The 143,121-nt window shown below is 43.3% G+C and overlaps 6 protein-coding genes across 13 annotated transcripts; 2 read left to right on the forward strand and 4 right to left on the reverse strand.

Annotated features, from left to right (window-relative positions):
* Positions 1 to 5,915: 5,915 nt before the first annotated feature.
* Positions 5,916 to 17,569, reverse strand: LOC139680375 (cell surface glycoprotein CD200 receptor 2-like). 3 transcript variants are annotated; one of them, XR_011699343.1, is made up of 8 exons: positions 16,875 to 17,569; positions 13,998 to 14,079; positions 12,928 to 13,236; positions 11,815 to 12,063; positions 9,580 to 9,675; positions 7,895 to 7,941; positions 6,392 to 6,656; positions 5,916 to 6,296 (listed from the first exon to the last, which is right to left on the reverse strand). XR_011699343.1 is itself a non-coding variant. In XM_071572933.1 (7 exons), the coding sequence occupies exons 2-7, from the start codon at positions 14,056 to 14,058 to the stop codon at positions 6,558 to 6,560; spliced, it is 861 nt and encodes a 286-aa protein (XP_071429034.1). In that variant the 5' UTR covers positions 14,059 to 14,079; positions 16,883 to 17,569; the 3' UTR covers positions 5,916 to 6,557. The 3 variants fall into 3 exon arrangements, 2 of the variants coding, with proteins under 2 accessions (XP_071429034.1, XP_071429022.1); XM_071572933.1 differs by having other exon boundaries at positions 5,916 to 6,656; positions 16,883 to 17,569; XM_071572921.1 differs by having other exon boundaries at positions 5,916 to 6,656.
* Positions 17,570 to 23,411: 5,842 nt separating this feature from the next.
* Positions 23,412 to 31,745, reverse strand: LOC139678156 (uncharacterized). The gene is made up of 6 exons (XM_071568773.1): positions 31,437 to 31,745; positions 27,591 to 27,660; positions 27,390 to 27,494; positions 26,366 to 26,710; positions 25,145 to 25,252; positions 23,412 to 24,504 (listed from the first exon to the last, which is right to left on the reverse strand). The coding sequence occupies exons 1-6, from the start codon at positions 31,743 to 31,745 to the stop codon at positions 24,491 to 24,493; spliced, it is 951 nt and encodes a 316-aa protein (XP_071424874.1). The 3' UTR covers positions 23,412 to 24,490.
* Positions 31,746 to 39,392: 7,647 nt separating this feature from the next.
* On the forward strand, positions 39,393 to 50,865 carry PDZK1 (PDZ domain containing 1). 3 transcript variants are annotated; one of them, XM_071563627.1, is made up of 10 exons: positions 39,401 to 39,487; positions 41,030 to 41,248; positions 41,840 to 42,051; positions 42,361 to 42,610; positions 43,662 to 43,798; positions 45,013 to 45,208; positions 45,459 to 45,655; positions 46,104 to 46,298; positions 47,048 to 47,214; positions 48,291 to 50,865. In XM_071563627.1, the coding sequence occupies exons 3-10, from the start codon at positions 41,842 to 41,844 to the stop codon at positions 48,508 to 48,510; spliced, it is 1,572 nt and encodes a 523-aa protein (XP_071419728.1). In that variant the 5' UTR covers positions 39,401 to 39,487; positions 41,030 to 41,248; positions 41,840 to 41,841; the 3' UTR covers positions 48,511 to 50,865. The 3 variants fall into 3 exon arrangements, with proteins under 3 accessions (XP_071419719.1, XP_071419736.1, XP_071419728.1); XM_071563618.1 differs by lacking the exon at positions 41,030 to 41,248 and having other exon boundaries at positions 39,393 to 39,487; XM_071563635.1 differs by lacking the exon at positions 41,030 to 41,248 and having other exon boundaries at positions 39,393 to 39,487; positions 47,048 to 47,347; positions 48,291 to 48,456.
* GPR89B (G protein-coupled receptor 89B) lies at positions 47,413 to 70,882 on the reverse strand. 2 transcript variants are annotated; one of them, XM_071563649.1, is made up of 14 exons: positions 70,812 to 70,882; positions 67,161 to 67,220; positions 65,435 to 65,538; positions 63,104 to 63,210; positions 62,143 to 62,244; positions 58,621 to 58,741; positions 58,294 to 58,374; positions 55,084 to 55,195; positions 53,275 to 53,370; positions 52,798 to 52,890; positions 52,341 to 52,436; positions 51,701 to 51,790; positions 51,020 to 51,085; positions 47,413 to 50,222 (listed from the first exon to the last, which is right to left on the reverse strand). In XM_071563649.1, exons 1-14 carry the CDS (start codon positions 70,851 to 70,853, stop codon positions 50,016 to 50,018), a joined length of 1,377 nt encoding a protein of 458 aa, XP_071419750.1. In that variant the 5' UTR covers positions 70,854 to 70,882; the 3' UTR covers positions 47,413 to 50,015. The 2 variants fall into 2 exon arrangements, with proteins under 2 accessions (XP_071419750.1, XP_071419759.1); XM_071563658.1 differs by having other exon boundaries at positions 47,416 to 50,222; positions 53,275 to 53,363; positions 55,086 to 55,195.
* Positions 70,883 to 80,771: 9,889 nt separating this feature from the next.
* GJA8 (gap junction protein alpha 8) lies at positions 80,772 to 81,990 on the reverse strand. Of its 2 annotated transcripts, XM_071572953.1 has the most exons (2): positions 81,016 to 81,990; positions 80,772 to 80,970 (listed from the first exon to the last, which is right to left on the reverse strand). In XM_071572953.1, exons 1-2 carry the CDS (start codon positions 81,988 to 81,990, stop codon positions 80,797 to 80,799), a joined length of 1,149 nt encoding a protein of 382 aa, XP_071429054.1. In that variant the 3' UTR covers positions 80,772 to 80,796. The 2 variants fall into 2 exon arrangements, with proteins under 2 accessions (XP_071429054.1, XP_071429046.1); XM_071572945.1 differs by having other exon boundaries at positions 80,772 to 81,990.
* Positions 81,991 to 119,654: 37,664 nt separating this feature from the next.
* GJA5 (gap junction protein alpha 5) lies at positions 119,655 to 138,566 on the forward strand. Of its 2 annotated transcripts, none has more exons than XM_071572968.1 (2): positions 119,655 to 119,931; positions 135,722 to 138,566. In XM_071572968.1, exon 2 carries the CDS (start codon positions 135,770 to 135,772, stop codon positions 136,877 to 136,879), a length of 1,110 nt encoding a protein of 369 aa, XP_071429069.1. In that variant the 5' UTR covers positions 119,655 to 119,931; positions 135,722 to 135,769; the 3' UTR covers positions 136,880 to 138,566. The 2 variants fall into 2 exon arrangements, with proteins under 2 accessions (XP_071429069.1, XP_071429078.1); XM_071572977.1 differs by lacking the exon at positions 119,655 to 119,931 and adding an exon at positions 124,910 to 125,083.
* Positions 138,567 to 143,121: the final 4,555 nt, after the last annotated feature.

The raw sequence follows: 143,121 nt of genomic DNA on the forward strand, positions 1-143,121 counted from the left end.
AGGCAGAAAGGGATCTGGGGGTACTAAATGACAGGAAGCTCAACATGAGCCAACAGTGCACCCAGGTGGCCAAGAAGGCCAATGGGATCCCATCCTGTATCAAAAATAGCGTGGCCAGCAGGCCCAGGGCAGTGACCCTACCCCTGTGCTCTGCATTGGTGAGGCCACACCTTGAGTGTTGTGTTCAGTTCTGGGCCCCTCAGTTCAGGAAAGAGCTTGAGGGGCTGGAGCAGGGCCAGAGAAGAGCAACGAGGCTGGAGAAGGGACTGGAGCACAAGTGCTGTGGGGAGAGGCTGAGGGAGCTGGGGGTGTTTAGCCTGGAAAAAAAGGAGGCTCAGAAGTGACCTCAGCACTGTTTAGAACTACCTGAAGGGAAGTTCTAGCCAGGTGAGGGTTGGTCTCTTCTCCCAGGCACTCAGCAATAGGACAAGGGGGCACGATGGGCTCAAGCTCTGCCAGGGGAAAATGAAGTTGGAGATCAGCAAAAACTTCTTTCCAGAGAGAGTAATCAGGCATTGGAATGGGCTGCCCAGAGAGGGGGTGGATTCCCCATCCCTGGAGGTTTTTAAACTGAGATTGGCCGTGGCACTGAGTGTCATGATCTGGTAAAGGGACTGGAGTTGGACCAAGGGTTGGACTTGATGATCTCGGAGGTCTTTTCCAACCCAATCAATTCCATGATTCTACCCTGACCACTTCTCAAAATGAATTGTGGAAGCCCTGCTCATCTGAGGCGTTACTGAGACACACTCAGATAAAGCAAGGATGAGGAGCGTCTGTCTGGTGGCTAAAGACACTTGGAAAGAAGGGCTCAGTTAGAAGGAAAAAACCTGGCTGTGACTGGGGGATACTGTACAACTCTAAGGCTGCAGATACAGATTGCTAATCCCATCCTGCAGCACATCCCAAGGCACATGGGAGCACACTGGAGGAGCAAGAGGAGGGTGCACCTCTGTGCAGCACTGACAAAACACTTCACAAGCAGCATTGCCCTTACTTCAGAAGTCAGTGTTGGAGCCAAGGGCCACTGACTTCCCAGAGGAGTTACTATTTCAGAGAACTCCTGAGTTCTTAAATTTTCCTTGCAAGGCATTACAGTCTCTTACAATGTTCTTCTCCCATATCCAAAGCACCAACACTAAGAGGCAATGGCCTCGAGCTGCAGCAGGGGAGTTTCACATTAAATATTCAGAAATATTTCTTCCCTGAGACGGCAGTTAGGCATTGGAACAGGCTGCTCAGGGAAGTGGTGGAACCACCATCCCTGGATGTGTTCATAAAATACAACACGGTTCAGTAGTGAACAGGATAGCGCTGGGTTGGGGGTCGGACTTGATCTCAGAAGTCTTTTTCAGTCTTAACAATTCCATGGTTCTGTAAGACAGATGTCACCCAACAACAAATAAAATGCTTCATATTTTGCACTTGGATTTGGTAGGTGAGCTCGGATTTGCAAAGCTGAAGCACAGAAAAGGCTTATATAAAGAGTGATTAATTTTCTATTATGTATTGGCAAAAACAAAAAAAAAAAGAAAAAGAGTAAAGCAGACCTGAAGTAAATATATTTCTAAGGAGAAACTCAGTGAAAAACACAACAAAATTTCAAAATATGTCATAATTTGAAACCTATTGTTACACACACAACACAATCCCTCCCAAAACCAATAAAAATGAAAGGTAAATGAATGAAGAATAAAACTGCATTTGATGCCAAAAAGAGAAGGAAAGAACTGCATAATAAAATATTTTACTGATAAAAATCAATAAACTGAGAAAACTAGTGCAAAAATGTTTGGGAAGACAAGTTATTAGAGAAAAGAAAAATGGATATTGCTTAAAGAAGCACCATTAAGAGTACAAACACAAACTATTCCAGGACAGAGAAGTGATAGAAAATGTAGTATAAGTCCCACTTGGTTAAATCATGACCTCTTCTCTTCCTCCAGCACATGACAGGGGCATACAGATTGTAGATTCCAAGTCAAGCAGCTGAGGAAAGTTATCATTAACATCAAAGACTTCACAAAGTCAGAAAGACCAAGTCACAGAAATATCACAGGTGTTACAGCTATTAGAGAAGAACCAAGAAAAGCATTATTTTCTCATCAAAGAAGAAAAGCTATGACAAATTGATGTCAAGAAGGCTAGACCCAAAATAACAGCTGCAATTTCCAACTTAGGAAATCGAGCTTTTCACTGAGCTGGCAAATACCCTCTTTGCTCCATTTCTAAAGTCTGTAGTAAAATTGTTTACCTTCTTCATTTCAATCCTGTTGCTGAAATTTGGAATTTTAAACAAATATTATTCATATTCTGAAGTTAAATTCCAATTTATGAGGCTCTAAACATAACTGGTTTTTTCCATATTCAGTGAAGAGAAAGAGAATAAAGAACTGTTCAGTGGCATCACAACTGCTATTTCCAGAAGAAAAACTGTTCATAGATTAATCAGAAAGCAGACATCATCATTATTACAAAGAGTGCCCTATGAACATTGTGAGTGAAAACCCACACAATAAACAGCAGCATTTTCATCTATAATCACATCTGGTGCTAAAAAGCTCAAGTGACATTCCATCAACCTTGCATTTCACTAAATAGCCAATCTGAAACAGCAGTGTCATGCTGCTAGCTTTTTTTTAATTTTTTTTTCTGTGGCAATGTGCAAATAGCTCACTCCAATTCCCATTGCCTTTTAGTAATTCTCACAATGATTGTTCAACAAATAGTCAGCATTTTCCTAGACATTTTTGACAAGGCCACAGAAAATTATGGGTAAGTTTGCAGTCTAATACACTTGCCTTGCTTAACTTTGCTTTCAGTGCAAATAAAAACAGTATGGGGTCACCAACAGTGTTCTTGCAATTAAGGGGGGGGAAAGCATAGTAAATATACTCATAAAAACACCCTCATGGTACATATGGTCATAAAAACACCCTCAAGTTACTTATTTTCCAGACCAAATTCCTATACAAGACCAAACGCACAATTTGAATTGTTCTTTGGGTTACACCAAGAGTCTGTCCTGTACAAAAGCATCATGACAGAAAATACTTAAGAGATTTTCTTTTCAATCTCAAAATACTCAAGAGGTGAGCTGCAAAATTATATTCAGGTGGGAAACAGGCACTTTCCCAGCAGCAGTGTGGGACAACCCATCTGGAGCAGGACCTGGCAGTCACCAGTGCCTGTGCCTCTCAGGTGGCACAGAGTGGGCTGCAGCACCCACCGTGATTCCCTGGCCCACCAGTCCTGCTCCTGAGAAGAAGACAAAAAGTTGGCAGAAGCAGAGGTAGCCATAAACCCAGCTCGAGCCTCTCTGACAGAGAAGGAGGTAAAGCCTTGGAGAACCACTGGGGCACTACCAGGTCTTTCTCTCTCTCCCCTCGCCCTCCTGAAGAGTATGTGGCACAACTTTTAGCCTTGTGATGTGCAGCTTATCAGACCAAGAAGCAGGACATCACTGCTCTGACAGTGGCAGACAGAGGAAACCACCAAAGCCCATATCAAGAGCTCACCATGTGACAAAATTCTGTCCTTCACCAGTCACGACTGACAGTGAAGGTACCCACTGACAGGCAGTGAGAATGGAAAAACTAATTAGTCACACTAGGTATTAAGCTACAATGACCCAATATCATGCTCATTCTCCTTGTCTTACTGTTCTGTCAGCCCCCTTTGCCAGTCTCTCCCATTTTCCTCTCTCTGCTTTCATACAAAATCATTCAACTTGCAGATCTCTATGTCTTATCCAAGCACCAAGGCTTCCTTTCCAAGTACACATGTGGACCCCTGCTCAGCTAATCCTATCTTCCTTCTTCCAAAGACACAACAGGGTTAACAGGCTCACTAGAATTGTTATCACCTGTTGGCAGCTTGAATGTAATACATACTCCTGTGGTCTGCAGCTCCAGTGAATTGCAGACAGCTGTAAAAGAAGCCAAGTCTGTGTCTAAACCCACCTGCCCCTTGTGCTGGTATTGTAACATGCAAAAGAGGAGCAGAGAATTAAGTGAGCCTGTTCAATTGTTGTGCTCTGCCTAGAAGCATTATTCATGTCCCAGCCTTTCTTACAACCACCTCCACAAGCCACATTACTCTCTTTGGCCTAATACGTTTTATTAATCATACACAACAAGCTTGAGAAACATGAGGACCAATTTCATTGCAGAAATAAGATACAACAATTAGGCAGCTGAGACCTTTTAATGCATTCAACTTGTGGGTTCCCCTGAGCTCTGGGTTGATAAGTTGAGCTTTTTGTTGGCAGTAAACTGGTTTTAATCAAAGTCTGACAACAATGCTGTAAGTTAATTTTCTGGGAAGCTGAAGCACGACTGGCTCTTGGGCCATCCCAGAAATAAGAAATCAGGCAAACTATAGTCCACATGGCTGTTAAGAGCTGTGAAACCACCAGCAGAGCCCATTTCAACAAGTACCTGCAGCACAAATGGACTTATCTCATTGCCAGAGCACTTCATTTCAGCACAGAGTCTGCTCAGAATTTCTAGCTTAATGGAAATGCTGACACATTGCACATGACAGGACCAATTCCACCAAATACAAATTAAAGGGAGAAATAAAGTCATGAGCATGGAAACCATTATTTTCAGCCAGGGCCATCTATCACAGTGACGTTTCTCCAGAGAACTTTCCACACACACACCATCATCTCCCTGTGTATTTTTCCTGTCTCCATTAGTTCTCACTCATCAACATTTCACTTGGTGCAAAGGAATTATGAAAACTTCTTACATTACACCCTAATAATCACAACACACATGCACCACAATTGCCAAAAACAGACTGATACCCAGCCTAATTCTGCCTAATTCTCATTTTAAAAGCTCTGTCATCCTTTAGTCTGGCTGCAATGGCCCAACTTCTGGTTGAGACAGACCCAAATTGCTGTAATTGTCTGCAAGAACAGTCCTTAGTCACTTGCCACACTGAGCAACACCAGCCTAGAAACCCAGATTTAGACCCAAATGGGAATTCCCTAAGCAACAAGAGATCTTCCCCCTATTTCAGAAGTTTCCAGTCACGACTGAGCCCTTGACAGCACCTTGACTGTGAAAGATCCCAACTGACAGGGAAGACAAAAGAGGATGTGCTGGATCGTGCCCATGTAGCACTGTCAGCTGTGGGCCACCAGAACTGGGAAACCTCTTCCCTGGACTAAAGCACTGCTCTGGATTTCACTAAAGCTACAAAACTCTTCTCCTAGCTAGAATCACTGAAAACTTGTTTTCACTAATCCCAAGCCATCTGTCACTTATTTCCCCCAGAGGTTTTGCACATGAAAAGGTGCTCCTTTTTCCCCACAGAAGACATGATGGAGCAGCACAATGCTCTGAGAGAGTGACCCATCACTGACATTTAAAACCACAAGAAAGATTTCACTTGGTTACCAGGCATGGTAACCAGGCTGCCTTCTGCAGGCCTTTTTTCCTTAAGGTAGAGAGTCATTTCTTCATGCCTTTCTGACCACAGTGAAAGGCTGGAGTGATGCCAGTAGGTGCCCAGCCATGACTATTTAGAAGTGATAAAGTGAAGTGCAATTAAAAGGCACTGGAAGATCCTCATGCGGAAGGACACTGATGGAGCAGAGATAACTTCCTGCAGCAACAAGCAGGCAAAGGCCACTCAAAACACACATTTGAGTATAGTTACTGCTGCATTAGTGTTTGGAAGGTTTGGCAAATCTGACCATTGAAAACTGAGATAAATGACAGGTCTGTGTGATTATTTTCAGCCTGGGGACATGAGGATGAGAGGAGATAAATGGTGTAGTTAGGGCTGAGGTTTTTTCCTTTGCTTTAAACAAGCACAACACCTGCATTTGACACAACTTCACACCTCTGTTCTCAGTAAAACCATGTGGTCTTAGCTTCTCAGAAATTGGTGAACAAATGTTTACCAAAATAGCAGCAGAAATCCTTTAGATAAGTAGTTACATATTTGCACATTTATTTTAAAAAGAATCTTTCAAATTTTTCCATTGTCATTTCTCATCTCCATGCCCAGTAGAGTTTCAAACTGTGGGGTCTTTTTCCATAAATTAACAGTGTAAGCAGAAAGCTTAATTGCATAACAAAAATTACATTAAAAAATAAACAGAGATAACAAATATCATATTGGCATTACTTGCAGCTACCTATTCAGAAAAAAACAACAAATCATAAATTCGCTGATTTCCATGCTTCTGTTGGATGTGTTTCTTAGACATGTTATGTTTTGGGGTCCCCCAGATCATTACTGGTTTCCAGCACAAAATTCCAAAGAGAATCCAGTTGCTAAAATGAAGAAAAAGGGCTATATTTTCACCAGCATTCTCTTACTCTTGCACAGAAATACATCCTTTACTGTTTTGAGGAAAGGTAGCACATACCTCAGAGTCCATTTTCAAACAAAACTCAGGCAGGTATTTTCCCAAGTCAGTCTTTAAAAGTTTCAACTGTTTCAGGAGTTGGTCTGATATATAGAGAAAGAAAAAACAATGTGCTAAAATGGGTTCAGGCTGGTATCAGACTGCTTGTGTCTGCACTGTTATTCATTCATCTTGGATTGTAATTCTCATAGATACTCTCTGGTAAGACAGGAGGCTTGACTGTTTTTCTTTTCTCATGGAAGGGTGTGGATGTGGAGCTCCTAGTCTGCAAAAGGAAAAAAAACCATGTACCATTTATATTATATTGTAGGATTTTGTGGAACCAACATTCCTATCGAGCCAAACAAAACACAACAGCAGAAGAAACAAGCGCAGGTAACATTATTTTTACAAAAGAACTGTGAAGTCATTTCTCTGAGGTCCCTCAGCAAAAGTGTGGGTAACAAAGGGGGAAGCCTGAACTGGCAGAAAGATGCAAGAACAGCCTTCACAAAGCCAAAGAGGACAGCCTTTGAAAATTATTTTCTTAATGTGGTTGAAAACAAATTTTGAAATGTTGGTCTCTTCTCCTAAATAGATTATTATGAACAATGCCAGCTTCTCTGGGGAAAACAAACAAATAAACAAATAAAAAGCCAACCAACAAACAAGCAGACCACAAGAAATCCAATTTAGGCAACTAAAATTACTGTAAGCCTTTGACTTTGATCCCTGCAACTCCTACTCCCATCAGTCAAATTGTCCTGAACATCACAGAAGAGCAGATCAGGAAATTAATTATAACTTCAGAGCACTCTGACTTGTTTGCAACAAACAAGGCACACGACTATTAATTAAACCGTGAGCAGAAAACAAAATATGAAATAATTGCTCTTTCAATGTGCATTAAATGAGGCAGAAGCCTTGAGGAAAGAGCAGCATATTCTGTTAAATACATATCACGACACACTGGAATTACAAACGAAGTAAATTTTGCACTGGCAAAGTTATCACTGCTGTTTCCCAGCTTCTAGGTGTTTGAACTGCAATTTAAAAAAGTTTCAAAAATATATTTGTCTCTAATACAACAAAACAAAGTGGAGCATTTTCCCTCAATGTAACATGCATGTCTGGTTTCATCTGATCTTTAATCAAGCAGGTTTCTGCCATCAAGAGTACACATTCTTGAGCAAAACATCAGAGTTAAGATTATTCTGTGAAGCAGAAATGTAATGTTTTGGGACAGCTGACATTCAGCATTGTAAATGTAATCTACAGGCAAGAAATGCACTACACCTAGTGCTTAAACACTCAGATACTCTGATTATACATGAAGTCAGGGCCACCCAAACAATAGACATCCTCCCAGATGCACTGTTCCTCATTGCCCCCTTCCTAGTGCACACAGAGATAAATGGGAGTTTTGTCAGAGTAGACACATGGCAATTAAATTATACATTTCAGTGAAGAATACCCCTAAACCAGCAAATCACACACACACACATATACAAGAAACTCACTTACTGCAGATTGTTCTGCTGGCCCATGTGCCAATTGACGGACCCAGAGAGCTGAAAGTGGGATATCAGGAAATTAAAACGGTGTAAGGTACACAGCTGTTGTATCTAGGGTTCTCCTCTAGCTGCCCTCAGCTGTTGAAAGACTTTCTTCAAAATACAGTTACATTCAAATGTTAAGTTCTTATTTTTTATGTCCTGCTCTTGAAGACACTATTGTTTTATTATTCCCTTCATTGAAACTTTTGGTCCCTCTGGATGTCCTGGTTTCTACTGGGACAGAGTTCATTTTCTTCTTAGCTGGTACAGTGCTGCGGTTTGCATTTAGTGTGAGAAATATGTTGATAACACTGATGTTTTAGTTGTTACTAATTACTGCTTACCCTAAGTCAAGGACTTTTCAGTTTGCTGTGAATTGCCAGTGAGGAAGAGCACAGAAAGCTGTGAGGGAGCATGGCCAGGACAGCTGACCTGACCTGGGCAAAGGGATATTCCACACCACAGAAAGTCATGGTATAAACTGGGAAAAGTTGGCCAGGAGCTCAGGGATGGAGTGGGCATCCATCAATGCATGGTGAGATTATATTGTGCATCGCTTGTTTCTCTCAGGTTTTCTTTACTTCTCTCTCCCTCCTTTTCACCACAATTTTTATTTGTTCTATTCTGCTGTATTTTATATGCTAGTATTATTAATAGTACTATAATATTTAATTTTGTTTTAATTACTAAACTGTTATGTCAATCCATGGGGTTTACCTTTTTCTCCTCTAATTCTCCTCTCCACTGTGGTGTGGTGGGCAGGAGTGAGTGAGGGACTGCACATTACTTAGTCGTAGTTAGGCCACCCCATTGGGAGACATGAGTGATTTGTCTCTGTTAGGTGCCCTTTTCCTCTGCTCTGCAGGGATACGCTGGGTCAGGGAACCCATCTGAACATGTTTTTTCCTCCCCTCACCTGCTCCAAAGACACACATGATTCTGTGGCAGAGACAGCCTTCTGTTAAGATGCTGCAAGCACTGATCAGTGTTGCCACCACTGATGACAACTGCCCCTCTGTTTTCTTTTCCTGCCTCTGTTTTCCTCACCTTACTTTCTTTTTCTTTCTGGTGCACACCTGCACTTGCTGTCCTCTCCTGCCAACCCTCTTTCACTATACTTGTTCAGACTTGGCTTATGAAATAAATGGGATACGTAATATGCTCTGTGCAGGGGGAATAATGTGAAAGATGTGGAAGTGGGTACATTTGGCCTATTCTTACACTTTCTCAAGGGAAAACTTATGTTTGCTGATGGAAACAGAGCTTGTTTGTGTCTAGTCATTAGACTAGTTTGTGAACTGTCATTCTTAAGTATAGAATTTTATGCCAGGAAACTAATGTAGATCAAAATAATTCTAAAAACTCAACACCTACCCTACTCTCAGAAAGAACCCTTTTCATCCTGAATGACTCTCTGACATAGATGTAATGCATTAATATCCTAATACCTATGGCTCTTACAAAACTCCTGACTTGTTTTAAAGTTCCAGCCCTTATTTTATTAAAACTTTTCCAAAAGGGCAACACATCATATGCACATCTTCCTTAACCCTTGTATCCCACCCCACTCTCCATGATAAAGCACATGTCCTTGTACCTGTACATAGTCAGCAATGGAATTGTTATACATTTCAGGTTCATCAAAGGACTTACCTCTGCACATGAAAATTAAGCATAAAGTCACACCACTGACAGCGGCAAAACCTGCAGAGACTCCTATCAGGAGGTAGGGAAGGCTGGGGGAAGCATCTGAGAGATGAGAAAAAAGAGTAAGTTACAGAGCTAGGCATCAGTATCCACTGACTACACGACATTGCTACCTTAACCAGAGGGCAGAGTTAATCCTTTGCCTTCACAGATCAAATGAGCAGAGAGAAACAGATGAGAAGTCTGGATGCCAATCAGTGATAGGAAGATGCCTCACACAGTCATTTGTGGGTACAAACTCATTTTCGTTTTCAACTCATCTGCCTTTAAGGTCTCCTTTTGTTCAAATATTATTAGCCCTGCAGCAACAGAACTGACCAATCATCCCTGCAAAATGCTGTTATTAATGACTTGTCTACACTGACTTGTGTCCTTCATGCCTCTACTGAGATGTTTTGGTGATATGAGCACTTATTTAGCTGTTATAACAAATCTTACTGCAATAGAGAATTCTAATAGCTCCAGCACTGCCAGCTGAGAAGCTGAGTTTTACCCTTTAGTACTTTTGCCCTTGAAAAAAACATTTGAAAGTCACAGACAGATATTCTCCAAGGAAATTTTCTCCAGATCATCACCACTCTGGGAAGCTGGACAAAATTCAACTTTGGGGGTTCAAAGTTTCACATAAAAAATTAGTGAGCTGTACCACAGTGGCTGCTGAAAGGACCTTTTCTGTAATCAGTGATTAAAAATTATGCTAATTTGGTTTGGTGAGAAAGTTTTGGTAGTGGAGAAGATGCCAGAAGTTGCCCCCATGTCCAACAGAGCTGATGCCAGTCAGGTCTAAGCAGATCTGCCACTGAAAGCTGAGCCAGCCAGAAATGCTAGTAGCACCTCTGTGATAACATATTTAAGAAGGGTAAAACTGCTGTGCAACAGCAGCTCAAAGAGTGAAGTGAGAAGATGTGAGAGGATCAATTCTACAGACACACAGGTCAGCAAAGAAGGAGTGGGAGGAGGTGATTCCCCTGTAGCCTGTGATGCAGAGCAAGGTGGAACACAGACTATAACAGGGCCAGTGGATATGCCCTGGAGGAAGCTGTGACCCACTGGAGAGCCCCCCCACTGCAGCAGGCTCCTGGCAGGACCTGTGACCCCATGGAGAGGAGCCCACATTGGAGCAGGATTTCTGGCATGACCCCTGCAGGGGACCCACTCTGGAGCAGTGTGTTCCTGAAGGACTGCACTCCTTGGAAGGGACCTACGCTGGAGCAGTGTGTTTCTGAAGGACTGCACCCCTTGGAAGGGACCCACACTGGAGCAGTGTGTTCCTGAAGGACTGCACTCCTTGGAAGGGGCCCATGCTGGAGCAGTGTGTTCCTGAAGGACTGCACTCCTTGGAAGGGACCCACACTGGAGCAGTGTGTTCCTGAAGGACTGCACCCCTTGGAAGGGGCCCACGCTGGAGCAGTGTGTTCCTGAAGGACTGCACTCCTTGGAAGGGGCCCATGCTGGAGCAGTTTGTGAAGAACTGCAGCCCATGGGAAGGACTCCTCTTGGAGTAGTTCACAGTCTCCCATGGGTGGGACCCCACACTGAAGCAGAGGAAAAGCATGAGGAGGAAGGAGGAGCAGAGACAAAGTGTTAAGGACTGACCACAACTCAAATTCCCCTGCACAACGAAGGGGGAGAAGACAGAGAATATGGAAGTGTAGCTGAGTCTGGGAAGAAGAAGGGGTTGTGTGGAGGGTGCTTTTAGATTTGTTCTTGTTTCTCACTATCCTATTCTGATCTGATTATCAATAAATTAAATTAAGTTCCTTCAAGTCTGTTTTGCCTGTGACAGTAACTGGTGAGTGATCTCTCCCTGTCCTTATCTTGACCCATGAGCTTTTCATAGTATTTTTTCCCTATCTTCTTGAGGAGTGGGAGTAACAGAGCAGTTTGGTGGACACCTGGAAACCAGCCAAGGTCTACCCACTAAAAGCATAATGAGGAATTCTTGTAAAACAGAACTGGAATAAAAAGGAACATGCACTGAAAACTTCTCCATATAGTGCCACAAAACATTTCATTCCAACTAACTCAAAATTATTAATTTCTCTACCAACGTGCAATAGGATTTGGGATTATAACTGCACTAAGGAAACCACAGAACCCCAGCATTCAGTGGGAACAGTTGCACAGAACAGCACAGAGAAGCCCAAGTGCAGAATGAAGGGCATTTATAAGGCTATTTACTTGTCAGGTCTATGGACAGAGTCTGGTTTGTGGCTGGGTGGGTAACCAGGCAGGTGACAGTGGAAAGTGTGCTGTTGCCCCAGCCTCTGTAGCTCACTCTGGTCACTGTTCCATTGGGGTGATGGAATTCTTCCTCAGTGCTGTGATTGCCTGCAGGGATCCAGGAGATGTCAGCAGCTGGCTTTCCTGCAGATGCTTGACAGACAGTCCCCTTGCTCTTGTCATAGGTCAGAGACACTGTAGGAGGGACTACAGAAGAAAATTTTAAAAAGCCACAACCATTATTTCTAGTTTAATATAAAATCACCAACTGAAACTGAAAAACAGGTGGTATTTTTTAGTTTGCATGACCAATCTGGGATTTTAAAATAATTTAAAATATTAGCATCAGCTATCTTTAGAGGGGGGAAAAATACATTAAAAATTCAGAGTGAATACCTCAAAAACTAGGTAGTTGTATCTAAAATACTGCTTCCTCCTCTTTTCCAAAAGGTGATTACAGACTAACAGGAGATGAGATGACACACAGGGATGGATTACAACAAGATTCATAAGTACAGCAGTGCACATTTTGAAGAAAATGCAGCTTGCTGTAGCTCCAGACAAAATATTTAGGAGGTGGGATATGTAGCATCAAAAATTTGATAGCAGGGAAATAAAAGAGGAATGGGACAAAACTGTTCTGATTGAAGTCCAACAATTCATATTCTGCATTTGACACAACAGGGAGAGGCTCACACAACACCTAATCCTTTATCAGAAAGACTGCAGGGAAGAACAAAATAAAAACAAATCCAAACCAAAAACAAATAATAAAAAATGCCCAACCAACTAAAAAAGACTGAAAAAAATCAAGTGACTAAAAGTAATAGTAGCAATTAGAGAGTTCCAAAATTCATTTCCTGTGATTTTTAGTTATATTCAGAAGGCTTAACTAATGTGTCCAGAACATGAAACCTTCTCTGATATTTTTTAAGTTTATAGATCCTATAGATATTTTACCTGACTATCTGAAATGGATGTTTTGATGTTTTGACGTTTCCTAATATTCTTTTTTTCCCTGCCTATATTGAAAATAGACTAACTTAATTTTTTTTAAGGATGCAATCTTACCTATCACAGTCAGAGAATAAGAATAATAAAAATTCCCTTCACTGTTGGTAATTTCACAGGTGTAATTCCCCTCATCACCAAGGTTCACAGGGTGAATACGAAGGGCAGGGTCACTGTCAGGTGAATATTTCCACACGATCCTCTCACTGCAGTTTATCTTCTTTGTCTCATTGTGATCACCTCTAAAGGCCAACAAGCAGCAACTGCTGCATTTCTTCTTCCATGTCACCATCAGCAAAGACACCTTGAAGATGTAAGGGCAGCTCAGCACAGCTTCATGACCAGCCTCCACACTCACCATGTTGTAAGCTACGCAAGAAGAGAAAAGACACAAAAAGGATGCTACAAAATCATCAAAGCACAGGAAACTGTTCTTCATCACATTTTAAAATTTCCACTTCCTTACTGTACTGGCAGCCTTGAGTACAAATTACTCTGTGCAGGCACATATCAGTATTCAGTTTCCAGGTCAAGCTTCCTGAAGTCTGGAAATGCAGTGAAGGTGGTACTTTCTGCTGTGGACACTGCAGGTATGTGATGCATGCTAATGAGCTGCAAGTCCCCTGCCCTATCTTAGGCAACAAATTTCTATAATTTTAATATAAGCTTTGAAAAACTGATGAGGAGGGTAAAATTCACTCTTAAGGGAAAGGAAACTTTTATTTTAATTACTGTGTTACTGAATTAGGTGACTTGCATAAAGTGCAAGTAAGAGTCGGGATAGCTTTGGAATGTACCTGCAACACAATTAAAATCCAAAATCACTTGGAGCAGTAGTTTAGTAAGGGCCTTATGTAGATCCCTTTTCTACCAGAAGTCATAGCTCTCCTGCCCTTGTCCCAGTTGAACAGAAGATGTGTCTTCAGATGATCTGTGTTGGATACATCACCCTGTGACACTCTGCAAGGCACACGATTATTTTGCCAGCTGAGCTGACATCACTCTTTGCATTCACATTAAACAACAGGCAAAATTTGCACTGATGAACTACCAAGTTTCAGCGTACTTGAAAGTTGGAAAAACAGAGTACCAAAGACTGCTGCATGTAGTTTTGGATCTTTCTCACTTACCTTCAACCAGATTGATTGGCAGGAAAAAGAGCACAGCCAGAACTGCCCATTTCTGAGCCATCTTTAGCAGAAGGAACCAGCACTGCAGAAAGTGAAGGCAAAGAAAAGGACGTGGTCACAAACTGTTGTGCAAATCTCTTCAAAGTTTTTTTTTCTCCCTTTGAAAACAGAAGTTCTAAATAAGGCACCATGTCAAATAGATTTCTTGTACTGAAGAAAGTAAGGCAAAAAGTGGGTTGAAAATTTAGGAAAACAAACAAACAAACAAGCAAAAATCAAAAAACTCCACACAAGCCTCCCACACTACCAATTACAAGCAATTGTTAAAATCCAAATTCTCTGGTGCCACTCAGGATCTCAACTTCATCAAGTGTTTGGCAAAGAAATTATTCCTAACCCGTTTAATTTCTTGGAAGGTAACTCCACTTCTGTAGTAGAAGAAAAAGAGCAACTCTCCTATTGCAAGAGATCAAAACCATGTGAGTTTGTTTCCTGCTTTCATAGACACAGTGAACTAAAGGCATCTAATAACTCATGCTGTTCTATAACTATATATATCTTTCACCAAACCATACCTTACAAATTTCTAGCTCCTTTTTGGCAAAAGGGCACTGTTTCTTTGGCAAGACTGAGACAGTGTTGTCATCCCAACACTTCATTTTCTAGTTCACACAAAAAAGCAGAACTCTATGCTATCCAAAAGCTTTCCAAGCAATATATTATGGTTCTCAGTGGAGAATTTTGATGAAAACTCATTCAGCTGTTTGTTGAGCATGGATTTGCCTAAGAACATCACTGATATTTTCCTGTGGTCAGATATCATACATAAATAACCCAAATTTGGCATGGGAAAGTTGCACTATGTTGTACTGAACAACATACATATGTATTCCCACAGTCCAACTCTCAACTTCATCTGCTCAGGTCTCAAGGTCTCTGCAGATCTTCATGCTGGCTCTGTCACAGCAGAATGGCTCATAACTCACATTGCTGGGGGATAAAGCCCAGGCCAGGGAGTGACTGCAGGTTCCCACAGCAGTGCAGTAGCCATAGCCTGACTGCAGCTTTCAAATGTTACTGTCAGAAACTGGTGGCTGCACTTTTGTCTGGGGCTCCCCACAGCCTGCCCACAAGGCTGTCTTGTTTTCCATCACTCACCTCTGTGTTCCCTCTAATTGTCTTCTTGGTAGACCTTTTGTCATTCTCTCCTTTATGCTGCCATTTCTATCTCTTTAATACTTTCTGAATCAGTCACCCACAGCTAGAGATGATTGGAAAATTCTATTTCCATCCCAAGGGAAATACTGATACGTTCTTTTCATCCCCAAGTCAAAAACCCAATATGCACCAGACAAGCAAATATCCTTGTGCACTTGCTGATTCAGAAATGTCACATATGTCACAAGAGGACTTTCTTTCTGGGTTATTTAGATCACAAACTCTTTACACCCAAGTACAGACACAGGGATGTTCCTTAGCATGTGCAGAGAGGCGAAGGAAAGGCAGCCAAGCTTCACTGTGCATACAGAGACCTAAATCCTCATCTGGTATCAACTGCCATAAAAGTAATTGGGTCCAACTATGGACCATTAACAATTTATTTTTAAACTTGAAACAGATCAAATGAGGATGCCTGGTGTACAGAAGGAAAACCACAACACTGCCACACTTGCGGTACAGGAAGAACAAAAGTTGCCATAGTCATGAGCCAAATGCAAGGGAAGATAGTATTTTCTTATACACAATGTGATGTTTATGCACATTCAGACATGGAATCATAGAATCACAGAATGGTCTGTGTTGGAAGGGACCATAAAGATCATCCAATTCCAAGTCCCCTGCTATGGGCAGGGACACATTCCACTAGAGCAGGTTCCTCAGAGCTCCATCCAACCTGGCCTGGAACACTTCCAGGGTTGGGGCATCCACAGCTTCTCTGGGCAACCTGTTCCAGCAACTCCCCACCCTCAACAGAATTGTTTTCCTCAAAGAATCGTTTTGTTTACAATTCTAACAAAAGAGTGAAACAACTGGATAAAAAGCTTTTATTAAAACCTGGAAAACAATGCCAATACAATCACATTGATCCATAATCTGCTACTAGCGTACAATAGACAATGTAATTTTACCTTCAAAATACCTCAATTTTCATTCACTTAAAATCTTTCCCATTAAGGAAATATTTTGTTTTGCTTCAATTTATTCAATTCTGTCAGAGCTTTGGGGATTTTTTTTTTCATTTTGGATACAGTGTGCCTGCAAAAGTTGCTTTCAACCAAAAAAGTTTGAAATTTTGGAAGTTGAATTTTTTTAAACCAAACGAATAAAAAATATATATTTTGCCCTGAGTTGTGCATTGAATTTGACCCAATTTGCAAATAATTTCTCAGCCTTTTTCAAAAGGAAAGTAAAAAAAACCCCAAACGTTCCACAATGTTTATCAGCAAATTCAGTATTCACCAATTTTGATAGATCCATAAATATTCATAGCAGTATATTGTCATATTGGAACTTGTCCCAGAGAACTTTTTTTTTTTAAATTCATACAATTCTCATATATATGAGGTTTATTTGTTCAAAAGAACAGGCATTAATGATTAAAAATGGGACCCTACAGAAAGAACAGAGTATATTACTCTGTTTAAATATTCATGTGTGAAACACAGAATTCAGTCTGCAAATTTTAAGGTTCACAATCCTTGAATACTTGTGCCTGCAAGCGAGAAGAAAGTCTCAAAGTAAAACCCAGAAAAGAAAAACCAAGCAGAGCTGAATCAAATTCATTTAAAAGTAGAAAATGAATATTTGTAGCTTGCCATGTGTTGTTTCCTTTCATGGAATTAAAATGCCTCAATAACTGCATTAAAATAAATTAACATTTTTACTCAGCCTTGGTGGTGGTGGTTGGCAGAAGACCATGCAATATGTGCATCACTCTTCCATTAGCCTCAGCCCTCCAGCTGGACAACGGCACTGCTCACGCTCGGATTCATCCCAACGAGTGCTGAGGATGGAGGAACACTACCCAGTTGTTCGCATGGAGGGGAGCCCTCCAACCTTGGGAGCACAGAAGATGAACAGCACTGCCTGTGTGCCCCAGGCTTCCCACACTCGCTGTTCTGGGGATGAGTAGAGAGACGCCAGCACACACAGCCGGTCCAGCGTGGATGCCAGTCCAGCATGGATGCCAGTCCAAACTGGATGCTGGTCCCAGTGACTGTGCTTACATGGCAGCTCCTGTACACCAGGAAATTGCAGAGATGTACCTGGAGCTCCCCTCCCTCTCTGTCCTCATGAGGGACCCAGATATAACTGCAAAGAAGTGAGAACTATCTCAGTTTAGGAGCACTCATCCCAGGTAGTCCGTGTTGTCAGCTGGGCAGTTCATTAATTTCTTTTCAGTGTTGCTTCTGAGATCTCAACAGGCAGCTGATTTGTCTCGCAGACAGACACAGCCTCCACCCACTCCAAAAGTGATGAGTGAAAAGTTGCACACTCCCCTGAAGAGGATGTGGCACAGTGAAACTGAGGGAAGCAAACTGCTTTCTGACATGAAGAACAACTCACAACCTCAGCTGCCTGCTGTTACACATTAAACACAAGCTACAAGCCTTGAGTTATGCAAAGAAACAACTTAAAATCAGACAAAGCAAAGTCCAACATTATTAAAATATATGTTAACACAATCTGAAAAATTCATGTATCAATCAGTCCACCAGTCATCACCACAACTTTCTGAAGAATAACTAGTATGTCACATAGCCCATGCTTATTATTAACTCGGCAAAATATGATTCTGTTTTGCAGTGGAAGCACATTTTAAAGGGTAGAAAAGACACAATCTCCAAAGTCTGTTCTCTGTAAGACCTGTGTCTTTGGGCAAGGAAGGACTGGAAGGGATGGCCAGAAGGGGAAGCAGTTGTACACATCTGTGTCAGCTTCAATTATGAAAAAGTTCCACAAAACAACTGTAAAATTACAGAGTTTTTGTAATATATACCTGTTTGGGTTTTTTATTTCCTTCACAGCAAGGCAGAGGTTTGTGGTGTCTGTCAGTTGAACGTATCAAGATATCAATATTTAGAATAATACCAAAATTAACATTAAAAAGTCTGGATATTTTCCTCAGAGGAAAAAAAAATTGCCATGCAGAAGGTGAGTATTTTGTCCTGCTTTTTTGCCTTATATTTAGTAGCTGTAATTCAAGAAAACAGATGGGCATCTCCTCTCTTCTCAGAAATATTTACCTTTTTAACACAAGCCTATCTAGAAAGTAGCTTAGTCCCATGAAGCTATTCCATGAGCCAAGGTGTACATCTCCCATCTGTGGCTGTCTTGCAGCCAGGTCCCTCAGAAAGTACCATAACCCAGTGAGGGGAATGGGGAGTAGGAGCAAAGGATGAAGGAGAACGTCAGCACCCCTGTTCTCTTCCTTTCAGAAACAGAGAAGACATTTGCTGTAATTTTTTTCCATTATAAGGGGAAAAGAACTAGTTCTTTTACCTAACAGCTTGACTTTCCTAGGTATAAACCATCTGTGGCTCTCACCAATGTCAGCAAACAGATGGGGAAAGCCTGATGATAATGAAGCCTTTAAAACCTGACACTTCCAGGTTAAAATATAGAGTCAATTATATTGCAGAGATAGATTTCAGGGATTTTTTTTTTCAGAATCAAGAAAAAGCATTCCTTTTTCAACTGTAGCTGAGTTTCCCCTAATTGCTCAGTCACAGGGGCAGCATGGCCATGGGCAGCAACTTCTGTTCCCGGCCTAGAGAATCCCCTTACCACTTGTGGGTCATGAACTTCAGGGGCTTCTCACCTGATCCTGATTCCAGCAACCAAATCTATCTACCACATAGGTGTTTGTGACCTTAACTACTTTAATTCCTGCCCCTTGTAGGCCTACTGCTCCAGGTTGCTGATTTTCCAGGAAAAGCAACTGTGAACTAGCAACCTGCAAGTACAATTACTGCCTTCAGGACTGTGGATAATCCAAGAAAACATCTGCCATACAAGTATTCAAATATGAATAGAGTTGCTTTATAGCTGGACACTTAATTCCCAAAGAACTCCAGTAAGAATCAGTATATATCTCAGACTCCACAGGTCAGAGTTTCCTCCCCATCTTTCAGTCAGAGCTACTGGCCTCCCATTCCATACCAAACATGATGGAATTGCACCACACATTCCAAACTGAACATAAAGAAGCTGCAAACCTCACATAATTCCTACTTTTAAAAGAACAGAAACAGCAGAAGGACTGAAATAAAAAAACAAATGGTCCTTCCTCTCCTGCCAGTCAATCTTACAAATAGCATCACTAACCACGATTTAGGCAATGCCAAGCAGGGGGAGAGACACAGGACTACCAGGCCTCTCTCCTTCAGCTCTTCACTGCTCCTCCTCCTGCACACCCCAGGGAAGTTAATGTTCTCTGAAAGCTACAGTTTCCCCCTTCTGTCGAGGGGTACCCTGCAAAAACTCCCAGGAACATCCAACAGAGTCAGCTACTCCACCCTCAAGGAGCCCTCCTCAGAGTCATCACACAGAAGATGATTTTCTGCTAGTTTTTCTTTAAGAAAAGGAAAATTTTGCCTCTTTTGTTTATAGCACAGCTAGATCAACACTTCCAAATATGAAATACGTACTGTTACCATATAGCAAAGGCCAAGGCTCAATCAATAGTTTTCTTTCAGTGTCTTCCATTTCTGTGATTATTTTTTTTACAAGTGGAACAAATTACTTGTGTAACAAAGCATACCAGAAATAGAAACCCATATCTAAACTGGAAAAACCTACACATCCCACCTCTCAAATGCCAAGTAAAGTCATGACACCAGAGTCAGGATGCCATTTACCACTACCTACACTCTTTTGGTGCAGTGTGATAAACCAAAGGGGATGCTTGTGTTTACCTGTTTCCTCCCACACCATAAGGGCTTCTTCACTCTCTTTTCCTGAGCCAGTTAACAGCTATAGCTCTGCGTCAGTCCATGGTTTAGAAATATTCCCCACAGTGGTTTCCAGTGAAACTTCTCACCTCATTTCTCTCCTGGTTACCAGCACTTGTGGCAAATTTATTCTCGATGCGAGGGAGTATGATGCACAAGAGTGGAATTGCTGGGGGAAGTGCAGCCCAAACTGCCCCCACTTTTTGTAGACCAGCAATCTGCAGGTGGAAAACATGACATGAAGTCAGGTCATCTCCCACAGAAGTTAATACTGTCATGGGACTGTGGGCTTGCTGTTAAAAGGTCTTCATTTTCTCCTCTCCCCACAGTGGCTTAAAATAAAGCCCAGTGGGGAAGCTCCTCGGGATGGGGTGGCAGAGCTTCTCCATGCTGGGAGAACATGCACATCAGGACTTTCAGCTCCTTATTCAATGTCCAAAGATGCTGTGTGAAAAGTTGAGACATGGCATTACAAAACAAAGGAGAGAAAAAGAAATAAGATGCAGGGGGAAAAAAGGCAACCAGCATAGAGTGTGCAGAAGTGTCAGGAGGGACCCCAGGAAGCCTCCTGCTCCCCACCACAAGGACTTTGCTGCATTCATTAATGCCACAGACCACACCTTTCTCCCTACCTCCTGCCTTTAGGCTTGTGCAGGCAATGTACAGGCTACATGGGTTATAGCTGTGTAGCTACACCTGTGCACAGCTAAGGACCCACTTAAAATACATGTAAATATCTTAACTTGCTAAAAGTGTCTGTGCTGTGGCCATGTCTTTGTGTGCACATTGCAATATATATATGCACATATTCATATTTCAAAAAGTCAATATATAGAAATAAAACATTACGCACACACTTTTACAGCTGCTGTACTTAAGTGACAAGGTATGTAGGGATGCTCAGCTGATGGGGTTGCATCAATTACTTACCATTTTCTATATAACTGTCTTATTAAAGTGGACCTGTTCAGTCAAGCAGCTGCCAGGGGTGGCCCAAAATCCTACCTAGCACTGTCAGACACAGCCCTCCCTCACCACTGGCAACTCCCCCCTACATCAGCAGGCAGCAATTAAAGCTCAGCCCTCAGCAGGTCCTCCAGCCCCGTGGTGTGGCACAGGCTCAGCCCCACCAGTGCCTTCCTCCCCTCCAGAAGAGGGGATGCTTTCAGGGGGCTTAGAGTCAAACAGCTATCTTAAAAATGGAGATAGGAGAGCAAAATGCTACTGGCAGTGCTGCCTCACCAGTTTTTCTCTCCTCTTTTCCTCTTCAGCTCCCTGCATGGACAGCCAAGAGCTGTGTAACCTCATAGCCCTCCTGCACAGGAGGAAAAGTTGTTTGGCCTGCTTGTAAAGTCTCCATCACTAGAAATCCAAGTGGCACATTTGCTTCCACAGGGTTTACTGTCAGAGCTACTTTATGACTTCTGTAATGATAAAGAGACTGGCTAAAGGATTTTAAAAATGCACACACCAGAAGCACCTTTGAATTATATAGGCTTCCAACAAGGCCCTTTGCACAGAATGATTTTTCCAAGTAAGGCAAAAGGGTAAATTTTCCCTCATGTAAAAGCAGTTAAGCTGTGGACACTGGCTGCAGTTTACCTGGGGGTACCTGCAATTAAACAATGAAGAAAACAACCTCATTCAAAGTCCAGCATCTCTACTCAACCAGGGTTAGGTACATGTGCTACAAAACTTCTCTAAAGTAGCTTTGATGGAGTTAACAAGGGCACAGGGAACAGTAATTTCTTTTGACTCATAAGGGATCCTAGACAGCTTGAAAATCCATTTTTACTGAAAAAGACATTTTTAGCTTTGGACTACCTGTCTATATTTCTTTATAGGTTCTAGAAATATGTATTTCATAATCTACTCAAATATCTTTTTCCTGTTCACACAATGCAGTTTTGGGATGAAAACCAAAGGAACTTTTGTTCTCCCCTGTGAAATAGGTGGATGGCATTGACTTGGCAAAGAACAAGAATTGGGCACTATAGGTTTCTGAGCAGGTCCTGAAAGAAACCCCAGCACTGGCTACACTGTTGTTGAGGTGATGGAGAGGTCATCATGACTTGTGAAAGATATTTTTATTTGGGAAAATTAGCATTTACTCATTTTTGAATGGGACTAAGCTCACAGAATGCATCCCCTTCTACCTCCTCAGGCCACACATGATCTCAGAAACGCTGGTGAGGCCTCAGTCTTGATGAGCAGATCTTGGGCTGAGCCTCTCTTGAGCTTATCAGAAACACTGTCTGCTCCCAGGAACTACTGCTTGGAAACTGATTTTTCTTGCCCAAACATCAAGTCCAGTGGAACATTAGTTTTGTTAAGTAACTTTCAAAGAAAGTTACTTTCCCAAATCGTGGCCAAGATAGAAAATTACTATGACTAAAGCCAACTCTTCTGTGACCCTATAAACAGTGGTCCTAAGCAAGACCATTTGAGCTCCTCTGGACCACAGCAGGCTGTGACCAGCATGTCTCTCTAAGTGGAACACTCAGAGCCCATGAACTGCCAAGTTTGCTATAGTTGGAGGATCATCAACAAACACCAACAACTGAGTCTGGGCTGATATCCCCCATTCCTCAAGGCTCAATCTTTGTGGTTGATTTTAGTTTTAGGTTGATTGATTTTACAATTTAGTATGATTTTATTCTGTGTGCCTTAACCACTTAGTAAGTAGTAAAGTGAGCCTTGCCAATGAATTTTGTCATGCTTTCACTTTAATATTAAGCCTGCTTTTGCTGATTCCTTTGCTGGTAATTCTTTGAGCAACCTAAACCACTCATTTTATGACAGAAAATTCACATTTTTTTATTACTGAAGGGCACTTACCTCACAGAATGCCTGGTCCTGACGTGTCCTCTGTAACTGTATGTACAGTTGTCCTTAATAGACAGAATGTACATGTATTTTGAGCTGAAGTTTCACTAGGTGTGTTCAAGTCCCTTGTTACCATGGATGTACACTGATGTTCCCTCCCTCAATGTAAAATGTACCTCTGGTGTCTTATTACTTACAGACGTGCTGCAAACATCTTGTATTTAGGATTTCACAGCAATTGCAAAGCAAGGTATTTGGAAACAGCTCCATGCTTATACATAGAATACTGAACTACAAAGAGTTAAAAATCTCTTTGAGCTCGAGAGAAGTGCCTCTTTAAAATTCCTGCTTCACATTCTAGTGTCTTGCAACAACAAAAATTCTCCTTAGTCTCTCCTCAGCTATTCCTTAGAGTTGCCAGGAGGTGGAAACATAGCTACACCAACCTAGAGGAGAAGCCTCCTGTTGATGTGCAATTGTACAGCACGCTGCCTGCTGAAGAATAGTGCTAAAAATATCTGCAGTCTGAATTGGATCCCAAAACACAGGATCATAGAATGCTCTTCCTGAGCCCCTCCAAGTCTCCCTTCCCTCAACCAGCAAGAAATCTTAACTGCTTTTTACAGATGCCCTTTAAGCCGCTGCTTCTGTCAGATGTTACACACACATTTATTTCAATAAGAATCCAAAGTCAGGTTGCCTTTGATGGAAAAGCTCACACAGCAGCAGCCATTGCAGCCCTTCAGAACTGATAAACAAGCAGATACCTGGCAAAGTGATGAGGAGATAAATCTTCACTTGATCCATTTGTTTAAAAGTTATGTGTCTGCTTTGACATTCAAAAACATTACACACATGTCCAAGTATGAAAAACATGGCAGAGACCAGAAATGCTCATCAGACAAGCTTTAGTCACTGCTGGAACAGATACAGATGTAACAATCTTCCCTTTGTCATTTGGTACCAAAATTTAAGTCCTGAGAAAGAAGTCCTTTCAAAAAAGGCAAATTTACATAACTATTTGGAGAAGAGAAGAAGGGCACAGCACTGTTAAAAGGTTGCAGACAAAATAACCTTCGAAAACATTCCAGAGTTAAACATCACAACTGATTTTGGTTTCTGTTTTCAGAACAGTGAGTTTGACAGTGACTCCATTTCTGCTCCCCCTCCTTAAGCTCATACCAATGAGAATATATCCATCTTTCTCAGAGCAAACTGAAGAGCACAGAGGATGGACTAGAAAAATGTCAAGAGATATTTCAGAGGAGAGAACACAGGAAATCCTTCTTTGCATAGAGAGCTGTAGAAGAATGGGAAACCTCTGTGCTTGGGAGGCAGGCTCCAGAAAGCACAGCTGGAAAGAAACCATTTCTTCATTTCAAAATGCATGATGCTGAGAAATCTTCTGCCTCAATGATGGCAAAACCTGGAAGAACTGACCATAATGTCAGAAAATTTCAATTCTAGGACTAGAAAAGTCACAAAGAAATTAGTCTTCTAACCTCGGAGGCAGTTGGGGTTAACTGGTAAAATGAATAAGCCAAACAAACCAGTACCAGGAAGTCCAGAAAAAAGTCCCCCAAAACTTTGAAGTGTGTCACGAAATACCATGTGAATCCCAGACAAATCATGTGCAGTAACTTGAAGTTGTTCTCACAGAATCTCAGGAATATTAGCTTGTTTAACCAAAGCAGCTCAGACTTCTCAATAACTTCACAGTATGAGTCCTTGGGTAGAAAAAAAAGACAAACACATAGAGAAGAAAAAAAATTTACTTGTGTTCAGGAGCAAAACATACCAACCCAAATTAATAAAGAAGAAGCTTGTTCAAAAAATAAGTAACGCAAGATGACATTTCAGAGTTTCTATTGTGAGGTCATCTGGCCAAGAAGGAAGATTTTCACACATCTAAATCAACTGACAGCTCAGAGACTCAGCATTTAATTTGCAAGATACCTTGTGTCAAATTAGCACACAACTCAACATTCCCTAAAGACCATACAGGAGGCACCTGAAGTCCATAAAAACAATGGTTCTGAGCTCATTCAGCGCACTCTGTTTTGGCACAGCCAAGAATGGGACACTGAGCCAGGTGACTTCCATGGATGTTGGCAGGAATCCAGCTCAGCTGCACCGTCTGCAGAATTGCTCAAGACCATTGACCAGTGCAAGTCAGTTGGGATCACTTCACCTTCCTGCCTGGGGAGTTTTAGCCTGTTAACCCCTATGGAATTATTACAGTGGGAAAGGCGTTTCATTAAATAATAAGGATCATGCCAGAAAGCCACCAAGCAACCTGTAATTCTATAAGTTCAATCATAAAACCTATTTTCAGGGAAAAAAAAAAAAACCACTATATATTCTTACCTTTGACATACATAATTATCCACGATATCATAAACACAGCCCACATCCTCTCCAGCCTGGAATCTACCCTTAGAGCTTTGTTCACTTCCAGGTCAACTTCTGTCCTCTCTGTGGAGTAAACAATGTTCACACCTGATATAACAATGACCAACATGCAAATAAAAGTCTACAGAACTGCATCTTTCCTTCCCCAAAAATTGCTGCCCAAAAGGTGAGGTTTTTATTTTATTTCATCAGTCAAAATATTTCAGAGAAGAAGGCGGCGAAAGATGAATATAATCCCTACATTTTAACAAATACGAGGGAACAGCTTGGAAGGAATATGAATTTGTTTCACAGCCCAACCCAGATCAGAACCAACATACAAAGCTCTAGGAGCTCACCACCTTGGCTAATAGATATTCCCTTCTGCTGGAGGTATGGAGCTGAAGTCTCTTGGCACAAGTAGAGGACACCACACTCTGTGATCAGTTAAGACCCATACAGAAATGATTGCACAGGAGCACTGCCACTGTATGTTTCAGCCTTCCCACTCTTTCTGCACAACACTTTTTCTCTTCTCAGCAATGAAGCAAGAGAATAAAATTCAGCTCAGTAAGAACAAATAATTCACAGCAGTGGCTGCCACATCTCATGTCCCATTTCCTCTAAGCACCAAGCCTCCTTGAGGTCTATGTGCACTAGAGTGAATTCAAAAGACAATAAGGCCAGACTGTTTGCACACAGAAGTCTCCATTTAAGGAAATGCATAGATCTCCATTTTAGAGAAAATATCTTTGCTGACTGTGAATGCTATAAACTCAGAACAGGGTGGAGAGGGTGAACAGGGGCAGACCTGCACCTATCCTGAGACTAACATACATTTTCCCACATCACTTTTTCCGCACTAATCCTTTCAGCTCTGGTAACGGTGCTCAGAGTAGAAATCCTGTGGGAAACTGTTTCCATTAGCTCAGGGAAATCCACAGTCAATCTAATACAAATCCCCAACATTTTTCACATGTCAGTCTTACATTTAGCATGCATAGATAAAGAGACAGAGGAGTATGAAACTTACTCCACATGACACAGTTTGGCAGCAATCAATTTCAGTTTCATGCCCCTGGAGCAGAGGATACTCCTTGTGAACACCGTTTTTATCAGGCAGAAACGTCACTTGAGACACAATCATGTCATCTCCCAACTCCCCCTTAAACAAGCTCCTGGACACACAGAGCTTACCTGTTACATTCACCCTAATGAAGTGGCCCACAGCAGTTAGGACAGTGTTCTTTATGCTGGCCCTGCACTGATAGCGGCCACTGTCTGACTGGTTGACATTCTGAATTTGCAGAAGCAGTGAGGACATGACTTTTGCCATGGGGTCTGAGTTCTGTGAGAGGCGGAAGCTTTCCATCTCCTTCCCAAAGCCAGTCTCATTGTGCTTGTTTGTTCTTTTATACCAGTGAGCCTCGATTTGTGACGCTTCATTCTGTTGATGACTGATGTGGCAGATCAAATTCAGGGTCCTTCCTTCTTCCAGGTATTTCTCAGTAGATGGATAACTGATTTCCAGCATGCTGTGTTCTGTGGTGGGAGAGAGCAGACATTAACTGCACTGACATTTGTGACAGGCCAACTCCTCCTCCCCCTCAATACTTCTCTACTTCTTTATGTACTTTGAAAGCAGGGGCTATCTTATGCTTCAGATGTGCAAAGAGCACCCAGGATAACAGGTACCACAATGAAAACAATACTTATTCCCTTGCTTGAAAGGAAGAAAAATCTGTTTCCTCTTGTGGATCTTGCAGCAAAGGTATTATGCAAATGGAATATTCTCTATAATCCTTGCTAATTTCATAAAAATAGAAGACGAGAAGACATCCTGTCTTCAAAACAAAAGAGAAAGTGAAAGCATCAAGGGAGAGGGATATTTGAGTGGGCTGGGTTTTTTACCTCTTCAACTTGAAGGTTTGTGCTTTCATCAAATATTGAACTGTTCCATGGACAGAAAATCTGACAATACTGTTTGGCCCAATATACTGCTTCTTTGAGATCAGGTTTCACCTGCCAGCTCCCTATTCAAAAATCACCATAGAGAAAAGACTAAAATGCATCATGCAGAGCCTGGCTCAGTGAAAGCTTATTGCAATAGATGTCCTTTATTTCCAATAATGCAGGCAACATCTTCTGACCACATCAAGGAACTCCTAAACTGGACTGAAAAATGCCAAGAATGCTTTTCCATGCCAGGGCTCCTTCTTACCTGATACCAGCATTGCCAGAGCTGCCATTTGGAACATCAGGATGGGGCTGCTGCCTCCAGCACTCACAAGGAACCCTGTGATCAGACTCATCTTCTGCACTAAAACTGGAAAGAGAATAAAAAAAGGTAGAGGCTGTTATCTGTGAGTTCGTGTCATGAAACAGAGGAGAGACAGTATCACTACCCTGCCCTGGCACTTACAGAGCACTGAAACACGCACAGACCTTCCCCTGAAACGATGAGCTTGTAAATGACACAATAACCCACTGCACTTAAACAAGACAGAGACAGGAAAACACCAAAAACCCAAAAACTCCAAACTAACCAAACAAATAACAAATGAGCAAGACAACAAATGTCACAAACCAGAACACCCACATTCGCATACTGTGAGTAAACTCAAGTTGCAGCAACAGCTTACTGAGGCTCAGAGGGCACCAGCTAACAGAGCTGAAGGTTAGGACTTGGAGCACAATCCCTCAATTACTGCTGCAGTCTACAGTGAATTGAATTGTCAAAAAATTCCTAAAAGCTAGCAAAATTCCTTCATAATTGTTTCTCCTCCTCAAGAGGGCACCTGTATCAAATTATTTGGCTAACATGGGCAAGAGCCTGACTCCCAGCAAACTAGTGTTAGTCTAGTCTCAGGACACTAAAATGAACGTACAACAGGGTACTGACATCTCTTCTTCAATGACGAAAAAAATCAATTCTTCTTCCTTTGTTAATTTGTACTCTAAGAATTCTGATGAGAGCAGGAAAAAATTCTGAAAGGAAAAAAATGCTTACCATAACATCCTCCAATTTCAGACTAGCGTTAAGAGGCAGGAGAGCTTCTTTCTTTACTTCAAAATATAGATTTTCCTTTTTCCTAGAAAAACAAAGCTGTCTTTTAGGAATGTCTCTAAGTGCCAGACCAGCAAGTGGATCTTGGCATGCTGCTGGGAAGGAGAAAAGCAAGAGTGGTTTGCTTGGCCTCTATTTTCCAAATGGGTACGTCCCTTAAGAGATTCTGAGATTCAATAGGTAACTAAAAATCAAAAGAAACTTTGCATTTGTCTCCTTGGGGATTGATTTTTTTTTTCCCATCCTCTCAATTTAGCCATGGCAGGACTTCTGATTTTTTCACATTGCCCAGTGCTTGTAACCTGTATGCTTGTGCCCTGTGTACTCATGTGAGCTAAATCAGTTCTTTTGGGTATGCTCTGACCTTCTTGTTGCCAGGGGAGGGCAGTGAAATGGTGAGACTGAAAATGACAACCAAGCATTTATCTGCACTTTTCCATATTTCATAGAAATTCCTGTGTAGGCTGTACTTGCAAGAATCGGATGTATGGTTGGTTTCAGTGTTATTTTAACTACAATATATATTCTTCACTTATCTTTCATCTCTTTATTGGTGTTCTAAAAGAGTCCCCATACACTTTCTCATGTGAAACTTTCAGTTATGGTTCAGGCACCCAAAACCAGGAGAATTCACTGGCTTTTACTATGGCAGTATTAGTGTAGCTAACTTTCCTCTCCTGATGACCCAGTAATTTTCAGACACTTCAAAGACTCAGAAGAGGTTTCATTTTCACAGTGCAGACAACAAGTAAGAGTTTAGTGGCTCTTTTGACAGCTTCGGAGGTGCACAGAGCACAGTGGTTCCTGTAAGGGGAATAATGGGAGCTGCCAGTTCACAGTCTCTGCAGCTCGTTGAAGCAATCAAAATCCTTACTATTAGCAAACAGCAGTTCACTGTCCCAGCCACATTTACTGAAAATGTGCACACTCTGGGTGAGAAAAGACATTTGTTTCCAGAGCTGATTGCAAACTTCATGAGGAAGGCACTGCATCTGTGACAGGTGCTGGCTTGAGAGCTCAGGCACGTGTACAGCCATTCACAAAGGATGCACAATTCAGAGAGCAAAGAAATACTTTTTTCCCCTTCGCCTTCCACTTTCTTGTATCTCATGCCAATCCCAAAGCAATCACTTCTCCTGCAGAGAAAGCAACATGTTCTTCGAAGTCCACTGAGCTTTGGGTCTGTCAGTGGAGTGTAATCCTTGTCACTCAGCCTTCACAGCGAAGCCTCTGGATACATATTCAGGAGCAAACAAGATTGGATGTTTCTCTGAGGTTTATTCCTCAGAAATAGGGCAGTGAACAGCCTTTTTATTGCATGTACATTCTCAACAGGCACTGGAGATAAGTGACACAGGAAAACATTGAGAGTGCAGTGGAGCACCCCCAGCAAATTCACTGTGTTACTTAAAATAGGGTTTAAAAGAGGAAAAAATCCCCTATTTCAACCATATAAAAGGAAAAACAAAACCAAAAGCAAGAAGCAAAGTCCGTCTTGCTGAGTAAATCTATATAAGTGTCCATTTCTTTTAAGGCAACTGAGACCTCCTCAGATGGCTCAGCTTTAGTAAATCCATCAGATTCAATAGAGCAGTTAACAAATTTTCATTAAAAGATTGCAAGGCAATCAGGTCTAGAAAAAAGACAGATCACAAGATCACACAGGGTGTTCTTCAGTGTTCTGTGTCCTACAAATTTCCTGCTTAAAGAATCTACCTACCTCATGAAAGAAAAAAAAAAAGGATGTCTTTAGTTCTTGTATATGTTTATATTAAATCAAAAGATTTAAAAGCTGATAAAACGTAGCTATTGAAATCCTGATATTTTTATCCTACTTTGTTTAACACAAAAAAAAAGGCATCATGATAAAAATACATACCCAACACAAAACCTGTGTCCTGAGATTGTTTTGGACTGTCACCATCCCACATATATATATATATATATATATATATATATATATATATATATATATATATTCATAATAAAGAAAGAAAAATTACAAATAAGGCAAATTCCAGGATTTGCCTTAGTGGAATGCAAATCATATTCAATAGCAAGAGAGAAAGTTTAGTTTCACCTAAATCATGTTACAAATGGAAAGCATTACAATCATAGGGGAAAAAACATGTACAGAAGATAAACAAGTAAGAGCAAGCAGTTACCAGCAACTGATCTATAACTGGATAACACCAGTTATATTCTGTGTTTGCAATAGAGATTCCAAAAATGTGTTCCAGAGGAACTACCGAGTCTTCCCAGAACCAAATCCTGACAGTTCCAGCTCTCAGCTCTGCAAATGGAAAGTTGTCCTCTCTTATATCAAGAATAAAAAACCAAATATGGAAAAAGTAAAAACCAACCTGAAACCCCAAAAGTCCTCTACTGAATTAGAACATAATGCTTTTTTCCATAGTGATCATGGTTTTTATTTTGTTTCATTAACCATTTTATTGCTTGAAGCAATTTAGAACTAATTTTGAAGAAAGAAAAAAAAACACAAAGAGCTTGCAAATTTTGTACCTCAAGATATATGGATTCTGCAACTGTAAAAAGTCTGGATACCAATCAGTGAAAAGGTGCATCTGTTTTTAAAAATCAATATAACAAAATTAATAATGCCAATCAAATAACACAAAAGCAAGCAAAGCTTGAGAAATCAACACTCCACTGTTATCTGAGATAATTAAATGTAGAACTTCACAGTATTGCAGTGAATCAACAGACTAACATAGTCAAGTGATCAAACCCCTTAAACTAACAGACTAGATTACTGCCACTCACTAAGTTAACCCTAGGAGAATTTAGGACAGAGGCAATATCCTTCAAATTCTATTTCCTTACTTAATAAAAATGCATTTTAAGTGTCTACTAGCTACTTTTCCCTTACACCTTACTATCACTAAACATAAATATGTAGGGTTCATATTCTATCATTCTCTTCTTCAAAGGACACAGTGGGCTTTAAAGAAGGTATGATACTTAAATTACGCAGCAGCAGCTTAAAATACAACCATTCACCTGAGAGGGTCTGACTCAGTGAGAAATTGTGGTTTAAGTTTAGGAAATCATTAAAGAATTCTGTTGGGAATCTCTCATGTGCACAGACAAGTGGAAAACAAGAGGTAACAGTGTAACTCCCCCCTGCAAAGGCAAAACAGAGAAACAAAAACCCCCAAGAGAATAGGATAAATTGCTTACTGCTTCACTTCTTGGGATCTTCCCAGTGGTAAAGATCCCAGCCACTGTGGAATTGCTGCCACACACATGAGTTCCATTCAGGTTTATGTTGGCTTCCCCAGTCACACAGATCTTTAATTCCTTCTTCTGCTGCATGACCTGTTCAAGGAAACAACTTAAAGTGACTTCAGCTATGTCTGTGGGTAACAAGATTTTTCTTTTCCCTTTGCTGGTCTTTACTTCTTGAGAAGGCACATCCTGCTCATTCCAGCTCTGGATCCATTTCAGCATTTCAGGGTCATTTAATTTCTCAGGTCCAGATACAGTCATGTCAGGATGATCAGGGTGATTTTAAAGACAGTCAATAAGCTAAGATTTAGGTGAATATTATCTGGAAAGTTTGTGTCATCTTCCAGTTAAATCAGGGGTACAAGTTCTGTTGTAACCGAAACAAGTTTTACTCTTACAACCAAACCTTATTTCTAGGTATGCATTTTATGGAGACTTATCCTGTCTTTAATACTTAAAAATGGTTTCCTGGTAGGATCTGTTGCCAGTTTGGAGGGAAATTTAAATATAAGCCCATACAAACTCTACTGTTTTTTACACTATATGAAAATAATTTAATTTTAAAGTCTTTTTTTTTCTCATATTAATCTTAGGTTCAAATGAGGTCTAGATTTATATCCCTTTCAAAGCATATAATACTGTTTTCAATAGTTACACAGGAAAAGGGCTGCATTCTGCATTTCTCCAGTGCCAAACATAACAGTAGCCATTTCCTTTTTGTGATAACAGATAACAAGACTTCCAAAGCCACAAAGTGAGAAGAACTAATAAAGACCAGGCATTATCCACCCTATGTTTCTATTAAAAGTTCTATAAGTATCACACAAGCCTCATCAGAGCAGAACACAATAGTTTCCCCAACACAAAAGCAAATATACAGGGACCGAGCAGATGGAGACTTCTGCAGGAAGTTTGTATTTCTCTTTGCCTTCAAGGCTACATTGAGACTTTCCATTGTGTTCACTGATCTCACGTGGAAAGGTAAATGAACAATATTCCAATTTAAACCTCTCTTGTAGCTAGAGTGGCTGCACCTAAATAAGAAGTCTGGAGCAAATTTTGGCCCTAACTAGCTGAGGATAATGCACCTTTACTCCTCCAAACACCACTTCAGCCTCCTCTTAGGGGAACAAAATTTCAGAACAGTGTATTGCTGACAAAGTGAGATTAAAAACTCAATAATACGTAATTTACATTAATTAAAAACTATATATAATATATAATTTCAATTCAGAAATCAGAGACATTTCCTGGATGGATTACAGACTTAGGGGTAAGACAAGATGGGACAGGCAGCAGGAAGAGGAAAGGAAGATGGGAAGAGAGAGAGCTTCATGTTGCTGCTGCCAAAGCCTTAGGCCTGGATACTTCCTGTCTCATGGAGCTGTACTTTTTTGAGGAAAGGTATAGTCTTTCTCTGGTGATTGTATAAGCATGTTTTCATCATACTCCTTGAGGGAAATAGTGAAGTAGACATAGCAGTTATTATTTATACATTTCAAAAGCTTAAAAGAAAAGGAATACAGTCTGCTGTCAAATTCAGAAATCTATCTCCAGAGGGCAAGAAATGCACATACAACCAAGATGTAAGTAACTTACTCTGTTCTTTCATAGATCAAGAATAAAAAACACTTTATAAGGGCACATACCCCAGTAGAAAGAAAGCTCCATAGGCTGGATGGGAAAAGACAGATGTGTAGATTTTTGAAGTTATTTTTTATGTCTCGGCATCAGCATCCAGGTGAGTCCTTGGCATTCTGTCAAGGTCTAAACTACAAGAGTGTCCAAAGAGTACTGAATGACAGAGCAATTGAAAGCCAGAACTGAAGAAATACACAACCAGAAAACACCCAACAGGATGAGCTGGAATGAAAAGTCTTCCCACATGTTACCAGTGCCAGAGGGAAGACAAGAATTCCAAAGGCACTGCCATTGGAGAAGCATTAATCAAACCACATCAGCTCAGTTATCCAGCCAGTCCTGTGGAGAGCCTGATTGCTGTGCATGCATGTGAATATATACACGTGGATACAGCCATACACTATGAACAAACACATAAGTCTATCAAAAAGCCTTCTTAGTTCACATAATTCCTCATTTTTAAGACCTTGGAATTCTTGCTTCAACATAAATTTCCAGGGTTTTAACATCAATTTCAGCCCAATGTGACAGCAAAACAAGCCGCACAGACCAACTCAAAGCTAACTCAGTAAAAAATTCTGCACCTAAAAGCCCAAATTCATGATCAATATGGAATATCTGTTGAGTAGCTGAAGAAGAAAGCATTGTTTATATTCTCCAGTAAAAAAGTCATTGGGGAAGACAATTCAGTATTTAAAGCACAAAAAGCAAAGCCTGAGGCAAAAGGACTGCCACTATAATTCCTTACTGAGAGGTCCAGGGGACAGAATAACTTTTTTTGCCACAAACACGGGGACAGCAAATGATTTCTTTTCCTCCCCCATTTTTCAGGAAGACCTAAGCCCTAAATGCTAGAAGAGAATTATTCTCCCCTTCCTCTGCAAGCCTGCAAACCACCAGGGTTGCCATGCCATCCCAGTTTGCTTCCCTGTAAATTTTTTCTCCCCTCTCTCTTTACCATGTCAGGAACATGTGGTCACCAGAAGAGAAAGAATTAATTACCACTTGGCTTTGTGCAGGATGACTGATGAATATTCATTTGGTACCTCAAATGGACTTTGCCTCATGATTAAGGAGGACTTCAGTGAACCAAATATTCCTATCAAATCACATGGTGCTTTATATAACACTTGCCAAGCTAGAGTGGAAAAACTATCACTTGCAAAAGAAGGGGGAAAGGGAAAGGGGCTGTGCTGATTTTGAACAACTTAAAACAGTCCAAGGCTTTGACTCACAATCCCTGTCAGACTTGACTGTGGAAGGAAAGGCTTAACTGAAGAGGCTGCTGCCCCCTTGGATGGGCCAGAAAAGGATGGCACTGCCAAGAGAGTAGTGAGTTTGTGGTCAGCAAGTATACAGTAAGCAATTTAGTTAAACAAGCACTATTTAGAAATCCTCATTAACATCAATTTTGAAGGATTTCAGTGCTCCCAGGCAGGAAAGTTAGTTGCCATCATAAAGAAGGAACATTTTTACACGAAAATAGCCACATAAGCCTTTTGTCAATAGAACAATGCTGGCAGTGTTACAGATTATTTGAGGACAACTTTCTTTTCAGAACCAAATATATTAACTATATTTATTCACTTTTAGGGATGGACTCCTTGTACGACTGTGTTAATAACAAAAGGCACCTTTTAGTTGACTGAAGTTTGTATCTTTAAGCTTGGTTTGAAAACATTAAAGATGCACTTCACCACTCTGTCATTAACAGCTGTTTTCTACTCCTTTCAGTGGAATGGCCATGCAAGCAGTTTCTTCATCATTTCTTAATACTCTTGGTGAGTAATAACTTTAAAAAACCACACTAATTTAAAAAAAAAACCCAAACAAACAGAAATTATCCATAGGCCATCTGTATTTTTCCACTGCATTTTTAAGGAAAAAAAACATGAATGAAGACATGAAGCTGTTTAAACTTTTCAGATGTAAATAAGAAGTTACATAAGAGGCATCATCTTGGCAGCACTGGGCACACACCCTTCTCATGTCTCTGTTCAGAACAGGGCTGGGAACTAACCTGAGCCAGATACTTCCTGATAAAGAGTGAGAATTTGGTAAATAGCACTTACTGAAACTATGCCCTGGCATAATACCAGCTGTGCCAGGAGTGGTTCAGTGGTTTGCTCTGAGAGAAGGAAGCTGGGACTTGCCAAAACCTGTGAATTTACTGAATTCAGAGTTCCTGGCAAGTACCAAAGTTAAAAACACAGGTGCTTCCCTCCATTAACCCAACACGCTCGGGAAACCACGTGAACACTTACAGCTACTAGAAAAAGCTTATTTCTGACCGTTTTTGTTATCACAGGGGAGTTCCACAGAAATGTTTCTAACCAAAAGTCAAGAAAGCTTTGTAAAAAACATTACAGAAAATATTTCATAAATGTTAACCCACAGGAGAATGCAATGACAGCAGGAATAAAAGTCTATATATTAACACAACCAGGCTATAGATGAAAAGGGATACACTTTGGAGAAACCAGATCCCTTGAAGTCTGCTCCCTATGCTAAGAGAATTTAGTCACCATGGCCAACACCTGCAGTATAATACTGGGAAATGGGAGGGCTTTTTCAGGTTTTATTACTTTTCACCAATTGTTAAAAGGTAAAATGTCTTTTTTTTTCCTTAGTTAAGTTCCTCGTTGTTGTAGCTGTATGATTATGTTTGAGAACACTCTTCCAAAAGGCTCAAGAACCAGAAGAGGAAATATTACAAACTGCTTTTATTCTGATAGATTTTCAAATAATTTTCATTCTACTGGTGGAAGGATAGGAGAATCTTTTAACTTTTGGCCTTAAGTGCATTAGTACACCTTCTGTAGAATTTACATCTCACCCCCACAGATGCAAAGATCAGCCCTAAGACATGCAGAGTCTTGAGCACACATGTAAAATACATCCTCCTTGCACCCAGTCATCATCATCCTATTCAGCCTCTTGTCACAGCCCCAGGACAAGCCACCAGCCCCAACTCAAAGAACCTTCCCCTCAAAATTTGTGTTTGCTAATGTTTCATAATTCTCACACCAGAAGTTTAAGTAGTCTGTTAACTGCTAGACCTTTCTCCCTCAATTTTCTTTTCAAAGCCTTTTGAAAGTGCTGCACAGCCTTGACCCACTTCCCATTTTGAACATGACCATACTTTCCCTTCTAGAAACACAGAATGTTTCTATCTTTCACGAACATTTTATGTTTGTGTCACATCTTACTCTTGAAAAATCTTGTTGGGACCCAGGATTACCATAAGTGACTATCACAGCGGCACTACAATGAAAAAAAATATCTTGATTCAAATGCTGTGTTGTTTCCTTGATTCCTGACCAGAGATCCTTGTATTAATTTTCATCTGCACTGTGCTTGGCTGCAAAACTGTGAACCACTGTGATGTCCCTCTCATCCAGTCTTTGTCTTGCTTGTTTTTAAGCTGATTATAAGCTAAGGACAGGGCAAGGTCTGACTTCATGGTGTGCCTGCCCATGGCAGAGGGGTTGGAACTAAATGATCTTTGAAGTCCCTTCCAACCCAAACCATTCTATGGTTTTATTCTACAATTCTCTGGTGCTTAAAACATGGTGGGTCACTTACTTAGGTTTTTTTTGATATGTCATACAAAGAGGAACAACTCCTAGTCACAGCGGGCTTGCAAATCCACTTAGAGTAAGTGGATTACAGTAAGGCTTTTATAACATCAATGATTGCTCTATTGCAGAACATTTAGGTTATGCTTATTTCTATTATTTTGCCTTTGAATTAAACAGTTGGAGCAGACAGCCAAGGAAAACACAGGTGTTATTTCTAATAATCCAATTCCAGAGCAAGTTAATGAGAGAAATAAGTAGTTTAACAGCTTTTAGAAATTGAATTAGACTTTTTTAACAAGAAATTCCATGGTCAATTCATTAATTATCTTGGTATTCTGAGATCTCAGATTTGGAGCCTTCCTCCTGCATTAGAAACACCATCAGCTCAGTCTGTATCTATAAGCAAATCCTGCACGTGCCTATGGATAGTGGATAAGATATGCCCTTGTGACAGATCAACCTCAACCAACAGCCAAACACCCACCCTGACTCCTCTCACTCCTTTCCTGCAGGATGGGGAAAAAATAAAAGGAAGGCAAGACTTATGAATTGAGATAATGATGGCTTGAAAGGGAAAGCTGTGATGCATGCAAAGAAACATTCCCTAGTTCCCATCAGCAGGCAGATTCTTTAGCTACCTTTTGGGAAGCTACACCTCAATATGCACAACAGCTGCCTGGGAGGACTGCCATAACCATAAATAACTGCCCTTCCTGTCCCTGTCACCAAGGTTTTAATGCTGAGCATGACATCGAATGGTCAGTTTGGGTAGCTGTGTCTACTCTGTCCCCTCCCAAGCTCCAGGTCATCCCCAGCTGAGTCCTCTGGGAGGGCCTGAGGGAGAGAAAAGCCTGGAGAGAAAGCAAATACTGTTCAACAACAGCCAAAAAAGTGATGTGTCATCAACCTTGTCTTGCCCACAAATGCAAAGCACAGTACCATGAGGGCTGCCCTCGAGAATATGAGTCCATCCTAGCCAGATCCAGTACAATCTCAGCCCTTATTCCATACTATTCATATCATGTGTGACCTGAGAATCATCTGATATCTTGAAGTATCCTCTGTCCCATTCATACGTTATTTAATTTCTATACCCTAAATGAACCTTTTCATTTTATCTATTTCTCTTCCCTGAAATTCCTCTTACAAACACTTACATTACATATTTAAACCATCTTTATATTCAATAGTCAGCTTTATGCATCCTCTATGAACACTATATCTTTATATATGCCAAGGGACAAGATATTATCCCCTCATTCCGTGCTCCCCTTCCCCCAAATTTCCATAAGGACAGTTGATGACTTTGGTCCTGTCTGTCAAGGAGATCACTCAGGAGAGGAGAACCAGCAATTTGGATTGTTGAGCGCCAAGACCCCTTGGGGTGGGACAGTGCTGCACTCACATGGTTCCTTGTGGGGCTCATTGTCTGTTGGTTCACATGATTCCTGCTGTATCACTTCCTGTAGCGTACAAATCAAATAATGGATTATCTTGCCCTGGGGATAAATCTCCTTGAGGGATACAGCAGATTTCCACTTTCTCCTGCACCACCCACAAAGGGCACCTGGGGCCCTGAGCAAAGACAATCCCACAAATGCACTTTCCTTTTGCCAAGGTAGAGCAACCCACACTGCTTTTCCCAGTCACCTATATCTACTATGGGGATCTCATCTCCACCTACAGTGTGTTGGTGCCTGGTTTGGGCAGAACTAGGGCAGTTAGTGGATGTTCTGGTATCATAAATTTAAGTTTTACTGCATCCATTCCCCTTTGCTCTGAGCATAGCCTGTAACAGCCCATTATATCAGACAGTCTTTCCAAAGGCTTCTGGGTGAGAGGAAACATGGTGTGCCAAATCAGTGCCATGTTTCTTGGGCCAGGAACACAGACTGGATTCTTCCTGGGGTACCATGACACAGAACTTGACTCTCAAGGCTCAGAATGGCATCAGAAGCAATGGAATGGTGTACAGGGTATGTCTCCAGTCACCCAATAGATGATTCCACCATGGTAAACACACAGCACTTGCCCTGGAAGGCTCAGAACTGTGGTCCAGAATAGCCAATTTGCCAAGTCTCACCATATTGATATCCCAGACAGCTCCCTCCCTCTGTTCCAGGGAGACTTTACTCACATGGCTCACTAGATTGCAGTGCTCGTTTCACAGCCTCAACAGTCAGGGCCCATTCCTTATTCACAAACCCATTTTTTCATTGTAACTCTCCCAGTTATTATCCTTATTTTGAATTCTTCAAGCATTTTCATCCTATTTTTTCCCCATGCCCTGTAGAGGAGTGTGGTGAAAGGTGGGCATCTGGCTGCTGGCCAAGGTTAACCCACCACAGTCCTCTTTTTGGCACCCAACATGGGGTATGCAGATTTTAACCTGTAATGTCCTAATCTGCAGTCAAATGCTGCTGGCCCAGGTCAATCCAGCACAACCCAAACCTGCTCCCTTTAAGACATTTCTCCTAGCTAGAGAAGGCTTTTGCCTAGAGCAAAGGTCAGGCTTGCCTCAGATGACCTCTTCTCTGAGTTTTTGAGTATAATATCATAGAACAATGCAAAGCTGCTGAGAAATGCATGTGACTAGCACTTCTGCCCACAAGGACAAGACAGCCTATCAAGGTGTTGAACACATTCAGTGAAACTTGGTTAAATAAATAATCTTTTACATCAACCTTTGCCCAATCAAAGTCCAGCCTTACTTATAGGTACAGCCACAGGAGAAACAGTAAAAGAGAACTCTTGTGAAGGCTGCTCAACATAGATACACAGGTAAGAAATTCCTTTTTACCTAATCCCTCTTTCCTGAGAAAACTCCTTCTTACAATCTAAATAACTCTGCATGTAAAGCTTTCAGGGATTAAAAGGAATAGCATGCAGTGCACTGTAACCTCCCTCTCTTTCTAAATATGAAGAAATAACCTTTCCCATAAAACCCTACTGTTTCTTCAGTTTTGTGTAGCACTGGGTTTCAGTGTTAGTATCGGGAAGTAGCAGAGATTCTTAGTATTTGTCATGAAAAACTGCTTTGAATTGTACTTGCAATCAATACAGTCTGTGTTCCAAACAATGTCCAGATAACAGGGCAGTTCATCCCTTTATGGAGTTGCTATCACAGAACAATTTGACTGCCAGCACATCTATAAAACTGACTTATAGTTAGTAAAGAGAGGCAGAAAAAAACACCTTTCCAGTAAAATACAAACCAACTTTGCCAATTACCTGGACTTTTCAACTGGAAGTTGTCTTCATTTGTCTTGTTCTCCTGTCCTCATGGATATTTGGCAGAGTTTCTAAGACAACTCATTTTGGAGGTGTCCCTGGTCACACCTGCTGTTTACTTTTAGCATGTGATATTCCTGCATGATACGTTTCACCCAAAACAGTTTCATTGCATCATAAAACCATCCAAGATTTTAGGTGGGAAGGGACTTTTGCAGGTTGTCTGGTTCAATGTCACAGAGAGAACAGGACCACCTTCGATCAGGTTGCTCAGGGTCCAATCCAGGTATCTCCAAGGATGAAGATTTCACAGCCCTTGTGGGCATCTGTTCTAATAGTACCTGACAGGCTGTCCTTATGGCTGTCTAGTTCGAATTTCTCTTGCTGCAGCCTGTGTCTGCTGCCTCTCATCCTACCACCTGTTAACTTCCAAGAGTCTGTTTTCTCAACACAATCCAGTTAGGCAGTTGGAAAGAAATCAGTAAGATCTGCCCTTTACTTTCTCTTCCCCAGGCTGAACAAACCCAGCTGTCTCTCAGTCTCCTTAAACACTGTGTGCTCCAAAACCTAACCCCCCTCAGTGGACTGGTTCCAATATGTCAGTTGGGGGAGATCAAAACTAGAGACAGTATTCACATGAGGTGTCCCAAGTGCCAAAGAGAGGGGAACAGTCCCTGTCATTGACCTGCTGGTGACATCTGACACCACCCAGTGCACAGATGATCATCTTCAAGGTTCACCACTGACTCATGTTGAACTCAGGCACTTGGGTGCTGTCCAGCAATGCTGCCTCCTGGCCAGCCAGCACACAGCCAGCTGCTTATGGGCAGACAGCTGTGCATGGTCTAGATACAGATTTTTTTTTTTGCCTGTCACAGAGCCAGTCCACTCCTCATGTAAAGTTATCTGGGTCAGCAGGTATCACAAAAATCAGTACATCCACCCTCCAATGCAAACCCTGCACTCATTAACACTCCAGTTACAATGCCTTCTCTTGAAACTTAATTTGTTTAGCTAGCATAACTAAGAACAGGAAAACCTGGTTAGCACAAGGAGGCCCTTCCTTTATCCCACCTGCTCATCCATCTGCAGGTGTTGCCTGGAGAAGTTCCATCCCTGAAGACTTAACAAAAGGCCGAGGGAGCTGGGCCTGCCCAGAGTGGAGACGTGAATGCTCAGGGGAAACTTACTGATGCATAAAAACACCTGAAGGAGGGTGCAAAGATTATGGAGCTGGGATCTTTTCAGTGGTGCCCAGGACAGGAGGTGATGGGCACAAACTGCAACATAGGAAGCTCCACCTGAATGAATGTAAGGACACTATTTTTACTATGAGAGCAACTGAGCACTGGCATAGGTTGCCCAGAGAGGTAGTGGATCCTCCCTCCTTGGGAGATATGCAAGAGTTGTCTGGACTTTGTCCATGGGAACTGGCTGTAGATGGCCCTACTTGAGCTGGGAGGTCAGACCACATGTCCTCCCGAGCTCCCTTCCAACCCTGACCATTCTGCAATACTGTGAAATTCCACTTTGTCATGTAACTTTCCTATAATGGTTTGATATTTTTGTGCTGCCATCCTTTTTTCTCTACAAGACTTAATACAGGCATTAAATCCTCCCCTCAATTTTTACTAGGTTTTCACAGGCAGACTTCTTGTTTTCAATTCTGCATCTTGTTTAACTTCACTTGATATAGGGAGATAAGAAAAGAGGCAAGAGAGGGAAAAGGGATTGGTTTCTTCTCCCTCGCCTTGTTAACCATCTTCAGCTTCCCACAGCTGGATTTCTTGGGAAACAGAATTCCAAGAATTCTGAAGCAAACTCCCTCAATACATATTTAGAGGGAATATATAGGTAAGCTTACTGCTTTTACTTACACGTCTTTTCCACCATGTCTGGCAGAGATGACTTCTGTTCTGCAGCCCCGAGAATGTAAAGTGACCAAAAAGCCCCAAAAGACCTACGGATTCTACTTGCGCATTGAGAAAGACACGGCAGGGCACATCATCCGGAATGTGGAGCAGAACAGCCCAGCTGAAAAGGCTGGCTTGAAGGATGGAGACAGAGTCCTCAGGGTTAATGGTGTGTTTGTAGACAAGGAGGAACATGCACAGGTACATCTCTGTTTAGTCTGGCATTCACACCACCCCCATTACCGAGGCCCATGGCCAATATGTGAAGCTTTCTCCTCCAGCTTTTATGACTTCTTTGAGTAGGAAATCCCAAGAGCTGATTCAATTGCTCTGAGTATCTCCCTGCATCATTCATTACTCACCATGGCCATGAAATGTCTTTGGGGGTGCCTCTACAGTGCATAAACAGGGGGATGAGACAAGAACAGCAGACACTGCAGCCCTTCCTGGGGAGAGTTTTTAGTTCAATCCCTCTAGTGCCTGCTTGCCATTTCCCCTTGTCCACTACAGGTGGTGGAGATTGTCAAAAACAGCGGGAATTCCATTGTACTTCTTGTTCTGGATGACGCATCCTACCAGAGGGCACAAAAGGAGGGAGCAAACTTGGAAGAGCTGGGTCAAAAGGCATCAACAGGACAGCAGCAGGAACAGTCACCATCATCCTTGGCCAACAGAGGAACCGCTGCAGCTCCACAACCTCGGCTCTGCTACCTAGTGAGGGAGGAGAAGGGCTATGGCTTCTCTCTGAAAACCACAGAAGGTCAGAGCCTGGGGGGGAAATATGTAGATATACAGAGATGATGGATGGATGGATAGATAGATAGATAGATAGAGAGAGAGAGAGAGAGGGAGGAGGGAGGGAGAGAGAGAGAGAGAGAGAGAGAGAGAGAGAGAGAGAGAGAGAATTTGGCAGCAGGGACAGAGGCAAACAGTTAACACATGGGGGGTTAATAGGGACACACAAACTGTTCTTGCTAGAAGAAAGCGAGTAGCAAGATGAGTTCAGATCCATCTCTGTACAGCATATGCAGTGCAGGGTTTTTTGAGGACCATGTTTCTTATGGGGTGGAGAAGAGATGAAAAAAATAAGAGGTAAAAATAAGCTGTTTTCTTCTTATTATTTAAGTCCACTTAAAAAAACCCAAGTTTGCAGTCCCAGCTCAAATATCAGATGTATACTCAATATGCTATATTAAGTCATTTCATTCCCGCAAATCACCTCAGAAATCAGCACACAAGGTTGTAGACAGCTGTAAGAAACACTTTTCCTGATTTGGAAGTTACTTAATTTATAAAGAAAAGAATTTTGACCTTCTTCCACATATACCTTTCTTCCAAGGCCAGTAAATAGAACAGAGAACTCCTCTGCAAAGCCTCTGAAGACCATATTTTGGAATGTAATACATGAAAGACCAAACATAAAAGCTTTCCAAACCCAGAAAATTTTGAAGTGTACCAAACAACAATAAAAGCAGCTCTCCTCTCTTCAATTCCAAGGGGAGTAGGGGCAGGAATCAAATCCCTACAGGTATCTTAATCAGCCCACTTGTACTCTTGGTAGAGAAATAAACAACTGTTTGAGTTGCAGATAGTGAACAAATGTCTCCCTGCCTCCACCACTGAAGTGATTTTTCCAAGACAAGAGAAAGAGACAGAGGTGTGTGTATGTGGAAGGTTTGTGGTGCCCCTATAATCTGCATGTGAGCAGAGACTACGAGCCTCTGAGGACATCAGTGCTCAGTTTCCTTGAACACTGAATTCAGGCACACTGCAGTGACTTACCCTGTGTAATGAGTTTTCATTTATTTTAGGACAGAAGGGGTTGTTCGTAGTGGAGCTTTCATCACAGGGAGCAGCTGCAAAGGCTGGTGTCCAAAATAACGATCGCCTGATTGAAATCAATGGAAAAAACGTGGAAAATGACACACATGAGGAAGTGGTGGAAAAGGTATTGATTCATTTTCTGTTCTGGCCTACTTTCACAGCATCCTATCAGGGTTACTGAGGAGGCAGGTCTGGCCGATTTGAACGCTTCACAGTAAATCTTGGGAGCTGCTGTTTGTGTGTCATCAGTGCAGCAGCGTAGCTCTGGCTTTGGCTCTGTTATCAAGCAGCCTCTCAAACTGCCTCTGAATGAATACTGCCAAGACAGGCCAAAGAATTTTAAATAACAGAAACCTAATGCTGCCAGGAACCCTATTAAATAAATCATGCTCTGTTCCTAGAAGTCCTTGAAATGTTCCTGAGGGCAAGTTATCAAATGTGGTTTTCAAGGCAGGAAGAGGGAAACTCTCTGATGATACAGTCAGCATGGAACAGGATAAAATCAGAATTTTAGACAGTAGTTCCTTTCTTAAGAAGTCCAAAACTAATGAAAATTACTGTGCAACTACTTTCACTGGCTGGCCTCAGCTGCAAAGAACATTGCTAATGAGGCTTCCAGCTTTCCAGTACTGGCACTGCTAAAACACAGCTGGAGCTGAAGAGATTTCAGAGAGCCATGAGACAGGCAGTACATGCTCCAGCATTCCATCATCATTCAGTGCATACAACTAACCATGGAACTGTGAAACACCCGTGTTTCGTTAAGCTACTGCAACAACAGCAGCAGATTGACCTTGGTTAAGATGAATAAAAAGGGCACTCATTACAGTAGAAAGGATTAAGATGGACTTGGAGAGGTTGAATAGACACAAAAAAATCCAAACCTCAAAAGCAGTAAGGGAGTCAGAAGAGGACCAAAGTGTCAGAAACTTGACTCTTGTCACGGTAATCTAAAACAGGGGTATAGATGGCATGATATGCGTATATTGTAGAGTTTCACATCTAGGTAAGTCAAATACTGTTTACTGAGGCTCACTGGATTCTACAGCACTGTATGCCACACTTATGGCCCTCAACAGGCCCCTATAGGTCAGGAACACAGTATGAAATACAGAAAATTTCCTCCGATTTCACATGCTATGATCTTGTCATGGCCCAAATTTCTGATTGGTGAGGGGACAAAAAAGTTAACTTAGAGTAGCATGGTCTACAGCTTATGGCTTATTCATCAGAAGCACCCACATACCACTTGTATCAGTGCCCCACTCACCAAAGTATCTACAATTCCCACATGCTGTTGAAGGGGTGACATCTGAGACTGTACATGTACTGTCACAGGTAAAGAAGTCTGAAAATCATGTTATGTTTCTACTTTCAAATGAAGAAACAGACCGTTATTTCACAAGCCAGAAGGTGGTACTGAGCAAAGAGAGTGCCAGCCTAAGATTGCTTCCCCTCAAACCACGACTTATTGAGATCCAGAAAGGAAAAAGCGGTTATGGATTTTATCTACGGATGGAACAAAATACTGGTGGTAAGAATCCAGTTAACACACAGACCATGGCATTCAATATACAGCTTTTTCCTGTACAGCATTTGCACACTTTATTTTCTTTGGCTTTTTACTGGTCACCCAGCAGAAATGCTCCACAGACATGTTGCACAGGGCTGCATCAGGGAACCTGAAGTGCCATTCTGACAATTTGCCTTGGCCATACATTTTAATGTCTTTAAACTTCCCAAGCTACAACTTCACATCAATCTCTCTTCCCTTCTGATCTTAGATCACATCATCAAGGATGTTAACTCTGGGAGCCCAGCAGCCATGGCGGGTCTCAAAGACAATGACATCGTAGTGGCTGTCAACGGGGAGCAAGTGGAGGGTCTGGATCATGAAAGCGTGGTGGGAAAAATCAAACAGTCTGAGGCAAAAACCACGCTGTTGGTGGTGGATAAAGAAACTGATGCCATGTATAAACTGGTAAGAAAATGCAAACTATTGCTCAGAATTCATAACTTAACATCATGAAGAGACACATGCAGCAATGAAACAGCCAACCCACTCTGACAGAGATTTCTTCAACTTGCAGGAAATCTCAAACATACACCCATATTTCAGCAACTCTCCTTGCATTATACAGAACACTCAAATTTTTGAGCTCTTCTGGATTCTAAATTCAAACACACCACAGGAAAGGTTAGTTTGCTGTTAAGACAGCAAACTCAGAGCTACATGGCTGTGCAACTTCCCATCCAGATCAACACTAGCTTCCCATTCTGGCAGAAATTAATAGGGAAGAGTTCTTCAGCACAGCTCAAATCTGAGTCATTAACAAAGTTTCAAACAAAACATGTTGAGTATGAGCCTGACACAGATTTTACAACAGAAGTGGTAATGTTAACATAGTTTCATTTGTCCCTTTTTTCAGGCTCAAATTTCCCCCTTCTCATACTACTACAAAGCACAAGATTCAACTCCAGCTAAAACAGAAGAAAGAGTGGAGTTGCACACTGAGCAGAAAGTAAACCACAAGCCAAGAATCTGCAAGATGGTGAAAGGGTCCAGTGGATTTGGCTTCAGTTTAAACATGATCAAGAACAAGCCTGGACTGTTCATCAGTGAGGTATTAATGAAGAATGAGGCACAAGGAAAAACTCAAGTAGTCTGTCAGCTTCCTCCCTTCCATCCTGCAAATAAATACAAGAAAAACCACAAAAGTCTCTTCTGCAGTGCTCCCCGATGAGAGCTATACTTGCTTAAGTCAGACTGACATTGTTGGCCCAAGATAAAAAATAAGCACCAGAAAACATTCCTCATGCTAGACATCCAGAGGGAAGGGGAATCCAGCTTTTCTGCAATTTTTGCTTTTATTCATGAGGTGGGCACACTAAAATCAGTATTTCTGACTGCAGAACATCTTAATTATAGAGGCACCTTTGGCCCCCACTATTCCCCCTTCTCTGAATTCCATAGCTGGGGAAAGTCAAAATTCTGTTGTCTCAAATTACACGACTTCAGCTTTCTTGAGAGGAGGGGTTCCACTCATTACTAAAGAATCTGTGAAATGTAGTGAAGTTAATCTTAAAGTTACTGGACAGAGACCTGCAAATAGTAAAAAAACTGGTTTTCTACCTGTCTTCATGGTTCTACCATAATGTAAGTCTACCAAAATCAAGATGCATCTTATATCTCAAAATGAGGGTTCCATGCTTATTATGTCTCTGCCTCTCTCAATTTACTCCTGGCCCTTGAATCTCCCCTTCCCCATATTATTTTACCATCCTGTAAGGAAAGCAGTAACACAGTAGTGCATCTAACCCTCAGCTGTTAATGCATTTTTCCAAGGTTTATGCTTTGAACTTGCCTCTGCAGGTACAAAACCATGGGCCAGCTGACAGGGCAGGGGTAGAAAACGAAGACTTTTTGGTGGAAGTGAACGGAGTGAATGTGATCAACGAATCCTATGACAAAGTGGTGGCAAGAATCCAAAATAGTGGTGACAGACTAACACTACTGGTGTGCAGCAAAGATGCTTACAGGTACTTCCAAGGGCAGAACATTCCCATCACAGCCTCGATGGCAGATCCAGTCCATGACACTTCTGAACCTCCTGCTTATACAGAAAACCATCTGTCAGAGCCAGAGTGCAGCTCACCTGAATCAAGGGAAAGGGTGAGTAACACTGCACTAAGCAGATGCTGAGGGATCACACAGGGCATAGGAAAAGAACATTTTTCAGGTAGGATGATTTTTGCAAGTTACTGGAAGAGAAACTCATCATTATTATAAACAACTCTTTCTTTCCCCACATATAACAAGTATCTTTAATACAAGATTAAATCACATAAAGAATGCACATACAAGAAATTTTATGGAACAAGATAATCCAAATATGGTAATCCTCAATGAGGATGGTAAACGGGCAATACAATTGTGGAAGTGCAGGAAGAAGTGCTTAAATCACCAAAAACATTAATGACTTTTGTGAAAATCAGGTGAAATATTTCAATATTGATCATTTTGGAGAAGAACAGCAATTGATAGGCTATGATGACATTTTCTAGGAAATGGGCTGATTTGTAATTAGTTTACTTCATGCCATTAGAAATAATCTGAAGCATGACAGAACTCAGAAAAGCAGGAAGGTATTTCTTCTTGAAATAGTAATTTTTAACCCTCTGTGTGGTCAGTCTTAAACACCTAAATGCTTATTTTCTGATCATGCAGAACAGACAGGCAAGGAAGAATAGGATGAACAGTTACCCATTCATTATTCATTAGCCTTGTCTTCAAATGTCCAGCTACAAGTTTTTCCAAGAATTTCATAGTCCCCAAGCTGTATTTTGCAGATCTGAAGTTAGCACCACTTTTGTGTTCAAATTCAGTAGATACAGGAATTCAACAACAGGAACCTTCTATTGAACAAATTTCTCTCTAGATGTACTTAACCAAAAAAGCCCTTCAGCAACAAAAATTGTATTTGTTGGCTCATTCTGCCACCTAAACAAGTATGTGATTGGTGCAAATGAAAACATGAATCCTTCACAGCATTGCAGACCATCCAGCATGTTTACAAACTGCAAACAATCAGAACATATTTGTTACTCCTCTGCAGGCAGACTCATCCTCCTCTTCACAATCAGCTGCCTCCACAAGAGCTGACAGTTACAGCGATGACACAAAGTTGTGAGGAGACAAGAACAACAAAAAGGAAACCACCTAAATCTTTCTTCAGTAATGTTTTGCTACTACACCTCCCAGAACTTGGCTATTCCAAGGAGTCCCATGCCTGTAATGGACTGCAATCTCTTCCTGAAATAAACACTTCAGTGTAACTTGCATCCATTTAACACCCTGCAATTGTACTTCATTGGCTTTGTGCCTTGTAAAGCAGGCAGTTAGTCACTTACTTCTGAAAAGACTTAAATAACTACAAGGGTATAATTAAGTGTACTGCAGCAGAAGATGGAAACATTTTATAGATTTGTAAGCATTTCAGCCTTTTAAGGATAAGCTCTTAATGAAGAGCAACTGATTTCTCCCCATCTCCCAGGAGAGGCAGCTCTATCCCTAACCCAAGTCCATCAACTCAACCTCAGTGGCAACTCTTTGCTACACTTGCAGCAATACAACTGCTGTGAAGTGGCATAAGCCAATGTACTCTGTGCGTTACGCTCCATTTTCCTGCTAACTTTGCAGAAATTCCTTTCAAACACTAAGCTCACTTTGTAACTCAAGATGGTTAAGCACTGCTCTCTCTCCTCTGCATACAGTTGTGGATCATGGTGGTTAGAATAGCATAATAACGTAACTCAGTCATGCAAATTTGTCTAACCCAATTCACCACCACCCTGACTTGGGTGTGACACACAGGGCTCTGTAATACTGCTGCTGTTATACTTTGCCTCTTTGCTGTACACCAAAGACAATACAAGAAATAAATCATTTACAGTGGCTATTTTTTCCCTTTCCAGATCTTACCCTTACCCCTCTGATTTATGTTCCAGAACAATTATAAAACAAAGCCTGGCAGAGTGGCTGTGGAAACTTACACGTTTAAGCCACATGAATAAAATTTGTAATATGCAACATAAATAAGGCATGGATGTGGTCTTTGAATTCACACTGAACTACAGCCAAGTGGAATCCAAAGCCTCAGTGACATTTATGCAGAGGGGAAAGAAAGTTGAGACTCACCAAGAGAAAGCCAATCTCTAGCTTCTAAGGACAGTAGGTACTAAAGATACACACTGTCATACACTCCAGACAGAAATGGAGTGAAATTCTCTCCACTCCACCTTTTCCAGATAGCAAATCCTAACCACTTTCTAGCTGACATCCAGCCAAATCTTTGGGAGTGACAAAAAACAACTGTGATGATTGCATGAGATATTAAAAAAGCTTATTTAATTCTACAGACCCAAACATTCAATTCCTGAATTGCCATTCTCTGAATCCCAATTATGAGTTGATTTTCAAAAGAAAAATCACATTTCCCTGGTGCCTTCAAGGGAGATGTTGTTCTAACACCCAGGTGTTCCCTCAGACAGCCTATCATGCAAGGCCTGATATTCCTGGATAGTGCTGCACCATGGAGTGCCCTTATTGCTTGGCAACAAACCATCTCACATTCAATTTGTGTACCTGCTTCCCTTCCAGCTGTGGCACCTTAACAGAATGAGCCACAGAGCCTGATGGTGACATATATGAGAGTTCAAAGAGCCAGTTAGGCTGCTGGAACACACAGAACAGTCCTGGCTCTCTTCAAGTTGTGCAGTCCACAGAAGTTGCAGCAGTGCAGCTGAAAGGACAGAGAGCAGTCCATGACTGCAGTTCTGACTCAGAGGGCCATATGCTTTTCTGGGGCTTGTTTGTGTGCTAAATAGAGAAAGAGGATACTGGACAGTGCACTAACGAGGAATATCACATCAAACCAACGATGATAGAAGTTGAACTGGAGCTCTCCCAGGACTTCTGTAATGATGGTGCGGTACTCCGGAGGCATGCTCATCCGGATCAGGAGCACTGATGACACAAAGTACATACCCTGCAAATTAACACAGTTAATTAACACAGGGAAAGCAATTACAGCTTCACAACAAGCTATGTGGCTAACACATAGACTTTAATAGCACACTGTCCTAGTTCAGCAGATTGGACCAGTTTATCACTGCGTGGGGTTAACCAAAGCTGTGTATTCTATACCCTTTATTCATTTCCCATGAACTGTTAATGGATCATTTGCAGCAGCTGCCCAGGGCACACACGACTCCTCAGGACGTGAGCTGGGTGTGAAAGACACCTGTGAGATAAGAGCAGATCACCCATTGTGTAATTCCCCGCCCTGGGGGAGGTACTGGGTGTTCCCACCTAGACCTGAGGGTACATAATCTGGGGGTTTGAAGACCTCAGGGAGTCACTTGTTGGATCCACAGGAGGATCAGAACCTTGGCAGGAGGAGACCATCACTTTCAACCAGACTGCAACCATCAGCTGCACCAACAGGTTTTTCATTTCCTTTTACTTTGGACTTGGGGCAACCACGTGGGGTTCAGCACAGGGGCCAACAAACCCCATTGTGTTTGTGCCTCAGGGTGCTGGGTGATACGTCTGGGTTTTGTGGGTTAAAACCAATTTCTATTTGTGCCATTGCACTTATTGTAATATTATTATTAAATTGTAACTCTGACTTATAATCTCTTTTGTGTTGGGTTCATTTCTCCTGCCGGTTAATCTTTAAACCAGCACACACACAAAGACATTATGATGTGTATATGTACACAAGCACAAATATATATGGATGCATAAATGGATACAGGTGTGCCCATGGCTCTACATACTCACCATTATCTGTGCTAAAAGCAGGACAATAACATTGGAGGACTTGCTGCTGGAAATGGCATAGAAGAACTAGGAAAAAAAAACAACAGTGGAAATGAGCAGTCAGATAAATCTGATGTGCCTTTGGACAGCGTGAAAAGTACATACCATTCATATACCTTTTCATTAGAAAAAAGCATACATTCTAGAAGGCTACATGTATCCTACTTTCATAAACCTGCACTCTCAAAGCCAATTGTACCATGTGGTAAAGCCACAAAACAATATATAGGGAAGTTTAAGTTTAGGTACCAAAGGCCAGGTCAAGACGAGTCACATGTCTCTTGAGTTAATGTCTTTCCAATCCTACCAGCAGCTCAAAGTAAATAATCCAAACGCTTTTAATCACCATGTCATCAACCTTAATGATAAGCCTTGGCCACAGCAGCATTCTGAACCCTTGCTTACGTTTGACATCTAATTTAACATTTACATCTCTTCCTGACAGTAGCAACTGAGATTGAGTGAGGAAATTTCCTGCAGAAGGTATTTTTCCTACCTTTCTCCCTCTGCAAGTATTTATATTCAGACATTTAAATATAAAATGTATATGTAAAGTTTATACAGTATTTGTCCCATCTACAGGTAAAGATCAGATTGATAATGGATTTTTGGGTCTAAAACCATTTGAGTCCAGCTTCTTACCTTTGTTAGTGTGATTAACAACCCTCTAATAGAGGTAACAATGATTATTCCAACAAGAATAAAGGAAATGTGCTGAGACCAGAATTTTACCTGTATCAAAAAAAAAAGAAACAGTTAAAACTTTACAGCTAAACCCATTTACACCACATTGTCTATCTGCCAAGTCTTCAGGGTCTTTGTGTTTCCTAATGTACAGATACCCATTGTAGACAGGTTTATATAACATTTTCACAAAGGTATTAGCAAGTGTTTACTCCAAACACACAAGAAAAACAGATTTAGCTTACACCAATCACAAAGAACCCCATTTTCACAGGGATATATTTAAAAAGTGTAGTGGCAGAACATCTGTTTGCATAAGCAATCAAAATACGCTGTAGCTGAATATATTTATCCAAACAAGTTGATTAAAGTGATTCCATTTCCCCAAAACAAAAAAAGCAAATCACTGCCTCTCTGGCAAGACCATGTCAGCATAAAATCAGTGTGAAAGCAACATTGCTGCTGCATTTTCCCTTCTTCCTCAATAAGTCAAAAGCCAAAGACACATTCTCAGGGTCTATCACCTTCTCCCTGTCAGCAGAATGATTTTATTTAGATAAGATATGAATTGCTGGATTAAGAATTAATAAAGGCTCACATCAAACTGGATTCCTAGGTAATTTACAGTGATCTCAATTCCTCTTGTGACAGGATCAGTCTTCCCCACACGGTCAAATACAATATTGATGGTTGCCTGTGAGAAAGAGATGGATTTATCTTCAAACAAAAAGAGGAAAGTACTTCTCTCTGTCACACGTGAGACACGTTCATGACTGAGGCTGTATCACTAAGGAAAGGGGCAGGGGATGGTCATGTTGTCTAAGAAGGTGCAAAATGCACACTTGTAAGAATTACTTATCTAATGCGAAAATGTCTGTACAAAAAGACAGATCCAGAGTTTAATTTCAGCCAAGGGCCAGTTTCTTTCAGAACTTCTAGAAGCCCAATTTTAAGGAAATTAGAGCATTACTTAATGAACTGCATGTATATTATAATCTGTGCAGTGTATGGCATTAGAATACATCCACATAAAATGCAGTAAAACATTCACATACCATGAAGATTTTCCAGACACAATAGATGGAGAAAAAATAACCCAAAAAGTTGAAGTATTTTCCCTGGAAAGTTTTGGAATACTCTATTCTCTCCTGGAAAAACAAAAGGAGGGAGAGGGAATAGAACACAAAAATATACACCACTTTCACAGTCACCCACAACATAAAACTCTAACCAAGTACCAAGAGGAGCAAACACAGCCCTACCTTCTATACCTTTTAATTCAAAAGTTTCTGAACTCATAAATATTAATTCAGAAGCTTCTGAATGGCTATAGGGACCGGGAGCAGACTCCAGGATGTGTCTGAACTGGAAGGAAACTGTCATCTAGAGCCAAAGCTAGACAAACAACCTCACTACACTGCATTAAATTTCAACACTTACCTATTGAACAGAGCTCAATTTCTGTAGCATACATTCTCTTTCAAACTACTCTGACCTCCCAAAACCCATCTGGGCAGTTAATTGCTCTGTACCTTTGTTGCATGCAAGTCAGCAGTTTCCAGAAAAAGCTGCCGACTCAATTCTTCTAAGGCATCCACTTCTTGCTGGATAAGGGACAGATCTGGCAAACCAGCATAGTCAAGGCTAGAACACATCACAAACTCTTTATTAAAAACAAAACATTCCCCACCTTCAGACCAAGGGCTACATATAATGGTTTGTTCATTTTGCTCCAGATCAGCTTATTGATTGAGTCTTTACGTTCTTTGTTAACATGGCACCCAAAGGAAACTCAAGGATGTACATAATGCACACCACTCCAGTTTCAGAAGGTTGGCAGTACACAGAATTTAGGCAGTCATGCAACAAACTTTATTTCTCTGCCTGGGGAACACATCACAGAAGAGAACCAGAGCTATCAAAGACTGCTGCTCCATGTCCTTTGTCACTGAAGTGCATCTCACAATATGCCACACTCACATCATCTTCATAAACAAAACTGCTGAGCAGCTGCCCCAAGTGATTAGTGGTTCCTATGAAGAGTCCTGTCAAATAGCCAAATTCTGATTTTAACAGCTAGTGGGAAAGACAAGGAAGAAGAATCCTCAGTCTTAAATATGCAAACTGCACATTTCAAGTGGTCTGACAGAAATCACTTATTAAGCAAGTAAGTTATAGAAATACAGACCCTTGTGTCTATTCCCCATCGATTCCTTTTATCCCTTCCTCCTGGGTAGAACAACTTTGTTCACCTGTTCCTACCCAGCACAGGACACAGCAGAACAGAAAGCTGACTCAGTGATGTGATGGGGCAGACAGCTGCAACGTGACACCACAAAGATCATCAGAGGGCTGGAGCACCTCTCCCAGAAAGACGGGCTGAGAAAGCTGGAGTTGTTCAGCAGGGAGAACAGAAAGCTCCAGGGAGATCTCAGAGCAGCCTTTCAGTACCTAAAGGGGACTGCAAGAGAGATGGAAAGGGACTTTTGACAAGGGCATGAAGGTGATAGAACACAGGGTAATGGCTTCAAAGTGAAGCAGCCAGTCAGCAATAGGACAAGGGGGCACGGGCTCAAGCTCTGCCAGGGAAAATTGAAGTTGGAGAGCAGAAAAAAATTCTTTCCAAAGAGAGTAATCAGGCATTGGAATGGGCTGCCCAGAGAGGGGGTGGATTCCCCAACCCTGGAGGTTTTTAAACTGGGACTGGACGTGGCACTGAGTGCCATGATCTGGTAAAGGGACTGGAGTTGGACCAAGGGTTGGACTTGATGATCTCGGAGGTCTTTTCCAACCCAATCGATTCTATGATTCTATGAAAGAGGGCAGGTTCAGACTGGATATTAGGAAGGATTTCTTTACTGTGATGGTGGTGAGACACTGGAATAAGCTGCTCAGAGAAGCTGCGGATGCCTTTTCCATGGAAGTGTTGGATGGGGCTCTGAGCAACCTGGTCTAGTGGAAGGTATTCCTTCCATGTGGGGGGTTGAAACTGGATGAACTTTAAGGTCTCTTCCAACCCAGGCCATTTCACGATCCTCTAAGTGTGCACATCTGTCCTCTGATCTGCTGTACTCCTCAGTCCTGGTGATGCAATAGCACATTTACAGAGCAGGGCAGAAACATACAACTTCTGCCTGTGTCACAGTCAAACTGTGTCCAAGTCCTGAGCAAAAGGTGCCACAGAGCCCAGTGTCACAGAGCCAACTTCCCACGAGACATAAGGCTTGAAATGTGTTGAAACACAAATGCTTTGTAACTGTCCCAACTAACATTCTACCTTTCAAAACCAAAGAGAGCTGGATTCACCTCCAAAGGCGGGTGCCAGCATGCAGATGAAGGATACTTTCACTTCCTGGAACAGATGTTGTAACACTTTTTATCATTCCCCAGAAACCAGAGGGTTTGTTGTGTACTTCTCCTCTCTGGAACATTGTCCTGTGAGCCACTGCTATCCTGAAAGAACAGAAAACACAAGTCCTTAGAAATAAAGCACTTTTATGAAAAACCAAAACAAGAAAAAAAATCCACCAGTTTCTTAAAATACAGTGTAGAACTAAATTCACTGCAAACAGATGCCCCCATTTTTTTCCCCTAAGCACCAATCTTGCCACGTAAAATTACCCTGATTAGCTCTGGAGTTGAGCCCAGATCTAATCAAGTGAGATTCAATGAGACACTTCCCAAGTCTTCCATTCAGGGTCCTGTTTAAATCTTTAAAGGGATTTAAACAGAGTCAAAAATCAGAATTCAAATGGATTTCTCAGTCACATGATTAGTTGCTTTGCTTTCCTAAAATACATGACTGTGTTATCTCAAGTTCAGGAATTGGAAGACCTCTCATGTTCCTCTCTCTCTCTTTGGACACCTCTTCTTTATCACTACACATCCTCCTCCTCCATGGAACTGTAAGCACTGAATGGTATGCAGCGCACTCACTGATATGCTGTCACACTACTGGGCTGCATGACAAGCTGCTATGAAGCAGAAACACATAAATCCATTATTGGACTGAACTCAAGGCGATCTGAATGCGACGCCCAAAGCTAATTCCAACACTACAGCAGCAGCTGCATATCGTCCCTCACACTCCCATGTGCACCACAGCATAATCCCCATGAGCAGTGTCAGCTTCTGGTCTCGTTCCCTCACATTTCTTCCCATTGAAATTTGTGAGCAAGTTATCCACTCCTAAGCTGAAAACTATTCAAAGGATTATCAAGGTGAGGCACAATTCAACAGTGTTTAGGTCCTTCCCTGTGGCCGCAGCCAGTGTTGCTACATTTGGTGCTGTGCCCTCTTCAAGGTTGTTGATAAGCAGTATAATAAAAAAATTTAAAAAAATTAATTTCATCATTTCTCTTTCACATTCAGCAGAAGAAACACCCTACTTAGCACACATAAAAGCACATAGGAGCACAGACTACAAATAACAGAGATCTCAGAACAATCCAACTCATCCTGATAGCTGCCAAATGTAAGAAATGCTTTCTTCGCAGTACCTGATTCACATGTTCCATCCCACATGATCCACAGCATTGCAGCAAAAATGCAGCAAAAATGCAACAACATCAAGGCAAAGCACAAAGCTACAGATATACAATGGCAAATCTTTGTTCAGAGGTGACAGGGACCTCTGTACCCACCCAGGAGTCAGGAGTTCTGGAGACCTCACAGAAAGGATCCACAGGCACTCTACACTCTTGCCTGTGTAGATACATGATATATCTATGGTCAGATCAGCTGATCTGACTCTGACATGAAGCCAAATGAAGCAATGGTGACACAGAATGTAGGCATTTCAGACCTGAGGCTACGTCATGTCATACCAGCAAGGTTGAGTATAAAGAACCTGACAGCCCTAGAGCTGAGTTTCCATAAGGCTGTACTTGATTCCACTCAGGAAGGAGAGAGCAATGATTCCTGTGCAAAAAGCATCAGGGAAAACAACTTTCAACAACTACCTCCTACAGACTGGGAAGCCAGCATGAATAAGGGCCGGTATGAAAAGAAATACCTAGATCAAAAAAGCTTTATATTCTATTGCCTTCTAACTCTTGTGTGCATTGGTAAGTTCTGAGAAGGTGGCAGCAAGTAAATGACAATTTATGGTACTGTAGTATTTACCCTACACCATAAAATACTGCTATTCCCATTTGTTCTGCAAGTGATTTGCACTGCATTTGGGTTGGTATGTATCTAACCTTTCAAATTCTGCTTTAGATGAGCAAATAGTCCAATTATGCAAGTCACGACCCCATCAAAGCAAAACAACAAAATCTACAAGAACTCAAACTTCTGATATTTCTTGCACATTTTTGAGACTACATAGTTTTGGGGCTTCTCTTGTGTTTGCTTTGGTTTTTTTTTTAAATACAAATACATGAACTTCAGTATAATTTCCAGGTGATTAATACATATTATGTGGCTCTTCATAATGGTTAGAAAGTTGTTGTAACCAGAAAATTTCATGGCCATAGAAAGGCAAGCCCCACACATCCTTACTCGTACCCCAACATCACTCTCCCTAGACCAGAGGTCCAAAAACACTGCACAAAACAAAAGAGCACAGAGTCAGAAGCAGCACTACACAACATCTTTTAACACCAAAGGCAGCATTTTAGCATGCTTTCAGTCAATTACATCAATTAACCTGAGTAATTAAATTCTCTTACTACTTACCGTCTCACACATGACCACAAATACAAAGTCAACAGTTGTTCACCACTTAACATTTCCAAAGGGAAGAAGAAGGTTGTGCTTTAACTACACTTTCATCTGCTAATAGCACTTAGCAGATAAACATGCTGGTGATAAATTCAGCAAGGTTAGACCACCTAAAAGCTCCCCTGTGTATGTTAAAGGGTTCCATGAAAACAACAGGGCACCAGAAGTAAAATTTGGGAGAACTGCTGTGAGATGGCACTGCTTACAAAATAGTTTTTCAGCTTGGGGTACCTGGAATAGGCCAAACCAGCGCAAGCAGAGTTCTGATGATAAACTTGTGTACTACACTACAATCACATTAGCAGTATTTTGGAACTCTGCAAAACTTCACTAATGCAAACCTTGCCATTTGCAAGAATACAGCTGTGTCCAACCCAGCTCACTTGCCTTGCTTCAGTTCTGACCAAGAACCACCAGATCCACACAGCAGGAGAGCACTCCATATGGATGAATCCCTTCTGTCCTGACACCACCAGTAAGAACCAGCTGCAGTGGCCTCAGGGTCACTGACTCAGCAGAGGGAAAAATGCCCACCCTACAGACTAGTTATGCTGCCCCCAGAGAGTTACAAATTGTCTTGGAAGCCTCATCTGCGCCACTGCACTCACAAAGGTCACTATTTTGTGCACATGCCTGGGAAAAAAACAAAGTCATATATCAGGCCAGAACAAAACACCACACAGCTCAACCCAACTTGGTCACCTGTTTCACTGGAACACAGAGCGCCAACAGAGCTAAAAATTTTGGTAATTTCAAGAACCATCTTATACCAATACTCACTGAAAATCCTTGAAATAAATAGTTTCATGCTACTGTTGCCTTCTCACCTTTTCTTCTTGCTAACAATCATGTCCATGGTCTGAAGGAGTCGTCGCTCCAGAGCCAGAATATCTGCATCTGTGACATTCCTGTAAAATGAAGACACCCAATTAGGCCTGCTATCCCATTTCAAAAGAGATGTGAACATGCATGAAACAGAGAGAAAAGGCTGTACAAGGAGAAAAGCCTTCAGCAAAGGAAATGCTTCTAGCAGGTAGACATGGCAATAGCCAGATTCAGAGAAAAAGTAACAAAGAAACATGAAACAATGCCACAGGAAAAGTAGAAGAATAATTTCAAAAAGCTAGAAAAACATTTCACAAGGCTGCAGTTACCTGAGAAAGTAGGACATGTAAGTGTATGGACAGTTGACAGCTCCAAATCCTGACAGCAGAGCCATGAGTGTCACCCCAATCACACCAACACGGCTGATGAGCTGTTCTATGGACAGGATTCCTGAGAGAGGAAAAGCATGGCATTAGTAGCCTTGCTTTCTTCACTCTGCTTCACACTTAGAGCATTCCTAACACAATACAGAGCTGCTTCATTAATCCAGCTGCCTTCCCTCTGCAGTGACCACAGGTAACAGACAGGAACTGTGAAAAGGAAGGGGTAGGAAGTCTCCCTCAGAAATCATGTTACTATGCTTAGAAACAGGATAGGAAACTCTGGCTGTGAAGAAACTTAAGACAGATACACTGAGAGGTGTAACAGTCAATATTTTGGTTCCAACTTAGTCAATGTTATGAGTGCCTTTTGCTGAGGTCAGAACACAGATCATCCACCAGACACTATAAAGGAGACATCTTCCACAAAGACAGTTCTGCAGTTCATCAGGATTAGAGCTACCAAACTAGTCGGTCCTTACAAACTGGCCTAAAAATGTCTGAACCATAGAGAGGAATCCCTATGAATTGTCCTGTGAATTGTCATTAGAAGTCACCCCTCCACACCAGACTCAAGCTGTGCTTGTAGGACAGTGGAGGTATGACATTCTGGGAAGCTTAAGCAGCTCCTGGCTGTTCAGTATTCATCTGGTTGGCATATGTACACATTGTTGAGGTGAACACCAATGAGGTATTTCACCTGAGCACTAAGTGGACTCTAAAATATGTAATTCAGCATGAACATCAAGACTGTGCTGTAACCAACACCAAGTACTGAGGCTGCACTTACTCTTAAACACAGACCTGTCTTCTCAGGATACAGTGCCACGTGCTAGTAAACGGCACTCACTTTTTAGGGAGGTAGTTATAGAGCAGCTGCCACACACAGCACATTTGGAGCTTACACGATTGCAAAGCTGAGATGGCCAAGCGCCAAGCCACATTTCATGCTTCAGAGAAGTGGAATAAATGATGAAAACAAGGCAAAAAGTCTTCACAAAGGGAAACCGAGACACGCAGTCATGTGCAGCTGCATAGAGATTTACACGAGCTACAGAATGTGCTACAATACACTGGCCTTTTGCCCCACACACTGTCAGACCGCAGCAGTTAAAAGAGGTGCCTTCAAAATGACATGACGTTCCAGTGGTTAGAGCAATGCTTCCCCTTAACACTCACAGCAACCCTCTTGTGATCAGGTCAGATGAAGTGAATGCGTTATCAACTCAGATACTAGTAGGTAATTAAGCATAACCTTTCTTCTACTGCAAGCTCCCAGACTCAGGTCTGTTAAACAAACTGCAGACCAGGGGAGCCCTGATTGATGGTGCACTTCCCAGCTGCAGGACACTGCCAACACCATTCCCACCTGTCTGAACTGGGTCACCACCACCTGATGAAACTGATGCCAAAGGGGATTTTGATTTTTCACATTTTGTAGGTTTTAGGTACACAGTAACTGTAACAAATGTAGTGTTCATATTTGTAGCAGCTTAAGTTCATTGTTTATAACTCCTAACCCTTAGCATTTATCAGTAGCTCAAATTCTTTTATCTGTTTAGGCTCTTTTCAAGGTACAAGAGCTGAAGACTATCAGAAAGGCCTGCAGAACAAGACCAAACATAAACCAACAACCTTGAGTCTAAGAACACTGGAAGAACTCCAAAGCCCAAGAAAGAGGAGCTGATGAAGACAGAGGGTCTCAACGACCCCAGCCCCAAATCCTGGGGGATGGCACAGGGGTAGGACTGGGGCTGGACTGAGAAATGTGTACAGTAATGATTGGGTGGGCAATATTATAAAAACCATGAAACCACTGTTCGTGGAGGGGAGCACAAAGATGTCATCATGTATTCCTAAAAGCCCTAAGCCTGGACATTAAAGAATGTACCTTTTTATCTTATCCCACATTAACGTGGCTCACAGTCCTGTTTTGGGGGCGCTCACAGCATCAAAACCCTGCAGCAGCCCTGTCTGTAGAGGCAGGACAGCAGCACCACAGCAGTAAAAAATCATGTAGAATCCTTTCCTCTAACCTTATGTTTGCACCCAAAGAATAAGGCGCTGTGCAACTGTTGTGTTATCATCCCATAAAGCAGAAGTTAAAAATAGAAAACACCCTAGCAGCAGTTCTGCAAATCTGCAGGTGTTGGGTAGCCTCCCAGAACCTTCTCAGTGACCTGAAGAGGATTAACTAAACCCCATGGCTAAGTTCCCACTGGGTTATCACATTCTGCCAACTCAAGTGCCTTCTGCAGCTCACAGTGCATACATGTGTTTTCTCGGCAATGGAACACAGGGCAGAGGGATCTGCACTGTACAGTAGCTGCTGTATTTCAGAGGTAAATGACACAATTACAAAATACAGATACACACTTTCTCTTAGAAAAGCTTTAGGATCACAGACAAGGGTGAGCAGACCCTACAGCAGCTGGTGTCCTTTGATTTTTCTCTTACAGATTAGTACAGAGTGAAGTAGCTTCTTAAAGAACAGAAAGACTAAGCTGACCATTGTGTATGCAGACAGAATTCACCAATTTGAGTGAAACTGACTTTATTTCACCTGTTGAGAACAACATACAAACAATTTTCCAGTGCAGGCTTTAAAGGCAATGTAAGTTACAGAGGCAGCCTGGGTGACAAATCGTCTGGCTCTACAATGTTATAATCCTTCAGCACACTTTGTGCCTCAAGGATTCAGCACAGTCAGGCACAAGCACAGGCTATACTGGACCCAAACCAGTCCAAGTGCACGCAGCATCTTCACACTGTGGGGGTTCCATGACTGCAACACTAAGATGCCCAAGATAATGCTGCACAAAAATAGCTCAGGCACCCAGCAGGACTCACCAACTCACACTCAGGAAACGACACAGACTCTGAGCTCAGGCAGTGCATGGATTGCTACCAAAGCCAGCACACAATGCCAGGCCTGTTCCTGGCTACAGCCTGTGCAGCTCTGGTGTTTAGGCTCCCTGACATGTTCCATCAACTGGACAGTCATTCATGCTAAACTGATCTTATTTCAGTCACAAGAAACAATAACCCGACTGAAAAAAGTCAGAAGAAGGATTGGGTGATGATTCACTTCTTAAACAAACTCGGTTTAGTATCTACAATAAAAGAAATAAGTAAATAAAAATTGTGATAAACTTTTTGTGGAGATGAAGTTTCTGTGTTCTCAAAAAGCACAGTGTCCTTTTCACAGTCCAAGTTCAGTAAGAACTCACTTCCCGCAAGTTTTCCTGTGGTATTGAAAGAAAACTAATACAAATAATCCAGGTGTATCCACCCATTTCTGTCAGTCTGACAACCTTCACACTGCAGATCACAAACCAGAGCAGATCCTTAGTTTCAAGAACTGCTTTCTACAGTCCCAGCTGTAGAGCTGAAATAATTATAGCTCCAAGATAAAAGTGAGATAAAATCTATTTGCAGGAAGGAAAGCATCAGCAAGAAAATGAAACTCACCATGTTTTGGGCTGAGGATAGGAAATGGGTCTCCCAACTTCCAGAAGAAATACATGAATGTCAACCACAGAACACACGCAAAAAGGAGTTTCTGTCTGTGCACTAATGGAGAGATAAAACCAGCAGTATTTAAGGAGGGCTTTCCTTTAGGGCTTTTTCTAGCTTGCAAAATTGCCACATTGGTCTAAAGGCTACTTTGAGCACAGGTGGACACAACAGGAGTGAACTGACAGAGCTACAGCTCACATTGTGCACCCCTTCCCTTCCCATGGATCCCTTTGGGAGAGCTCCTGCAGTGACACACTTTGGTTTTTCCCCACAGATGCATGAAGAGGGCTCCACTATCAACAAAAGATCATTTTGCTGCGTGTTTCTGATGCTGTGTAGCCCTGAACATAAAACTTAAATATCACATCTTTGTGGCAAAACTGCACATTTAATACCAACCTACATGCCTAAGCTTAAGACAAAAGAGCAGTGAATATCAATAGCTCACAGGTTCAGTGTTCATTAGTGCATGGAAGAAGCCTCACCCAGACAGCATAAGCAAAAAAAAGTAATTTATTGAGCTTTTCTGCCTCAGGAGTGATTTATTGAGCTTCTCTGCCTCATTTCTTTTGCCCCCTAGCAGAACAACACAGCCTTGCCAAGGGTTCCAGAGTTTGGCTGCGAGCTTAAAATTGCAAAGGAACAAATTCCAGTAATACTATTCCAAAGAGCACAACTTTGTTGAAACCCATGAAGAAAAGCAACATTTGTTGGGGTCACATAAAGCACTTCCTGACTGTTCAATGAACAGTTCATACTAAAGCATAAAGTTCCAAAGAGAAGTTATCCATCAGAAGAAAGCCAGTGGAAGTAGGGACCTGTGAGAACAGTGACCAACGTATCTCTCTGTCCCAGAAAAGCTATTTCTCATTTGTATCCACAGTCCCAAGTTTGCCACTAAACAAATACTCACACAATCTGATATTGCTCACAACAAAGTAACCAATGTAGAAGGGCACCATGAAGACCAGGATGAGCAAAATGACACACAGGTTCAGCTTCCAGTGAAAATATCGAGAGCTGAAATAAAGCCAAAATACTGATTAATGCAGTACCACAATACAACAAATATCTCAAAGAAAATTGTATGTCAAAGCAATCCTTTCAACTACATCAAGCATTGAATAATATTGGTCTAGCATATAGAATATTCCAGATCTTTTTGTTTTTATTAGGGTTGGGGAAGGAGAGTTGTTTGTTTTGGGTTTTTTGTTTGGTGTTATTTTTAAATATAGAGGTCAAGAATGTGTATTTCAAAATTAACAGCTATGCAGAAAAGCACACTGGGCTATTTTATCAAATACTGTATTTTCTATGGTGACTAATGCTGCTTGCAGCATGATTCATGTGACTGCTCATCTAGCAGAACAGTAAATCAAAACTAAGTATAAGCATTAATTAATTTTTCTAATGAATGGCTGAATCAAAAAAGGGCTAAATACTGAAAAAATTAAAAATACTTAATGTTGATAATTTAACATGTTTCACTTCAGAGTGCGTTGTCTTATCTGCAAGACTTTGCAAAGCAAGATGTTTAGAGAGTATTGATCAAAATGATCAAATACTCCTCTGACCAAATGAGATTGGTCAAATGCATATGAAGTTCATCTTGACTGAACTGACCTTTCACTTCACTTGAACAGAAAAATACATGTCCTATTCCCAATATTAACTCAGATCCTCTTTGTGCCTCAGGGAAGAAGAAATTATGAGGATCCTTGTCATATTTTCCTTGATAATTCAGAGGCAAACATTTTCATATATACCGATGTCTAGTCCTTTACTGGAGCTTGTAAAAACAGTGTCCTCAGTGATCACCCTGGCTACAAGTTCTACATATGGGCACAGAGTGGCTGGAGAGTAGCCAGGCAGAAAGGGACCTGGGGGGACTGAGGGACAGGAAGCTCAACAGGAGCCAACAGTGTGCCCAGGTGGCCAAGAAGGCCAAGGGGATCCTGGCCTGGATCCAAACTAGTGTGGCCAGCAGGCCCAGGGCAGTGACCCTTCCCCTGGACTCTGCCTTGGTGAGGCCACACCTTGAGTGTTGTGTTCAGTTCTGGGCCCCTCAGTTGAGGAAAGAGATTGAGGGGCTGGAGCGGGGCCAGAGAAGAGCAACGAGGCTGGAGAAGGGACTGGAGCACAAGTGCTGTGGGGAGAGGCTGAGGGAGCTGTGGGTGTTTAGCCTGGAGAAGAGGAGGCTCAGAGGTGACCTCAGCACTGTCTAGAACTACCTGAAGGGAAGTTCTAGCCAGGTGGGGGTTGGTCTCTTCTCCCAGGCACTCAGCAATAGGACAAGGGGGCACGGGCTCAAGCTCTGCCAGGGGAAATTGAAGTTGGAGAGCAGAAAAAAATTCTTTCCAGAGAGAGTGCTCAGGTATTGAAATGGGCTGCCCAGAGAGGTGGTGGATTCCCCATCCCTAGAGGTCTTGAAACTGAGATTGGCCGTGGCACTGAGTGCCATGATCTGGTAAAGGGACTGGAGTTGGACCAAGGGCTGGACTTGATGATCTGGGAGGTTTTTTCCAACCCAATCCATTCTATGATTGTATATTAATAACATACAGTCAGAACTAACACTACCTTCTATCAGTTCTGTATTTCTTGCCTTTCAACTCCTTTGACTGCTCTCTTATACTAGTATGATGAGATAGAGCAGTAACATGTAGAGGCTAAGTTGGTTTTCTGCTTATTTTACCTTCTCTTTCCTACTGACTTCTGAAGAAGGCAGTTTTTAACATCCCCTTTATATAGAAATCCCCACCCTACAGTCCAGGGAGGATGCACCTTTGAATCACAAATTCTGTATTGTTACAGATGTTGCTTTCAGTCCAAAATCAGCTTCACATCTTATTCACTGCTCTGACCATCACGGGAAAACTAGTGCTTAGTTTCTATAGTCCTTAACACCTGAAAAGTGCTCTGAAGCACAATCTAGCTATACAATACTTTCATGTAAGAAATTGCTCTTTTCAACTTCAAAAATGGAATAAGTCAAAACTAAAGCCTTGCACTAAGGATTTAGACCACACTAAGAGTGATTGAATGGAATATTGGAAGTTTTTGGCTTCTAGTCTCATGTTCTGTCAAATAAACAAATGTTGCTGCACAAGCATCTTCACTGAGTTGTTGACAATTTTCTCACATGACTTCCCCAGTCCAAGGCTAATCCATTAATTTAGAAGTCAGACAGAAGACGGTGTGGAACACAAGGCAGGCCAGTCCCCAAGGGGGCTCCCAGACTCACCTGCTGTTCAGCACTCCCAAGATCTCAAAGATGATGAGTTCAAACATGGTGCAAGAGAAGGCAAAAGTCACAGAGAAGATCACCTGGACCACATACTGTCGCACCTGCAACGCAGAGAACAATGCACAGACATCAGGCATTTACACTCCTGGAATGGCATCCTGGTATCCCTCAGGCAGCAAACAGAAATCACAAGGTGTGATGACCCACAACAACCAGGTCTCTTGCTACAAGGGACCCTTCCCTTTATCTAATTAGGAAGAAACCAAAAGCCTATTAGAAACCAGAGGAGAAACTCATAAACGAAGAGAGCTCTTAAGATATCAACGTTAGATTTAAAAACAAAATCCACATAAGACAAACTGCTGGGCTCTGAATTTGGCATTTGTGCCATCTCTGACCTTGACTACACTCTCATACGCACCCAGGAGCAAGAGAATGTGGCATTTTTATCCAAGCCAACCCTCACAATTAATTCAGCCACAATGAACACTTCTCAGTGAGTTTAAAGTTAACCACTGAATTTCATTTTGTCACAAAAATTTTACAATTATATAAGATAGCCCTACTCAAGCAAAAAGAGAAACAGTCCCCTATTACCCCTGCATCTCCTTCATATTTCTTTTTATTTAACAGTAGCAATATAGAAACCTCCACTGGGCCCAGAAAAAACCATTTCCCAAGCAAAAAATAAAACAGTCTCCTACTACCGCTCCACCTCCTTTATCACAGAATTATAGAATGGATTGGGTTGGAAAAGACCTCTGAGATCATCAACTCCAACCCTTGGTCCAACTCCAGGCCCTTTACCAGATCATGGCACTCAGTGCCACGGCCAAGCTCAGTTTCAAAACCTTCAGGGATGGGGAATCCACCACCTCTCTGGGCAGCCCATTCCAATGCCTGAGCACTCTCTCTGCAAAGAATTTTTTTCTGATCTCCAACTTCAATTTCCCCTGGCAGAGCTTGAGCCCATCGTGCCCCCTTGTCCTATTGCTGAGTGCCTGGGAGAAGAGACCAACCCCCACCTGGCTAGAACTTCCCTTCAGGTAGTTCTAGACAGTGCTGAAGTCACCTCTGAGCCTCCTCTTCTCCAGGCTAAACACCCACAGCTCCCTCAGCCTCTCCCCACAGCACTTGTGCTCCAGTCCCTTCACCAGCCTCGTTGCTCTTCTCTGGCCCCGCTCCAGCCCCTCAATCTCTTTCCTCAACTGAGGGGCCCAGAACTGAACACAACACTCAAGGTGTGGCCTCACCAAGGCAGAGTCCAGGGGAAGGGTCACTGCCCTGGGCCTGCTGGCCACACTAGTTTGGATCCAGGCCAGGATCCCCTTGGCCTTCTTGGCCACCTGGGCACACTGTTGGCTCCTGTTGAGCTTCCTGTCCCTCAGTCCCCCCAGGTCCCTTTCTGCCTGGCTACTCTCCAGCCACTCTGCGCCCAGCCTGGAGTGCTGCAGGGGGTTGGTGTGGCCAACATTTCTTTTTATTTAACAGTAGCAATATGGAAACCTCCACTGGGCCCAGAAGAACACATTTCCTCAGATATTTAGCAGTCTTTCAAACAGAAGCACAAGAGGAAATTAAAAAGAAAGTAACTGCAGACACAATTCAAAATAAGAAAAAAGTGATTAAAGACAGGAATAAGGGTAAATGCAGTTTCAAAAATACTTCTATAATTGAGAGCAATTTTTAAGACACAGACTGGTAATGAAAGGTTTCTTCTCACCTCATAATCCTTGAAGAGCTTACGCATGAAGAACAGCCACCCAAACCCAAAGAACAGCACCTGCAGGAGAGATGAGGTACTTTACATCTGCATCCAGCAACTTGCAGAACACAAAGCTGAAACAAATCAAAGGGAAAGAGCAGGACCAAAGTACCCAAGATCCACAAAAGTCTAAAACTTGTCATGGTGCCATGGACAAAAGGGTATTTTACATAACCAAGTGTAGCAGATATGGGAGATCCAGTCAAGACAACCCAATTCCTACATTCTCAGAATTCCTCAGTTCCTGGACTGCCAGAATCCCTTGCATTGATGGTTCTTGTTTCACTCTTGTAATCTACAGAATTAAAGCCCACAGGTGTTTTTTTTAAAGGAAACACAGCAATGAAGGCAAAGCAAACATTTGAATGTCCACCACATACACTTCTTCTAAAGATGTGCGTAAAATTTATAAAAACATGTGCTGTTTCTTTAAGACTAGAAGTGCATTTGATGTTTCTGGAGATGTCTTTGCAGTAAAGCTGGTTACACTGACACACGTGAGTGAAAGGCCTTACAAGCCAAGGTAGGGAAAAGGCAGTGCTGAATATACCTCAAACCACAACATGACTTGCAGAAAGCCACTGACAAGGTGGGTGAAGCAGGAAAAACAATAATATTTTGCATTTCAGTGGCACTTTAAAAAACTTGCTTCAAGTTTCAACATATGCCTGAAGATAATTTGCAGATGACATAAATGAAATAAATGAAAAAAAATACAAATTGAGCAAGGTGGCCAACACTGCAACTACTCAGCTTCAGTGAGTAAAAAGGGACTGTGCTATCAGGGCTCCCGTGGGGCACCACATCTATTCCTAATAATACTGAAAGGGAGTGTAATGATTTAAAAGAACCCAGCGGGGCCAGAGAAGAGCAACAAGGCTGGAGAAGGGACTGGAGCACAAGTGCTGTGGGGAGAGGCTGAGGGAGCTGGGGGTGTTTAGCCTGGAGAAGAGGAGGCTCAGAGGTGGCCTCAGCAATGTCCAGAACTACCTGAAGGGAAGTTCTGGCCAGATGGGGGTTGGTCTCTTCTCCCAGGCACTCAGCAATAGGACAAGGGGGCACGATGGGCTCAAGCTCTGCCAGGGGAAATTGAAGGTGGAGACCAGAAAAAAATTCTTTGCAGAGAGAGTGCTCAGGCATTGGAATGGGCTGCCCAGAGAGGGGGTGGATTCCCCATCCCTGGAGGTTTTGAAACTGAGCTTGGCCGTGGCACTGAGTGCCATGATCTGGTAAAGGGACTGGAGTTGGACCAAGGGTTGGACTTGATGATCTCGAAGGTCTTTTCCAACCCAATCCATTCTATGATTCTAAGTTAATTTAGAAGACATCCAATATCTTTTTATAGAAGTAGCTTTGACCAAGGCAAAGAGCAGAATGTGTCACACATCATGGAATAAAGTCAGTATCTCTCCTCAGAGCACCTGGAAAAGGCCAGAGCGTTCTGGTCCATGGTGGAGATGGGAAAATTTCAAAGACAAAACCAAATCCTGTGGATTCTTTCCCTGTCCATGAGGAGTAACTGCAGTGGCAAAGGCACCAGTTACAGACAAGGAATACCTCGACTGCTGGGCAAGGAAGATCAAACACAGTTGCCTTGAAAGAAGAACTGAAATAGGAGGCTGAATGAGGTGTAGCGATTGGAAACAGCTGGCAAAACCTGTTTGAGGAGGACTTCAGACTTTAAAGTAGCTGTTAGAAAAAAGGAAAGAATAAGTCTCCTATCTACGGGTCATAAGTTAAAGAAATATGATAAGCAAATGAGATTTACATAAAGTAATTCCCCATTTAACAGTGGGAAGGAGGAAAAAGGTAGAGAGAAAATCTTAAAAAAAGAAGTAAGTGAAGGATGAGAAGATAAGGAAGTACAACAATAATAACAGAGAAAATTATATATGAAGATTAGATTTTCCTTGTGTTAGGGACTGTACAGAAGCACAGAAAGACATTATTGTAACTGTCCACAATCTAAGACACTGCCAAGTGAAAGTGACATGTAAAGTCAGCAAAATCTTCAAAATATAACAATTTTATGCAGCATTTTAACCACCTAACTTGATACTGCTGAAGGTGATGAGAAGATGAAACGCCACCACCAGAAATCAAAGAAAAGCTATTAGATAAGTTAGATCTCAGAATTCAAAGCAAAAAAAATGGGAGTGTTTTTGTTTTGGGTGAATTGTTAACAGTATCAAAGCTCCACACAAGTCACCAAGAGTGAAAAAGCATGTTAAGAGTAAAAATCAAAGCATTATCAAGTAGGAGGCCACTGTACTTCTAAGAAACAGGCAAAGGCTGTCCTGAAAACTGTCATGAATTAGGGTTGTGTATTAAAGCCTATAAATGACAACCAACTGCTGCTGAGAGGGGAAAGGTCCTTGCTCAGCTCATTCCTCCTCACTCCAGAACAAAAATTTCACACCAGCCCAGAAGCTGATTAGATCCCTCCATGATCTACTTAAACTCATTTTACCAGACAGTGGTGAGAGCACAAAGAAAGTGTGACTGTGGAACAAAGTGGGAACAGAGAGGAAGCAGAACCTTCTCCCTTTGGCAGAAACCAAGAGCGGGGCCACCTCAGCTGCCAAAGAGGCAGACAGGAGAAAAAAGGCATTTAGATGCTCACTTAGGAGGAACAGGGTAGCCAGCAGTAGTAGGAGGTAAAAGAAAATAGAATAATAAAATCCTAGCAAAGGAGGCAAATGAACAAGGTATTTCCTCACACAAAACAACAGGACAGTTTCAAGTGTGTTGAGACCACAGTCCACTTCACAATGATAAAGGCAGGATGAGATGAAAGGGTTTAAAGGGCTCCTATGTGAGCTCAGCTGGGGCAAAACAAGAATTAACTGAAAGATGGCAGCAGAAAGAAAAAAACTGGATGAAGTGCTGAATCCCAAATGGATCAGTGGAGAAGCAGGCACTGGGGAGGATAAAACAGCAGTGTGTTTTTAAATTTCTTGAAACGGATAGTGAAAAATCTTCCAAAGCTGTGAAAAAGCAAACTCCTCAGGGGCAAACCCGGAACAGAAGGATGGGATGGGTTAGGATGAGATAGGAGAGGACTTTCCTTTGGGAGGGATGGGATGGGACGGGATGGGACAGGACTCTCCATTGGAAGGGACCTACGACCACCATCTGGTTCAACTGCCTACATCCATCCTTCCTAAAGAACATCAGAAACCAAGCACTAGGGAGAGAACAGCAAGATGAACTTCCTGTTCGACCCAAGCAGGATAAATTGAAACACACACAAGCAGGTGCGGGACTCCAGTTCCCTACAACTTCATTGACCGAACCTCTTTACGGGCCCAAGCTGCGACTTGACCGCCGGAGAAGCAACTCCGGGATGGGGCAGGGCTCAGACGGCCATATCGCGTTATCGCGACAGCCCCGAACACACACACGGGGCCGAGTACGGGAGGGGGGGTGTCCATCCGGCGCAGGCCGCGAGCTGCGCATGCGCGCCCGCAGGCACCGCCCTCACGCCCATGAAGGGACAGCGGGGCAGGCGGGACCCCGGGCCGAGCCGGGACCCTCTCGCTCCCTCGTCCCTCTCCCGGCCGCGGGGGCCGCCCCGCACAGCGGTGGCGCCGGGGCGGGGAGTGTTACCTGAGAGGTGAACATGATGCTGGAGTCGATGAGGAAGCTCATGGCGGCGCGCACCCGCTTCCGGCTCCCCGTGGGCGTGGCGCGCAGGCGCGCGGGCGCCCTCGGGGCGGGGCCGGAGTGGGAAGCCACGCCCCTTATCGAGGAAACCACGCCCCTGGTGGAAAGCCACGCCCCCTGGCGGGACTCGCTAACCGTGTGGGATCGGGATCGAGGCGGGATTCATGGAATCATAGAATCGTAGAATCGATTGGGTTGGAAAAGACCTCCGAGATCACCAAGTCCAACCCTTGGTCCAACTCCAGTCCCTTTACCAGATCATGGCACTCAGTGCCACGGCCAAGCTCAGTTGAAAAACCTCCAGGGATGGGGAATCCACCCCCTCTCTGGGCAGCCCATTCCAATGCCTGAGCACTCTCTCTGCAAAGAATTTTTTTCTGATCTCCAACTTCAATTTCCCCTGGCAGAGCTTGAGCCCATCGTGCCCCCTTGTCCTATTGCTGAGTGCCTGGGAGAAGAGACCAACCCTCACCTGGCTAGAACTGCCCTTCAGGGAGTTCTAGACAGTGCTGAGGTCACCTCTGAGCCTCCTTAGGGAGCATCCTTCGGGGATGTGCTGCCCTGGAGGGAACTGATCCCTGCTCCCAGCCCTCCCTGCCAAGGCTCATAGCTCAGGGTGCCCCTCAGAAGCCAAGGTGGTGTCCCGGCATGGAGCTGGCACCTGGAGGGACAAAGAGCGGTCTTCAGTGTCCCCAGCTCAGGAAGGATGTGGAGCAGTGGAAGAGAGTCCAGAGGAGGCACCAAGATGGTTAGAGGGCTGAAGCAGCTCTGCTATGAGGAAAGGCTGGGAGGATTGGTATAGGTCAGCCTGGCAAAAAGGCGGCTTGGGGGTAACCTAATTGTGTGCCCTTCCAGTACCTGCAAGAGTTGGAGAGGGACTTCTTACAAGAACATGTAGTGACAGGATAAGGGGGAACGGATTCAAAATAGAAGAGAATATATATAGATATTAGGAAAAAAATCTTTGCTGTGACAGTGGTGAAGCACTGAAACAGGTTACCCTCAGAAACTGTGGGTGCCCCATCCCTGGAAGTGTTCCAGGCCAGCCTGGATGGAGCTCTGAGCAACCCGGGATAGTGGAAGGTTTCCCTGCCCACAGCAGGTTGGTTGGAACTGGATGATCTTTAAGGTCCCTTCCAACACAAACCCTTCTGTGGTTCTGTGATTTGCCCTTTCCCCACTGGTGACTCCTGCACAGAAGCAGGAGAGCAGCAGACCAGGACACTCCATGGCTGCTCCAGACCCATCTTCCCACCTAAGGGGAGATCCATCTCCTGCATGGGGCCCTCTCCATCCGCCCTCCACACCCAGAGCTGGGCTGCGGATGCTTTTCAGGATTTACAACTATAATATATCAAGGAATGGGGCCAGAAGGGAAGTAAAAGTTCAGACAGGGAATTTCTTGATGCTCGTTGGTGTGAGATCTAATCCTTTATGTTACAATCATGTCCCTGCTTGAACTTAACAGCATATCAATCTTTTTCTCTTAAAAACACATCTTCAGGAAATAGCCTCAGGTTGCATCAGATTAGGTAACAGGAAAAAGTTTTTTGCGGAAAAGATTGTAAAACATTGGAACAGACTGCACAGGGAAGTGCTGGAGTCATCATCCCTGGAAGTCAAAAAACATGTGGATATGGCTCTCGAGGACATGATTTAATGGTGAACATGGTGGTGCTGTGTTGACAGTTGGACTTGATGATCTTAGAGGTCTTTTCCAACCTTAACAATTCTATGATTCTATGATTCTAACCATTGCCACTCAAAACTCTCTGCATTTGGAACAGGAAACCGTATGGGAAGAGAAGAATCAAGTTACGAGTTCAACAAAGCACGGAGCCCCTGCTGATTGAAAATCGGGAACCTTTATTCATTACAACTCATTTCACTAGGAAATCAAATCTGTGCTTGGTTGTGCCAAGTCACTGGATTAGTCCCACAGTCTCTGTGATTGTTTGGCTTTCTGTCTTGCTCTCAGTTGTCTTGGTTTGAAATTTGTCTCCTTCTCTAGAGCAGAGATGACTGGAGTATCTCATCTGAGGTCTTTTACAGCTTGTGGTATCACTGCCAGACAATGCAGATCAGGCCTTCCCTGTTCTTCCTTTCTGTCTCTGCTACGTAGAAACTGTTCTTTCCTATAATGATGAGATTCCTGAGTTTGGAGGAATTTGTGGTTGTTTTGTTTTGTGTTGGTAGATTGTGGGGCAAGGTTAGTTGTTGGTTGTTTTTCAAAGACAGAAGTTAACAGGAAATCCTTTAAAAATTAATTTATACAAAGCCAAATTCTGCTTGTTTATACCTTGGCAACTCCACTCACTTCAACTCAAGGTTAAAAAACAAGGCAGAGTTTGGTCATAGGTCTTAAACTTTGTTCTTTGCATGTGTTTGGAAATAGGCCTGAAACATTCCTCTGCTTAGCTGTAAATTACTGATCCCTGGGAAGAACACACAGGGAGAAAATAGAATTCCTACTGGAAGAACTCAACCCCACCCCTCAATCCCTGGACTTCTCCTTCAGGGAACAGAAAATGTGTAAAAAGAAAATGGGAAACTTATTTTGTGTTGTTCCTCCTTAGATAGCCACTGATGTGCATATGTGGAGAGAAGGATCTGTGGCTCTCCACAGCTACAAAGGCAACTTCTCAAGTGTGAAAGGCTGATAGTCTCATGAAACAGAATACAGATGAAGGTGGCCACAGAGGAGAAGCAGTGCATGAGGAAGAAGAGCTGATCAGTCACATTGACAGATTTCCACTCAGTTCCATATTTTATTCTTCCACATATTAAAGTGAATGTGGCTATTTTATGTCCAGTTTGGAGAAAGAACTAAAGTCAAGTCTTTTAAGTAAAGCGGAAAGGTGCAGCATATTGAATTAAGTCATGGGTTTTGGCCAAGGGTATATTTAGAAATAGCACAGGTTTCCAGAAGGTGCTACAGGGCATATTTATGACAAATAGGCTTAGCTGGCAGCTGGCCATCCATTTTCTTTTCTCTCCAGAGGTTTTCATAAACAAGAACTCTGAAGCTGGAAGTATTCCCACATCATTCTGATTTCTGCATTTCTTTTGAATTTATTTGTGATGAGCTCACATTATGATGTTCACTGGCAACAGATGGTTTCCTTACACGGTTGTCTATGACTCTTCTTTGAACCAACATATATGTATTGAGCAACTTACCTAGACATTTTTGTCCCAAAAATTCTTCATAGAGTTAGGTAGAAGGATTGAAAAAAAAAAAAAGCATTGCTTATGCTATTTCTGGTTCCCTGCTATACCAGGTAAATAGAGGGGCCAGCACATAAAAATTCAATTGAAATATTTTAAAGTTGCTGACCTTCTTAAAATCCAGAAATACCAGATTTGGCAGCAGGCTGGATTTAATTCATGTCTCAAGTTGGCCTGCCTTATCCTTACAGCAAGGTGAGCTTGCAGGTTTCCTCACTTCAGCCTTTGCCTGCAGTCTGCCTGTCAGCCAGCATGCTGTGCCAGGCAGGAGCTGAAATTCCCTGCTGCCCTCCTGCCCAGCCTCTGCCCTGCAGCTGCCCGTAAGCCAGGGCTTTCTGGCATGCTCACCTGTAACTGGGTTTCCTTATTCAAATCATCCTTCAATCCAACTGTCCCCTGAGCTTCAGGGAAACACCATAGAAGCCAATTCTGCTGTTTAAAAGTTTCATCATAAATTCTTTTCTATGTTGTCTTAAAAGATTTTTGATTGGATACTCCATGATTTTCCAAGCAAGGGAGACTTTCCACCTTGGAAACCTATAAATGGCTGGTTTGCTTTGACTGTGCCAGGCTGGATCCAGGAAGGCAAAGGCCAACAGTCTCTCTTTTTTTCAAAATGTTCTGTCAGTACCTCTGTAATCACCATTTCTATTCAGTGCTGCTTCATCCCAGATCAGCAAGCTTTAAAACACACAGGTTTTTGTTGACAGATTGTTAAAATGCAATCCTCTGCACTTTCAGATGGATTTAAAGGCACACTTGACACTGAAATTAAAGGGAGCTGGAAAGACCTAAGCCACTTATATTTCCATGATTTTATCTGTTGACAATCATACTCTTTTTTTTTCTTTTTCTTTTTTTTTTTTATTTGTAATGCTTTTTCCAAACCAGTTACACAACACGATTCTGGCCTCAAGCAGCTCCTGTAGCTACCAAACATCAGCTCATAGAATCACAGAATCATATAGAATCGGTTTGGGTTGGAAGGGACCTTAAAGGATCATCTCATTCCACACCCCCTGCCATGGGCAAGCACACATTCCACTAGACCAGGTTGCTCAAAACCCCATTCAACCTCACCTTGCAAACTTGCACAGTTTTACTCTGTGTGTTCAGTGGCTGGTTAGTTGGTGTGGGAGAGTCTAAACCAGCTCTATCAGGACACCCTGGAGAGGCAGAAAGTGCCCCACATGAGTCATCCCACCATGCAGTGGCTGCACTGAACTTTCAACTTGGGATATCCCGTGGGATAGAGAGTTCAGCCTGGAAGGGACCAGCTGACTCAAACTTCAGCTCAGTGCAGAATCAGTCTAGAGTGCACAATGCTTTTCTCAGTGAAGCTTCATTCCCCAAGGATGAAGATCCCACCCTGTCTCTGGGCACCTCCTTTAGTGCTGAATGACTCTTTATTTGAACAATTCCCTTGTCATAATTTTTCTAGTCAAAATTTTCCTTTGCTACTCATTGTGATTGTCGCCTCTGACCTTTTGCTGTGCATCACTATTAAGAGTGTCTCCATTTTCCCTGGAACTCCCCGTTAGGTACCTTAGTACAGCAGTTAGGGCTCCCCATACCCTTAGCACACTCCTCTCTAGGCTGAACAAACCTTCAATGTCTCTTTGTACATCAGGCTGCTGAGGGAAAAGCTTGAGCTATTGACAGATACGTGAGTCTTGCCTCTTCTACTGAAATAGGTGCATGCCAAGCTGATTGCCAGGAAAGGACTGTGTGCCAGGCTATGTCTTGGCAGATTCACACACGTTAATTTGCCATGGTTACTACTCAGCTGTATAAGCACATTTGGTATTGGCAAAAAGCCTTTCCTGAGCCGTGTTAAGAGGTCTAGCACACACAGAACCTAAAAAATGGTAGTGTCCTTCCGTTGGGGGAAAAAATTATTCCAGTAATTAGACAAGTCCCCTGGTTTTGGTACATTTATCCAGCCCTGGCCCTCAGGAAATCTGGCTCTATATACTGTTTCATCACAACTGCCTTGGGCTTACAGGAAGGCTTTAGTCTAGTTCTCATGGATGTTCCTGTCTTTACTAAACAAAACTATGCCTAGGCTAGGATTACTTTCAGTTGTCGGTCTGAAATGCCATTTTCTATAGAAAACAGCAAACTGCCACCTTTTTTGCATCAGTGTGTGACACAGCCACTCGTTAAATGAAAAACTGCACAGTCAGTGAGTTACAGAGTGGCAGGAGAGATGGGACTTCCCACTCCTCAGTAAATAGATTTCATGCCCACACAGACCTAGAGAGCGCAGATCTCCCCCAAATCTCTCCCCTCCTACAGGAGGAGGAATCTGTACCTCATTTTGTTTCATCGCTTAGACACTGTTGGTGGTTATGACACTGAGTGGTTTAAAACTGAAGCCCAGCAAAATACTGTATGATACAATTCTCTCCCTTGCAAGGACTTTAAAACTGTCATAGCTCCACCAACCTGAACCCCACACTCCAGGAACTGTCTTATTTAAGCATAACTCTGCTCCAGAGTGGATGCTGAGGATGGAGAAGAGGGATCCATTGAACCACCCTGTCACTGCAGCTTCATATATGGCAAGGCCAAGGCTAAGGTGGGAGAGAAGGATGAGGTCATCAATGAAGTCTTTTTTACCCATGCAAATCCACATCCGTGTTAATGTTGTCAGTGCAGTGCAGTGTTCACATTTCCAAACTACTGCCCTTCTGGTTGAGGAGTCATGTATTAACTGAGTTAGCTGTTCTGCCAGGAAATAACAAGGATACCATGCATTTCAGCAGTGCTTTTCATCAGATCATTCCTACTTACTTTACAAACAGAATTAAGGAAGCCTCACAACATCCCTGTGAGGTAGGTGGAAATTCTTACACCCATTTACAGGTGGAGAAAACAGCCACTGAGAGGTAAAGTGATTATCACAGCAAGTCAGAAGCAGAGCTGGAAATAAATCTAAGATTATTATCCTAGGTCCACTGCTCTAGACACTAGAGAACACCAACCCCCACATGCTATTGTAAGCTAAGAGACTACCTTTCTCTTCTACTATCACCTCCTTTGGTGATTTTGACACTTGCATCTTATGCTCCTTGCAGAGAGCCATGTGATCAGTTAGTAGTTTATTTGCACAGGGAGCTAAGGGGGTAAACACACCTTTAAATGATCCAGGCATGGCTCTAATTGTCCAGTGACATCCCCCTTCCCAAGAAAATAATTTTCCCTGTTCTTTATATAGATCCATGTTTTCCTTAATTATTTTCAAGTAGAATCATACACTGAATCCACAGCTCTGAAGCTGTTATGCACCTTCATTAGGAATTTCTTGAATAAACATTTAAATTTGTCTCATTGAGAGGGAATAAAACACATTTATATGCTATCACATCCAGAAATAGCAATAATCCTTTGCTCATCTGTAGGGCCTTCTATCCAAGGACCTCCCTTTCCATTACTAACACAATATATCAAGCCTCACATCATCATTGTAAGGTAGAAAATTATTCCCAATTGCACAAGAAGGATGAATGACTTGCTGACAGTCCCACAGTCATTTCATTGCAGAGATGAGGCTGAATGCCAGAAGACCAGACTGTTACTTCCCTGCCCATGTCCTGGTGCCGTGGCCTGTCCTTGGTGGCTACAGAGTCACTAGCAGCCTGGCAGGGGACTTGAAAACTGGCTTTAAAAAAAAAATCAAGCAGTTGACTGGATGCAGGAGGAAGACGCTGGCTTGTCTCATTGTGCAGTTGTGATCCCGAGGAAGAAACGAGCATTCCTGCAGCAGCTGTGGAAGAACTACAGTGTCCATGGAGTACAGTGCATATAGTGCATTTTACAGAGGCTCTGCAGTGAGAAAGCATGACATACTCAACATGTGATGATTAAAGACTGGCCTGCCTGACAGCCCTGTTGTGAACCATAGGCTTCTGATGAATAAGCACTCATCTTTAAGTAGCTCTGTGGTCTAATGAAGTTATGAATGTCAGAGGTGAAAAGCAGGAGTGGAATTGTCAATTAGAAGGCAACAAGAGTGGGCGTGATTCATCTAGTCCAGCACATTGTTATCTGGAAGGGTCAGATACTCTGATGAAGATACCTCATACTAAACATTTAAAGGGTTTTGGTTATTACCAAGAGGAAAGTATGTTTCCAAGCCCCTTCAACAAGTGGGCTGTGTGAGGCTTAGAACCATTCAAACTCTCTTATATCCTTCTGTGGGAAAAATAAAAAGTAATAGATCCCATCTAGTATAAATGTGGTGATCTTGTTGTTCATCTAAATCTGAGTCCTTTCTTGAATTCTACTATCTTGAATTGGGCACAGTGGACTCTTTTCCTGCTGAAAAACATTCTCTTTTCCTCAGTTGCCATTCATTTGTGGTAACTGTTCTCCTGTTTCTGTATTAGGAAGGTGGATAAATGGCAACCTACAGATGCTCTCCCTGCATTTCCTTTTGCTTTGTCATATCCTTCTCAAAACTGAGGAGGTACCCTCCAGTCTTCCTTCACAAGGAAGGACAACTTAACAGCCTTTGTCTAAGAAGCAAAGGTTTAGACCTCAGGCTGCAAACCTTGGGAAAATACACAGGCCCAAGAGGAGCAAAAGGATTGACAGTGTAAAAGTAATAAAATACATGGCACCGCTGTGGTGCTGAAGAATCCCAGTGCACCCTACAAACTTTCTACATATGTACAGCTTAACGTCACTCAGCAGCGAAGTCCAGCCACCTCTGCTCTCACGAGGGGCAGCTGCGTAACGTGGGTGGGGGAACTCCCCAAAAGGGGTTAGACCAGCGAATGACAGGGCTGGATGTACTGGTGGCTGCCTAGGCTGGGACATGGGGCAGCAGGACTGGAGATTGGAGACCAAGCCTACCCAGAGCTCTGGGACTGGAGATGTGAGCCCAAGTCTATCCAGAGCTCTGAGATGAGATGTGAGCCTAAACCTACCCAGAGCTCTGGGAATCGAGATGTGAGCCCAAGTCTACCCGGAGCTCTGGGACTGGAGGTGTGAGCCCAAGCCTACCCAGAGCTCTTGCAGACACCCATTTCACTTCCACAGGCTTTGGGTCAGACCTGCTACAATGGGAGGCCATAGGGGGGTCTTTTCTAGCTAATGGCGGGATGAGTTTTATGCATTGTGCCAAAGACCTTTTTTCCCTGACCTGGATTAGAGCCTGCCTTGGGAACAATGGGATAGGCTGCAGCCCAGCAGAAAGAATTTGCTGAGATGGCAGGGTCTGAGGTTTGTAGAGCAGAGTAGATGAGAGTGCATACCTGCACATTTTTGGCATGAGGCTCAGTTTTGGGGGGACATAGCTGCTAACCTGAAGCTTCTGAACACATTGCTGCACTGTCCCAGCCAAAAGGTGCTGCTGTAGTCCTAAAATTAGAAATCTATATTAGACATCTAAATATCTGCAAGCCCATGGTTTTTTGCCTTTTGTAAAAAATACTTTTCTTAGTCTCAAAGTTCTATACAGACATATTGGCACAAAAGGTCTAAATCATCTTTTGAAAGGCCTTGTCTTACTTGAGTGAGACTTTGGCATTTAATAGAGAAGTAGCTCACCAAACGGCTCATGTCTGTCAAACTAAAAAACAAAATATGTCAAAAGACTATTACCATATCAGTCTTTTCAAACTTGACCAACCAGTTTTGTATTTAGAGGTTTAAAAAGTCACATAGTTAACCCAGACCCCTGGTATAGCTTCATGCGTGCCTTCAGGACTCTCTGCCTGAGATTTGCCAAGTACCTGGAAGCTCCAGGAACTGAACACATTTCAGGATCATACCATGAAGGCTTGTATTTGGTTTCATGCTCTGGGGGCTGTAGCTGTTCCCTCCTTTCTCAGAAGCCTTCCCACACTTGCTTGGCTAAATCAAGTTTCAGATCTTTAAGTCACTAGGCTACAAGTAAAAAATATCACTTGAATTTATTCTTTCCATTATGCTGAAACAGTCTCAGGGCTGGGTGACCCTCTTGGGAACAAATAATTCATCTCTGGGCATCTGCTAAATTCTAGTAGAGAGCTACTGTTAACCTTGCCCACTGTCAATGGCACTTGTAGAGCAGAAATATTTTTGACAAAAGGAAAATATTTTTACCTAACTCAGATATGCATTCACAGAGAAATTGGGAACATTTTGGCCTTTATTTTCTGGATAAAGAAGGGAAGTTGGGCTTACTATTTTAGTGTGTTGATGCTAAGCACAGAATTCACTTTGTGAATCAAATTTAACTGCAATTCCATGCCAACAGCAAAGGGGAGATCTGCTCAGCAAGCCATAGGTGGAAACAAAAAGAAAGACTAGATACAGTTGTTGATCAATCTTCCTCCTCACTGGCTGAAAGACAGATCCTCCCCACATTCCTAGAGAAATGTGGAACACAAGGATTTCGGTAAATACATTCACAGTGGCAACATTAGGGTATCACTGCCATGTTAGGTTTTAAAATACATCAGTTATGTGTACAGTGTAGATATTACTGTAAGGAGTGAGCTGGCTTGGGGAAACAGGGAAATACAGGGACATACAGGGCAAATAAGGCACAGTTACCATGATAGTACCTTTCCAGTTGAGAATCATAAAAGGAAATAATATTCAAATGGCCATTTTAGCACTTTGCTTAAAAATATCTTTTGATTCTTTCTCTACCTCTCCTTTTCTCTTCAACTTTTTCCTTTTCATGTGCTCCCTGTATCCTGCACCTTCATACAGTCAAATCATCTGACCTGGCCCTGCTGCTGGCTTTACTTAGCCTGCTGAGGGGTCTCATATCAGTGGCGAGTTCAGCAGGTGCTGAAGGCCCTTCCACTTCCTCGCTCACCACCTCCTCTTCTGCTTTCTTCACCCCTGGCTCCTCCTGCGGCAGCTCTTCTGGTTCCTCCTCCTCCTCTGCTCGTACTTTCTCCTCTTCTGGTTCCTTCGCTTGTGCGTACGATGGCAACCTCTCATCAAATGCCCTTGAGAGATCTTCCAATGGTCCCATTCCAATCTTCTCCTCAAACTCATTGTAGGCTGATGGAAGGGGGCTGGGCTCAACCCCTACTTCCGTGAGAGGGAAATAGTGGGACACTGGCTTCTCTTCTTCCAGCAGCTTGTAGCCTTTGGCCTTTGGGATGGTGGGGACTGTGATGGCAGGAAGGGGCTTCTCTGGGACCTCTCCAAGCGGTTCCTCTGCTGGTCTTCTCAGAGCCCTCCGGATTCTTTTCAAGATCAAGTGACTGATCTCCACCAGGTTGAGGAAGAGGGATACAGAAGCCACCACCAGCATGAACATAATAAAAATGGTCTTCTCCGTGGGCCTGGAGACAAAACAGTCCACAAGATTGGGACAGGGCCACCGCCCACAGCGGTAAAGGGGGAGAATCCGGAAGCCATACAGAAAGTACTGACCTACTATGAACCCCACCTCAAAGAGGGTTTTGAAAATGATGTGGAAGATGTATGTTCTCAGGAGAGTACCTTCCAAGCGAAACTTCTTGGTTCCATCAGGGTTGTTGCCTTTGTTTTGATTCGGAGTCAGGGGCAGCTTCTCTTCATCCACCTCAGCTTGCTGACGCCGCTCAGCTTCCTCCCTCTCTTTCCTCTTCTCCTCCATGCGGACGTGGTGCACAGCGTGCCCAAAGTACATTAGCGAAGGCGTGGACACAAAAATGATCTGCAGGACCCAGAGCCGGATGTGGGAGATAGGGAAGGCCTCATCATAGCAGACGTTCTCACAACCAGGTTGTTGGGTGTTGCACACAAAGTCTGACTGTTCATCTCCCCACACAAGCTCAGCAGCCGTTCCCAGGATCAGGATGCGGAAAATGAAGAGCACTGTGAGCCAAACTCTCCCGATGACAGTGGATTGCTCGTTCACCTGCTCTAAAATGTTCCCCAAGAAACTCCAGTCACCCATTTCTTACTAAGGGAAGAAAAAACAAAGAGAAAGACCACAAATTATGCTAAATTTAAAAGATTTCAGGTTTTCCCACTGATGTGCTTTGCTGCTTTCAATCAGTATTTCCCTAATGTGCTTTGAGAACAGAATGATGGTTGTTTGCTTACTTGCTGATCTGCCTGATCACAATGAGTTATTAGCAGGAGAAGGGTTGGGAAGCCAGAGCAAGCTGCTTGCTAAATTCTTTCTTTCATGGCACTAAATGGGCAACTACTTTTCAGCCAGAGAGTATATTTATTTCCTTTTCCAGGTGAGTCTTCTGTGGTGCCTTGTAGGCTTGGTTGCAGGAGCCTGCTTAGATTTTGTACACGTACAAACACTCACCAGCAATACAGCGGAACAGATTTATCAGCATGCAGTTGCAGTGGTTAGAAAAGGGAGTGAAGCTTTCAAGCACCCAAGCTCTTCTGCACCAGGACACCACATGGGTCAAACAGATCTCACATTTGTGCCCATCTTGCACCTACACAAACCCCAGATTCTCTCTAGTTTGCATATATTAATTCTACGTTAGCAATTACTCTGTTAGGTAAGAACAGCAATTACAACACCATTAATTACTATGTTAGTAATGCTGTATGAGCTTAATAACTACTATAGACTAGTTTTGCTATATAGAATACATTATATACAATATAGTTATTGGGGCTATTTTTTGCATTCCCTTCTGAAGTCAGTTGCCACTCTGACATTGGAACCAACTTGGGGAAAAACACAAATGTCTCTGGCTGAGACCTAAAATACTATTTGCTGTCTCTAAAATGTCAGTGCCACTATCTCAGGCTAACACAAAGCTGGAAGCCAGCTGCAGACATCCTCTTGGAAAGCTAAGAAAGTAGTTCTTTTTTATGTGATGCAAGTCAAATATTACATCTGTCATTATTTTTGCATGATAAGAAATCATTCCTGGGTCAGAACTTCATCCTGCATATCCTGAACTTCCCACTGTATCATTTCAGGCAAGGGAAAATCTATGTATGAGGGAAGTAGAAAGGAAAGCTGTTTTGCATGGGTTGATTTAACACATCACAGCAGTTTGGAGTCTCTGAGGAATGCAGAATATTAAAGCGGTCCAGGAATACCAACTTGTGGACCATGACAAGTGAAACAGGGAACATTATTCATAAAATAGCTGTTCACAGGGATCTAGAAGTTCATCTCTTAGATACTACCTCCATCTATAGTTTCCTAAATGCTGACACACATACACAAGTACTGGGAAAAAAGAAGGTGCAGTCAAGTGCATGGAAATCTGAGTATCTAAACTTCCCTCCTCCTTCATATCCCACTGGGATATAATTGCAATGCCATATGTTATGACACACCAACGCATACTAGTCTGTTTCAACTACTGTGTGTACATATTCACACATAGACAAACAAGCAAAATATTATGAGTTCAATGGCTCTGGGGAATTTCACAAACTTTAAATAAAAAAAATGTGTATGATGGCATTTTGCTAAAACAAGATGGACTCATAATGCTTGCCTTCAAACCTCATAACATTTTTTTACCCCAGACACCCGTGTTAGAAAACAAAGAACAGAACCCAGTCCTTCAGCTTGCACAAACACCTCGCATGCAGAAGCAACAAACATATAATTTAATCACTGAAGAAAATTGCTACTTTCTCAGTCATTAAAGTTGTATAAAGGAGTGTGTTAATGTCAGTGCTTACATTAACAAGTCTAGCAGAAGATTATGCTGTTTACATACATTATCTAAACTGATTTAAACATTCACTTTCTGTAAATTCACAGAGCAAAGTACACCCAACAGTTACCAACCATGTGCAACTCTGTAAATAACATTACTACACACAATATAAACTTCATTGTCCCCCAGGCACCTCAGTCAACTCCATCCCTTTCTTTCTTTGTGAGTCACGCTAATATCCACACTACCTTTTGAACATTACCACTGCAGCACATAAAAACAACATTCTACATGTGATAAACCTTATCGTACAGAAAACTCGCTGTACAAGAGAATAAATGTTTCCTGGCTAACTCCATCAAACATCTTGCTTGCAGCTTGCTACATTTGGCTAAACTCGTCCTGAGACAACTTCCGAACTAGCCCGTTTTTTAAAACTCTGCCATGACCACTCTCTCTGTTCTCTGCAAGTGAAGTGATTTGGGGTTGCTCAATGGGCTCAACTGCCAGCAATAATATTGAGTGGACTGATGATGAGTGGTATAATGAGTTCAGATGTTTAGGATTCCACCTATCAGCCCCTTGAGTCTCAAAAAAGGTATAAACAATGTATTTATGCGGCCACCTTTTCCTGTAAACTGCCTGTCACGAGGAAAGAGCAGGACACTGTCTAAGCCCACGCAGAGTCAACAGACTCATGTTCTTAACTCTCATGGGCTTGTTGCAGACCCCCACCCTGCGCTTCCAGGTGTCACACCCTGAGCACACTACCGGCAAAAAAGGCTGTACAGGTTAAGGATGTTGAGCAAGCAACTTGCCGCTGTGAAAGGCTCCACCGAAGAAATGTGTCCCCCTCCTCTCTTGGCACTCTGCAGGGAAGAGTGAACTTTTGTCTCTCTTCTTCCCTACTCTAAAAGCCCCAATCTTGTCGCACGACTGAGCAGATATGACTGAATTGGCTCTGATGGTGGGTTTTAGTTGCCCTGCAATATTTAAGCTCCGAGCCAGACGGCTTTATGAAGTGAGTGACAGTTGGTGACGTGGGGAACAATAGGGAGAAAAAAAATAGAGAGGCAGAGACACAGAGAGGAACGTCCACTGAACATGAAAAATCAGAGGGGGGAGAGGAACAGGCGACAGGCACTGAAAACCTAATACATGCATAAATGGGAGTTTGCTCAGTTAAGCAAGGACCAAAGCACCTCTGCAATTCTGCTATGGTTCAGCACAGCTCTCTGTGTCCACACTAATCAGTCTTTAGGTGGTGTGGTATGACAGGTGAAAAGGGAATACCAATATCTCTGATAGTGGTAGAATTAATTTAATTAAATCATTACCCTACACCCAACTCTGACAGGCAAATTGCACTGCTGATTTCCAACACAGGCAGACACTGAGGATCTGTATCTGGCACTGTCAGATATTTTGGATTGCTCTTTAACATCTTTTACCTGGAAAAAGCAACAGTATGAGGAAACAAGATTAACAGTCAATATTAATCAAATCTGAGACATACCAATTTTACAACCTCACCTTTCAGTGCCTTAGTTCTGCTTAGTTTTTCCTTCAAATGCATCTTGCATGTGAACATGCATTGAAAATGTCTAAACCAGACTGTTTTGTTAAGGAGCATAGCTGAATTCCAGCAGCCCAGCAAACAGGAATGTTACCCCAGGCACACTCGCCTACCCCAGACACCTGCAAAAATGCTGGAGAGGCCACAGAAGAGAAGAATCTCAGGCTCAGCGATGCACCTGCAAGTACAACTAATTGCCCTGGGAGTTTTAATTATAAGCCAAAGGTGATAACTTTATTCTGAGGTGTTTGGTTTGTAGTCTTTCTCTAGGAATTGCTCAGAATATGCTCTTGGTGCTCAGCTCTGAAGAAAAAGAGGATTACTGGAAGCAAAATTTGCTCAGCAGTGCTACAGATACCAGGCTCATAAAGTGATGAAGCAGCAAGTAGCTCTCCTCTCTCTTTATGCAAACTCAACACTGAATTTAATTTCCCAGAATGGCACTGGGAGACATTCTGTCTCCAGAAAAGCTGTCATTTGAATGAGATATTATAATATGAAGGTCACAAAATTTTTACCTTCAAACCAATGGTTTCAGGCCTCTCTTCAGTGTTTCTGGGCATTTATGCCCACTTAAGTTCAGAGCCTCATCTTAGCAGTTGTCTTCTCAAACAGCTTTGCATAGCACCAAAGTCCAAAGCACAACCAGAGGCAGAGATGATGTCTCTCAAAATGGATTTCAAAAGTGCTAAAGGGTAAGTAAGAGATGGAAAACAATCATATTTTGCAAGAGGAACCTGGTTGGAGATGGAAAAGAAAACAAAAGTCAACCTCAGTGGATATAGTTGGAATAAAAGTCATATTCTGAATACCTTAATAAATCACTTTCTTAACAGAGAAGCTGTAGCAGATATTTTTCAGCCTGTGCTATATAAAATCTGTGGGTGGCACAAGTCCCAAGAACATGCAGTGAATAAGTAAAGGCATGGTTTGATCAAAAAGAGGAAAAGATACAGTAAGGGAAAGTAAGGAATACCTTTGTTGCTTTGTTTCTCTATATGCTACTGGGATAAACAAGAATTAATATGCAAGTAACTGGTCATCACTGCCACCCTCATCCCCTCTGTGAAGTAGTAAGAGAGGGAGGACTATATGGCACTACCAGCATCTAACACCTTTAAAGAGTGCCTGGAAGCTGATGCATCACAAAGAGCAGGTGGTTCAGATGTTAAACTGCCTGTTTCTTTACAGACTGGAAATCTTTTTGGAAAACTCAGCTCTTGTCGAATGTGTATATCTCTTTCTGGGCCTTATCTCTCTCCTTTAAAGAGCCAACCCCCAAATCTGGTGTGTAACTACATAGCTGTATCTATCTCTAAATTACATCCAGCTACTGTCAGAGACATTTCCCATTAACCTTCTATCTGATTTTCACAAATATATACAAATATCAAACACTGTCTGGCAAGTTGCAGAACAGCTTGCAAGAGGCAGATGATGCAGAAATTATATAAAAGTCTCTGATCATTTGGGTGAATGTTACCTTCATCTGAATGATCAGGGTAACCTTCTTGCCTGTCATTTGGGCACAGAGACATTCGCGCTGGGCACATTGAGTTTAAAGGACATTTCTGGTTTGTGGAAAAACACAAAGTCAAAAAGCACCACTAAGGTCTGGATCAGATTCTCCAGGTCACTAAGGCCTCCTCCCCCTGAAGAAAAGGGCCTAAATGAAGATGAAGGTGGACAGTGAGGAATTCCTCTTGTACTGGGATTATGCAGGGAAGTGGTTAGCTGAGATGGGGATGAAGAGGAGAAGGCAGAGTATGAGAAGAGCAAGAAGGAGACTTGATTCTCTTAGGCATATAAAAGCAGTGGCTGTGAAAGAAAGGAGTAATGGCCATAAAACCAAAGGCCTAGAAGACTGGACCTTACATGCAACATCTGACCTTCACTGAGTCTGCAAAACAACTGCACACTGACAGGTGATAGTGGCCAATGCTTCCACCCTGTGCACCTGGCCCTGCTCTCCTTAGGCAACCTGTGGATGTGCTGAGTACTTTCATCTCCAAAAAACAGTGCTAAAAATAGTAGCAGCTAGTGAGAGGAACACTGCTACTCACAGTGACTTTTCCTTGCCTTTGAGACTTTTCTTGCTTTCAAAGAACCATGGACATCTCCTGCACTTCTAAAATGTTATTTTCTTTGGAAAGAATTTTGTTTCATTATTGACTTCTCATCCTTTAGCTGCTTTGAGGCTGGTGACTGAGCTCCTGTCTCTGGCACCACTGAGTCTGTGAAGTCTCCACTGCAACTCAGCCTTTTGCTCAGAGACTACGAGGTCACTTGGGGAATGTGGGATTTTTCATTCCAAACGGATTTCCAACACAGACATGATGTCAGGACAAGGCAGGGCCATGCTATTGAACAGCTCTGTTCATGCATGATGGCAGATTGTGCAATTATATAGCGCACAACCCTGGATAACGATACCCCTCCCTCAAACAAAGTTATCTTCTCCTGATCTGCTTAGCTGGAAAGTGGCACATGTTTCCTGTTCTTCTGCTGAACACACAAACCTTTCACTCGTGGCTGAGGCTGAACACTGGACATATTCAGCCTCCCTGCAAGAAGCCAGGAGTGTCATCCAGCACTCTTGTTTGCAAGAACTACCCAGCTTAGCACATACCTGCTGCCCAGCAACACATGTCCTTGTCCATCCTGGAGCCAAAACAGTCTGTCACTCTGATCACCAGGACCAGTCTCCCAGATTTCATCTCTCTGCCACCTACCGGTCTCAGAAAACACTTAAATGTAGCCAGCCCTGGACAAATCTTTAGGCAGGCAATGCCACATCTCTGCAAGACTGGCAAATATTAATGACCGCAATTTAGTGCTGTCAGATTTTTGCCAGGGCTCTCTTCAGAGTCCTTCAGGCACTGGGGGATATAAATTGCTGAGAAAAATATTTTGCAAGGGAACTGCAAACAAACCATAAAGAGGGAGGAAGATATAAAGCCTAGAGTAGGAGTGAAATTGGAACAGTGTATAACAGAAGGGTTTGGGCAGGAACACAGAAGAGGTGGAGATGGGGCCAGATTGTGCTGAGCTTCAAGTGGAGGATGAATACTTATGGGAAACATGTTTTTAATTTAAGGGATGGAACAAAACTAGACAATGAATAAAGATAAGCAGGCCAAAAGTGGAATGTCTTTCTATATCTGTTTGACTTAAATGCAGTTCTTCTCTGAAAATTACTGTTCTAAGAGGACCTGGGGAATTACAGGCCAGTCAGCCTAACCGTGATAGCTAGAGAGATACTGGAACCAATTATGAAACAATCAATTTATAAGTAGCTAAAGGACAATAAACTGATAAGAAACATTCAGCAGGGAATTTTGAAAAACAAATCCTGTCAAACCAAGCTAATTTCCTTCTTTGACTAACAGGCCTGGTAGATGAGGAGGAAATGGTTAGGTATAAAATACCTTGACTTCTGTGAGCCTTTAAAAATATCTAGATCACAGGCTCCCAGAGCAACAAGAAAAGTCACCACACAGAGGCTACATGGGTTGAAATACCATAATCAAGGGTAATTATCAGAGCTTCACTTTCCAGCTGGGAGAATCATGTCCCTGAAGCCTCCAGGGCTTCGCAATATTTCCTTGAGTGTTTTGGGCGACAGATTGGAGGACAAAACCAAGAGGATGACAGCTGGGCTGGGGGGGCAGCAGTCCCTCCTGAAGACGGGAGCTGGAGCAATCAGAATTTGAGAGGAACGTGAGGCACTGGAGAGCTGGCCTGCCCTCAGCAGAGGTGACAGCACTGAGATACAGTTCAGGAAAGGTGACCGGACAGACACCAAATGTGCTGGCCCAAACTGAACCGTAACCATTTTGGCAGCGGTGCAGGAAAGAAGAGCTGGGGTTTGACCCAATACGAGTCTGTTAAGTGAGATGCCAACAGAAGAAGACAAATCTTTCTGAGATGCTTTAATGGGAATTTTGTGTATAAGGCAAAGGAAGCAATTATTTTGTGCATTTACTTGATACTGCTGAGCTCTCAGCAGGAACAGTGTGTCCGGTTCCAGGCTCTACATTTTACAGGAGATGTAGACACATTGGAGATAGTCCAAAAAAGAACAACAAAATGATAAGAGATGTGAAAAAAACATGACTTATAAGGAATGGATAAAATAACTGAGTTTGTTTTCTCTAGGAAAAGAACAACAGGAGGGGAGGCATGACAACAGTCTTTCAGCACATAAACATTTGTTATAATGGGTGGAGAGACTAAACAGTTGTCCCCTACATTCACCAAAAGTAGAAGAGGAAATAATCAGCTTAATTTGCAGTAAAAATGATATAGTTAAACATTAGAAAAACACTTTGCAATGGTAAGAATAGCAAAGCACTGCAGCACACTGCTTGGGGAGGCTGTAGAATCACAGGAGGTTTTTATGAAGAGGTAAACAAACATCTGTTATGGATGATCCTACCTCATAAGCAGAAAAACAACTTTGAGGGAGAGGGAGGCTTTCAGAGGTCTTTGGCTCTACAGTTCTGTATAGAGCCAAAGACCTAGAGAAGTCTCAGAGAAATATTTTCACATGAAAAAAAATAAAATTAGTATCTTGCCACCAGTCCTGAAAACGCTACCTGGACATTGTGGGGTGCCTACACCACCTAGTGCAATGCTGAGCTGGGGAAATACCAGCTCAGGTCTGGGAGCAGGTTGGCTGTGCCAGGGAAGAATTCCGCTTGAGTTAATTATCTCCTCTGGAGTGGGGCTAATTAGCTGGGGCAGTGTGAAGCACAGTGCTTCCCGTGCTGGTCCAAGCTCAGCCCAGGTTATCTCCACCCTTCTCTGAAAGGAGGGCTGTCCTCAGGGAACCTTCCTGAGGGTCACAGCTTTGTTCTCTGACTGCAGTGTTGGCTCTGACCGTGCTGCGGCTTTAGAGGTGTTTACTCACCATAATCACATTTCAACCAATTTGTTCTTTTAGTGTAGTAACCATAAGATTAGCTGTCATGGCTTATCCAGAGTGTTTCTTCTGGACATTGACACTAAACACGAAAAACAGAGTGTGGGTGACTCACGGCACTTCCATTAAGAACCTTTTTCCTCGGTCAGCTCAGAGATGGCCTTTTCCAGAGATGCTGATTTTATCCGAGGGCAGGAGGAAGAAGCCACACACCTTGTCCCAGTGCAGCATCAGCGAAGCAGCAAGAGCAGCCAGCCGCTCCCGGGCTTCCGCAGCACAAACCACTAGCGGGCAGTGTTTTCTCATTCATGCGCCGACAGCACCGGGACACCGAGGGATGCTGTGAACGAGACAGGAGAAAGAGACCGTGCCCATTACCCTGTGTCTAAACCCGACCTTTTCTTTTCCCTCAGCCCTCAATTTCTTAAACTTTTACTGCAAATACAAAACTAAGGCAAAGCAAGCACAGGAAAGCCGAGGTGATGCAGTAACACCTACTGTGAATGTGATTTTTTATGACACTTTTACAATGGCTGAATAGATGGCAGTTAAACTGATGTAAAGATCATTTTCATGTCTATAATTTAACATATAGGATCACTGTAAACTTTGTGGACAAAGCACTTTATTCTTTACTAGTATAATCTGTATTTTCACCTGAACCTGCATCACTTTTTCAGCAAATACTTCCCAGGTATACCAGCTGACTTGCATGATTTTGCCTTCAATAATAACATGGCTAGTAATAAAAACTTCACAAAAAGTACATAGAACACATAAGGCAAAGGAGATGAACTCTCATGTGTCAAAGGTAAGTGTTAAGCACAACCAGGGCTAGGGAGAGAAGAGTATTCCTTTAGACACATGATTTCATGGATCAGCACAATTTCACTTAAAATTTGACCAGGCTATTTCTAGAAGTGCAGACCTTTACAACCTTTCTCAGTTATAATTTCGAAGTTCTTGTGCCAGCACAAATGCTTTCTGAAGAACAGCACTGGGACAGGGCACAGAGCTTGTAGGCAAGGTGCTAAACATGCATTGTAGAGCCATCATACAAAAAATGGCCTTCCTAGGTCCCCAGATACCCTCCTCTTACCTGTCCCTTTCTCTGTCTCCTGCCTAGAACCTACCACCTAGTCAGCCACATTGTAGAGCACATCAGCTGGAGGACATCACTGAGAAGATACGAAACTACAGGCATGCTGGATACTTAAGTGATCCATGGACTCAAATTTACCTCAACGTACATTCTGGGTTATGGCCCTTCCACCACTACTGAGAGCCTCCTCAGAGAAACAGATGAACTGCTGTCAGGAATTGTGAGGTATCAGCCCAGAGAGGGGAACATGTTGCTTACAGCCAATCTAGGCTATGTGAAGTGGATCCAGGGAAAGCAGTGACAAGCACCTGATAATACTTCTGGTAATAATTAATTACTCCAAGCCTGCCAGTAAAAGAGGAGCTATTAATATCTCCCAGCCTCTTGAGAGGATCTCTGTGTGTTTGTTTTATCAAGACTTTTTGTACAATCTCTTAACATCCCAGGGCACAAGGAGCTGGAAAGGACAAAGCTTCTGAAAGATCTGAACAAGTGGGTTTGTCTGGAAGCATCCCGTGTTACCTCACTGCCTATGAGGTTTGTTGCATTCCAGTTTCTGATGGGGGCTCATTCCCTACTCCTGTCTCCCTTCTTTTCGACTCTTCTCACACCACCAAGGCCTGCCTTGCTGAGTGGTAGGCTCAGGGCTCTCAGGAGCATTGTCACCACCCACTCTCCACCTTTATCTCCCTACCTTCATTTCCACACAATGGAATGACACAGTGGAGGTGTGCTGAGCATACAAGGTGCAAAGGTGGCCCAGGAGAGCTCATAGGCAGAACAGGGGAGGGATGAGGAGGCAAAGCAGGCCATTATCTGCTCTTCCAGTGCCCAGAGATGCATGTACCTGCCATGCACTTTGGCTGACCTCAGCCTCCCATTTCCCACAGCAGAGCATGTTCCCAGCCTCTCTAGGGAGGACATCCGTGGGGACGGTTCCTGTTTCCCTGCCCTTTCAGCCACTTGTCTTCCTGAGCCTGATATGATTGTTTCTTGGGGCACAGTGTAAAAGATGCCAGCAAAGAACGGAAGCCTCTCATGCCTCAGCAGTTTATTAAGAAGAAAAGGAGGTTAATTCAACTTGGAAGCTGTTGAGCCAGTCTTTCTCTTTTCCTGATCAAGAAGATAACCTGCCCATAGATAAATCATCCATCCAAAGGTCTTAAGCATTCCCTGAGACAACATGGCCTTAAACTAATAAACAGCCAGGTGAAGGGAGTCAGGAATTATCTACATAGAGACCTACCAGAAAATATAAGGTGGTAGGGTGGAAGGGCTTCTCCAGTTTGGAGAGGCCTGGGATGCGGGATGTGTTTCCTTCATTATTTCCAGCAAATTTCAATTCCTTGCAGTCCTATTACTCTTCAGTCAATATGATATGGTTTAAAGCATTTCAGGATCCTTTCATTTTGTTTTTTTTAAAAAAGCATTAAGACTCTTTGGGGATCCCCTGTACTCTGTCAGACTTGGCAGAACTTTCAGCAGCTACTTCTATGGCAAGTTCCACCTTGGCATAGCAACTGTTGAATGGTCCTCCCCATGCCCTGTGCTATGAGGCCCCGTTCTTGTCTGATTGATAAACACCAAAAAAAGGAATGCAGCTATTATTACAGGCAGTTCTTCAGCAAAATACAGGCATATTTTAATGACCTGTGTCTCTCCAGTCCCTGAAGCTCTGAAGTGAGGACATGAGCTCTAATATTTCTGTTTTCCCCCATGCTTTGGCCCAGTGTGCAGAAGGTTTCGTGGGTTTCTACTCCCCCTGACCAGTGCTGGGTTTATGCAACTTCAGCTGTGGCTCTTCCTTTCAAAAGTGTGCCCTCCTTTAGATAAGCAGAGTATAGAAGTCAAGTCCGTTCCAATACATCCCCTTTAGCTCTACACAATTGTGGAATTCCTTTCCATTTTATATTCAAAATACTTTGCCTGCCCAGGGGACTACAGCTATAAGACACTGGAAAAGATGCTGAGATGGTTTGTACAACTGAATGTTAAAATCAATGGCTATAACCCCAAGAGAGACTGGGAGGGCAGGAGTAGGGTAAAAATAAAAAGTATTACCTGCTAGTTTGATGTGACTTCGCATCATAATTTCCTGGCTATCAATATTCAGTATTTGTGAATCAGTGTTCCAGTAACTGGGTTGATGATTTGGCCCTGCAATGGAAAACCAAGCAACACTGGAATATGACAGCACAGGTTATTAGAGCACTCACCAAGGAAAAAAAAAACATAAGTTATTGCTTAATTTAACACATGGTGATGATGCTGACTCAAAAACAGCCTTGGAGATTTTTAAACAGCTTCCTCATTTTGCAAATCTTAAATCCAAAATGAACAAAACCTGTATTTCACCTTATCCGGGTGGGTAAAGCGATGGCAGAAATGAGAGGCTCGTGGCAGGTTTGCTGATCCCCAGCCAATTGCTCTGTTATATGAAGGCAGAAGAAGGTCCAAATTGGTAATGTAATGTTTTGAAAGACATGATGCCTTAAAAATTCCTGTTTCGCAGCCCCGAGCAGAATTCTGAGCTAAATCAACACAAAGAAAGTATTTAAATAAGAAAATATAAATAATCATTGAGAACTACTTAAAAATTGTTTACTAGGCACAAAAAAAGTCACAGCTACTCAGTAAAGAAAGAGTAGTGCAATTGAAAAAACACAACCAGAACAGAAATTGAAATGGGTGTGGCTTAAAGTAAGTAAAACACAAATAGCAAATAGTAAGAGAAGTTGAACATAAATTAGGAGATATTAATTATAAAAAGGATATGATGGAAGTGAAAGAGGGGAAAAATCCTGACAAAGCTATTTTTTAAAGTAAATTAAGAACAAAATGAGTCCTAATCAAGGTATTGATCTGTTATCAGGTGGAAATCTTAAATTATTCAATAATAATGCAGACAAAAATAAATCAATAAATACTATCCTACTGCTGGGAAAAATGTTGATGAAGACTTTGTTGGTGACATGTCTGTTCTTGAAGAATCTCAGAGGAGTTAAATACCATCTACTAAAATCAGGGATTTAAAATCAGCACAACTGGATACCCTGCACTAAACCTTGTTTTTTTAAATAATCTGCACATGATATACCTGCACTATTTATGATGATCTTCTGTGCTTCTTGATGCACTGGGTTAGTCCTGGAGGAGAATAAGAAAACTCATAGTCTGGCATTTTTAAAGACTATGTAGAATGGCATAATTATTTTATAATTATCTCATAACTGTAATTACTCACAGGTAACTACAGACCTGTGATAGGATCTCAGAGCTGAACTAAATAATGAAGTGGCTAACAGAACACAGGGAATAAAAGGAGGGAAATATAACTAGGGGCAATCAACGTGGGTTTATAGAAAATTCACTGCACAGAACTGTGTTAAAACTTTTCTCTGAGGAAACTGCACGTACCATTGTTAAATAAAACAAAGCTGGTGCAATATACTTGAAATCCTGGAAGGCAGCTTCCCTTCTGTCACATGGCATTATGATTAAAGAACTTGCTTGACATAAAAATAAGATAGCAGTCATTAAACAGACTATAAATGACCTACCAGTCTGGTTCCAAAACACAATTGAGAACTAGAAGTGATTGGGTTTTTTGTAGCATGTTTGTACAAAGATCCTGGAGGGTGTTTGGCATTGGGATATTTTTAGTCAATAACCTGGAAGAAAACATCAGATGTTTTGCAGAAGTCACTAAGTCCCAGAGAGGGACAAATCAAAAAAAAAGGGGACTGCTGATCTAGAGCACTTCTGATGGCACAGGGAGTTGGGCAAACACAGACAGGGTTTGCTTCAGCACAAGGAAGGTCAGCTGTAGCACAGCTGCAAGGAGAATCATAGAATGGATTGGGTTGGAAAAGACCTCCGAGATCCATCAAGTCCAACCCTTGGTCCAACTCCAGTCCCTTTACCAGATCATGGCACTCAGTGCCACGGCCAAGCTCACCTTAAAAACCTCCAGGGATGGGGAATCCACCACCTCTCTGGGAAGGCTATTCCAATGCCTGATTACTCTCTCTGCAAAGAATTTTTTCTGATGTCCACCTTAAATTTCCCCTGGCAGAGCTTGAGCCCATGCCCCCTTGTCCTGTTGCTGAGTGCCTGGGAGAAGAGACCAACCCCCACCCGGCCAGAACTTCCCTTCAGGGAGTTCCAGACAGTGCTGAGGTCACCTCTGAGCCTCCTCTTCTCCAGGCTAAACACCCCCAGCTCTCTCAGCCTCTCCCCACAGCACGAGTGCTCCAGTCCCTTCTCCAGCCTCAGTGCTCTTCTCTGGACCCACTCCAGCCCCTCAATACCTTTCCTGAACTGAGGGGCCCAGAACTGAACACAATACTCAAGGTGTGGCCTCACCAACGCAGAGTACAGGGGAAGGATCACTTCCCCTGTACCAGCTGTAGTTCTGCTATGGGGAACTTTGCCCCAGAAAGCAGTGACTCCATGGAGGGCTCTGAGCTCAGGGTAGCTAAGGAGCTGCATACAAACTTACAGTGCATCACACTACACATCTTAGGGGTGACTGTGAGAGGCAAGGTTTCCTGCCTGGTTTATTCTCCAGTTTGCATGAAAGCTCACTGCTGTCTAAAGCTCCTTATTATGTGTTCTCCAAGACCTTTAAGTCATCAAATTAGAAAAAGAGTGCTTATTTTCTGGTTCAAAAGCCAGCTTACTTTAATGACTACCAGTCAGCTTGAATGAAGAAGGTAAGGAAGTACCTCCAAGACTGTCTTCTCACCTCGTATTTATCATATGAGATCTTAGATCCACACATGGGCTGCTAGTATGTAATCTGAAGGACTTATATCTGCCCATCTGTAGTACAGCTGCCAAAAGTAATTTCTGTTCTGTGAGACAGCCCAAGAAGGAGTGCTACAAGTGGGAGTGTACTGCATCATGCTGAAGATTCTTGCTGATGCACCTCAAAAGCTGGTTCCATCTATGAGCAACATCTCATCTCTCAGCCCTGGAAAGATAGCACCTATATAAGGGAAGAGGTTTGAAAGACACAAGCAAGAGCATGAGAGGGACAAATGTGAAGTGAGAAGACTAGAATCAGTGCAAAGCAGAATGAGAATAGCAAAGAACATTCAGGAGGAAAAGAAAGGAATAAAGAAACTGCCAGAGCACAATCCACGTGTCAAAGGACACCTCACAGAGAACTTGAACGTAGATTCTGCCTCCTTCAACCTTGACACAGATGACACCCCACAAAGCACCTAAGTGTGTTTCTATCAGCACTTGAGCTGCTCAGAGCAGCCTCTTATCTGCCCAGCATGAGAGTGCCAGCACTCTCCTGTGTGGTGCTGCACCATTTCAACTCTATTGGAGCATGAACACCCATCCTGGCAAGCTGGTGGTGAACCCACAAAGACTTACAAACAATCACCCACATATTACATACTTGAAAGAGATGCCCAAAACCACAGAGGCTCCTGAAAATTCTCCAGATGCTATTTGTGGCATACATGGTCATGCCTGTCAGAAGCCATGTCACTGTCCTACAAGTAGATTTTAATGTAGCTGGAAATAGAGACTTGCATGAACATGTCTCCCTGATGCCAAAGACTTTAATCACTGGTGAATCTCAGATGGGAAAGGTTGTAATAATTTCATTTCCTTCAAATGAGTCCAATGTTGTTGCAATATCTTTGAATGTATTGCCTATCCTGCTAAAGCATGGAAAACCTGGAACTGTCTTAGAAATACTTGTCCTGGGAAAATGAAAGGCTGCCTAGGAATGAAGGAAAGGTGCTTCATTTCTTCTTTTCAAGAAAGGATGCCTGGACTTGCCTGGGCAGAAAGGTCTTATTCATGGAACAACAGAACAAAATTAAAAATGTAGACTTTCTGATACTGCAGGGAAGAGGGCAAGCTCAGGATGAGACTTCTAGAGGCAGCATTTAATCTAAATTGTGTCCCTTAGAGAGAAGATAAGACTGTCATGGGAAGACATCTGTGAAACTGCCAAGAGCTTCTGATGATCCAGGCCCAACACTTCCTCTTAGACAAGGTATCTAACAGTGACAGAAATAAAGATGGTTGTGAGTAGACCATGCGCCCATGACCCACGGAAAACACTTCTTGGGAATGATTTTTATCCAAGTAGCAAGGCCTTCTTGGAGCAGGAACTGAGAATTCTTTTTCACTCATTAATTCAGCTGTTTTGCACAGTAATAAACCTCAGATAAGGAAATAGCCAAGAGCAGCACAGATTGCCAGAGAAGGGTGGAGGAGAGCAGAGGTCCTCACAGTTCTTGACAAAACCTTTCACTTTTACTCCTTACAAGAAGATATTCACCTCAGTGGCACAGGTCACTCATGAGCAGAAGCAGTTCTGGTGCCACTGGAAACATCCCCAGAGAATATGGTCATGGCATATTTCTGCTAAGACCCATCAAAGCAAAATGCTGTAAGGACTGGAGAAAGTCTCCTGGGGCCCAACTGTGTGAGCACAGCAGTTCCAACCTTGTGCTGGTTTGCAGTGATAACATTGTGTGCTGAGGTTGGCACACAGTCCAGGTGAAGTCACAAGAGGAAAAGCTTCCCACCCGGCACAGCCTCAGTGGTCACATCCACAGATCCTCGCCTGCTCACTGCCCCTTGCCACACTCCACCCAGCCAGCCCTCCTGGCCACAGGGGACATGCTGCCCCTCCCCGGCTTTCTTCCACTGTGTTGGGGTAGGGTTGGCTCACAAGTGGCCATTGTGTTCCCTAGGAAGTACTGTTACAGCAAGTGCCTGGTCACACTGGCTGTGTGCAAAGGCTCAGAGCATCTACTGGCACATGTTGATACTGTCCCAAACCCCAACTGCACCAGTGCTCTTCCTTCCAGTGCTGTTCTCATGAGTTTCTAATGCTACATTGAACCTCAGACTCTTCCCCATGCACAGTCTTGGCCTCTGACAAACTAAGTCTGTGGGGAATATGGTAAGAAATGAAGCAAACCCCTGGCATCATGTGAATACAGTTTTCCACCAAAAAAAATGTTCATTGAGGTAGCAGAAGGAAAAACTCATTCTAGTTTGGTGCAGAAATATGGGAGAGTAACTGTTCAAGGTTTAAAGTTTGAAATCTATGACAAAGCCTAGGTGATGGTATGTGAAAGGAATGTCTTGCTTTGGCCTGAGGAGAACTAAAGCAACATTGATAAATTACGATTTAGAATTTCTTATCACTGAGCACCTCAGTGGACAACTGATGAAGCCTCATTTACTTTGGGATATAACTGCAGAATAACCCAGCAAAAAGGTGAACCAAACACTCCGAGTTCAGATGAGAGCCCTGCATCTGGCCCATGCCCTCTTCTCACAGTGAAGATTGTGCCTGGTTGGTCTTGACAGGGAATCTTGACCTCTCCCACCCAGTACAACCAGACCAAAGGGTACCACCACAGATGCTACAACCTTCTGGGATGAAGGGCTGGTGGTGGCTCCCCTTTGATAGGTTGGTGTTCACCTCCACCATCCTCAGCAGTCTTTCAGCAGTGGAGGTGGCTGCTTTCAGCAGTGGGAGCAGCGCTGCTTACTGGAGTAAAAGCATTTGAAACAGAGAGGGAGAGTCGTGGGGTCAGGCTGTTTGCACAGGGCGGGGGGAAAGGAATAATGCTTGGGTTGAGAAGGGGATACCTTCTGCTCTTGCCTGAGGTCGCAGTTCTCAGCCTTGTAGCTACCAACAGCTGTGAGCCAACATTTGACTGTAATGCCAGAAAGAACTGGCACTAGACCCACATCTTTGAAAACCTGGGTCAGAAGACTTGGAAGAAAACCTTCCTATCTCTACAAGGGTCCACTTTCCTATAAGAATCCAGCTAAAACTTAAAAGCCTCTCCCATGGAGAATCCCCCAAAACCTTCACTGAGTTTTTCTAGTGGTTAATTACAGATGATGTTAAAAATAAAAAATAGTGCTTTGCCACAATTATTTTGGAGATTTTTACCTAGTTTCATATTCCAGTTTTTGGATCTTAGTGCCCTTCAGTCTGCTAGACCGTAGAAAGTTTGTTCCCTGTGAAAGTATATCTAGACACTGAAAAAAGTTAGTCTTCAGCTTCCCCTTTTCACTTTAGCTCTTCAACCTCTCCCACTGGAAGGCACACTTCCAACTCTTTAATACCCATGGGCATATTCCTGAAACCTCTTCCATCCAGAAATTACCAACAAAAGAACTAAACAGAGTACATGGGAAGTGACTGTTAGTGCTAAGTGACACATACACTCAGCCCTTCCTAGAGCTATTGAGTTTCAAGTTATTTACTGAAAGCTGCGTGAGTTCCTCCAGCTACAGCATCCTCCAGGAATTTTGTAGTCAGCCAGTAAGCTGCACCAGCCCCCACTTCTTCCCTTCACTGCTTCCCAAGAAAAGCTTGCCAGCTGATAAGCATAGCCTGTATTCCTTGTTCTTTGAATGTGACTGAGAGCAGCTAATGTTGTACTTGGCCCCATCTGTCGGTCAGTAATGGGGTTTTTTGTTTGCTTTGGGTTTTTTGGTTTTGGTTGGTTGGTTGGTTGGGGTTTTTTGCAGGTCACTGATTTTTGAGTGATTCCTACTGGTCAACTACCTTTTTGCTGTATTTGAGATCATTGATAGTGGAGTTCAACAGTATACAGCCACAAATGACCAACTTTACAATGTTTATTCCCCCTTACAGCTACACATTTCTGACCATTTCGGAGGACAGATACATTTCCTGTAAAGTTCTAATGTCTGCATTGCAAAAAGCAGCAACAACAAAAATCTCTAGAAGCACTACACCAGCACCATCTATTCATGGCTTAGTCTGCCTTGAGTAATTTGACTCTAAGAGCTTCAATAAAGTTAACATTTGATACATGTTTCTGTAGGCCTTACCACAAGGAGGCCCTTAATTAATAAACAGGAGTCTTCCTCTCTGGCTGAGACAAAAAGAAGCTTAAGAACATGCTTAGATTCATCCTGTAACAGAAGAGCCAGTCTCAAAGCACTCCGAAAGAATCTCTGTTTCTGTAGGACTGGGCACCAGGAAGATGCACAATGTGCAGCAGGGAAGGCAAAGCAGGAGGTTAGGCAGTCAAAGCTTTTCTTTATACTCTTGTAAACTCAAACCTCACATCTTCTTTTCAGTTCTTAAATACACAAATATGGGATTGGATTCCCATGCCTGGTTGCCCCATGGGCAGTATACAAATTACAAATAAGCAAATGTATGGATTCCTTGACTTCCAAGGGATTTTTGAAGATTGACTACTTAACCCCTAATTACACCAACACTGGCTGGATAATGAATAAGGTGAGACAACACCCTTGGCTGTAAGAGTCATAATGAATAAAAGTGGGTTATTTCATCCTAGGGAGGAGAAGGGTTCATGGATATGGCATCTTACTGTTCAGATTTCCCATTCGGGACAGAGTCCCATAGTTTGTATCTACAGGAATGTCTGAACTTTCACATTTTGTGTGGGATCACTGTACAGGAAGGTGTGAAATCCAGTGGCTTTGTTCAGTGTAAACAAAGGGTCCAGATGAAACAGATCCTTCCTGGACTGGCACTTTTCCCCACTGTCACAGCCAATGAATGTGAGAACAACCCACCTTCTAGAAGATTTTACTTTAACTGTGAGGGTGTCCTGCGTCATCCAAGTGGTTTGCCCATCCATGTCAGACCACACACACCAGAGAGGAAGAAGGCAGCACATTCGAGGCTGCTCAGATTTGGTGTTTCTGGTTGGAAGCAGAGATGTGGTTATCGGGTGAAGCAGTAGTCACTGTTCCTGGGAAACACCAGCCTTGACAATGTACTACTGGATATTAAATTTTAGTAACTTTCACTTCAGTCACCTGACCAGGACCAGGCAATACAGAGGAGCATCTTACAAGTACTTCCAAAACATGAACACCGTGTTTACTCTGCACCCCAAGGAATGGCTGTGGCCTATGGTGAGAGACCCAAAAAGATTTTTAATGCAAAGAGTCTGCATGCCAGGAACAGCTTCAGAGACACAAGATGCTGGACTGTTGTGTTCAAGCTAGCAAGAGAGGGGAGGATAAACACAGCATCCATGACTACTGCATGTGGCACTTGCCCTGTGATCCACAAAGGAAAATAGCAAATGCATTCCTTTGGTCATATCAACCCTCACATTACTTTTAGGAACACAGGGTTACTCAGAAATCTGATACAGAGGAACCAGACCATGCTATAGCCGCAGCACCTCCCCCAGGAGGAATTCAGCATAGTTATATAGGTGATAAATTCTACTCTCATTGAAATTTGTAAGTAGCAGCAGGACTTGGGAATCTAATATTTATGTACTTGGCCCCACAAAGGCCCTTAACCTAGCTCACTGAAAAAACATGGTGTTTATGGAGTGTATTCAATGGTAGAGCCACTTCTCCATTGTGCAAAACAATGCCAATAGTTTGTTCTTTCTTCCTTTTTCCTGCTTTCTTTTTGTTTTTGACTCCTTCCCTTTTCTGTCTCTCTGCATCAGCTTGACAAGGCTGTCATTTCTTTACTCCATGACTCTGTCTTTAATACCATCTTCCTAGATGATCTACACTAGTGGCACTGGGCACTTTCGTCCCCCCTGACTGATGGGCTTCATCCTCCTCTCAAAAGCATATCCCAGTAGCAACAGGCCTGTACAGAAAATCAGACATTTCCTGATTACCGTTAGATCCTTATTGTTCCATACAGGAAGGGCCTGTTTATACCCTGGAGCTTGCAAAGACTTCTGGAATTTGAAATGCCTTCCATTTTGAGGGCAAGCAGCTGAAGAGAAGAGGAATTCTGCCTCTCCTCACAAATATCTTGGTATTTCGGATACAGACCTTACCTTTAGATCTGCAGCCCAGCAAATGTGCTATCATATATCCCAGTGTTTACCCAGCCTATGCAATCTGATAGGCCACCTATATTGAAGGGGGTGATTAATGTCTAGGAACGGATGGGAGGTGACCTACACAGCCTCGGCATATTTTTGGAAGAGCAAGGCAAAGTCAGAAGGGCTTCCTAAACTCTTTCATCCTTTAAGCTTCTGGTTACCAAATAACCACCAGTATCCTTTCCATAAATCCATTTATTCTTAGCTACATGAATTCCCATCCCCATTTCTGCAACACTAGCATCTACTTCTAGGCTACATCTTTCCTCCCAGCTACCCCATCATCCCTCAACAGTTCCAGTAATCTGTTCCCCAAATGCTCTCCTTTTCCTGGTTGGAAGCATTTCATGCATCTTGCTGGCTGAACCTTTCCCTCACCTTGCACAGCATTCCAGTCCCTTGACATGAGCAGCAACCAGTAGGCTACACACTGAAAACTGTCACTTCTAAGCCCTCTACCAAAAAAAACGGAGGGGAGGGAAAGGGAGGGAAAGGGAGGGAAAGGGAGGGAAAGGGAGGGAAAGGGAGGGAAAGGGAGGGAAAGGGAGGGAAAGGGAGGGAAAGGGAGGGAAAGGGAGGGAAAGGGAGGGAAAGGGAGGGAAAGGGAGGGAAAGGGAGGGAAAGGGAGGGAAAGGGAGGGAAAGGGAGGGAAAGGGAGGGAAAGGGAGGGAAAGGGAGGGAAAGGGAGGGAAAGGGAGGGAAAGGGAGGGAAAGGGAGGGAAAGGGAGGGAAAGGGAGGGAAAGGGAGGGAAAGGGAGGGAAAGGGAGGGAAAGGGAGGGAAAGGGAGGGAAAGGGAGGGAAAGGGAGGGAAAGGGAGGGAAAGGGAGGGAAAGGGAGGGAAAGGGAGGGAAAGGGAGGGAAAGGGAGGGAAAGGGAACCTACTTAATTCACAGATTTCTCATAGCTACTCACATTCCCCTGACAGCTGTAGAGTTGTTACATTCACATCTGCTGCTGCTAACTAGCCTCATTTTTAGCAAAGCACAGCAGGCAGTAAAGAACTCTAAGTCTGGTAACATTATAGTATCACAAGTTCTCCCCTAGTTTCATTAACTCTGTGCTCTCTTTTTTTATTTTCTCTATTCATTTTTTCTTCTCCTTTCTGTTTTGCTGGCATGGTGAACTCTTCCACTGAGTCAGCAGCAAACAGGAGCTGCTGGAAGTGCAGGAGCAGCTCAGCTGGTAGTTCACATCCTCTCCTTGCTGCCCACTGGACAGAGAGTGGAACTGACCAGCATTGGTGCCTCACAAGAGCACCTGCAAATACCAGCACCCTAAAGGGATGCCATGTAGGATGTCCATGGGAAAACAGTGGCCACGGGCATGACTTCCTAAGGACATGGATATCTCACACTGATCTGCAGCATGTCTATCCACCTGAAAATGGGACTCACCACCTTGCTGTCTTTCCTGATCTAAGTACTTAATGCAGGGAGGGGTTGCCATAAAGCAACCCAGGAAAAAAAAACACATAAACACAGTAAGTCGGGGTGGTGGTGATGTGGCCCAGTAAATCACTAATTAGACATTTCACTAGAATATGAGAAAAAAAAAAAAGAAAAAAGTCAAGTTCAATGCTTTCTCCATTTGACCTCAAGTGTCTTGGGCAAATGGCTCTGCCCTTCAGGACAGAGCACATTCTAGAATGAAATTCACTCAAATCTACAAGAAGCTCCTTAAAATTTCAAAGAACAATAACCAGATTGATAAATAAAGCACAAATATAAAGTCTTGCTCTTCTATGGGCAGTTTACCAAAGGGACATAATGGAAGCAGTGTCCCACTTTTTACCACCCCAACAGCTTAGCCTACCATTACATACATTTCATTTCACATGCTCTGCTGATCCACTGAGCAAACTTCAATATCACAGCTGCTGCCAATCTCTACAAACAGTGGATTTCAGAGGTGGGACAGCTGGGTGCTGTTTCCCATCCTGCAAAAAAAGGAGGAAGTTAAATCTGGTCATTTACCTCCTGGTCTTAGATACTGGCCACAACATGACCTTCTCCATCAGCCCTCATACACCAATTGATCTCATATATCTTCACTGAAAACCTGTAGGAGAGCAGGCCCTGACAGAGAGGCAGAGGGACAGCTTGCTCATGGATTCCAGTGGACTCAAGCAAGAACTAGATACCAAGTTCCCCAGGCTGTTACCAAGTGCAGATTTTGGGAAAATTTCTGGCAGATACCACAGACTTCCAAGGTGAGGTGGCATCAGCAGTGCTGGGAGTCTAAGCACTGATCTCAAAGGGATAACTGGTACACAAACACCTTAATATTCCCTTGCCTAACTCCTAGGTGGGCAGATAATCAGTATTCATCTCATATATAAGGGAAATTAGGTATTCACTCTCTTCAAAGTGTTGTGCTCCTAATCCTGCCTAGTATGAATAGGGCCAAGAAAAAAAAAGAAAGCTGAAGTGCAGGAAAGTAAAATTTGAAGGCTTGGAAAGTGGCATAAAAGTAAGTCAAAGTGGTTAAACGCCACTCAAGAAGATGGCAAGTGTGAGGAAGTAGCAGATAGCTGTGAAATGGGGACAGAGTGTCTCCCTGGAGAGGCTCAGACCTGATGGCATAGCCACAGGACGAACATGAAGCTAAAGAATTACATGAGTGAGGCAATAGGACCTGGGAGGCAGCAGCACTGCAGTAACTGAGGACAACTGAGCTTTCCAATTAGACAATGTTGGCAAAAGGTCAGGTTTTAGAGGGGGAAATTGTGAGATTTTGCAGGTTCATATGCAAGACAGAGCTTGGATATAGTAAAATGTGTGGTAATCTGGATGTCACTATCAGGGAGAATAGCAGAAGGGCTTGGGGTGATGAAGAATGCTGGTCTTGGGAAAAGGCCTGGGTTTCCCCACACAGAGTTCCAGATGTTGGTAAGGGATGATGGAAGAGTGGAGAAATGGGGAAACACTGAAACAAAGAGACGATAGTACAAGATATTGGACAGAAATAAAAGAAAGCAGAAGAGGAGAATAAAAAGCACAAGAAAGACCACAGTTGATGGGAAAAAAGTAAGACACTCCTACAGGTGCCTGGGGCAACACTAGATATTCCTGTGAGAACTACTTTGGGATTATGATATTGAAAATAAACTCTGAGGTATCCCAGCAAGTACTGGAGAGTAGGAACTTGGCAAAGATAATGTGATACAGAGAACACAGAAGGAGCTTGTTCCATTCTGCAAGTTTGCAAAATGTGGAAGCGATTACGGGGATGATTACAAGACTGGTGCTATATAAGATACATAGAATAATAACATTCAATGAATAGCATAGTACTGACTAGAGCTGTAGCCCAAGGAAAAAAAATATGCTGAGAGCTGCATAAGCCTATTTTCTGAATATGATGTAAAAGAAAAACAGCAAGTCAAATTGAAACTATTCATTGATTTCACTGCAAGTTTCTGTTTTTAATTATAATTCCTTCCTCTAAAGAAGTCTCTTGTTTCACCTGTCATCATTTAGAGTATTTGGACCAGTGAAGCCAAACTTTCAGCCCTTAAAAAAGTGAAGGACTTTGACCCCAGGTTCTTTGATTAAAAACTCCAGAAGTTCTTCTCCAGCACAGAATTTTAGCATCATCAATTTTCTCTCTAATTCAGGAAGAGGACACTATGTATAACATCTTTAAAAAAAATAATAAAGTATTTCTTAATCATCCAGATTTCTCAGAAGGAAAAACTCCTTTCCAGCCAATTCCATGTCAGGTTTCATTATTCTTCAGAAGTAGCAAGATACTGTACACCAGTTTGGCACCAGTCAGAGTTTCCAAAAATTACAGACCTGCTCAGTAGTTGCTTATGGTTTTATATTCAGGGGTCCTTAGAGTTCAAATCCATAAAGAGGACTCCCTCAAGTGCATCTCTGCAAGTTGCTTGCCTATTAAAAACAAATAATAAAATTTAAAAACACCTTTAAAAATTGCTATGGGCCTACAGGTAGGTAGCAGTTACATGTTGAAAATAATACTCTTTTTTTAGTGATAATTAAGGTTTGTATAAGAAGTACTTAGGTGCTTAATACCCTAAGAGAGAGAAATAAGTTATTACTGAAAAAAAAAGACAACAAAAAGACCTGTGGATTCCTTCCCATTATCTTACCTCTTGTTTGGAGCTCTAGGAACTGACATCCTCCCATCGCTTCACGTGGCTCACATTCCCATCTCCGCTGGGTAGGGAAAGTAACATCTAGCCGAAGTTCTGCAAACCACAGTTCTAACACAAAATTCCCGTGCTGCCGTGCCATCATACCGGCACACCTGCCATCCCAAACACGTTGGAGAATATCCCGCCCCCGCCTTGTCCCGGGTTAGGGTGTTTCTTTGTTACCTTGCCCTGGACCGCAGTCAGTCCCACGCTGGCCGCGGGAGGTTCAGCCTCGCATGCTCTGCCACAGCTTTCTGCAGAGCTGCTCAGCACATTGCACCGGCGATGGCATTTTATCAGCGCCACGACGAGGTGAGCGCAGACACGATAAGGAAGCGCTAAAAAGTCAACGAGGTGCCGTTGACGAGGATTGAAGCCGGGATCGCGCGTCCCCACCCATCATGTGTGCGCTGACACTGAGCAGCCCTGGCGCCTTCGCACCAGCTGCTGCCGCGGAACGCAGCACCTTTCCCCGTCTCCTTTCGGTGCACAGCCTTCTGTCTGTGCAGCCCAGCTCATCTCCACTGGAAGCTGTCGCAGCGTCAGGCCTGCAGGGGACAAATTTTTACTTATGAAACCCTCGCGGGTTCTCCAGTGAGCATTAAAGAGGTTTTTTTGTTGCTCAAACATGCTGATGGAGGTGTACCCTGGTTGTTTCATTCCTCCCCGCCATTCCCTCACAAAGAGAAAAAATCTGCTGCCTTGAAGTGATGGCTTTTCTAAGCGAGAATCCGCACATGCTGCCTGGAGCAGAGCAGAGCCCCCAGCAACGTGCCTGGCTTACACCCCACAGAGATTGGCCCCCAGGCTTGGGAAACCTGCTGTGACTAACAGCTTGATTAGTACTTCAGTCTTCTTTACCTTTACCAAGTTTTCAGGGGAAGGTGAAGAAGCTTCGAAGAAATTTATTTCTCTTGTGCAGCCACAGCCTCTGAGCTGGAACCATAGAAGCAGAGCAGCCTTAGCCACATCCCAGGGCAGGACATGCTGTTGGAGCCAAAATATCCTGGTTCCATCCTTGCCATGGTGAGCATTAACTATGTGGCAACAGCAGAGATATCTGAAGTGGCCACAGGCTGATCAGAATGTTTTAAAACAAACCCAAAACTCAGGAATTGCCTCCACAACTCACATAATGAGGACCCACACACGTGCCAAGGATATCAAGGATGCCCCCACTGCCTGAGCTTCCATAGCTAAAGCCTAGTGGCTCCAGCAACACTGCCCTGGCATACCACCAACTCACCAGAGCACCACTAACAAACTGGCACACAGCAAAAACTGCCACAACCATTGCAATGAGCTGAAGGACTGTGTTATATTCCCACGGGGCAGGTCTCAACCACTCCCTTTCCCAGCCGATGCCAATGAAGTCCTTACCAGCAGCCTCAGCACAGAAGCCCAGGTGTGAAAGAAACTCTCAGTTCACTTCCAGAGTTCCTGTCTGAGGCTGAAATGTGTTTAACCAGGCAAGCTGCATTTTGCCAGTCCTGTGGCACCCTGAATTTACATTTATATTGAAGAGAGAGTCACTTCTTCTTGCAGTGCTTGCTGAAAAACACCTCCTAAGGTATCCATGTTCTCTCTTTCCCAGTTTTCATAAAGACACCAGGGGCAAAAAGAGTCTGTCCCACCTCCTTGAGACTAGATACAAAAACAAATCCCATCAATGCACCTTGCAAGTGGTAGACAGCACAGGCAGAGCCTCCTCTCACTCCTGGGAGAGCAGGACACAGGGTTAGGGCCAGGACAGCCCTCCCCATGCCATGCTGTGCTTGTGTTGGCAGAAACCACTTCCCGTGCTGTGCAAAACACATCTCAGGCTCCCACGAGACTTAAACACTCAGGGAAATCGTTAAAGGAAGATGTTTCTTTCCCAGAAGAAAAAGATTTTCAATACAGGAACTCTGTCTTCGGCCACTTAGATGTGGATGCTGTGCTGTTTATGTCTGCACAGTTGGAAGAGGCTTTGACAGTGTGTGTTCTGTGCATCACTGTAGGGATGTCTGAAAGCAGCAGCCAGAGGCTATGTGCAGTAAAGGCCCCACTCAAATATTTCATAGATGCTATTTCATCTGAAATGATTTCTCCATTGTATGACATTTCTATTTCTCCCTTCACCCCCACCCCTCAGGACAAAGGCTTTGTCCAAAGACAGGATTGTGCCTCTGCCAAGAACCATGCTGGGAACCTTGAGGGTTTGTCCTGCTTTGGATTCTTTTCTGTTGTATTACTTTTTAAGCACAACCCTGCGCCCAGTCAGGGCAAAGATGCAATCCCTGAACAAAAAGTTGCCAGAAAATAATTGGCAGGAGGGGTCCACAGAGGTGGGCCAGATGGATATCATGAGGGTCTTCATACCAGCATATCCTTGGTGGCTCTGAGCAGCCACAGAGACTCTAGCCCACAAGAGAGGGCAGTTCAGGCAGCTGCCACATTCCCCTGGTGCTCTCTCTGCAGGGGACACAAATGTCAGGCCCTCCATCCTCTCAGACTCCAGACATAAGTAGGCCTGTACGAGTGAGGGGAGCATCCTCCTGGTGGAGTCCTGGGATCCAGCCATGAACTGGGCTTCCTCCCTTGCCTGATGGTGTTTCTCAGCTTGTGAAATGAGCCTTTGCTGAGCAAACTTTCTCCCTCTCTTTGCCACTAGAATCATAGAATTCTTCCACAACTTCAGCACATTTTGGAAGGCAAAATAAAAACACCTCCTCATGCTTCTCGTGACTGTCACCCTCAGCTCCCAATTCCTATGTGGCACCAGTGCCTCCAGTATTTCAGCTGACACTGAGCAAGTTCCTCATGGACCAACAAGTACCCCATGGACAGTTGTTCAGTGTCTGCTCCCACACCAGACCAGCGAGATCACCAGTCTGGCAGGCTTCCCCTCAGCTTTTCCACAAGCACTTGCTTACCTTGTTTGAGCTTCAGAGAGTTCAGTTTGGGGTGAAGGATAGGTCAGCTCTTATTTCGTATCTACAGGCACAAATGTAACCCTTACCAGTTCGCTTTCCAGCTCCAAGAGTTTCTGCCTGGCAGCACAGCGAGGACCACACTTTCCCTCTCTGCTGAGGCCTTTCAGCAGGAGGCAAGAAACGCCAAAGAGCCACAAAGATTTCCTAGGTGCCTGCAATCTTGAGGAAAATCCTGGGAACATCTCTGACCTTTCTTCTCTGCAGCCTTTGGCACTAGGTTCATGGTTAGGTGAAGGAAAAGAGCCACAGTTCCCCCTCCCCTGGTCCAGGCTGGTGAGAGCAGCCCTGGGGTGATGCTCAGGGATGACAGGAGATGAATGGAACACCCAAACAAGATCCTGCAAGGCGCTATGAGATTCAGATTTCAGAAAGCCTCTCTGGCCCCGTTCTCCTCCTGGAAAGTTTTTAGTGCAGCTGAGGTAGATTCAAGAGCTTGAGCTACTGGATCTTGCAGTTTGTTTAAGCAAATATCACTTCTGTCAATTTTCCAAATGTCTGTTCACACACAGACTGTCTCAGCATCCTGCCAGGGCTCCAAACATTCAGCTATGGAGAGATTTTCTGCAAAGTTGTGCCTGCATCCCTGCCTTGCCTTCTGACCATTTTAAGACTGATCACATAAATATGAGCCTGCACAGGTGTGAAAGACTGCACTCTCTAAAGCCTTACAGATGGATGTGACTTAGGGAGCCCTGCTCAGACCACAGTCACCTTGTTCTAACCACGTAACTCAGAGCACATCACACTCAACTCCAAATCCAAACTACCAAATCATGTCTATATCCCTGGAGGTTACCACAAGACAAAGACACCAAAGCTGAGTGGGGGTGGGTGGGAAGGGAATGGTGGAGCAGGCAGAGACAGTTGGTCCCATGTGTTTTCTTTCCTTAAAGATAAAAACTTACTCCAGTCAAATGAAAAATCAGGAACAATGCAGGAATTTTAAAGAGGCGCAAGCTGCCACCTGACTCAGCGTCTAGGCAGGATATCGATTAGAGAGGCCATTCTTTATTCCCTTGCTATTGTTTGAGAACGGCCTCCCTCATGACAGCAACAGGCGTGGGAACACAGCAGCTTGGGTGTTAAAAAGAGCTTTTATCACTGAGTTGAGCAGAGGGGTCTCTGGGAACCAGAGATGGTTGTGGCTGATAGTCCAGGGAATGCATTCAAACTGAGAACGTTAGTCTGAGGTCTCTAAGGTCCTGCTGGCAGCTCTGAAGCACAGCAACAAGATGCAGCACATCCCCAGGCCAGCATTTCTACTGAGCTGCATTCAGGTGAGTTCAGAGAGGGGCAGAAAGAAATTCTTGGACTTCTCCTTGAGCTCCAGTAGTTGCTGTGATGGCTGTTCCTATAGACATGCCCACCTTGGTTTTGAACAAACCAGGCTGGCTTCTGTAAACCGTGTGGCACAGCACAGAGAACAGGCTCACCACCCATGTCCTCATCCCACTTCCTGAGCAGGTTTTTTAGCCTGCAGCAGCTACCACAATGAAGTCAGTAGGTGAGGGCATCTCCTTATTCAACAGGACCAAACAACTGTAGGGTGTTTGTTACACTTCATTGCCACTTGAACTATCCAGGTGCCTGGAGCCTCCCAAGCCAACACAAGTCCCTTCCAAAAGAACTGAGTTACACGGTTTCCTGGTAGCTTCATGGAGGTATAAAGAAAATCCTTGGTTTCTTAGTAATTCTCAGTGCATTAAAAAACAACATGATTCAGTACCTGAACAGTTCTGATTTGACTGAGTAGAGGGCAAACAGTGACCAAGAACCAGGTTTTCAGCCAGCCAAAATATTTCTGGCTGCCCTCAGGACTAGTTCCTGATTTTACATTCTCTGTAGGTTTATTCTTCATTTGGAACAAAATCTCATATGTAACCACCTTATATATGCATATGGCAGTCTTTGTTTTCATCTGTCCTTAAGATAAAAAAATGAAAGTCCTTCAGGTACTGACTGGACAAACATCAACCTATGAATTCACTTCAAAGATACTCCAAATGAAAGAGCACAATGCACTGGAGAGTGGATCTCCAGACACAGGGCAGGCTCTCTGTCAGCACTGGATATTTATTTCAGCATCTAAAAATGCTTTGCAACAGAGCTTCACATGTCAGTGTAAGAATACACAGTTTGGTAATAGTGGGACTGCACCAACCTTTTCTGCAGGCCTCCATGCCTCAGTTTCATTCTTTCCATGAATTTTTCCACTTTTCAAAGTTGAAAAGCAGTCAGGACTCAGCCAAGATTCTCCTCTTCCAGTCTGTGACAGACAACCAAGCTAAAAGATGTTTAATAGCTGATAGCCCCCCTTCTTCAGAAAACTATGTCTTACAAAGATGATGGTCATGTTATCTCAGGATTGACTGCCTCCCTGCCTAGCACAGAGCAAGCCATGCACAGGCTAGGAAGGTGAGGCCCAGAGTTTGGCTCACTCTGCGCAGGGGGGCACCATAAACACAACAAGTTGGAGTCACTCGGCTCTGTGAAAACAAACTCTACTCCAGCACTAAGCACATCAGTCCAGAGCTACATGAAGCAGATACTGTATCAGCTCACAAGTTTAATGAAGTTGTTGATTATGTCCTTATCCACACATTTGAACAGTCAGGAGTAGAGGAATCCATCACCTTATCCATTACTCCACAGTCTAAAAAGGAATCCAATAAATGCAGGTTGAGATTTGTGGGAGAGTTCCTCTCTCTCTGAACTCAGTGATGTGGTCACTGCTTACTGCTTCTTCCTCTTTCAAACCTTGCTTGCTCTCAGACATCTGTAGCTCACAAATTAACAGGGCCAAGGCACAGTTTCCAGTATGGTCCCACTGTCATCAGTACTGTTGAATGGTCAGCATGCTCCCAAACAATTTCTTCACAGGCCAGAGATGCTTTCCCAGGATGGTTCAGATGCTGGACTGATGAATAACAGCTCCCTCAAGGCAGCATAGGCAAAAGCATCCATGGGGTCTGAGAGAGGGAGGGAGTGAGAGGAAAGCCAAATGGACATAAGCTGTGCCATATTATTTATTCTCAAGATGAGCATAGGGGTTTCTCATCAACATTAAGACACTGTCTTTTCACCCCCAGAATTTCTGCCTTCAGCAATAAACCACATGCTTAGGCAATCACACCTCTCTTGTCATGGAGCTGGTCACAAGAATGCTTCCTACAGCTTTTTGCAAGGAGTTAAGGTTACTCAGGAGCCTGGAGTACTTAAAGATCATTGTGCTTCCTGTGCCATTGCAGTAGCTCATACTTCTCCTAGGAATTTCAGCTGCTGCCACACTACTTCATCTCCTGGACTTTTGAGATTACTCCATCACATGAGTCCAGGCTACAACAACCATGGGACTAGTGGCATGGTGTCTCTTAGAGCAGGAGAGATGGCTCTTCAGGACTATCTTAGAAATCCCCTGGCACATGAAAAGAAAGATAGTCTATGAAGCACTTCAGCAATTGTTCCCTAAATGGAATGGGAACTCAGAGGCAAGAATAGTCTCTGTGAAATCTGGAGACAAAAACCTCCTCTGCCAAAGGAGTCTCAGCCACCGATCAATGTTGCAGAGGAAGCAAACCAATCCAGAATTCATGTACCCACTTTTCAGGACTCTTTTTTATTAAGAAAAGGCAGCCATGAAAAAAAGTTGATACACTGACTTCTAACCAGGCAAACTCAAGCAACCAAAACAAAAAAAGCTACTCTGACAGATCTGCACCTAGAAAAGTAAATAATTTGTATGTTAAAACATAGAAGAGACTTCCTCAGTGAGCCATCTGACCTCCCAAATTAGAAATGTTACTGATGCCATGGGGCATATGTGCCGCTGTGTATTACTTACCAGATACATACATATGTAGGTAGAAACACTTGTACTAGTTATGAAGTCATGTTCTAGTCCCTGTCCAGGTCACTGAAATATATTTTCAACAGTATCTGTGCTACAGTGTACTTTGGGATATGTCTCTATTATTTTTTTGTCTCCGTTAGACTGGCAAACTATTTCATTAATTTCCTTCCCTTTAGTTATTCATGATCTATAACAAAGCTTCCTCCTCGAACCAAGGCCTCTTGGTCTTCTTCATAGCTTCATCTGAGGATTTTTTTTTAAAATAACATAAATAATTTCTCATTTTACTACTTTTCCTCACCTGCTGAAGAAATTCTATATGATTTACCTCTATAGAAGCTGCTGAATTGACCTCAACCTGCTGCAGACCATCTGCTCCCAACAATTTATAATCATAGCATAATTCAGGTAAGAAGGGACATTGAGAGGCTTTACCTTCTTTTCCTGTAATTTCATCAGCTGAGACCAGCCTTCCTTTTTGACACCAGTTTCCCCAGCAGTCCATCTTTATTACCAGTACTAGACAGACTGGGAGTATAGCCTGGGTGGTGGTGAAGCTGAGGAGGAGTATAGCTCAAAGGACAGCTTACTGTCAGATAGAGCAGCTGGGAGGCTGCTCTGTGTAACACAAGAAGCCTCATCCAGTCCCAGAAGTCTCAGGGCTTTAAGATGGCTTAAAGTACAGAAGTGGTGGGTCTTCTCTGCTGTATCTTCATTCTTCTTCACTGCATCTTACAACCCAGTCCAGAATTACTTTCTCCATATTAATCACACTGACTGTCACCACCTGTTCCAACAACTGGAAGTGCTTGCAGGACATTTCTGATCATCACCAGCTGGGTCCAGCAACTTGAACAGGAGGTAACAGCAGAAGACTCAAGGAAGCAGAAGGCTTCCATCTTTGGAGATCTCTGGCAATTACCAAGGCCAGATAATATCAATGTTGGCTTCACATTAAGTTTCTTCATCTCCATCTTCTTCTTTTCATCTGAAGCATCTCACAGCTTTGTTGCTTTTGGAAACACAATGTGAGTTTCCATCCAGTTCAGCACTGAGCAGATTGCCTGCACAAAGCAGGCCAGATACCACTCCACAGATCACCACTGACCTCTGCATGGATTCCTGTAATGCTGGTCTATTTGCTTACACAGCTGCAAGATGCTATTTCACATCACTTTAGTATCTGAAAAATAATCTTGTGTCATTCCTGTGCTGGAGTTTCCACATGGATCTGCTTTCCAGGGTGGAAAATAATTTTTTTAACTATATTAAGTGATTTATCAAGGTGTCTTTTTTAATGCAAGGACACAATCAGAGTTCTGAGAAGAGGAGGAAAAACGGAAAGGGTTACTCTGGTGGAAGGAAAGTTGTGAGATCTAGACTGGAAAGAATTTGAATGGGATTTGTTCAGACTTACCAGATAGGAATGGGAGAAAAATGCCTCTCAAAGATATTTGGGATAGGGCTGTAGGGAGTGCAAGAGAAAGCACCTCATGTGACTGGTATGGACAGCCACAGGACCTTCAGGAGAAACATTTAAGTGAGCTTTAGATTTACCTTAGGTTTTGGCACTTGGGGAGTTCTCTAGCTCTTAAGAATCTGATGGCATTAAAGCACTAGCAAATACTCTCAAGGCAGCTTTTCTCATGCCTTCCAAACAATTTTGGAACTGCAAATCGGCGCAGATTTCTCAGCTCAGTAATGGTGATGTTGCCTCAGCACTTTTCTATCAGCATACTTCAAAGCCCTTTAGATTCTCTCCCCAAATGCAGCCATCCATCCTCCTCCAACAAATCTCAGACCCTACTGATTATTACCAATAAAATTATTGATGGTAAAAATGCTGATACAGGAAGATGATGCTGTTTAAGAACGTTTTACCAGATGTTGGCTGAGCGATACTGCATCACTTCATGCAGCACATCGCAAAACCTCTTTTTTCCCTGCTGTGTTAAATTGTTACTTTCCCTGAGGGAGAAATGTGGTTCTTCACAAAGTTGGCCTGCCTGGAAAGTGGGGAAAGAGTGTGGGAAAAACAGACAACCTCAAGGATTCCCATTTCCCTGTTTTCTGTTTCTTGTGAGCAATCTTGCACAGCTTTTAACCACCGTCATTAATTTTCTGAAGGGCTCTTTCACTGGACACATCCTGTGGTGTCTCTGGTTTGGTGACAACACTCCTGAATACTGAGTACATTGTCAAGAAAATCAGTTGTGGGTCCTTCTGGGTCTGAAAGAACCAATTTACTGTTTCCCTTCAACAGGCATAGGATAATTAGAGGAAGCCCCCACATCATACCACATGAGTATCACATGCAAAACCCATCTATCCTACTAATGTGCGTTGCTCAGGCATCTCTGTTTCTCACACACACAGGAAGCCGAAACCCATCACCCCCAACCAGGAAAAAAATTGCTTATGATTTTAATAGTTATTTTTTCGTATCCCAGTTGGGAGTGAGGGGTAGTTCTTAAGGAAAATAAATTTCGCTTTTCTCACCAAGAAGCCAAACTCTGTATCTGAGTACAGAACTGCAAGATTCAATTGAAACCCAATGAATTTATGGCTTATAATTTATACTTCAACTTGTTTCAATCAACTTTGAAATATCTCTTCCTTTTCCACCATTTTAAGGAAAACCATAAACATCAGCAAACAAACACAATGCTGTCACTTACTCACCAGATTTTACCACCAGGCTTCTGCATGAGCTCATATAGAGGTCTTAGCAAAGTACAAGCCCACTTGGATATCATCTGTCAATCACCAAACCTCAACAAATCACCAACCATCTGTCAATCACCATCTCAAAGAGACATGAAAAAACAGCAACCCACAAATGAAACACCACGGTGCAGGTAGTAATTTTGCCTGTCTTCTGACAGGTGTTCCAGGGTCATACTTCATCTTTGCCCCCATTTAGCTTTAAAAACAAGAAGCTACAGCATGCAAAGGGCCCAGGGAGGATGCAGAGCCTGGATTTACATGGAGCAGTCAGGATCAGAGCCAAGTGCATCGCACTATGCACCAAGGGGAGAGAATTTAAATTAAATTAAATGGGAAGCTCAGTGGGGAAAGCTCTATGTTAGGCAGTACTTCAGTGCTCAGAGAATTTCCTAGCCTCCTCCCCACTCCTTTTAGCTTTATATGAGTATTGCTCATGGCCACCTGGAGAGCCAGCATGGCTCCCTGCTTGGCTGCAGGGAGGAGGCAGGGCACTCATTTCCTTGCTGTTGTGGCTGTAGGTGACTAACACACACATCTGCTTCCTCAGCAGCCTGTCACCTCTTCTGGGCAGCAGGGGATTTTAGGAAGCCAAACAGTATTACCAGGAAACCCAGGTGGTCCAGAAAAAACAATTAAGGAGATTTGAATTGACCAAATCCTTTGCCCTTCCAGAAAGCAAAGCTGGACACAAACATTTTCCAAGCTTTCCTCTAATAAGTCCTCAAAACACCAGTCTGACAGGTACAGGTACCTGATGTATCCCTGTGAGGTGAAATGACTTCCCTTTATGCAGCCACACAGAAGGTGCAGCATGAGGGAGCAGCACTGCCTGCTTCCCTCGCACTGCTCACTGCATGGCACCCTCTGGAAAGGGAAGCCCCTTCCAAGGCACCTTCCCTGCATGCTGCACACCACCACATTGCTGGGAGTTAAGCTGGTTTGTGAGCTGTTGCACACACATGGATATTTGGTCTTCTAATTTAAAATGCACCCTTCTAATCTGCTTGGGCCAGCAGTGTCCTCCTGCCCCCTCCATTTGCTGTAATTTTCTTACAGAAGGCTTCAGAATCCAGCCAACACACATCACAAAATTGGGGTGAAAAACCGTTACTCATAGATTTTTGCAATTAATCAAGTTCTTAATTTTACCCAGGAGGTCATGTCTTGAAATTCTTTCAGACCATCACAAAAGAGAAGAGGCTTGGCTGGGAGCAAAAAGCACCATCTGAGAATCCTCCCTTAACTCAGGCTGTTTACTTTTCAGTTTCACTCACCACCATTTGAGCACATGTCTCTCGTTCCTCAAATCCTTTTAACTGTTTCTTCCTTTGAAGATGACTTCCAGGGAAAGCTCTAGAGATCTTGGCCTTCAGAGTAGACTCAAGCCCTGATTTCTCTTCCCCCTGCAGAGAATGTATAGAGCAGACTGAGATCCTTCTACTCCACACCTTGCTTTATGAAGAGACACCTGTGCCTGTGATTCTTTGCACCCTCGCAATATTGTTTAAGCAGCCTTTTCCTAAAGCCTCAGGACTCAGAGCTGGGAGACCTTGCAGCAGCACAACTTCTAAAACCCATGTCCCAGGAACTCAGTGCCAACACTGGCACCGCATGGCTACATGTCACAGCCTTCTGGGGTGAGAAGTCCCCCCAGTATCCATGCATCCAATGGGCTAGTAACCTCTGTCATCCCAGGAGTTTCTGAGAAACCATATTGGCTCCTGGTAGAAAAAAACCCCAGGAGTTTCAACAATCTACATTTTCCAATCTATGACATTGGTACACAGAGGGACTGTACCCACATGAATGGCCCTAAGCTGTAACTATATCAAGTTACTCACATGACCAAGTCTTTGCAGGATCTCAGCCTCAGGGAATACCGAGAGTCCAACAGTCCTGAGTGACTGACAAAAAGACTCTCACAGCACACACTCGGGGTTGAAACACCACTCACTAGATCAAAGCACTAACTACATGATACCAGTCTAGATGACACAGATTCCAAATAAGTGCAAATAAAATATTTTCTGTTGCCAGAACACCATCATGTGATTTGCAGGATTTACAGGAGAGGGCCTTGAGAAGTATATTGACTAGCCACTGGCTGCCTTGGAATTCCTCCAGCAAAGCTGGCCCAACTGGCAGCATAGAGTGCTTAACTTCCAGGCTGTTAAAATCAATGCAGCTCAAGAATGTACTAAAATTAAGTAAACACCTCCAGACTGTAATGAACTAGGATACTGCACTGCTCAATGCACTTCTTTGGCTGATTTGTTTACCAAGGCAGTATCTCAAAGGGACAGAAATTACAAAAACTTTCTAAAAACTGCAAGAATGCCTTAAATGAATGGAACATCATTGCCACTCACATTAAAATTACCAAGTTTAAGAACCAGTTTCTTAGGCCCTTCCAGAGATCATGCACTCACTTTGACTCTTTTATAAACATCTAATGTGGGGAAATTAAAAGGAACATATAAACCAAGATCTTCTGTCACTTGCCAATACAAGATGTATTATTGTCCAAGGCCTCAGAGAAAACTGCGGCTTTGTATTCCCACTTTTAGTTAAGCTAATGAGAAGAATTAAGAGAATTTTTGAGGTGGCTCTTCCTTCTTTCATCTGAAAAGCTGTTACTGAAATTTCAAAGCCTGTGTGCACAGCTCTGTGGGCTCAATACCTCTCAGCACCTGACTTCCCAGAGACTACTACTGCACCATTGAAAGGAGAGGTGAGTTCCTCTTATATCCTCCCTGGAAGCAGGATAAACACTCAGTTAGCAGAGAGCCCTCTGAAAAAGGGACATGGCTTTGCACTGAGCAGAGTTTGTAAATTCTTCTTGGTTACCTGTTTAATTCTCTTCTTGTTTCCTTGCAAACGATGAAACTCCTTAGAAAGGCTCAGGCAGCACAGGCACTTTCTGCTTGTGAGTCTGATGGTTTAGCTGCCCATTCTTCTCACAAGCCACATGCCAGCATGTATTCAATGACTTAATGGTGCTGCTACTTTTAGGGTAGCTGGATGGGGAAGCAGACTGCAGCTGCTACTGAAGGATATAAATATTTTTTTGCAGTCAGGGGGCTCCAGCAGTCCAACAGGATCAGGGACACCTGGGCTCTATTCCTGGCTCTTCTGCAGACCTGCTGCATTGTTTTGCTCCTTTCAGTAGCTCTAAACGAAGACCTTTTCCTGCCAAATTTGTTTTCTTAGGTGTGAGGCTTCCATTTGAAAATTTGAGCCATAATAAGGAATTTGGGGTGATGGGACTAGTCTATGAATGCAAGCCTGGGCATTCATTCGACAACAAAATCCCACAAAAGCCACTGCACTGGTGAACACCACGAATGTCTCACAGGTCCTTATTTGCACCATTTACCACTTAGCCATCTGCTCCCTTCAGATATTATTTTATGGCTTTCCTTTGTTTTCACCAAGGCCTAAACAGGAATGAAATTGTGGGTCTTGTCACTAGCCCTTTTAAATAAATAGTTCTGCTATGGGTCTAATAAGTTTGACAAGTTGGTCCCAGGCCCTGGGCAGGAAGCTAATAAACTTCAAGTTGCTTTTCTATTGTTTTCCTAAAACAATTTGACTTCCTTTCTGATAGCCCCAAATTCCTTCAATAAAAATAGAGTAGCTGGGAGCCAAAGGAAGAGTTGAACTTGAGCCAAGTTGTGCTTACAATGCCGCCTGCGTAAGGTCACATTTTTATCCTGATCCACGAAGACCCTTTAAAAGAATAGCAGGCAGACAGCTGCCAGTGCATGTCAGGAACAGCTCAGGAGCTAGTCTCCCCCAGCATCAGTCCTCAGGCTTGAGGACATCTCCAGCCAGTGAGCCAGTGTTACACCATAGCAGGAGGCTGAGCTCCTGGGAGCTGACTGGGGTCTGCTTACCCTGTCCAGAGTGTCCTCCCTCTGACACGGATCTCTTCTGGGAGCTGAACACTGATACAGAGGTGGGCTCCAGCAAGACCAAAGGGCTGTGCTAAAGCTCACCCACCTTCAATCCACTTTACCTGTTCCTCTCTCTACCTGTGCAGGCTCAGCAAAAAGAGGTAAAAGTCTGTTCTTTCTTTTCTTCTTACTTTGGGAAACATATATGTATATGTATAGACACATATATTTTTGTCAAAGAGCAACTCGTCTAGATGGAAGTTTACAGGACAAGATGAATGTCTGGTGGGTATATAGATGAGGACTCCTTGCGTAAAAATGACTTGCTGATCCTTTGGACAAATTCTTTATGGTCTTCATGATTTGGTTCCTCCACCTATAAAACAAGAAGAGTGTTTATAGGAGCTGTAATTACATTATTATTTGCAAAGCACTTCTCAGCTACTCAGAGATGCTGCAGAGTTGAGAACTGGAAGCAGTAGCTGTGAGAGGACCGTGCTTTGTTTCCCATATCATAAAGATGACAACTGAGTATTTACTTCAGGATAGATGGTGATTTGCTCTCAGTAATGAAAACGTCTTCCGGTTTTTCTTGATGAAAACTTTCCTGGCAAATGAGACTGACACACAGTAACATTTCACACCGTGCTGTTTCTTCTTTCCTCTTTTCTCACTCTGTGCTGGAATGGTACTCTGGGCTGGGAAGGGGAAATAATCCATCTATACTGGACTAATCTGGGATGTTTTACTAAATAAGAAACTGTGATTATAAAACTGTTCTACTCATTCAGGGGCCCTTCATAGCATGCTATTCCTGTTCCCTTGGGCCCAGCCTGTCCTTGGCAATTTGCCTTCTGCTGGAGGATGCCTTCAAACTGTCTCCAGAGGTTTAATGTACAAAAGAGAACTCCCCTCTCCTGCCTTCTCTTGCAACCACATCCACACACAGGGATTTTAGATAAATGTTTCACCAGGGAGGTACCATCAACTGGTGCTTTAGAGAAGGTATTAGAGATGCCTGTCCAGCATGGAACATTATGAAGAATCAGAGTAAGTGCAGTGCTGTGGCCAGGCATCAGAGATGAACTCAACCACTGATGGGTGGTGTTTTATTCTGAAATTTCCTAATGCAGTAAATCTGATATCCTCCCCAGGCACAAAGTCCTTGGTAATGGCAGGAGTATATGAGAAATTTTCCCTTTAGACAATCTCTTTAAGATCTCACATCTCAGGAGACCATTCACCTGCATTTGAAACAGCCTTCCAGAAAGCCAGATGCTCTGAGAACATCTGTTTCAAGTAAAGAAGCTCTTTCCTATGTGAGCTTTCATCTATCCTACTGCATATTTGCAGACCTTCTACATCTATTGTCTTGGCTTGCTTTTTGTTTGTTTAAATCCCTGACACAGAATGAATCCCCCGTTAAATATCCATGGGATCAATGCCGAAAAACTCATCACTTAAGCTCTGTTCAGTATTTACCTGGCTTTTGTGTGCAAGGGTGCAGCTCTGATAAGGCAATAAGGCAAATACAGGAAATAGAATGAAAAAGGGACCTCTTGGCTTATCAGGTTCAATCCCTTTGAATAACAGGCAAGTACAAAACAAATGGCCTTTTCTAAACTTACTAAGCTCTGTCCTAAATCTCATTAGCTTTCCACCCTAACTTTTGCTACTAGAATGCTGTTCAGCTCCTCCTTCCCTGCTCTGTTGCTTAGAAACCTTCTGATTTCCAACCTAAATTCATTCATGGCCAATTTATATCTATTTATTCTTGTGCCACATTGTCCTTTAGCTTATGTAGTTCTCTTCTCTCCCTAGCACTTACTTTCCCAACCCCCAATTCCTAAAAGTATTTATAGGCAGCAAATTTCTCCTCTCTTAACCTTTGTTCTGCCAGACTAAATAACTAAGCTGCCTTGTAGTATTCACCCTGCAGGCACATCACACTGTGGTTTAATTACTTTGTGTAGCTGCAGTAGCATGAAGTTCAGTGCAAAATAATTAATGCTTAAAAGCTCAGAATGGTACCACATCTATTTTCGAATCAGCTCAAATGTCTATCTGCAGTCACTTCTATGACTGATAACTAAACATACTCTCAGATAATAGACCCCCTCCATTCCTCTGATCACTCCATTGCCTTTCTTTGCACCTGCTCCAGGCTGAACATCCTTCTTCAGTGTGGGTGAGCAGTGCTGCACACACTATTCTGAAAGAGTCTCACATCCTCTTAGATGACATTTATCTCACTCAATGCAACTAGAAATACTGCCTACATCCTCAGAGCTCACTTGCCTTTTTCACCCCCACACAGCATCACTGGTCCCTCCTCCCTTGGTGACCTTCACTCGAGACTTTCCCCATCTTGGAAAAAATCTCTCTGCTAAGAGAGATTCCTGTTACTCTTCAAACAACAAGTTCCTGGTTTGTGACTTTACACTCTCCCATTTAATCTCACCTCCATCACTCCACTCACAAAGAGTTTTCGGCTCTCATGGTGCTAGAATCCACCTCTGCCTTGATGATACCTCCCCAGCTTTGTTTCATCAGCAGATTTCATTAGCATTTCCACTTTCAGTGCCAAGGTAATTAACAGAAATATTAAAAAAGATCAGTCCTAAGAGCAATCTTTAGGCAGCCTCTAAGATAATTTGCCTTCAAACTGTTAGGGAACTGGTGTTTCAGTTCTGTCAGTCTCTTACTCACCTGAGGATTTCTCCATTAATCCCTGTCTTCTTCAGATGAAGCTTTTCCACTAATTTGCTTCTTCTGGGACACCATATCATATAGCTTACCAAACTCCAGGTGCATAAGGTCTACTATGTTTCTTTTACTTAGGAAGTCAGGAATATTAATCCAAGAAAGCTCTTTACCTTTGATCAAAAGATGGTACATGTCTCATTTTCCCTTAACCTCCTGGTTTTATTTCTCCTTTCCTTCAAAATCCATTCCACAGCATCACAAATTGAGATCCACAAGCTGCACATGGCAAGCTGTCAGCTGTTGTTCTCCTCATTCCCACTGTCTGGGGGAGCATTCTCTTCCACTTGCTCTCCTTACTCAAGCCATACAAGTTTGCATAGCAGGCTTTTGGGGAGGGGAGAGAAAATCCTTCTTCCTCGCTTAACAGTGGGAAAAACAGCTACTTCTTTAGCTGAGAAGTTGGAGAAGCTGCCATGACAACTCTCTATTCCCTTGAAGAGGGTGCAGTAGAGAAGGGGTGACACACTGAGTGGCTGGCTGAGGTGTCCCTACAACATCTCTATTCAGTTTTATGGGCTTTTTTGCCTCACTGTCTGCCTTCTTCCATTTCCTTTCTGAGCAACAAAATGCAAATAATTACCAGCAGCATCAAAACAAAAAGAGCTCTTAACAGCTACATGTGTATGATGCCTGTATTGGACAGAAACCTCCTCCCTCCCTCCCTCCCTCATTCATTCAGCAGAACTGGACTGTATCTGCTGGATTCAGAGATTACCTCTGTGTGTCATTCAGGAACAATACTGGGACAGGAAATACAAGGGAGTGAGCAGGAAGAATCAAACTTGATCACCCTCAGTGTACAGCAAAGTGTCAGCCACACAGGGAGGGGAATGCATTTCAGACAGCTCTCTCACAGGACCTGTTTCTTTACAGCATGTGAGAAACATTTGACAAGCCTTATCCCTAGCCTATCCCAAAGCCATCTGTGAGCTAGACCTGTATTATTAACACCTTTTTTTGGACACTTCTATGATGAAGTCCTTGACAATTTCACTGGCATAAAACCAACATGACTTTATATAATAATGCTTCGTGGAAATTACTCCAGAAAATAAAAGAACCCAAAGGGATATTCTCCTTCCTGTGAAATTCCATCACAAATATACAACTTCTAGGCAGATGAGGGGGAAACAATTCCAGAAACATTTCTATTTTCATAGGAGGCCTTTCAACAATGTTAGAAATATACCAGATTACTGAGCTGCTATTGCTCTTTACTGTGCACTGTACGCCCTGCACTAACCATCAGTGAGGATTCAACCCTCTTGGAAAAGAGTTGCCTTCTTAATTTTGGAATGAGAGTGACCACATAGGACATGCAAGGGGGAACTAAATTAGTGGGAGAAAAATTATTAGATTAGAAGGAGTTGCCAGCACTTGTTTTAGTCCCTGGACTTCTTTTGATTCATGATCTGAACTCACTGATGCATATGGACCACTGGGGAGTTATGTTCTGGGTGGGAGATATCCAGGAAGGATTCCTGGAGGGATACCCACCAAAGCTGGTGTGCAGCAAGCCAGGTCTCAGGTTAGCCATGTCTTCTGTGCAAACTTTACTCTCCTGCCACTGGTTCTTTGAGAACAGCCTTTATCAAAGCCAGAAGGCATCTCTGATTCTCCCTCCTCACTGGGGCATTCCCAGTGTACAGGAATCAGAGGCTCAGCTTCACACACACACAAAATACAGCACCTTCAGACATTTGATATGTCAAAAACAGTTTTAAGAAAGGCCCAAATGCTGATGCATCTGACTGTGTGCAGGGAGGAGGTGGTGGGGTCGTGTTACAAAAGCTGCTTCACAGGTAGGTTATTCTCCATTTATCAATAAGGGGGTGTGCAAGATCCCCCTGGGGAGCACTTGGTGCCCTCTGGGACAAGGCTGCAGCATTGCTGGACCCCTGATCCAACCATCAGAGCAAGTTCTGCGTTCTTTGAAGAGGTGGAAGACCCTGCTCTATATGAACTCTGTTTTTTGCCAAATTAAGCTTGAACAAGTCAGATAAATGTCATTTGTTGATATCATGCATGGAAAAAGCTTTTCAGAGTCTGGCTGGTGTAACTATGGGGCAATCCCATCTCTTTTTGTTTAGGAAAGGCTTAGACCATAGTATGTTATCTGTGGGAGGACATGTGAAGGAACAGCAGTAGCAGCAACTGGAAGGGACTGTGTGAAGCCGGCAGTGAATGCATCCTGTCGGCATGGGGAGGGTGGCACGGGGAGAGGCTGAGACTGGAGAGGGAGGAATGAGATCCATGGTCTTTAAAGGAAAAACAACAGGAAACCAGGTTTGAAAATAGAAAGATTAAGCCGGAGGGGGTGGGAGAGACGAGAAAAGTAGGTGAAGAAAGAAGAGGGGGAAAGGCAGAGAGGCAGTAGGGAAGACAGAAAGTGACACAGAAAGGGGGTGGAGAAAAAGAGAGGAAGAGAGAGAGAACCATATTAAAGGAATAAAACGAAGCAACAAGAACAAGGACTCCAACTTCACTACAAAAAGGGAAAGTACTAAAGCAAGGAAAGGAGACTGAAGACAAGATACTGCAAATCAGGTAAGTAACCAGGAGGGGGAAATAATAGAACTGCAGAAGTGTCAATGGCAGATCAAGTTATTACACTCAAGGGCAAAACAGCATAAGGGGAGAAATGGATTTGGAGAGGCAGGAAAAGAAGGAAGGGAAAAAATAACTTTAGAAATTTACTTTTTTTTTTCATTTTCTCTTCCAAACATTCCCACTGGTAACTAGATAAGCTTGGGACATTTTAAAAAATAAACTGTTTTTGCCACAGGCAACAGCAGAAATGACAAGTAACTTCCCTGCGATGAACATGGATACTAATAGATTTCAATGTATAGGAAAGCAGGATAAGAGCCCCAAATATCCTCAGACAGTGTAATGTGCTAATTGCAGTTTCTGTCAGACCCTTTTCAGCAGGCTGTCAAGGTGCTCAGGGGACAGTGGTGAAGGGAACTCTTACCTAAGAGAGGCTCTCAGGGTATAAACACTTTATCAAGTGCCCGCACGAACCGCCTGTATCCTGAAGCGCGCAGGATGGTTTCAAAATGTTGCAGTTTCTTTTCCTTGAGAATATTGTATCCTGGCTGGTCTGTGACATGGAGTCTGGGAATGTTACTCAAACATAGAAGTGCCTCGCTCGTATCTCCCAGTCACCCGTACTGCACACGCCGCAAGGGAATGCCTTTCTCCATCCCGACACTGCCCATGGCAGCCTCAGCAAAGAGACACTCAGACCTAAAGGGACAAATGTCCTCTCCCACACTTGCAGCTGCTGCTTCTTTTTATTTGCCTTCCTAACTTTTTTTGCCCCTTTTTGTACTTGGAATAATCATTCAATTACTTTTCCATAATTTAATACTGCTAGCATTGCCATCGCACATTTCAAAGAATAGCCCAGCTTGAAAATATGGTACCCCTATACATCCACCTGTGAAGATGCAATCTCAAAGAGTGTAAAGGTTGCTTGCTAATTGCCACTTCTGATTTCGGTGGCTCCTCTGATTTCCTAAAGGGTTGCTTGACTGCTCATTTGTCATGTATAATGAGCTTTGTGGCACTCTGATTTTAACATCTCAGGTAAACTGAGGCAGAGCCTCTATCCCTGAAGTGTCGTAAAAAGTCTTTAGAGGATCATATAAGTAGCTTTTCTGGACAAACCTCAGCTTAAAATGTCACGGGTTGAGTATGCCTTAAGCATTGAACTCTTCCTCTGTGCTAATAAACCCACCAAAATTCCTTGGTGAAGCAGCGTGTGAGAGTTTTTCCCTACTTCTGCCTATGTGATTCTCTCTTTAAAACTAAAGAACTTAATGCATGTAAGATATGTGTGCATATGTGTGTGTAGCTAGGAGCAGGTTAAACAGTTATTCAGAAGCCTCACAGTATTCAGGAGCCAAAAAATTCTGCATTTGTTGATATTTTCAAAATCTGCTCCGAGAAGAGCACACATTTCTAACTTTGTTCCCCTTTCCTTGGGAGCAGAACAGTAGTTTAGGAGAATTCCTGAGGCTTCAGGGTTTAAAATACTCATCAGGCTCGGGTCGCTTGGGAACTATGTTAAGTATTCCTGTTACTATAACTATCTGGGGTTGTTGGGTTTTATCCACTCTACAGTATACAGTATCCCAATATTTTAGTATCATAGGCATTAAAATTTAAACCTTGACGGAAAATACAGAGCTTCATACCTTAGCCCCTCTTCTCTTTTTGACCTACAGACAGATTTCACACATTCTGCATGTTTGTCCATTTTTCTGACTTATCTTGCAGCATTGGAAATAGACAAGAAGGAATGAGTAATTCAGCACCATGCCATGTCATTAGGGAGCACATTTTGGAGACTGCTCCACACATTGGGTGTTGTCATATGAGGCACGAGGATAGAGGCATAAAATTAGAAATAGTTCCCAGGAGGCATCAGAGATCCTTCAGTCTTTGGGCTAAAAATTCATAAGGGGGAGGGGGCAATCAATTTTATTGCTATTGATAAGCAACAGAGAGACCTCTCTGAACAATGCTCAACATGCCAGCTCTTTCCTGAATCAAAGCAATATTCATACCACGCAGGACATATGGAGCAGAGAGACGCACACTTTTAAGTCTCTCCTGTGTAAAAAGAGGTCAGGGGCTTTAATGTAAGAACTAAGAGGTTTACACTTCCATTTCCATCTTTCTTCATTTTTCATGTCAATACGGACATGGCTTGAGAATGGTTGAGAATTTCCACATGAAACTCCTGTCCCTTGGAAGCAGAAAAGCAGATGGATGCCTTGGTCTGGGCACAGGGTAGCTCAGGAAGTGAAGCAGGGTGACCACTGCAGAGTCCAGTCTCCAGATCCATTCAGATGCCTGGTGAAGAAGGGAAGGAATAGTGGGATGGGAGAAAAACTGCCTCCAGTTTATAATCAGATAAAGCTGTCCAAGAGGACTGGGGTTATTTTTGCTTCTTACTCCAATTTCCTCTGTCACGATGGGTCAAATCACTTAAGCCACCACGGTGCCTCATGAATGTGCCCTCGGTGGTTTCTCTTGTCCTCTGAATATCTGATTTCTAGATGTGGTGCAACTGGTGGAATTGATACACTCTCCCACTCCAGCATAAACCAGACAGAGCTCTGCTTTGAATACACATTATATAGTGCTAAGTACATTGGAAAAAGAAAACAGATTACCAATATCACCAAGCAGCTTCCAAAATTAATGAACAGTTTTTATCTTAATCTCTCACTGCCCTTAGTTCCTCAGCTGTAAAGTTGATCTAATACCATCTCCTCACCTCTGGGTGGTAATGAAAATAAGTAGATTTATATTTGTGAAGCAATCAGATACTGTTGTGCCGAAAGCCATAGGAAAGCCCATGAGGAAACTAATAATTCTGTCTTTAGAACTGGACTTGAATAATGTAGAGTAAATGAGGCACAGGCCACCCACTGAACAATAAGGAGAAAACAAAACATTGAATAGCTGCTGTTCAAGAAAACCCCAGTCAGGCTGGCACAGAACAAGGCAGGCATCCTGTGCAAAGAATGAGGTGACAATGGGAGGATGTGGTTAAAGACTGGTAGCTAAGAGGCACAGGCACAAAGAGATTGAATTAAGATTACTGAGAACAGTAACCCTGCATTTCCTAACTCCCTACTGCTGGGCTTTGCCAATTTAATATTAGTTTAATATTAGTTCAAAGGGTGTGTGTAAGTGTGTGTGCATATATATACATACATACACTGAGGAAAAAAAATAATCCATTCAAAAGCTATAGCCAGAGCTCACTCCAAAAGTGAAATTAAATACTTGAGGCAAGGATACAGCAATAAGGCTGGAGTGTGAAAAGAATCCTACAGATTTTTGGAAAGAAGCAGAAATGAGATTTGACAAGGTAGTAAAAAGTGAAAAATATATAGTCACTGAAAATATCCTCTCTCTAAGGCTGAAAGCATTAGCAATTTAGGTGCTGTAGGGAGTTAACTGGTCAAAGCTGCCAAAAAACTGAGGCAAGGTTCTCCAGGGGGAACTTGACTGTAGGAGAGCAATGGGAAACTGATAGACAGGGAGGCAATGGGGTGAGAGGAAGGAATAAAGGATGGGAAAAGTCTGGATGAGAGCTTTCTCCTTCACCCACTACCTCTCCAGTCTGTTTTATTTCAACACTATAACAAGTTGTGTCTCATGCAGTCTATGAACCAGCCTAAATTCACATGGGCAGGTTTTATTGCTGCCACGTTGTACCCAATGTGATGCCTGCCATCTCCTCATACCCACTGACTAAGCAGTGCTTGAGATCAGCTCTTCTCAACAGAGCTCAGGAACAGCTTTACTACAGCATCCCTCAAATTGCTCAGCATGTTTCTCTTTTCCAGAGCTCCCTATGCCCTTTTTGGCTATCCCCTCACCTGTATTTAGCCAGCCTAATTTAAGATGATCTGCAAATGCATTTGGGCTTGCTTCTTTCTGCAAAGATAAAGGCACGGGGAAGAGCACCAAGTTTGCAGCATTTACATCAGAGACAACTGATGAGATATTTTTCTAGCAAAAAGCAGGTGACCCTTCATTTAACTTATCCCAACTCCAGTTTGGTCATGTTTGATGGGGTCTCTAAGGATCCACATTTCTCTAGGGTGAAGAGAGAGGATCCCAAGAGAATTAGAAGGTGCTCTGCATGCTCAGTGTAAGCCTGGATACCACTACCATGTAACTATTTGATGCAGGTTTTTCAAAGACAGTGGGATAAATTCATTCCTCACTTTGCTCATCTGAATTCAAGGTCTTTTCTGTTCTTGGTCTCCTGTGACTACATCAGGCAGAGCTTGGCCCTAATATTTGGATATATGAAAACACAGTGGAGAAATAGCATTAGATGTCCTGGATAGACAACTAATAAAAATTCAACTGACTGGGAGTCTTCAGCTTCCACCATCACTTCAGATGAAAATATTCTACATATTATTATCATCTCTGTGTGTAACACATCCCTGATGTACACACTTGAAGGTGTTGAGTGATTTCCCTCTGTCTGTGTCTCTGTGTGCGTCAGGGTTGTGTGTGTGTGTGTGTGTGTGTGTGTGTGTGTGTGTGTGTGTGTGTAGGAGGTGACAGGTCATTCAACTCCCTTATCTTCTCACCCACTCTCTTTTTTGTGAACTCTGAGATTTTCCACATTTGGAGAGGAGAGGGAAAACACACCTTGTCAAGGAATAACAAGCTGTCTGCAACTACAAGTAGGGCCAGTGGTCTGGATACCAGTGTGACCCTCCCAGAAATTGCAGTGAACTTGGGAGGAGCAAAAAGATAAGCAACATTGGATGTCTGTCTTCTAGGACAGGAGTTGTTAATGCAGAGCTGTTCCTCTCTTGTGAGATTTGATTTGAGCACTGGAGTCAAAGTCATTATCCCTGATATTGGTTCAGCACAGGACTTTGAACCCAAGGAACTAGAAATGAACCTGTCCAGACATGTCTTTTTTTTTTATATATTTTTTAAAGCATATATAAGTACAGAACTATGTAGTCCAGATTCACATGCAGATCAAATTTGGCTAAAGAACTGGCCTATTTCAGGCACAAAACTTATAATAAGCACATGCATGAATATAAGAAGCCAGAGGGATGATGCTTGATTGCCTAATAGGCTGTTGCTTGTCTACTGTACACCCATATGAAGGAGCCAATGTCAGTAAACAGTGGAAAAAAAGATACCTTCTGAGGTGGGCTTTAGCATCAATCTATGTCACAAAACTATGAAGAACCTCTGGAATTCAAAGTATCACACCCACACTGGGCAGCACATTTCTAACTCTATTCATCTTTTAATGCTGTAAGCCACATGTCCCCAGAATGCTTCCTGACCAGGTCCTGGCAACAAAGGAATACTGTTTACATACATTGAAAAGGCTGTTGCTTCCCTTTGGGTACTTACCATGGCTGCAGGCTCTGCCAGCAATAACAAGATGTTTGCCTCTTCAAAAAGTACCAAAACCAACACCCTCAAAAAATCAACAAAACAAAACAAAAAGCCTCTGGTTCTGCCAGGTGTACCTGCTATAGAAGGGCAGCATGAGAGGGTTTTCTTTCAGGCAACCAAGACAGTATTGTTCTGGGGAACAGGAGAGAAGGGCTGTGGTCTGTAGAAGCAGATGTGCTCTAGAAGCAGCGTTGTGTTGCTGTCACGAGGTTTAAGAGACAGTGCTGCATAGAAAAAAGGGCACAAGTTTGCAAGGCACAACCCCTGAGCTCTGTCCCCAGACTGTTTAACACAGTGATCTCAAACAAGCAGTTTGTCCTTCCTGGAGTCCAGTGATCACCACCTGCAAGAGGGAGGACAGCATCTGCACTGCATGGGATGCTGTGAGGCTGGACTACAGCTGACAGGGGGCTGGAGAGCCTTAGCATTAACAAACCTCCAGTGCAGAGCTGAAAATGCCCTGCCTAAGCATCTACAGGTGTGAGAGAACAGTTATGTAGTGTGGGCTCCACTCATGTATGGCTTCAGCCTGACAGGTGTCAACACAGGGGAAAAGATCTCTGCCCACATACCCCCATGGTGGCCACCTGTTGTGCCAGGCACTGGCCCAGACCTGCTATAAGATAACACAACTGAAGGAAGGAAAGCCACAAGCAATTCCTAGGCACTAACCATGCCACAGCTGGACTGGATGCTCCACTGCAAAGGGCTGTCACTAATGATGTGCCCTGTACCCAAAGGGGATGGCTGCCTGCTCATTTGGTAGCTGGGAGGGGATGCACTCATTGCAAGGTCTCCACACCCAGCTGTGTGTCTGGAGTGTGAGCCTCCTGAAACATCTCCAGCCCCAGCCCTCAAGAGTTGGGAAATCTCATTAACTATCAGACACATGCATTTGTATCTTATTGAACAAATCCCACACAGAGATTGGGCAAAAATACAATGGCTTTGAATTTGATACTTTCCCTGTCCCTGGGAACTGTGCTTGCCTCACACAAAGGAGCCTTCCTCAGAGAGCCTCTCAGTGTGCCCCTGGGACCTGCCAAGGGGAAGAGGTGAGCCCAGCGAGGGAGAGCAGAAACAGTGTTATAATCAGACTCTCCACTTTATTTTAGAAACATCCTGCAGAGATGGCGACCTCCTGTCACCTTCCTTGTGGGAAAAGCTAGCATGAAGTGTCGAGCTCAGCTATTTATATCACTGCTGATAGTCTCGCCTGTCTTCTAAAGGGGGGAAAACTTTCTTCCTAACAACCCCTAGGGAAATAAACTCATATAAAGATGATTGCACAGGAACAGCCCTCCTGGCTCTCTAGTGTGAATTTCCTAGCTGTTCATCAAGCCCTGGCTAGTTCCAACCAAAGTAAGTGTGCTGGCTGGAGCAAGCAGCAGTGATTTGAAGTGATCTCCTGTCCTTCAGAGCACGTGGCATCACCAAGAGGATGGGAAAAACTGCTCAGAGGGCAGTGGACACTTTCCTTTGCACAGATAAAAGTACTGCAAAAAAGGAATGGCAGGGAGCAGCCCACGGCTGGCAAGCCAGCTTGGCATACTAGCAGGTGCCGTCCCCACTGGGGTATTTTTATCCTGGAATTTGGCAGTCACAAGGCAGCCCAGAGCTGAGCAGACTCCATGCTCGGCCTGGGGTGTGATACTCAGTTTTCCCCAGCTTTAGCAGCATTCCAGGTGATGATTAAGCTGGGACAGCCACATTGCTGGGTTTGTGCCAAGCTGCACTGGTCTTTGTCACACACACGTTTCCCAGTGCCAAGATCCCATGACTGAGCACAGCTCCTGTGTTGATCCAGCAGAAAGCTGACAGCCAAAAGCATGGCAGGGCAGCGGCACAGCCCACAACTGCACATGAATATGCACAACCCTCCTGGCAATACTGTTTTCTCTCAGGTGCTGAGACCCCACAAATATACCCAGAGGTATTTTTTGCCAAATAACACCAGAGTGAGACCAGATTTGCCCAACTGAGCCCAAACTAGGAATATAAAAGGCTACAGATGCTCAGACACAGAGGTCAAAGCATGCGAGGGCAACAGTAGTCTGGGAATGAGGAAAAAGAGCTATATGGAAAATTCCCAAGAATAGTAAAGCCCTGAGGAGAAAGGCTAGGTCAGAGGCAGTTCTGCATAGCCAGGAAAAACTGTCAGGAGGTGACAACAATCCTTCATTTCTTGCTGGCAGCAGAGAGCTAGATGTTCTAGAAGACCCTTGGTCTTGCACTGCAAAAATAGCTCCCTAATAACTATCAAATGTCTACGCAAAAACTCTGCTCTAGGAGGGAAATTCCTTCTCCTAGTTTCCAAAACCCATTCTCCTGTGGCCACCCACCCCCTTGCAGCAGCCACCTCAGCTCTCTATGGGGCTGCAGCAGAATGATCTGGAGGCATCTTTGGGCAGTCCCTCCTTCAGACAGCCTGTGCAGGGGAGGACAGAGGAACTGTTCCTATTGTCTAGCCTAAGCCTCATGACTGTCAGCCTTGGATCCTTCTGATTTACAGCCTTTTAAAAAATTCTGTGCATGTGTGAGACAGGTGAATTACTGTTCTTCTTGCATCCATTAACATTTTTTATTCCTGGACTCCTCCTGGGCTGACGTTTGCTTTACTTTGTGTTCTGCACATACTGATTTTTACAATTTGCAAGTGTCCAGGTTTAGTAGCCTTCCCTGAGGAAAACAAGCCATAGTAAAATCCCAAACAACCTGCACACAGTAGAACTGATGGGAAGAGCTCTGTGATTGTACATCCCCATAGCAGGAAGAAAACTCAGCCTTTGCAAAGCCACAGAGAATTGTGTTCATTTTTGTGCTAACAAGCAAGGTGAAACAAGAAAAGGTATCTGACAGCTAACCACAGCAGGAGCAACAGGGACACCTGCAAACAACATAAACCCACCTGGATAAATAAAGACACCTACCTTTATCCATGCTGTCCTGTAAGGAATATTCCACACATACAGTTGTGCTACAGCATAAAGACATTGGACACACCTATATACTGAACTGCAGGTAGCTGGTTGCCTTGTCTGCACTCTGGGAGTTAAAAACCAAACACACTGATTTCAGCACCACAGGCTGTAAATATTTCCCATCACTGATTTATCTGCCTCTGTGTAATCCCCTGGTGCTTCTGCATTGAAGCCAGATGTTAATTTCTCCAGAATTCAGTAACTGCACTAAAGCCATTTCAGAAGGGAAGACAGACCCAAACATTCACCAGTTTTCACCATTACAGGAAAGAGGAGTTAGAAAGACCAGCTGATTTTCTGTGTTACTGCTCCTCCAGCTCTGGGCTGACAGCAGAATGAAAGATTCTGCTTACACCAAGCAGCCACCAGGATCTGCATCAGCATGATTGCAGCATGCCTGCCAGAGCAACAAAGAGCCAAAGATCATCCTTTGGTTTCTGGTATGTCCCTTCTCCATCCTCACACAGCTTCTGACAGATGGTGGGGCAGCAAGTGGCCACCTTCCTGTCTTCTTACCAGGGCAATCCTCAGCTTTCTGCAGGGCAGGTCTCAGAAGCACCAGGAATGTGAGGATTTAACTTTTGATCTTTGCCCCATCCGTCCTTGCAGATGGACATAGCTCAGGAACAAGAGATGGCATAAATCACTGTGTGCACTATTACATTAAATTATACCATTCACATAACCAGAGGAGAGGATATTGTTCCCCCAACAAGCGTATCTGTCTGTTCTTCAGCTTCTGCTCACAGGAAAATCTACACAATATTGCTGCAGTAAATTTTCAGCTTTTAACAGTGTCTAGTCTCCACAGACATTCTTTGCACCATAAAAATAATTGGCTTTTAAAGACAGGACAAGGGACAATAAAGAAGGAGAGTTAACAATTTGATCCCTATGGCTTTAGGTTTTACCTTGACTAGTGGTTTTAATATTTCATTATGATGATTATTTTTACATTTACTTATTAAAATGCTATTTTCCAAAAGAGTGACTGTGGGGGAACATTATCTCCAGGGTAATACTGAACACTTTACAGCACCTAGCCCTTAACTCATGCAAAAGGGAGAGCTTTGCAGTGCCCTGGGAAGGTAAATATGGGGAGTATAACTGGATCAAATGATTGCTCAAGCACTCCCACAGAGCCCCACAAAAGATGGATTAAACCCTTGCTACCTTTTTATCCATGAGGTTAAGTAACTTGTGCAGAAACAGTCTGTCAGTCAGAAGCAAAACTGAAGCAGGCTCTCCTGCATCTTCACTTACAATCTTACTCCCAGTCCACCAAACCTTTCCTCTCATCAGACCACCTACCAACAGCACTTCCCAGGAGCTGCTGGTCCTTGGGAGGCACTTCAAAGGAGGCTTTTTTTCTTTGTCTGTTTCATTTGAACTGTGAGTTTTGTCTCAGAACTTAAGAGGAAGGAGCAAGACCAATGACAGACTTTGCAGCAGTTCCCTTCAGAGAGACATGACATGGTGACAGAGGATTAGGTTTACAGGACTGTCACAGCTCACCAAAGTCTTTACAGTCCCCAAAACCTTTGCAAATTGTAAATTAAACACTTGCAGCTGGTGATACTGCAAAACCAAAGCAAAACCTATGGACAGGGGGCAGGTGAGAAACAGGAGCGTTTTCTCTGCGTTTCTTCTGTGGTGGCATCAAGCTCATAAATGAAGCCCAGAGCTGTGAGCACTCCACATTCCAGCTGTTGGTGCAGGTATTACACAAAGGCAGCATATGAAAGTGCCAAGGCACTGCTCAGCCCAAGCTGTAGACTCCAGTCCTGTCTCCCAGGGGATCAGCCCACTGAGAATTCCCCAGAGCACAGTTTGCAGACAAATGAATGCTGCTTTAACTACACAGTCTACAGAGGATGCAATATGCAGACTGCAGGGAAAGGGCTTTCTGAACCAAGAATACAACTGCCTCACCCTCAGTGTTTAGGCAGCCCATTTAAGAGGCTGCAGTTGTGCTCTGCAAAAGAGGTCACTTTCTGTTTCAGTAGCTGAATTTAAAAAAACCCAAACAAACATAAAAAAAACCAAACACACAAACTCAACACATGGCTTCCAGTAGATATGAAACAAAGTTTTCAGCAAACCAGACCTCATTCATTTCAGGTCAAATAAAAACATTTCCTATGACACAAAACAAACCATTTCACTCTATGTATTAACACCTGGGCATTCCCTAACCCACCTTAGAACCCCTCTCTTCTGTTTTCTCCCACAGAGGCTGTGTCCAGTTCTCAAGACTTCTCACCCCTCTTGGTGAGCAGAAATGGGGGACTGGAGTTTCCTGGGAGAGTTCCTTGAGGAGGTCCACAAACACTCCACGGTGGTGGGGAAAGTCTGGTTGACCGTGCTCTTCATCTTCCGGATGCTGGTGCTGGGTACAGCAGCTGAGTCCTCCTGGGGGGACGAGCAGTCTGACTTCATGTGTGACACTCAGCAGCCCGGCTGCGAGAACGTCTGCTACGACAAGGCTTTCCCCATCTCCCACGTCCGGTTTTGGGTCCTCCAGATCATCTTTGTGTCCACTCCATCCCTGGTGTACATGGGCCATGCGATGCACACAGTGCGCATGGAGGAGAAGAGGAAGATGAAGGAGGCAGAAATAGAGGCCCAAGAGATGAAGAACAGTGGTGACACATACTACCAGCAGAAGTGCTCTGTGACAGAGAAGGCTGAGCTGTCTTGCTGGGATGAATCAGGAGGCAAAATCATACTCAGGGGCAGCCTGCTGAACACCTACGTCTACAGCATTTTGATTCGAACTGCCATGGAAGTGGCCTTCATTGTGGGACAGTACGTCTTGTACGGGATCTTTCTGGAGACCCTGTACATCTGCAAGCGGGCACCTTGTCCCCACCCCGTCAACTGCTATGTCTCCCGCCCCACAGAGAAGAACGTGTTCATTGTCTTCATGCTGGCTGTGGCAGTGCTGTCCCTGTTCCTCAGTCTGGCCGAGCTGTACCACTTGGGCTGGAAGAAAGCCAAAGAGAGGTGCTCTCGCTCCTACAAACCCAGCCCCAGCACAGCCCCCGCCAGACTGGAGTCTGCCCCACAAGTGGAAAGGGCCCAGATGTACACTCCTCCACCAGATTTTAACCAGTGCTTGTCAAGTCCCAACGGGAAGTTCATCAGCACCTTCAGCAACAAGATGGCCTCACAGCAAAACACTGCCAACTTCGCCACCGAGAGGGTCCATGGGCAGGAGGATGCTGCTGGTGAAGGGCCTTTCATGAAGTCCAGCTATGTGGAGAGTCCAGAGGTGGCCAGTGAAAGTGCAGCACCTGCCTTCCCTGAGAACTACTTCAATGAGAAACGCCGGTTCAGCAAGGCCAGCCGTGCCAGCAGCAAGGCAAGGTCAGATGACTTGTCTGTGTGACCTGTCTCCAGCAGGGATGAGGAGAAGAAGCAGTCTCAGCGCTTAGTAAGACTTCAGCAAAGTGGGCTCCAAACTCTTGCCACTAACCTCTCTGTTTTAACACCCTCTCGCTCTTTTCCAGCAAACATCTTCATTATACTGCAGACAGCACCTCTCACAGCTTAAGGCAGAGACAGCCACTGGGTTACATGCACTGAAGAGAGGCACCAATATCGGGATGAGAAGCCCTCAGCCATACTTTTGTCATGGGACCCACAGGGATTAGGGACTCACCATCCTTATCCCAGTAGAGCACAGGCCAGCAGCCTCCTGAGGCTGCCCAGCACGTATCCACTGCAACACTGTACTCAACAGACTGACTGGACCTCAACTCCCTTACATCTTCTTTGGTCTCTATTCAACATTTGCAACATCAGCTTGGCAATGATACTGAGCTGAAGCTTCTCTCACCTGCAGGGAGGAGAAACACACCAGTAGGCTTTCTGAAAGACTTTTTCATCTGCTTTGTTCTGGCTCTTTCTAACCTTCCCTTTCTCTACCTGAGCAGAGACATTTTATACCAGTTTATCTACACAATAAGTCCTACTTGAATTTTTTGACACTATGTATATAAAAACTCCTCGCCATAAATAAGGACATCCATTGTCCCCCACGCGCAGCTGCCTCATGTCTAACATTGGAATCCCTTCCTCATTCCCAAGTCAGTGCAGCGGACTGGCTCCAGGGAAATCACTTAGATGACCAGTTGATGAAGACTAGAGAATTTTCCCAAGATACTTATGTCATCAGTTCTGTGCAAGACATCCATTAACAGAAACAGAGACTCTCCTGTGAGAACAGACATCTTTCTAGTAAAAAAGAGGAATTATCATGTGGAAACAAAATGGTTTTCCCCCTTTTTAAACTCTTTTTTTCAAGCAACTTGAATGCTGCTGAAAGGGTGCTGCCAGCTGCCCACTTGAGAGAAAAGCATCCTCTGTTTATCTGGTACGCCCTGTGTCTTCTCACCCACCCACCAAAACACTTCAGCATCATTTGCAAGGAGCAAGAGGCCTCTCCAGGTCCTGCACATCATTCAGCTCTAGGCTGCTATCTCATGCCAGCCAGCCAGCACAAGTCATTTGTCCTCACAGCAAGCCCCTGCTCTGCTATCAGGTCACCATCTCCACTCCATCCCTAGCACACGTGGCATAAGAAACTACCCATGGACAGCCTCTTTCCACTGCTGTAGCCTTCCAGAGCAACCACAGGGGCCCAGCACTGCACAGTGAGCCTGGTGGGTGAAGTCTGTAGGCAGCTCCCACTTGAGAGATGTTTTATCAGAGCAGAGCTGACATCCCTCTGTTAAAGGTATTTGCTAAACAGAGCTAAGCTGCTCCCTGTTGTTTACCCTGCACTGCCCTTTCAGGCACAGGCCACAGCTTCCCAACACTGGACTGCACAAGTGAATGGCCAGGGACCAGCTTATGAGGGGACTGAGCCATTTCCTCTCTTAGGGCCACTGAAAGGCATTGTGAATCCTTGCTCCTGATACATAGTTAGCTTTGGTACAGTTCCCTGTACATATACATGCATATTCACACTCCAAAGTGGGGGGAAACCATTTTTTGTTTGTAAGTTTTTATATATTTGTATTTTTAATCCTGAAAAGACCTGTGTGTTCTCCTTAACATGTGGTTTTAGTCAATTTGTGTCTAGGTTTCTCCTAATAAAGTTCTAACTCCATCTCTGCTTATTGATGTTTCTCCTCTCATGTGGCTCAGAATGAGCTCTAGCATCAACCAGGGTGCCTGCCAGACTCTTATGCTCAGAGATCACAAAAATTCCCATCGCCCAGAGTGGCAGGAATGAGGGGAGGGTTTGGCCAGGGGGATAAATAATAAACATTGGGAAATGATTGATTGACTGGCTAATAGAAACCCCCTCCAGCTCCCCTGCCTGCCTTTGCATTACCAAGGAAGACTGGGAAGAGCTGGTCGGATGGCAGAGCTTCCATCCTTTTGCAATGGAAATGCCCAATTCTTGCATCTCCTGGCACACCTCTGCACCCCAAGAGGCCACCTGTGATGGGAGGCCAACTCAGTGGGGAGAGGGCAGCAAAACCTGTCCCCCAAGCATCTGATTGCTTGTCCATGCAGTAACAGGGCCCTGATGTCTTTTTAAGAGATGGCCATGAGAGACATTGAGAACTCACTGCTAACCATCTCTGCAGCATTCCTGTGGGTACTCAAATCTCTTAAGATACAGTTGCCCAGCCCAAAGAAAATTCCTTTCTTTCCCCAGCTATGCCTCTTCTCTGAACTTCATCCTTTGTTCCCACTTTCCAACTTTCACAGGCTCTCTCCTTCTGACCTTGGATCCTCCTCTCCACTCAAAGGAAGTGCCCTTTCTCCACACAACCTCCCACCCCCTGGGACTCTGCAGGCTGGGAAGCTGGAGACCAGTAAAGCACCATGTCCTAGAAGGAGCCTGAGAGGGGGCATAAAGAATGCATCCCAACTTCAATGAGGACACTGGGACAGGGATCTTTAACTGTATTAGAAACTACAGGGACCCTTGGAGATTGAAGTAGCCTTGGTTTGGGGATTTTCAGCCCAGAAGTGAGGATACCACATGAGCTCCCACAGCCACACAATGCAGCAAGGAGGGAGCATTACATCTACAGGCCTTGGGGTTTTAACTCGGATTTGCACAGTCCTGAGCATGTCTGCCCCTTAGGGTGCCACCTTGCTGAAAGAGATATGCAATGAGAAAGTCAGGAGCACTCCCGTTGGAAAACTTGAGTGATATTACTGTTTAGTAGAGCCACTCAAGCATGAACCCAAGCCTTGTTAATAAACGGTTATTCATTTAAAACAAGTAACAGCCCAAACTTTAAAATCTCTGAGCTACAGCCTCTGCTGCAGAGCAAGGCATAGCTGAAAAAATAAGATAAGGATCTCCTCTGTGCTGTGTCAGACAACTACGATCCAAGCACGTTCACAGGGGCCATTTTGGTGATCTTTGTGACCACAGCAATACAACCATCCCAGCTCTCTGTATCCCATACTAGAGACTGCATGTATCCAAGCAGGTAATTTTCCTCTGCCACTCATTTCTTAATGCCTCTATGGTTCTGTCTCCCAGGTATAACAAGAGGGGTATTTGATGGATTGATGTTTGCACTGGTTGACAGACCACAAACTTGTGATTCTTGGAATCCACTGTCAAGGCTGGCCAGGCTATCACACCACAATAGGAACACATTTACCTCAAGCTTGCCTGTTCTTTCAGACAGATTTAGTATGTATTGCTTTGTACCAGATGGATGGGTGGACAATCTTATAGCTGTGACCTGAATCAACATTATATATTAAATTCAGTCCTTGGATAGGCACTCAATCTTTAAACGGCAGCATTACAAAGACAATGTTTTAAGGAGAAAAGAGAAAACATGAGAGCTTTTCATTGTGCTCTTGTCCCTCTTTTCTCCAGAGCCTTACCTGCTGGGGTCCACTCAGACTGTCAGAACTGTGAGCTCTCCAGCAGCAGCTGGAACTAACATTTGACAGAAACAACATCCCCAGTCATCTCCTTGGTCAGCACACCACAAACCACTTCCTTCTCCAACTGGTGATGAAGGAGTCAGAAATCAGTTCTGATCCACAGCCTTGTGCTGATCAGCTGCTGAGTCTAAGATAAGAGGACAGGGAAACATGTATTTCAACAAGCCTTTAAAACAGAAACACTTAATCCTATAAAAGGAAAATCTATATTTAAAAATACATAGAATGCCAAAACTAATAAAGTAATTAATTGAGACAAGGTCATGCCTCTAAGTTCCTCTCCATGAACAGCATAGTGGGACAGCTGAGCAGGCCAAGGACAAATGAGGGACAAATTGAGAGAGATACTTAAAAGTAATGGCTGATTTAGAGCACATGGGTCAAGCAAGTTATTTCCTTTTTCAGAATACGTGAGCAAAGCAAAACTCAAACAAACTCAATGCTGATAACACTTCAGACTGTTACACGGGAATAGGTAAAAAGATGGTAGACCACACAATCTCCCCTCAAATACTTCTCCATGAAATATTGCTGAGGCCAAGGAATTAAGAAGACCCAAAACCCAAAGAATAAAAGCACTGTGTATTCATAGGAATGAGAACATGCTTGACCGGACTGCAAATGGCCAAAGTACAAAGAGTGCAAAAATTCACAATTCAAAAAGCCAGCATATCACAGACCACGCTGTTGCCTTCTGGGAAGCACAGGGATGCGTGGGACTAACACAGGCACGAGGGGAACTGCTGTTCCCAGGGGTGCTCTCTCTGTCTCTGCTCCCTTGGGAGGCTCCCAGCAACCATGCAGTCTGGTCAGAAGGATGCACAGGCTCTAACTGCCCCTAAGGGATTCCAACACCTCGTCCCAGGAGGGGTTACAGAAGGGAATCCTGCACAGGGCTGATGCCAGTTTTTGCACAACATTTCAGTGATTTAGGCTACCAGCTGCAGCAGAGGTATGTATGGACTGAGAATGAGGATGGAGAGTGGCAGCTTTATAAGACACACTGCAGGGGGAAAAATTGTGACTTTGAAGTGCAAAATTAATAGCTTTGCTTTTGCCTGAAGTGTTCATTGCTTACATGGTCTAGATGATTAAAGATCTTTCTGGAGATCTCGGGAATTGTAATCCCATACATATATAACATTGTCATGAAAATATGATGACAGAAAAAGAAAGAGGATCAAATGAGCTTGTAACACTCACTCTAGCCAAATAATGCAGAAATGCTTCATTTTTCCTCCAATGAACATTGGTTCACGTTTTGAAAAATGAATTTACTGAGACCACATTCACATACCAACACTGGTTTCCCACAGACATTTGAGCAATTGAGTTTGACGGGCAACAGAGTTCTCAGAAAGCAAATGTCAGTCAAGGAAACTAAATTTTAAATTCATATGGGCCAATATCCACCCCAGAGGCAGCTCTGTGCTCCTCCAGCCATCAGGAAGCACAAACAGTATTGTGTAACCAATCCTACCAATCACAAACCAAACCAAACACCTCCATGGGAGACTACATGCAATAAATACTCACCAAAAGACATTGTAAAGACAGTTATACATTTAGATCAGTAATAGCAAACATCTAAGAGAACCATGATGCATTGACTGATGGAAATGGTCGTTACTTCAAATGTACTTTTAGGTCCCTTCTCCTAGTCCCCAGGCATTACCTGAGACATGGCTGGGAATCCCCCATGCCCATGGAGGAATCCCACAGAAGGCCAGATGTGGACAAGGATTGCAGAGAACCCTGCCTTCTTGGTTGCTCATGAAGTTTCCATGGGAAGGTTCAGCAGCTTCTCCATGTGAATGCTTTTCACACTTTTGTACTCCTGCACAGAGAGTTTCATGACTCCCTTGCCAGGCCCCACACTTCCCTAGCACAAAGCACCCAAAGGAAGGCCATGATGATGGCTGAAGCTTCTGGAGGGGAAGCCTTTTGAGGAGCAGCTGAGGGCACTTGGTCAGCTGGAGAAGGGGAGACTGAAGAGAGACCTCATTGCAGTGACAACTTCCTTGAGAGGGGCAGAGGAGGAGCAGGCACTGATCTCTTCACTCTGGTGACCAGTGACAGGACTTGAGGACATGGCATGAAGCTGAGTCAGGGGAGGTTTAGGTTGGATATCAGGAAAAGGTTCTTCACCCAGAGGGCAGCTCGGCACTGGAACAGGCTCTCCAGGGAAGTGCTCACAGCACTAAACCTGTCTGAGTTCAAGAACCATTGGGACAATGCTTTCAGGCACATGGTGGGATTCTTGGGGCTGTCCTGTGCAGGGCCAGGAGTTGAACTCGGTGATCCTGATGGGTCCCTTCCAGCTCAGCATTGTCTGTGAGTCAATGAACACACTGTGGCCTGGCACCGAACACACTTCCCTGCCCTCTAATGCAGTTTGCCACTCCAGGCTTCATAGCCAACCTATCAACACAAATCCACCAGTCACTGGAGCAAGTCAGAAAGCAAAACCCAGAAAAAATGCAATATTTATATGTTCCTTTAAAATTATTTCTGGACTGAAGTCTGTAGGAGTGCTACATTAAGCCCCTTTCCTCACTCAAGGTGGCAACATTTTATTAGCAGATTAGACCCTGTTTTTCTCTTTTCATTTCTGTGCTACAAACTCCATTTGGCTGGCCCGCAACAATCTCCTGCAAGAAAAACAACCTCACTGTAGTGTTGCAAGAGCAAGACCAA

The sequence above is a fragment of the Pithys albifrons genome, chromosome 1 (genome assembly GCF_047495875.1).
Source record: "Pithys albifrons albifrons isolate INPA30051 chromosome 1, PitAlb_v1, whole genome shotgun sequence".
NCBI classification, from domain to species: domain Eukaryota; kingdom Metazoa; phylum Chordata; class Aves; order Passeriformes; family Thamnophilidae; genus Pithys; species Pithys albifrons.

Coding starts and splice junctions, on each gene's coding strand:
- GPR89B (XM_071563649.1), bottom strand. CDS start 70,853: ATGAGCTTCCTCATCGACTCCAGCATCATGTTCACCTCTCAG. Junction 65,539..67,160: donor AGCTCTTCAAGGATTATGAG/GTGAGAAGAAAC, acceptor TCTGCGTTGCAG/GTGCGACAGTATGTGGTCCA. Junction 52,891..53,274: donor CTGACTTGCATGCAACAAAG/GTACAGAGCAAT, acceptor TTGTTTTTCCAG/GAGAGAATAGAGTATTCCAA.
- LOC139678156 (XM_071568773.1), bottom strand. CDS start 31,745: ATGACTGTATCTGGACCTGAGAAATTAAATGACCCTGAAATGCTGAAA. Junction 26,711..27,389: donor TCTGGCAATGCTGGTATCAG/GTAAGAAGGAGC, acceptor CTCCCACCACAG/AACACAGCATGCTGGAAATC. Junction 25,253..26,365: donor CATTAGGGTGAATGTAACAG/GTAAGCTCTGTG, acceptor TTTACTCCACAG/AGAGGACAGAAGTTGACCTG.
- GJA5 (XM_071572968.1), top strand. CDS start 135,770: ATGGGGGACTGGAGTTTCCTGGGAGAGTTCCTTGAGGAGGTCCACAAA.
- GJA8 (XM_071572945.1), bottom strand. CDS start 81,990: ATGGGTGACTGGAGTTTCTTGGGGAACATTTTAGAGCAGGTGAACGAG.
- LOC139680375 (XM_071572921.1), bottom strand. CDS start 16,916: ATGGTCTTCTGCCAACCACCACCACCAAGGCTGAGTAAAAAT. Junction 14,080..16,874: donor CACCAAGGCTGAGTAAAAAT/GTTAATTTATTT, acceptor CACTTTCTGCAG/TGCTGGTTCCTTCTGCTAAA. Junction 13,237..13,997: donor GCCAATCAATCTGGTTGAAG/GTAAGTGAGAAA, acceptor CTTCTTGCGTAG/CTTACAACATGGTGAGTGTG.
- PDZK1 (XM_071563618.1), top strand. CDS start 41,842: ATGACTTCTGTTCTGCAGCCCCGAGAATGTAAAGTGACCAAAAAGCCC. Junction 42,052..42,360: donor ACAAGGAGGAACATGCACAG/GTACATCTCTGT, acceptor TGTCCACTACAG/GTGGTGGAGATTGTCAAAAA. Junction 43,799..45,012: donor ATGAGGAAGTGGTGGAAAAG/GTATTGATTCAT, acceptor GTACTGTCACAG/GTAAAGAAGTCTGAAAATCA.